The 144,179-nt window shown below is 34.7% G+C and overlaps 2 pseudogenes; one reads left to right on the top strand and one right to left on the bottom strand.

Annotated features, from left to right (window-relative positions):
- Positions 1 to 39,077: 39,077 nt before the first annotated feature.
- LOC140631873 (nucleoside diphosphate kinase A pseudogene) lies at positions 39,078 to 109,826 on the bottom strand (annotated as a pseudogene).
- A 3,110-nt stretch (positions 109,827 to 112,936) lies between these two features.
- LOC140631503 (single-stranded DNA-binding protein 3 pseudogene) lies at positions 112,937 to 113,890 on the top strand (annotated as a pseudogene).
- Positions 113,891 to 144,179: the final 30,289 nt, after the last annotated feature.

Here is a 144,179-nt window from a genome sequence, read left to right as displayed (position 1 = left end):
GAGATTTATATTTATATCCTCAATTATAATCATTGGTATTTACCTTGTAACTATTATATGAAAAATAAGAGTCAACCCATAGGATCACAGTGTGTGGGGTTTTATTCTCTCAGATAACAAATGACATAATCTTCTCTGGAATTCCTTCCTAATCTGCAACTGACTCAGAGAGCACACAAGACGAAATCTTATTTTTGGTGATCATTTTTTCATGTCCTATTGTCTTTTCCTATAGAAATAGTTTAATTACTAGATGCGAAGATTCTGTATTCTATAGCAAAAATATTTTAATTTTTTATTCCCATGACACACTGATGTAATGAAAATTATGTGTGACTCTAAAATAATAGGCCTCCTGCAAGTATCATTTTTAATACTGGATAATGATAAAGTTCCAAATTCTGAGCATTGAAAAGAGCCAAATGTGTGTTGCATTCTATCTCTCAATGTATTAAAAATGTATACCAAATGTTTGTACATGTGAAGGCTACATTTTTTCTACATTTTGGGAAATCTTCCTTACCTAGGTTCACTTCCTACAAGTGAAAAGAGTGAAGGTATTTCTAATTCTTCCTTCATCAGGCTGGATCAGCTGGAGATGTGAAGTTTTCACAATTGAGTCGAAGGCATAGAACAATTGAGAAATCATTCACATCTGAAGTGTGTCAGTGGCAATAATACAGAATGATGGTGGAGTATGTTTATTTTCTAGACCTGATTAGCTAGTCTTCATGTGTTTCTGTGAGACTTGATACTCTTATGAAATGTTTCTCTTATGCTAAAGCAAGTCAAGTCAATTTCTGATAATTGCAAAAACAGCAATCTGTTTATATAGAAAGATACATTGATATCTACTTGATTGCTTGTGTCAGAAATAGCACTCCAAAGGAGAATAAAATCTTTTATTGTTTTTTAAATTAATTATTTAATTAATTTGAGAGAGATAGAGAGCACATAGGTGGGGAGAGGGGCCGAAGGAGAAGCAGTCCACTCGCTGAGCTGAGAGCCCAGTGTGGTGCTTAATCCCAGGTCCCCAGGATCATGACCTGATCTGAGCCAAAAGCAGACACCTGACTGAGCCACCCAGGCACCCTTTGCTTCTTTAATATCAAAGAGAAAGATGACTTCTTAACACTAAAGATATTACAAATTATTTTCATGCCTATACATCAAGAAAAAAAACTTGCTATGAACCTCTGCTGTTTTGGATGATATATATTTCCCTTTTGTTAGACACTATATTATTTACATGTCTTTCCAAGCACTCAAATTATTAACTTTTAGTTTATAAAAGAAAAAAATCAACCTACAACAGTAAAAATACATTTATCGGCCAGCACTGTTAGAATCACATCTATCTTTGCTCAGAAAAAGATAACCTATAATGACATTTTGAACTGAAGCATTTTTGCAGAATATTTGCTACAGTTTCTTTTATTTGACCAAAACATATGCCATGAAAGATTATTATAGGATTACTTTGCACATTTATTTTAAGAACCTACGCAAAACTGAGATTTTTCCTTGGGATTCAGTATGCGCACGTATCCCAAGAACATATGGAGATTAATTTGTGGTTTTGCCAAGTTTCTTCAAAATCAAAATTTCACAGTATTGAGAGCCAGTGAAGAACTCTACATTTAAAGCATAAATGTGAAATTATATTATTTTCTTAATCACTTTAAAATATTTACTGTTATTTTTCCTTGGAGATAAATGCAAGATATGGTCCATACCATCAAGGAGCACAACATAGTAGGACAGAATTTTCAGAAACTGAGAATTATCAGTAAATGTTTCACTGAGGAGGTGGACTTGCACTGAATCCTGTGACATGATTTCTGAGGGAAAGATAGGAGTCCAAGCTCAGAGAAAGACAGTAATTAGCAAAGACATTATTTCCTGGGTTACTGCTTCTTGTGAGACTTCATGTGCCTTGCTACTATTTCTGTTATAGACCACCTTTGCCCAATTGCAATTCCCAAGTTGGATTGACTTCTTTTGTTGATCATTTCCTCCCTAGTCTTTGGACAAGGACAATGCTCTTTCCTTTACATTATTGATCTTGGATTTCTAGCCTCCAGAACTGTGATAAAATAGATTTCTGTTGTTTAAGCCACCCAGTATGCGATATTTTTGTGGTGCCTATAACTGGCTAATACAGGCAACTTGAAATTTCCAGCTCCAATAGAAACCATGTAGAGCAGACGACTACCCACTTGTGCCATGTAAAGATGGCAGAGTAATGAGAAAAATAATTATATTTGTGTTAAGACCCTAAATTTTGGGGTGGTTTCTTATGCTGAAACATAAGGTGACTGAAACAAAGGTAAAACCTACACCAATCCATAAGGGTGCTTATCTATAAAATGATACTGACAAGCATTTCTTGTTCATGCATAGTCACCAAGATCTTAATTCATTTAGTGTTATACCTGCTAGATCTATCCATGTTGTTACAAATGGCAAACTTTCACTCTTTTTCATGACTGAGTAATATTCTGCTATCTCTATATACTACACTTTTTTATCTATTCATCTGTGGATGGACACTTGGGTTGCATCCATATCTTGGTCTTTGTAAATAATGCTGAAACAAACCTAGGGCTGCATATATATTTTCAAATTAGTCTTTTCATTTTCTTTGGGTAAATACCAAGTAGTGGAATAACTGTCTTATATGGTAACTCTATTTTCTAATTTTTTGAGGATCCACTATATTATTTCCACTGTGGCTGCACTGACTTGCATTACCACCAACAGTATACAAGCATTGCTTTTTGTCCATGACCTTGCTAGCACTTCTTATTTTTTGTATTTTTTATCTTAGCCATTCTAACAGGTGTAAGGTAATATCTTATTGTGGTTTTGATTTATATTTCCCTGATGATTGGTGAGGTCAACCATATTTTCATCTGTTAGCCATCTGGATGTCTTCTTTGGAAAAATATCTATGTATGTCCTGTGCCCATTTTTTAATCATTTTTTTTATGTTCAGTTGTATAAATTCTTTATATATTTTGGATATTAACCCCTTATTGTATGTATCATATGCAAATATCTTCTCCCTTTCAGTAGGTTGCTGTTTTGCTTTGTTAATTATTTCCTTCACTTTGCAAAAGGTATTATTTTGGTATAGTCCCGATAATTTAATTTTGCTTTTATTTCCCTTGCTAGAGGAGACATATCTAGAAAAATGTTTCAAAAAGGAAGAAAGAAAGAAAGAAAGAAAGAAAAATGTTTCTATGGTTGATGTTAAAGAAATTCCTGCCTATGTTTTGGGTTTTTTTTAATTGTTTTTTAATGAATTCTATGGTTTCAGATATCACATTTAGATCTTGAATTCATTTTGAGTTTATTTTTGTATATGATGTAAGAAAGTGATCGAGTTTCATTCTTTTGCTTGCAGCTGTCTGGTTTCCTAAAGCTGTTTGTTAAAGAGACTTTTTCCCATTGCCTTTTTTGTCATAGATTAATTTACCATATAACTGTAGTTTTATTTCTGGGCTCGCTATTCTGTTCCATTAATCTATATATCTATTTTTATGCCAGTACCATACTGTTTTTATTACTGCAGCTATGCAGCATGTTTAGAAATCTGGAATTGTGATACCTCCAGTTTTCTTTTTCTTTTTTTTTTTTTCTTCAAGATTGCTTTGGGTATTTGGAATCTTTTGTGGTTCCATACATATTTTGGTATTATTATTTTTTCTAGTTCTGTGAGACATGCTGTTGCTATTTTGAGCATATAGTACCTTTCTATTTTCTTGTGTCATGTTCAATTTCTTTCATCATATTTTATAGTTTTGGATTGCAGATCTTACACTACCTTGCTTAATTTTATTCCTAGGTATTTTATTCTTTTTGGTGCAGTTGTAAATGGCATGTTTTTAATTTTCTTCTTTCTATTGCTTTATTATTATTATATAGAAATGCAATAGATTTATGTTTATTAATTTTATGACTTTACTAAATTATGACGTTACAGAGTTCATATATGAGTTCTAGTACTTTTTTGGTGAAGTTTTTAGGGCTTTATGTATATAGTATCATGTCATCTATAAATAACAAAAGTTTTAGTTCTTACCAGTTTGAATGCTTTTTATTTCTTTCTCTTGTCTGATTGCTGTGCCCAGGACTTCCAGTACTACATTGAATGAAAATGGTGAGAGTGGGCATCCTCGATCTTAGAGAAAAAAAAACCGTCTGTTTTTTACCTGTAAGTATGATGTTAGCTGTGAGTTTTTCATATAAGGTCCTTACTCTGTCAATGTATGTTCCCTCTAAATCCACTTGCTGAGAATTTTTATCATGAATGGATATTGTAGTTGAGAATTTTTATCATGAATGGATATTATAGCCTGTCAAATGTTTTTCTGCATCCATTGAAAGGATCCTATAGTTTTTATACTTTCTCATGTAAATCTAATGTAAAATGTAGATTGATTTCTAAATATTGAACTACCCTTGCATCTTAGGAATAAATCCCACTTGACTGTGGTGAATAATTTTTTAATGCATTACTGGATTCAGTTTGCAAATATTTTGTTGAGGATTTTTGTATCTACATTCATCAGAATATTGGCCTGTAATTTTCATTTTTTAATGTTTTTATGTGGTTTTGGTATCAAAGAATGAATTTGGAGGCTTTTTTCCTCTTCCATTTTTTGCAAGGGTTTGAAAAGATAGATGTGAACTCTTCCTTAAATGTTTGGTAAAATTCACCTATGAAGCCATCTGGTCCTGGACTTCTGTTTGTTGACAGTTTTTTGATTACTGATAAAATGTCATTACTAGTAATTGGTCTGTTTGAATTTTCTATTTCTTCTTGATTCAGTTGTGGAATGTTATGTTTCTAGGTATTCATTTCTTTCATTTTGTCAAATGTTAGCATGTAATTTTCATGTCATAATCCTTTGTATTTCAGTGATGTTGGTTCTTATTTCACCTCTTTCATTTCTGATTTTATTTATTTGAGTTCTCTTTCTTTCTCTGTCTCTGTTTTTCTGTATTTGTTTCTTTCTTTTGATGAGGCTGGCTACAAGTTTATTAATTTTGGTTTTTATCTTTTCAAAGAAACAACTTCTGGCCTCTTTGATCTGTTCTATTGTTTTTTTTTTTTTTTTAGTCTCTATTTCATTTATTTCTGCTCTAATCTTTATTTCCTTCCTTCTACTGGCTTTGGACTTTGTTAATTCTTCTTTTCCTAGTTCCTTTAAGCATAAAATTAGATTATCCATTATTTATTTGAAATCTTTCTTGCTTCTTGAGGTAGGCTTGTATTGCTATGATCTTCCTTCTTGCTACAGTTCTTGCTGCACCCAATTATTTTAGACCATTGTGTTTTCATTTTCATTTGTCTGCTTGTATTTTTTTAATTTCCTCTTTGATTTGTTGGTTGACCTATTCATTGTTTAGTAGCATGTTATTTAACCTCCATGTATTTGTTTTCTCTCCAGATTTTTTCTTGCGCTTGATTTCTAGTTTTATATTATTGTGGTTGGAAAAGATGCATGCTATGGTTTCAATTTTCTTGAATTTGCAGAGACTTATTCTGTGGCCTGACACGGGATTTAATCTGGAGAATGTTTCATTTGCAGAATGTTTATTTCATTTGAGAAGAAGAAGAAGAATGTTTGAGAAGAATGTTTATTTCACTGATCTTAGATGGAATATTCTGAATATATTTGTTAGGTCCATCTGGTCTAATGTGCCATTCAAAGCCACTGTTTCCTTGTTAATTTTATGCATAGATGTCTAGATGATCTGCTGATCCATTAATGTAAGTGAGGTGTTATAGTCCTCTACTATTATTACATTAACATCAATTTCTTCCTTTTTGTCTATTAATTGTTTTTTTTTTTAATGTATTTTGGTTGACTTCTGACTCTATCCCCACCTCTCCTGCCCTTTCTTCTATGTCCTGTTCTCCAGAACTAATTGTAGAAAGTCTGTTCTCCCAGACTGTAGGTCATTTACTAGATTTGATGATTTGGTGTGGCTGTTATTTAGGTGTATCTATGGGATTAGGTGAGCCTAGGATCCTCCTATTCTACCGTCTTCTTAGAAGTCTTCTAATTAACTTTCCACTGAATTTGATATATTTTTTACATTTTTGAGTTGATAATAGTAATATTTATTTTACCAGAAATATTTATTTCACATTGGAATAATTAATTGACATAAACAATGTGAGCTATTTTCTTTGGTTCTCATCATCCTTGCAATATTTCTATTTACTCTGTTTTTTCCCCAAATCTTTAAAGGAGTAATTGACAAATATAATTAAATATATTTAAAATGCACAATGTGATAGTTTGATATATATGTGCATTGTGGAATAATCACCAAGATCAAGATAATTATACATCCATCAGCTCACATGGTTAACTCTTAATTTTTTTTTTACAGTGAAAGTGTTTAATATTTACTCTTCAAAACTTTTATGTAGCCAATATTGTATCATTAGCTATAATCATTATACTGTATATTAGGTCCTCAGAACTTATTCTCTTTAAAACTGAAAGTTGTACCCTCTATTCTCTGTCTCTATAAATTGTATGTGTGTGTGTGTGTGTGTGTATGCATTTTAAATTCTACATTTGAGTAAAATCATATGGTATTTGTGTTTCTCTGTCTGACTTATTTCACTTGGCATAATGCCTTCTAGGTTTAGTAAGCTTTCCCTTTATCATGACTATTTCATTGTGTATGTATGTATGTATGTATGTATGTATGTCTCTGTGTATGTGCATGTGTGTGTGTGTGTGTGTGTGTTACATCTTCTTTAACCATCAAAGGACATGTAGGTTATTTTTGTACCTTGGCTATTGTGAATAATGCTGCAATGAACATGGGAATTATAATCAGACTGTATATAAGATTTGAAATAAGCTATTCTTCCAAAGATTTTGATTTTCCAGGACAACCTCTACTACTAAGCGGAGTAAAATTAATTGTCAAAGCAGGGCTGTTCCTAACTGCCATCCAAGTGAGTTGTCATTTGAGGTATATTTTATCTGTAAGGATTTCAAATTTCTCATTTCTGTAAAATGCCAAATGTCCTTACCTTAAAACACCTTAAACTGTAAAATGCAGTATGCTGGGACTTGGAGGTTAAAGTGAACTTTTCACCATGCAGGGCATCAACTAATCTGCAAAGAAAATGCTTCTATGAATCAGAGTTAGTTCTTGGAATGATGTCTCATGATAAAAGTTAGTGTCACAAAATTACTCTTGCTTTGTGTTCACTTATCCTAAATCTCATTAATTTAAAAAAAATGTTTTAGAAGTTCCTGACTCCAACATTTTATAATCCATCCTCTTAGCAAACAAAATGTGATTTTTATATAACATACAAAAGAAAAATTATAAGAGAATATATACGCTTCAAAGTAAGAAACATTAAATCCAAATATTATTATGCAAGTTTACCAAACAAGATCAAAGTGTAAGAGTCAGGGAGATGGAAAGGGAAAATAATTCAAATCTTGAAGAATTATTAACCTGTAGAAAAAGTTTAGATACTGGAATAAAATAGAACATGTGTAGAATTTTACCATTTATCAGTAACCTGACTTTGAGTGAATTATTAAATTTGGTTTCTACATTTATAAAATTGGGATAGTAATACCTATCCTCCAGGATTATTGGGAGATTTGTTTAAATTATGTATGTACATTGATATTTTGTTCTATCTAAGTAAAAAGATGGAAAAATTTTCAGAGAACTGAAAGCAAGGCAGATAATTGGTTTTAAGGTGGAAAATTTAGTAGGAGAGACTTATCTTCACTAACCAGATGGGAACATGACTTAATGTCAAATTAGCTAAATATTTCCAAGAAAAATACTGAAAACATACTAAAAATCCTTTGCTTCCCCAGTAAGAAATCTCCTGATATCCCTTCCAATTATGTAATGGAAATATAGAATAATGAAATAAAGATCAAATTCAGGTGAGGTATCTGGTGATTGGGAAATAGTGAATATGGAAGTAGAGCAGTAAAACATCAGAAGAAAAGATGGAAGCAGGAATGGGGAAGAGACTAAGTATCTCTAGTCTCCATACAACAGATCCCCTCAGAGAATGGAATACACCCTGCGTGAATCTGGTCTATCGGCATTCTGAAAGCAAAGAATCACTAATGAAGTTAACCTGTAGGTGGTTCATATCCATAAATTATCATGTGACTAGAATTCCCTAATACTGAGTGGTGTACAACCTCTGGAAATATATGCAGGGGTCTTGACTTCTGGGGGATAACTGGGAAGTAATCTTCCTTATTGTGAATCTTGATTTGCTGCTAATGATTTGAGATCTTGAGGTTTCCAGTATTGCTTGGTTAGGTATTGATGCCTAGGGTTTGGGTTATTAGTAGGTGCCCAAACAATATTTTTTTCTCACTCTTTTACCAATTACTGGTGACCTAAAATCTGCAGCTTGACAAACTAATATAGTGGAAATAATTAAGACAAATCCTAAGAAATATCTCTTAGGTATTTGGTCATAAATATTAAGGACTAGGTCAGCTTAAAATAGGACTAGGACTAATGATTACTCATAAATTATATGAAAATATTAATATGAGTATTTTTCATATGTATGAATATATATATATATATACATATGTAGGTGTACACACATACACACCCACATACACACAAACACACAAACACATAGCAATCCCAATCATCATTTATTAGCTAAGAATGTAAGAAGGCAAACACTATTGATCAAGATCATTAAATTGTTCATCTTCTATTAAAAAAAGGAAGGAGCTTATAATTATGGAATACCTGAAGCACAAGTCTATATATATATATATATATATATATATATATATATATATCTGAGTCATTGAAAAGAGCTTGTTTTCATAAATGGGAATCAAAACTCTGATGAATATGACTCAAGTTAAAAAGGAAGTAACATATGGTTTAACTGATATATTGAAAAAACTTGCTCAAGTATTGAGTGTGGAATGTGGAATTTTACAAAAGTAAAAGGTTTCTGCTTTGCCACACTAATTGGTCCAAGCTCAGCAGTCCCCAAATTCCAAATTAAACAAATACTTTCTGCATGTTCACTGTAGCAGTAAATTACATAATGCATTATAAATTATAGTTAAAAAGACAGTTTTTCTTCTGAAAGTATGTTACAAAGCCAGAAAGGATAAGAGAGGCAATCAGTATCCTACTGTTTCCTCTTTGCAGAAGAAATGTGTTTAGAACAGTCAGTAAGCCATAAGTGAAGTGGAGTGCCTGTGCTAACATCAGACAAAAAAAAATACTGTAAAACTAATAAATGTTACTGCAGATAACAAGGGGCATTTGATAATGATAAGTGGGTTAATATATCAGGAATAGAAAACAAATGCAAACATTATATACAATCTTTATAATTATAAACATTGTAAAAATAATTGTAAATAATAAACTAAGCAAGCACCTATATCAACAGAGGCCTAAGATGCATGAAGCAAATATTGACAAAGTAGAGGTGAAGATCATATAATTTAATAATGATAACTCAAGATTTCAATACCTTGCTTTCAATAATGGACAGAACAGCTTCATAGAAAGGAAATGGGGTACTGGAACAGCATTGTAAACCAACTGAACCTAACATATTTAAACAACAGTCAACATAGTAACAGCATAGTATAAATTTTTCCTAAGGGCACATGGCACATTTTCCAGGATAGATTGTATACTAGGACATACAATTCTTTAAAAATAAGAATGAAATTTAAAATAATTGAAATCATCTAAAATATGTTCTTTTATTACCATGGAATGAAACTAGAGGTCAGTGACAGAAAGACCTTAGGGAAATTTGCAAATATGTGAAGAGCAAAAACATATTGCCAAATGACAAGTGACTCAAGAAAAAAAAATCACAAAACACATTAGAAAATACTTTGAGATGAATGAGAAAGAAGATAAACCTAGTAAATATATGAAGCTAAAGCAGTGTCTAGAGGGAAATATGTAGGTATAAATGCCTATGTTAAAAAGAAAAAAGATTCCAAATCAACCATATAATCTTCCACTTTAAAACATTGGAAGGAGAAGAAGAAATTTAAAATAGCAGAAAAGATGGAATAATAAACATTGAAATGGAATTTAGAATGGAAAAACAATAGAGAAAAAAACAATGGAATTAAAAATTAGATCTTTGAAAATTAATGAGCTTTTAGCTAGACTAACCTAGAGAAAAAGAGAGAAGGCTTAATTTACTAATGCTGGAAATGAAAGACAAGATATCACTACCAACCTTACAAATATAGAAAAATCAGAAGGGAATACTATGAACAACTGTGTGCCAAAAAGTAGATGATTTAGATGAAAAAAAATTCTACAAAGACAAAATACTTAAATGGACTAAAAAAAAAAAAAGTGAAACTCTGAATAATCTACATCAAGGAAAGGGATTGAATTCATAATGAAACTTTCTACAAATAAAAGATGAGCACCAAATAGCTTCATTGACAAAATCTACAAAATATTTAAACGAATTTATAAATTGTTCTTGCAAATTTTTATGGAAAATAAAATAGGAAGAAACACCAATTTATTCTCTGTAGCCAGTATAATCCTTGTATTAAAACCATAAATTACATCATGAGGGAAAAAAAAGACTATATACCAGTATCTCATGAATATAGACATAAAAATTCTCACAAAATACTGAACCAGGGATCCCTGGGTGGCGCAGCGGTTTGGCGCCTGCCTTTGGCCCAGGGCGGGATCCTGGAGACCCGGGATCGAATCCCACGTCGGGCTCCTGGTGCATGGAGCCTGCTTCTCCCTCTGCCTATGTCTCTGCCTCTCTCTCTCTCTCTCTCTGTGACTATCATAAATAAATAAAAATTAAAAAATATATATTAAAATACTGAACCAAGCAACATATGATCAGAATTCTACACCATGAGTCATTGAGATTCATCCAAGTACACGAGGTTGTTTTAACATATGAGCTGAGTGTAATAAACCATATCAGAATATTAATGTACAAAAACCACATGATCATTCAATTCATAAAGAATAGCATTTGACAAGACCTAACACAGTTTTAGGACAAAAACACTGAATGCATTAGGAATAGACAGCATGTTTTTATATCTGATTGAGGCCATCAATGTGACAAAGGGCATTTATGAAAAGAAAACAGCTAATATTACACTTAATTGTGAATGAACAAATGTTTCTCTTGGCAATCAAGAATAAGACAAGAATGTATGGTTTTACCACTGTTCACCACTTCTATTCCATGTTATACTGGAGGATCTAGGCAGAGCCATTAGGCAAGAAAAGCAAAATAAAAGGGATATAGAATGGATCGGAAGAAGTAAAACAATTTCTTTTTGCAGTTTATATTATATTGCATATAGAAAATTCTGAGGAATTCACTAAAATCTCTTAGGAAAAGAAAGTGAGTTCAGCATAATTTCAGAGTGCAAGATTGGTACACAAAAATTAATTGTAATTCTATACACTAGCCATGAACAATCAAAAAATAAAGTTAAAACAATTCAATTTAAATAGCATCACATATATCAAAATATTTAGGTATAATAAGATAAATGTTTTTACTGTAAAGTACAAAATATTGTTGAAAGAAATTAAAGATCAAACTAAATGGAAAGATCCATGGATTTGATTACTTAATATTGTTAAAATGGTAATACTTCTGATTTGATTCACAGGTTGAACATAATTGTTTTCAAAATCGCATCTGTCTTTCTTTCACAAATTGACAAGCTAGTAATAAAATTCATGTGGAATTGCAAAGGATCCTGAATAACCAAAGCAACATTGGTGAAAAAAAAAAAAAAAGTTGGAGGACTAAATGTCCTCATTTTAAAACTTCTTGCAAAACTACATAAGCAAAATAGTTTGGCATTGACATACATATATCAATTGAATAAAAAAACAATTGTCAAGAAATAAATCTGTATTTCGATTGTCATTTGATTTTCAACAAGGGTGCCACAACCATTTGATGAAAGACTAGCCTTTTCCACAAATGGTCTAGGATAATAGAATGTCCATATGTGAAAGAATACATTTGGACCTCCAATCTCATTATATACAAAAATCAATTTAAGATGGAGTTTTAGGGGCGCCTGGGTGGCTCAGTTAGTTTAGCAGCTGCATTTGGTTCAGGTCATGATCCTGGGTTCCTGGGATGAGCCCCGCATCCAGCTCCCTGCTCAGTGGGGAGTCTGCTTCTCCCTTTTCTCTCTCTCTGCTCCTCCTCCTGGCTTATGTTCTTTCTTGAGCTCACTTGCTTTCTCTCAAATAAATGAAGAAAGTCTTTAAAAATAAAAAGGAGTTTTAAGGTAATATAATTTTATCTTTTCTTTGGAAGCAATTGTTTTCCATATTTTAAATTTTAAAGAAAGAAATAAGGGCATTTCAGATCTGAATTTAATACAGATTAGATTTTTAAGTGTATAAATAGCAAGTCTATAATTAAAATTATTTATAATAGCAAATTGCAGTTTTTGTTTGACTAATAACATTATTCCTTATTTCCTAAACAAATGACACATGCCATCCTTTTTATCCTTCTGGCCAGCTGACATGCATGTGACAATTTACAATAATTTTAGTGTTGTTCCATTTTGAATATTTATTTTTCATCATATTTTAAAATTAAACTTTAATGATGAGATGAGCACTGGGTGTTATATGTTGGCAAATTGATTTAAAATTTTTAAAAATTAATTAATTAAAAAACTAAAATTAAATTAACATTTAAAGGAATGCTACAGACACCTGGTTGGAACTCAAGAGTCATTTGGAAGATAAGGAGAAAAATAAGAAGGGAGCCAAAATGTCTTGTATGAATTTGGCAGAAATCCATCTTTCTTTAATCTATAATGGCAAAAATAGTTAAATTACTGAAAATATATATGCAAGAAATAATTCTCCCAGTAGGCTACTGTAAAATCCTGATTTCAGTGATTCTTAGAAAAATAGTTATTATAGATTCTGTGTAAACATGAATCTACACAATGGAGGTGGAAATAGGACCAAATACTAAAATATTATGCTGCCAAAGAGTGTGGAACAGTTTTAAAACTAATAGAATAGGTTAGTTATTATTATTAAATCACTCCCTATATATAACTGAACATATTTATGTGCATTATAAAAATATGAAAATATAAAATTTTAAATATTGAGATACAATAATTTAAAATATCTCAGTTAATTGTTATTGTGTCATATTTTCAACAGATAAACCCTTGAAACATTATACATAATTACAGTAAGCAAGTTAACGTTATTGGATAAAGAATACATATTTCAAATGGTTTATTTATAACTTATTTTATTTGGGGTACACATTTGAGCTCTGTAAGGCTAAAAAATATTATGACACTCAGGAACTATATATTTTATTTATAAACTTCAATCTTTTCATTTCCTTTCTCTGAATCTGCCGTTTAGGGCCAAGTAAGCCTATGCTGTTTTAATGGCCAAAGCCGTATTCTGGCCCTGATTATCTAGAGAAATGATACATTTTTAATTTAGAGCATGGTCTTTATACTCACATGAGGAAATTATGACTTTTATTGGAGCATCCAAGGGAAGGGTAGAGGAAATATTTGGATTGTGAATGGCCCTGTCAATTATAGCTTTTTATGCTATGATCTAGAAGCTTGTCACTTATACCTGCAACTTCACATTTTGTTTAAAAATATTGTATTTCTTTTTTTTAATATTGTATTTCTATAAGAGCTGTAGCACCATTCAGATTTTCTGTAAAAAACGAATATTATTCAAAGATTTTTAGATAATAATGTTATTAGAATTATCTTTCTGACATCTTTTGTTATGTAAAATAAAGTTGGTAGAAACTATACAAAGACATAGAAACAAAAAAAAAAAAAAGAAAAAAAGAAATAGAAACCTTTCCTTAAGAAGTTAGAAGTTAGTGTATTGGGCACCTGGGTGGCTCACTTGGTTAAGTTCTGATTCTTGCTTTCGGCTCATGGTATGATCTCAGAGTCCTGAGTTCAGCCCCATGTTGGGCTCTGCACTCAGCAGGAGTCTGCTTACAATTTTCTCTCTCCCTCTCCCTTTGCCCCTCTTTCCATTTGTGTGTTCTCTCTATATAACAAATCAATAAATCTTTTATTTTTCAAAGGAGAGATTATGGTGTATAAAACTTACTTGTCCTGGTATACACTTGCTTAGCTTTTCAAAATTCACACCCATGTTTTTCTAGGTCTGTTGAATAAAATCATTAACAGTAATACCTTGAAATTCCTAGTAAGCTTTAAAAAATACCCATATAAATTTACTATTATGCTAAATGTTCACATAGCTGTGTTATCCAGATTTCCTAAATGTTAAAAGAGTGTTGTACTCATCTAGTTATTTTAGCAAGTCAACAATTATCCGATTGCTGTAGACAGTGGGAATAAATAAATCAGTATTCCAAAATAAAAAATAGCAGCAATCATATGGTTGGGATTACATTAAATATTTCTATGCTTTTCTAGCTGTTCATGGATTTATATAATATAAAATAATACAATTTTTTAGTAATTTTTATTTTGTAGACATAATAAACTACATTCTAATCATTAAACTGCTATACAATGAGAGCTAAAGACTAGTAAATAATCCAGACTTTAGAATATGAATAAATTTGGGACTATGTTACAATTATTTTGGCAGGGCCATCAAGCAGACATGGATAATGGAAGGGAGGAGATTTGCCTTTATAGAATGCATGATCCTGATGTCAACCATCTTGGAAAAAACATAAGGGACAGAAAATAAGACCTTCTAAAAGCAAGTCTTAAACTTGTGCTTAAAATAAAGATCTTCCTTTTCACCATCTCATACACATTGTCATCACCCCCTCCCCACCCACCACCCCACAGTGTGTATGATATTTGTGAGAGATACAGCAGTCACTTTAAAGACAGCTTGAGCAGCAAGGTGGTAACATCTCAAGGATTCTGTGTTGCAGGGTCAATATTATGAAGGCGGAAAGTCAAGAATCAGAGGCCTTCCTCTGGGTAATTCAGATACAGTCAGAGAACCCATTAATGGGGGCAAGCTTCCAGAAGTTTTGTTGGTCAAAGATTTTAACATAAATGTTCAGGTTTAAATTTTTTAAGCTATGTTTTCAGTACATACTATAGGATGAACTAAACCTGTGAGTTTTGCTAATGTAATAGTATGAATAGTATTCATGTCAATATTTGAATAGTATTCATGTCAATATTTGACATGAATTTAAGTACTATAAGTAGATATTTCTATTCACCTTTAGTGAACTGTTTCACAGTTCAAAGACTTTACTATATAAGTTGCTTTTATTTACTAGATCTCACATATAGAAGAAAATTCAGGGCTACTCAATATATGTGATTTTTTTTTAGCTCTCTCTTAGCCTTGTCAGTTTTATCTAGTTTCTTTTACTTATTTATTCTTTGAATGGAGAGACAAATTATGAGAAAAGAGAGTTCAGTCATTTCAAAACATAGATATGCAAGATTTGAGTGAATTTATTTAATAGAACAAAACCCTAAAAATAGGCATATGAAGCACATCTTTTAAAAAGGAATTCAAATGAACTCATGTTCTATAGAAAAACATATTCATTTGAAAAGAAAGAGCAAGTGTTTGGGGAGAGGTTTTACACTGAGCTGTTTCAATCATTTGGATCTAACCGAAGCACTTTCTCTGGTCACACACTAGTTTTCAGCCTCAACTCTACAAATAGCAGCCAACTCCCTTTTTCACCTCACATAAGTGAAAGATGAATTGGAAGAGAAGAGGTTAACTTGTGTTTCCAGTGCCACAAAGACAGGTAGCAGTAGGCAGGCAAATTTCCAGTGTCTCCTAAATCATTTTAATTCCCCGTACTTCCATATGTTTATTAGGTTCAGTAAGATAGTAGAAAAATAACTGCAGTTTACAACTTTCTCAATTGTACTTTTAACTTGCATGTCAAGTCGGTGTGTGATAAAAGATTATTTCCAAATTGCAATGTTCAAAGAAAGAATTTTAATTTTCTTTTTCTACATAGCCCATCTACAAGCACAAGGTAATATATATGCTAGCTGTGACTTCTCAGGGTTTCAGAGATCACTGATTCTCCATTGAATCATACGGGAGAAGACTTTTTTTTTTCCCTCCAGCAGGAAAAGGCTAGGAAATTTTTATTACACCAGTTGAGTATACCAGACATTTTGTCATAATACTCAGTGCAGTTTATTAGCATTAACACACTGCCAGAAATTGGCATAGTAGAAAAATAGATAGACACTATGTGAAATATACCAAAATAAATTATTGACAAAGACCTAAGGACCATGTAATCCTCCGGTGCAAAAGCAGAGTGGCTTGTTTCTTCCTATTGATAACTCAAATGTCATTTTCCTTAAGGTCCTCTCAGTGTTATTACAAATATGTGAAAAAATAATGCTGCATCTAGTACAATAAGAAACGTAGCTGTGGTTCAAAAATCTGCGTGTAATCTTATAGAATTTATAGAGTTATAATATTTGCATCTCCATATCTATTTTTTTAATTTTCCATTATAAATATCCCAGATTGTTCTTGGATACACTGACAACTAAGTAATATAATGGACACACACACACACACAAACACCCCTACTCTACAAACAACATATACACACAACATATAAACATATTGTATATGTTTAACTAATTTATTTGGTTAAAATTTAATTTTCTTTTGATCTACACTTGTTCTCTATAAATCCAAATATCCATTTAAGACAGATATTTAGGAAATATTTCATATATCATCTAATATTAGCTGTGATTTCAAATTCAATAATGTAAGGAATACAATTTTGATCCCTTAAAATACAATTATTCTTTTTATGGACCATTTTATAGCTCATGCTTGAACAAAAATAAAAGAAAAAAATAAAAGTGGTCAAGGAAGAAAAATCTTAATTTTTTTGTACATTTTTTATTGGAGTTCAATTTCCCAACATATAACACCCAGTGCTCATTCCGCCAAGTGCCCCCCTCAGTGCCCATCACCCAGTCACCCCAACCCCCCCATCTCCCTTTCCACTACCCCTTGTTCTTTTCCCAGAGTTATGAGTCTCTCATGTTCTATCACCCTCTCTGATTTTTCCCACTCATTTTCTCTCCTTTCTCCTATAATACCTTTCACTATTTTTTATATACCCCATATGAGTGAAACCATATAACGTTTGTCCTTCTCCAAAGACTTACTTCACTCCCTCCAGTTCCATCCACATTGAAGCAAATGGTGGGTATCTGTCATTTCTAATTGCTGAGCAATATTCCATTGTATACATATACCCCATCTTTTTATCCATTCATCTGATGGAAACTGAGGCTCCTTCCACAGTTTGACTATTGTGGACATTGCTGTTATAAACATTGGGGCGCAGGTGTCTCGGTCTTTCAATACATTTGTATTTTGGGGGTAAATCCCCAGCAGTGCAATTGCTGGATCATAGGGTAGCTCTATTTTTTAACTCTTTGAGGAACCTCCACAGAGTTTTCCAGAGTGGCTGCACCAGTTCACATTCCCACCAACAGTGCAAGAGGATTCCCCTTTCTCCACATCCTCTCCAACATTTGTTGTTTCCTGTCTTGTTAATTTCATCATTCTCACTGATGTGAGGTGGAATCTCATTGTGGTTTTGATTTGTATTTCCCTGATGGCAAGTGATGCGGAGCATTTTCTCATCTGTTTGTTGGCCATGTGTAAGTCTTCTTTGGTGAAGTTTCTGTTCATGTCTTTTGCCCATTTCATGATTGGATTGTTTGTTTCTTTGCTGTTGAGTTTAATAAGTTCTTCATTGATCTTGGATACCAGCCCTTTATCTGATAGGTCATTTGCAAATATCTTCTCCCATTCCATAGGTTGTCTTTTAGTTTTGTTGACTGTTTCTTTTGCTGTGCAGAAGTTTTTATCTTGATTAAGTCCTAATAGTTTATTTTTGTTTTGGTTTCTCTTGCTTTCATAGATGTATCTTACAAGAAGTTGCTGTGGCCAAATTCAAAAAGGGTGTTGCCTGTGTTCTCCTCTAGGATTTTAATGGATTCTTCTCTCATATTTAGATCTTTCATCCATTTTGAGTTTATCTTTGTGTATGGTGGAAGAGAATGGTCTAGTTTCATTCTTCTGCATATGCCTGTCCAATTTTCCCAAGACCATTTATTGAAGAGACTGTCTTTTTGCCAGTGGATAGTATTTCCTGCTTTGTCAAATATTAGTTGACCATATCGCTGAGGGCCCATTTCTGGATTCTCTGTTCTGTTCCATTGATCTATGTGTCTGTTTTTGTGTCGGTACCACACTGTCTTGATGATCACAGCTTTGTAGCACAACCTGAAATCCAGCATTGTGATGCTTCAGCTTTGGTTTTCTTTTTCCTTATTCCCCTGGCTATATGGGCTCTTTTCTGATTCCACACAAATCTTAAGATTACTTGTTCCAACTCTCTGAAGAAAGTTCATGGTATTTTGATAGGGATTGAATCCAATGTGTAAATTGTGCTGGATAGCATTGACATTGCACTATATTAATTCTTCCAATCCATGAGCATGGAATATTTTTCCATCTCTTTACATCTTCCTCAATTTCTTTCAGAAGTGTTCTGTAGTTTTCAGGGCATAGATCCTTTACCTCTTTGGTTAGGTTTATTCCTAGGTATCACATGCCTCTGGGTGCAATTGTAAATGGGATTGATTCCTTAATTTCTCTTTCTTCAGTCTCATTGGTAGTGTATAGAAATGCCACTGATTTGTGGGCATTGATTTTGAATCCTGCCACACTGCCAGATTTGCTGTATGAGTTCCAACAATCTTGGGGTGGAGTCTTTTGGGTTTTCTACATACAGTATAATGTCATCTGCAAAGAGGGTGAGTTTGACTTCTTCTTGGCTAATTTGAATGCCTTTTATTTCTTTTTGTTGCCTGATTGCTGAGGCTAGGACTTCTAGGACTATGTTGAGTAGCAGTGGTGAGAGTGGACATCCCTGTCTTGGTCCTGATCTTAGAGTAAAGGCTCTCAGTTTTTCCCTCTATCCCTACACTCTGAAGAGTTTTTTTTTTTAAGATTTATTTATTTATTTATTTATTTATTTATTTATTTATTTAGAGCGAGAGAGAGGCAGGGACACAGGCAGGGGGAGAAGCAGGCTCCATGCAGGAAGCTCAACGTGGGACTCCAGGATCACATCCTGGGCTGCAGGTGGCACTAAACCGCTGCACCACCAGGGCTGCCCACTCTGAAGAGTTTTGATCAGGAAAAGATGCTGTATTTTGTCAAATGCTTTCTCTGCATCTATTGAGGGGATCATATGGTTCTTGTTTTTTTTTCTTGTTGATATGATCTATCACATTGATTGCTTTATGAGTGTTGAACCAGTCTTGTATCCTGGGGATAAATCCCACTTGTTCATGGTGAATAATTTTCTTAATGTACTGTTGGATCCTATTGAGTAGTATCTTGTTGAGAATTTTTGCATCTGTGTTCATCAGGGATATTGGCCTATAATTTTCCTTTTTGGTAGGGTCTTTGTCTGGTTTTGGAATTAAGGTGATTTTAGCCTCATAAAATGAGTTTGGAATTATTCCATCCCTTTCTATCTTTCTGAACAGCTTTAGTAGATTAGGTATTGTTTCTTCTTTAAATGTTTGATAGAATTCCCCTGGGAAGCCATCTGGCCCTGGACTTTTGTGTCTTGGGAGGTTTTTGATGACTGTTTCAATTTTCTCCCTGGTAATCGGCCTGTTCAGGTTTTCTATTTCTTCCTGTTCCAGTTTTGGTAATTTGTGGTTTTCCAGAAATGCATCCATTTCTTCTAGATTGCCTAATTTATTGGCATATAGCTGATAATACGTTTTTAAAATTGTTTGTTTCCTTACTATTGGTTGTGATTTCTCATCTTTCATTCATGATTTTATTAATTTGAGTCTTTTCTCTCTTCTTTTTAACAAGGCTGGCTAATGGTTTACCTATCTTATTAATTCTTTCAAAGAACCAGAACTCCTGGTTTTGTTGATCTGTTCTACAGTTCTTCTGGTCTCTATTTCATTAAGTTCTACTCAAATCTTTATTATTTCTCTTCTTCTGCTTGGTGTAGGTTTGATTTGTTGTTCTTTCTCCAGTACCTTTAGGTGTGAGGTTAACTTGTATATTTGAGTTTTTTTCCAATTTTTTGAGGGATGCTTGTATTGCGATATATTTCCCTCTTAGGACTGCTCTTGCTATATCCCAAAGATTTTGAATGCTTGTATCTTCATTCTCATTAGTTTTCATGAATCTTTTTAATTCTTCTCTAATTTCCTGGTTAATCCATTCATCTTTTAGCAGGATGCTCTTTAACCTCCATGTGTTTGAGTTTCTCCCAAATTTTTCTTGTGGTTTAGTTCTAGTTTCAAAGCATTGTGGTCTGAAAATATGCAGGGGACAATCCCAATCTTTTGGTTTGAGTTGAGACCTGATTTGTGACCCAGTATGTGGTCTATTCGGGAGAATGTTCCATGTGCACTTGAGAAGAATATGTATCCAGTTGTATTCAGATGCAAAGTTCTGTATATATCTGTGAAACCCATCTGGTCTAGTTTATCAATTAAAACTTTTGTTTCTTTGGTGATGTTGTGCTTAGAAGATCTGTCATTTGCAGAAAGAGCCATGTTGAAGTCTCCTACTATTAGTGTATTCTTATCTAAGTAAGTCTTTACTTTGGTTATTAATTGATTGATATACTTGGTGGCTCCCACATTAGGGGCATAAATATTCATGATTTTTAGGTCTTCTTGTTGGATAGACCCTTTAAGTATGATTTAGTGTCCCTCTTCATCTCTTACTACAGTCTTTGGGATAAACTTTAATTCATCTGATATGAGGATTGCTACCCCAGCTTTTTTTTGAGGACCAACTGAATGGTAAATGGTTCTCCAACCTTCCATTTTCAGGCTGGAGGTGTCCTTAGGTCTAAAATGAGTCTCTGCAGACAGCAAATAAATGGGTCTTGTTTTTTTGTCCAGTCTGAAACCCTGCATCTTTTGATGGGATCATTTAGCCCATTCATGTTCAGAGTAACTATTTAAAGATATGAATTTAGTGTCATCATAATACCTATTCAGTCCCTGTTTTTGTGGATTATTTCTTTGGGCTTCCTCTTTCATTTACAGGGTCCCCCTTAATATATCTTGCAGAGCTGGTTTGGTGGTCACATATTCTTTCAGTTTCTGCCTATCTTGGAAGCTTTTTATCTCTCCTATTCTGAATGAGTGCCTTGCTGGATGTAGTATTCTTGGCTGCATGTTCTTCTGATTTAGTAGCCTGAATATATCCTGCCAGCCCTTTCTGGCCTGCCAAGTCTCTGTGGAAATGTCTGCTGTTGATCTAATATTTCTCCTCATATAAGTTAGGACTCTCTTGTCTCTCACTGCTTTAAAGATTTTCTCTTTAGCTTTGGAATTTGCAAGTTTCACTATTAAATTTCAAGGTGTTGAACAGTTTTTATTGATTTTAGGGGGGGACCTCTCTATCTCCTGGATCTGAATGCCTGTTTCCTTCCCCAAGTTAGGGAAGTTCTCAGCTATGATTTATTCAAATGCGGTCTCAGGTCCTCTGTCCCTCTTGGCACTCTCTGGAACCCAAATTGTATGTAGATTTTTCCTTCTGAGGCTATTATTTATTTCCCTTAACCTATCCTCATGGTCCTTTAATTGTTTTTTCTCTTTTTTCCTCAGCTTTCTTCCTTGCCATCAACTTGTCTTCTATGTCACTCACTCTTTCTTCCACCTCATTAACCCTGGTCATTAGGACCTCCCATTTGAATTGCATCTCATTTAATTGATTTTTAATTTTGGCCTGATTAGATCTAAATTCTGCACTCATGAAGTCTCTTGAATCCTTTATGCTTTTTTCCAGAGCCACCAGTAGTTTTATCATTGTGATGCTGAATTGGCTTTCTGACATTGAATTGTAATCCAAATTCTGTAACTCTGTGGCAGAGAGTACTCTTTCTGATTCTTTCTTTTGTGGTGAGTCCTCCTTCTAGTCATTCTGTTCAGTGCATAGTGGCTGTATGAGCAGGCTGAGTCAAGAATATCAACCACAACTTAAGTAAATTTCACCCTAGATGATTCTGACAAGGTCGGAGACCAGAAAATTAAAACAAAGATCAGAACGAAATAAAACAAGAGGACCACTAAAGTGAAAAATTTTAAAACAAAGTAGTAAAAAATAAAAGGCCAAATCCCAAGGAAGAAGAAAAAGAAAAGATAAAAAAAAAGAGAGAAAAAAGCAAAAGTAAAGAGGGAAAAAGAGGAGAAGAAAAAAAGCGGGGGAGACTGAAAGATAGTGATGATGATGATGATGAAGTTAGTAGAGGGAGAACGTAGTGTACCTGAGCGGTCCTAGAGGTTGATCCTCTTGGTTCTGAATATATTAAGTTCTGTATGTTAGTAGATGCTCAATCCCAAATTTATATAAACCACAAATATTTGTAGAGAGCCAAAGCATTGACCAACCAAACATAAATGAGATAAAAGAGGGGGGCAGAATGGGAATGAAGAGAGAATATAATCTCACAGAATGAATCAGCATGGTATTCCATTGGTTCTGGGTGCATGCTGGTCATGTTTTAGAAGTTATTAACTTTTCACCATTGCAGAACAAAATGAGGCACAGAAAACAAAAAACATAAAACAAAAAGTTATATAGCTCATATATCTCCCAAAACTAAGTTGAGTATGTTGAAAGGAATCTAGAAGAGGAAACTACATCTAAAATTTGTAATTGTAGAAATATGAAAGTCAAAAGGGAGAACCTTGCCAGAAGCGAAAACCCTGGTCTCTGTAGCATTCTTGCTGTTGTCTCCTTAAATCTCATGTCGAATTTATAGGTGTTCAGGATGATTTGAAAGTTATCTAGGTAAGTTGGTGGGTCCAGGTGAGTTGAGGAATCCTACTCTCTGCCATCTTGCCCCACCTCCTCAAAAACTGAAAAATCTTAATATTTTTGAAAAGCATACAGATAAAGATGGATCTGTCTATATTTGATATAAACTAGGTAAAAATTGTGAAGTGTGGAAACTGTGATGAAATAATAGCATATGGAAATCAAGAGTATATTTAAAGATGATCCTAGAAAGCAGGGTTTACCCAAATATGCAAACGATGTTGGGATAAATGTCAATAAATATCTAATTCTTAAAATTATGATAAAATAGGGGATTCCTGGGTGGCTCAGCAGTTTAGCGCCTGCGTTTGGCCCAGGGCACGATCCCGGAGTCCTGGGATCGAGTCCCACGTCGGGCTCCTCACATGGAGCCTGCTTCTCCCTCCTCCTGTGTCTCTGCCTCTCTCTCTCTCTCTTTATGTCTATCATAAATAAATAAATAAATAAATAAATAAATAAATAAATAAATAAATCTTAAAAAAAGAATAAGAACATAAAATTGTGATAAAATTAAATTTTCATATCATATGATGATGAGAGAAACCAGAGCTCAACATTTTAGTGTGCTAAAATACATGTTTTTGCAACAAAAGACATCAGCACATGCCATTTACAGTAACATTTTTATTCATACATTTGTTCACCTTTCTCTACTTCTTTGATCCTACAAATACGCATTGATAACACTACTGTGTATTAGAATCTATTTTAAGTTCTAAATGTTCTTGCTCTTGTATTTTGCTGGGGAGAGAAATATTATAGTAAGTGCTATGAAGAAAATGAAAGCGAGTGATAGGCCAGAGAGTGAGTGGGCAGATTTATGGCTAAAGAAGTCTATGAAATTCTGTTTTAGGAATTGAAATTTAGGTAAGGATCCGGATAATGAGAAGATACTGAAGAGTGGAGCATCTTAAGTGAAGATGCTTATAGATGAAATTTTAGAGTAGGTTGACATCAGTTCAAGTAACATTTTCAGAAGATAAATAAATGGTAAATAAGATTCCCATTGGTAATTTCATACCCGGTGAGCCCTCTGTCCAGCGAAACACTAAAACAATAATGTTATCAGTATTACAAACAAATGTATCCATTCAAAAATGTATCAGAGTTCCAATACACAAGATCAATTCCAATTGGAACAAATGGAGAAATAAGCTCATTCTTTAAAGAAAATATCCTCAGCGTTCCATTTCAGAGGTAGGATGACTAGACACTCATGCAACAGCTGGACTTGCTTCTTTGCTTTCACAAGAGGACACAGACTATGCTATTCTTCCAAAGAGTTCTTAAAGTCTATAAATCCCCTGAGATAAACAACATAAAAGTAGAGCAAAGGTCATAACTTCAAAATGTTTGATGGTAACTTTTGTTACAGATCAAACTGAAAGAATGTTTTTATAAGGTGGCCTGTAATTCACAATTGAACCACCACATATCTTCTTGTTATTTTCTCAAACCCAGCCAAATGACTAGAGAGGAGCTAGTGGCTAGTCAGCCACTTTATTTTGCCTCCCCCTCCAAATGGTGACAAAGACCTCTGTTACCTATAATTTAGCTCAACCAAGTTGACCAATGTTGGAGGCGGCTGTAAAAAGGAAACATAACAAACAATGGTTTGTAAACCTCTTATTCTGTTTATTGAATGAAAATAGCTGCTAACAGTTTTACATCATCAATTTTTCCTCCATTATGAGATGCACATTTAAAATTTCTTCCTTAACAAAAGCCTAGAAAATGACTCTTTTCCTGAAAAATCAGTTTGTGTGGGTGTGATGAATGAAGTGAATCATAGCTGCAAGTTTATCTATTTTATTTAAGCAAGATTTTCAGTTCAACTGTAATTTTGTAGAACTTTGATGTACTATGCGCAGACCTCACTTTGGACATTTCTTCTTTTTGTATTTTTATGACCCTGATTTTTATCAAATCGTTTCTGAGAAATTACTTTAATCCATTCTCTCATGGGAACATGCACATAAATATTATGAAGACAATATTTCTAGCAGCAAAGCTACTTTTGAAGATCCTGAATATTGTGTAGAATTTAAGTATTACTTTCTGGAAAAGGACCTTGAAATATAGGATACACATGCAGTCTCCAGTTAGCTTAGAACTTGACATTCTTAACAACGTTTCTCTAGAAAGATGAGATAATCTTTCCTCCCTTTGAAATGTTCACAATCCATGCTCCTACTAACATTTTGCTGGTGAAACATGTAATATTCTTACAACAGGAAGAGTAAGCTTAGGACTATGAACCTTGCACTTTACTTATTAATATTTTGCAGGGTTCTCAGTCTGCATCAGCATTAAATACTACTTCTCAGTGCTTAATTGCTCCTTCTGTCCAGCATCCTGACTAGTGAAATCATGACACGACTAGTAAAATGTCATAATTTCTGCATATTTAACTATTATCAGATGTTGAGTGGTAACACTTAATAAGTAAGAAATGCTGAATTATATGTAATTAGCAGTGATATTTAAAAATCGTAGAGCGCGATAATGAAGAAACATTGACCAAGGTGGCTAACTTGTGGCTTGTCTGCTAACTTGTGGCTCCAGTAATGGGTCCAGATTAGTTCCTTAATTTGGGTTGAAGCCACTCTTAGACAAATTTTACCTCCTGTTAATCAATGGATTTAACTCAATTCTATTAAGAAACTTAGTAAAATTTGTTTTGGAACTTCAAAGTACTCTGAAGCATATCAGGAAAAATAAGCAGACAAGACTAGTAGAAAAGAATTCTACTATAGAAGGGCAATGAGAGGGCACTAGCCATCCCAGACTCCACCTTAACAGTACAGAAGTTCACATAAAATTAGAGGAACAGAGCACTAAGACAGAGTTGACTAGGAAATAATACTAGTTACACATCAGTCTATTTTAACATAACAGAAAAAGTACAAATCTAGGAGGAAGGAAATTTATGTTAAATAGTGTTGAGACAATTGGTTAACTACTTGGAAAAATAATACAGATAGAGTCTTATCTTACAACACATAACAAAGTATTCTAAATGAATAAAAATTGAGTTACTTTGGGTAGATTAATTTTTATCCAAACACTGGAAGATATAATTAACCAGAAGGTGGACAAATTTAACTTTATAAAAAATTAAAATGTGCATAAATGAAATTCTCACTAAAATACATATGTCAAAAATGGAGAATACATTTGTTTATACACTTAGATTTTATTAAATAAAGACCATGTACAGAGCAATAAGGTGCAAACACTGTAACTTGAATTATAAAGTAAAGGTAATGGACTGAGAATTCCTTAAGCATAGGAGTAGCTAGAAGATACCAAAATTAGAAAAAAAATACCTAATCTGATAAGTATTCATATGATCTTTTGAGAGTGGTACATAGATTTATCTTTCTTATACAGCAGTTTGTCAACATATATTCATACATTAAGGCACTTTAAAATGTTTCTTTGTCTATCCAAGTTGACATTTTACAGGTATTTGTTCTAGAAATAATTATTAGCTAGGAACATATATATATATACACAGAAATCTTAAATGTAGTGGTTTATAATAGTAGGATTTGGAAATAGCGTACATGGCCAAACTCAGGGGAAAGGCTATGTAAATGGTGATGAATTCACTTAATACAAGTGTTCAGCCACTAACATAGTTTATTGAAATTAGGTTATATTACACAGTGCATCAGGAAAATGTTTATTAGTTGAAGACATTAGGAGAAAAAAACAGAACTAAAATCATATGTAATATTTCAATTGTTTAAATATCACTATAAAAAGAAAACTTGAAGGGATTACATACATCATGGAGAGTGATCAGGCTGAACATTTACACTTCAGATAGAATAGTTTTTTTAACATTTATGTTTATCTTTTAATAAATATGATAATGAATAATTTACTTGAGGTGTTTTATATATATATATATATATATAATCTACAGCATTGCTACATTACCTCTGATTATTTTGCTAAAGCAATAATATATTTTTCAGAATGTCACCTTTAGTTGCTGCTCAAATGTTTGTTATTCAGTTATAGACATCGGTGGGTTTATTTCATACAAGACATGTTTTTAATTCTTTGAAAAGTGCCAAGCTATCCTGAACATATTATTATAAAGATGATATGCCATAGCAATCAGGAACACCAATTAGTGTCAATTATAACCTATCTTACCTGTCACCCTGCATCTTTATGAAAATAGCTACAGAACTTTGCTACTTTTTATGCCCTGGGATTGAGGGATTTCATTGTTATTTATGTTTGAACCCAGTCATTGAATGAACATAAAGGTTAAATGAAGGCTAAACAAATTAAGACTTGCAACAGATCTTGATGTTTTCTAAAATTCCTTTTGCCACTAACTTCAATGTGTGACATTGCAAAGTATATATGTGAGATTACATTTATGAGCACCTGTAAAAGTTTAGAAATGTGCCAACTCATATGGAAAGTGTAATTTAATGATTTTTGGGTGTTGTTCTTTTAATAGTATTTCTATAAAATGCATTCTGTGTTTATACAGTTTCCTATAATGTATTTGCATTTGAACTAATGCTGCTTTGAGGGGAAAAATGGACAAAGTCACTTTTCAGTGCAAAGATACCATTTTTCATAATAATAACTTCTGGGATGCCTGGGTGGCTTAGCAGTTAAACATTTGTCTTTGTCTCAGGACATGATCCCGGAGTTCTGGGATTGAGTCCCACATCTGGCTCCTGCGTGGAGCCTGTTTTTCCCTCTGCCTGTGTCTCTGCCTCTCATGAATAAATAAATAAATAATCTTTTTACAAAAAAAAAACGAATTTTAACTTCTTTTTTTAAAAGGCAATAGTCGTCATTTACTTTGAATTATGATATGATATTGGTGTATTCCTGATATAATTTGCTTTATTGAGACATTATTTTTCTTTTAATGCTTTTATTTTTGAAATTAGGGATAAATGAGTGAATACTGTAGGTATATACACGTTTGAGAGGGAAGAAATTAATTTCTTCAAGTCTAAAACATAAAAGAAAGTTAGACATATCTATTAAATCAAACTAAATAGTAATGACACCATCTGTGTATCCAGTTTATACTCTCACACAATGTGTCAAAACCATTCTGTGTGTGTGCATGTCAGTAACCAAGGCTCTTAAACATTATTTTCTTTCTATTTCCATCACATTTGGCAATGATGATATTTCCTATTTCCCAAAATTCTCTTTTCCAAAATTATTGGACAGCATCTTCTCTGGATGTTGTTCTGTTTGTCTGACATGCATTACCTGAGATTCAGGGCACTCAGATTGAAGCAAGGAGTAAGCCAGTAGTCATTCCCTGAGAGCCATTAGCAAATCTGCAAGAAAACAACAGTGAAAACAACACAATACGGAGTTAAGCTCACAGAGCTAACAGGTATAAAAATTACCCAGCTCTAACCTTCCTGTCTTACTTAAGATGTGAAGAAGAGGAGAAAGAGAGAGAGGGAGAAAGACACACACACACACACACACACACACACACACATTCAGAGGGAGACAGAGAAAGAGAGAGAGAGACAGACAGACAGAAAGAGACACACACGATACAGAGAAAGAGAGAGAAGTACTTGTGGAAGAGGGAAAAAAGGAGTAAGTAAACTTGTGAAGGTCACAGCCTTTGGAAAGAGGCCTTCTAAAAGGCTAATATTTATTCATAACACTATAGAACACTTTTCCTATACCATTCTTTAACACCTCTGATGAGTGCTCAGAGAGAAATTTATAGTTATAAATGCCTACATTAAAAAAGAAGACAGATGTCAAATCAATAATTTAGTTTTATACCTTAAATAACTAGAAAAAAGAAAAACAAGATAAAACTAAAGCTAGCAGAAAGAAGGATGTAATAGAGATTATAGTGGAGATAAATGAAATAGAGAATTAAAAAAGATAGAATCAATGAAACCAAAATCTGGTTCTTTGGAAAGACCAACAAAATTGACAAAATATTTAGGTAGGCAGACTCTAAGAGAAGAAGTAAGACAGAAATACTGACATCAAAATCTAAATCTGAGATCAAAGATATGACTAATGATCCTACAAAAGAAAAGAATTATAAGAAAATACCATCAAGAATTGTATGCTAATTAGAAAACCTAGATAAAATAAACACATTTCTACAAACATACAGATACTAAAATGAACTCAAGAATAAATAGAAATCCTTCACTTATAAAAATATTGATTCATTAATTTTAAAAAAAGAAAGAAAGAGAAGAAAAGACCAGGACCAGATTACTTCACTGGTGAATTCTACCAGAGGTTGAAACAAAACAAAACAAACTTAACATCAATGCTTCTTGAATTCTTCCAACAAATGGAAAATTATTCTATGAGCTCAACATTGCCTGATACCAAACCAGACAAAGATATCACAAGAAAAGTAGACAATAGATGCATACAGCAATATATGAAAATATCCTCACCAAAATAGTAGCTAATTAACTTCAAAGCATACTAGAAAGACTCACCATGACTAACTGGGATTTATGACAATTGCAAGACTATTTTAACATGTGAAAATCAAGATAATATGCCATATGAGCAAAATGAAGGGAAAACTGACATAATTGTCTCAATTGACAAAGTAAAAAATTTGACAGAATCCATTATTCTGCTTGTAGTCTCATCAACAGTGTAGGAGGGTTCTCCACATCCTCACCACTATCTGTCATTTCCTGAATTGTTAATTTTAGCCATTCTGCCTGGTGTGAGGTGGTATCTCACTGTAGTTTCGATTTGTATTTCCCTGATGCCGAGTGATGTTGACCATTTTTTCATGTGTCTGTTGGACATTTGTATGTCTTCTTTGAAGAAATGTCTGTTCATGTCTTCTGCCTATTTCTTGAATGGATTATTTGTTCTTTGGGTGTTGAGTTTCATAAGTTCTTTATATATTTTGGATACTAACTCTTTATCTGAAGTGTCATTTGCAAATATCTTTGCCCATTCTATATGTTGTCATTAGGTTTTGTTGACTGTTTGCTTTGCTGTGCAAAAGCTTTTCATCTCGATGAATTCCTGTAGTTCATTTTTGCTTCTGTTTCCCTTGCCTTTGGGGATGTGTCTAGTAAGAAGTTGCTGCAGCCAAGGTCACAGAGATTACTGCTTGTGTTCTCTTCTAGGATTTTGATGGACTTCTGCCTCACATTTAGGTCTTTCATCCATTTTCAGTCTATTTTTGTGTATGGTATAAGAGAATGGTCCAGCTTCATTCTTCTGCATGTGGCTGTCCAATTTTCCAAACACCATTTGTTGGAAAGACTGTTTTTTTTTTTCCATTGGATATTATTTCCTGTTTTGTCATAGATTAGTTGACCATAGCATTGAGGGTCCATTTCTGGATTCCCTATCCTATTCCATTGATCTATGTGCCTGTTTTTGTGCCAGTACCATACTGTCCTGATGATTATACCTTTGTGATACAGCTGGAAGTTCAGAAGTATGATGCCACCAGTTTTTGGTTTTCTTTTTCAACATTCCTTTGGCTTTTCAGGGTCTTTTCTGGTTTTATACAAATTTTAGGGAGATTCCTCAAAAAGTAAAAAAATAAAGCTACCTTACAACCCAGCAATTGCACTACTGGGTATTTACCCCAAAGATACAAATGTAGTGACCTGAAAGGGCATCTGCACCCAATGTTAATAGCAACAATGTCTGCAATGGCCAAACTATGGAAAGAGCCCTGATGTCCATTAACAGATGAGTGCATAGAAAAGATGTGGTATATATATATATATATATATATATATATATATATATATATATACACATATATATAATGAAATACGAATCAACCATAATAATAAAAGAGGTCTTGCCATTTGCAATGACATGGATGGAACTAGAAAATAGTATGCTAAGTGAAATAAGTCAATCAGAGAAAGACAGTTATCATATGATCTCCACTCATATGTGGAATTTAAGAAACAAAACAGAGGATCATGGGAAAAGAGGGGAAAATATAAAAAAAGACAAAATCAGAGAAAGATACAAACAATAAGAGACTCTTAATCATAGGAAACAAACTGGAGTGGCTGGAGGGGAGAGGGTAGGGAATGAAGTAAGAGAGTGATGGACATTAAGAAGGGTATGTGATATAATGAGCACTGAGTGGTATAGAAGACTGATGAATCAGTGACTTACTTTTTTTTTTTTTAGATTTTATTTATTTATTCTCAAGAGATACAGAGAGAGAGGCAGAGACACAGGCAGAGGGAGAAGCAGGCTCCATGCAGGGAGCCCGACGTGGGACTCAATCCTGGGTCTCCAGGATCACGTCCTGGGCTGAAGGCTGTGCTAAACCGCTGAGCCACCCGGACTTCGCTGAATCACTGACTTCTACCTCTGAAACCAATACTACATTATACATTAATTAATTGAATTGAAATAAAAATTTAAAAATATAAAAAAATACAGTATCCTTTCATGATAAATACAGAGCAAATTTTTTTATGACAAACAAACAAACACCCAAAAGCAAAAGAAACAAAATCAGGCAAAGGATTACAATAATCCACGTTTTCCCAGAAGAAAATAATATGTACTCAAGCATGGAGGAAACTTTCTAATGTCAAAAACCTATAGGAAGTAAATCAAGCTGTAAATACTAAGCTTGGTCAATACCACAGCTTCTTGTTCTATAAACACAGTATATAGTTTTGCTCTCTCCAATTCTTACTTTTTGGCCATGTTAAGCCCTTTGAGAAAAATGTATCTCCTATGAACTAGTTTTTATTGCCTGGCCTGTGAAATAGCTCCATGAGAGAAAGGAAATTAGCTTGGAAAAAATAAAGGACAAGGTTATCATCATGCTTCCTGCAACCTTAGACATTACTGATTTAACTCCAGTAGTTCTCATTTACTTCAGGTCTTCTTTCTACCTTGAGGTCTATGTGGGGATATTTCAAGAAGTCATTTAGAGTATTTAGACTTGAGGCTGATAATATTGACCAAGACATTTTTAAAACCCTGATAAAGTCACAAGAGATCCCTGGCTTATTGTCCAATAAATTGCTAAGGTTGGATTCATCATATAACTTGCCAGTGGCTGGATGGATAGTGTGAAAAAAATTAAATATTTTTTAAAGACTTATTTATTTATTTTTGAGAGACAGAGGGAGAGAGCGGGGTGAGGGACAGAGGGAGACAATCTTCAAGCAGACTCCCTGTTGCAAGCCTGAGGCAGAGATCTATCCAACAAACCATGAGATCATGACCTGAGCTGAAATCAAGAGTCAACTCAACCAAGTGAGCCACCCAGATGCCCTACAAATCAAATACTTAAAAAATAAATAACTGGGTCGCCTGGGTGGCTCAGCGGTTGAGTGTCTGCCAAATCCCATATGGGGCTCTCTGCATGGATCCTGCTTCTCCTCCCTCTTTATATATCTCTGCCTCTCTGTGTCTCCCACGAATAAATAAATAAATTCTTAAAAATAAATAAATACATACATAAAAATAAATAAACAAATTCTGCAATTGTGATGATATCTAAAACAGATTTACCTAAGCAGATTCTGTTGTTTCATTCTGAAGTCAGTGTACTTTTAGGCAAATTCCAAGACACAAAAACTATATTACTATTAAAATCACCAAGATGGGGACGCCTGGGTGGTTCAGTGGTTGAGTGTCTACCTTTGGCTCAGGGCATGATCCTGGAGTTTAGGGATCGAGTCCCACATCGGGCTTCCTGCATGGAGCCTGCTTCTCCTTCTGCCTGTGTCTCTGCCTCTCTCTGTGTGTCTTTCATGAATAAATAAATAAAATATTAAAAAAAAATAAAATCACCAAGATGTTTCGTTTTCTATACCTCAGGATATTGTTCAGTTATCATCTTAAGATTTATTTATTTGACAGAGAGGGAGGGAGGGAGCACATGCACAAGTAGAGGAAGAGACAGAGTGAAAGAATCTTCAAGCAAACTTTCACTAAGCATGGAGTCCATGTGGGGCTCGATCTCATGATCCATGAGATCACAACCTAGCCTAGACCAAGAGTCCGAAGCTCAACCAACTGAGCCATCATTCCGTTATTATCTTTAATTTCTTTTATGGTATTTACATTTATTCTAATTTCCTTGTTCTACATCCCATATTAATAATGTTTGTAGACTATAAAGGAACTATAATTTTTATCATCTACAAAGACCCTCAAAAAACAAAGAATGCTATGTTAATGCATTTGCTTTTTCCTTGAGATAAGTAATTTATTAAATATCTCCTATTGTTAATTTTTAGCATAAACACCAATACATATTTTTGAAGTTGCTAGTCATAGGCAATGCGTGCTATAGAGTAGCCTGAGTAAAGATTTAATGCTTGTGTGTAAATGTGTGTCTTAAGTGGACATGTGACACATGGCATTATTACACATGTGGTATGTTATTATGTGTGATTGATTAAATGTGTCTACAATATCATAGGGAGTTATCTCCTGAGAACCCTAAATATAATAAAAGAAAGAAAGAAATTGATTTTAGGGTCATCTCATTGAGATAATAGTAACAACATTTTCTAAGAGTGTCATCCTGCTTTTATTTACAATGTAGTCAAGCAAAGAAGTGAATAAAAATTGTTTCCTTCAAATTAAGATTGTCTCTGGGGAACCTGGGTGGCTCAGTTTGTTAAGCATCATACTTATGATTTTGGCTCACGTCATGATCTCAGGGACATGAATTGAGCCCCCTGTGGGGCTCTGCACTGGTCTCTCTCTTTCTCTCTCTTAAAAAAAAAAAAAAAAAAAAAGATTCTTTTTTTGAATTGTGGTAACTGAATGTTGCCAGATCTCTGTATGGCCACTCCAGTGATCCATTGCAATTTCAAACTTTAATGTGGGCAGAATCACCAAGAGTCTTATTAAGACACAAATTGCAGGCCCCTCACCTCCAAATAGTCTGAATTAGTAAATCTGAGATGAAGCTTGAAACCTTTATAACAAATTCCCAGATGACATTTAATTATTCTATTTGAGATAATTTCACACAGGTCATGAGAGGAGTCCTTCACTTAGGTTCTGCTCCTGTGAAGACCAGCTTTGTGCCTTCACTCTCAGGGCTTAGTCCTTCTACTTTCCCATGAAAATTTCTGAGTTCCATTATCGCTTTCTTCTTTGCCCCCATAACCCTCTCCATTTACTAATCTATATGGCACTAATCTATGGCACTTAAGTGAAACCCATCTTTTAAAAAAATTCCTTTGTCCCACATACTCTCAATGTACTTTCCTCTAGTTACTGTCTTTTCTATTTCTTCCCTTTTTTAAACTCTTTGAACTATTCAGTTGTCTGTTTGTTCATTGTCTCCAGTTTCTCACATCAACATAGTCTCAACATACCTCTCTGGCTTCATATTTGATTATTCCACTAAAAGTTCCCAAGATTAATTTTTAAACAACTTTTACTGCAATTCAGCATTATTTTATTAAAAAAAATCCTCTTGAGCTTTCTTTTTCTGATTTCTATACCACCATAATCTCAGTGTTTTCCTCTACTTCTTTGACAACTTCTTTTTCATCTGTTTTGCTTATTCGTCTTTCTTTGTATAGCAATCAAATGTTTGAAGTTCTGAATTCTCTAATTTCAATAATGTTCTTCTCTCACTCTATACCATCTTGAAATGAATTCATTCACTCCAGCGATTTCCATTTTCAGCTATATGCAGACAATTAACAAGTTTTTAACTTCAGCTCTGATTAATTTTTGAGTACCAGACCCACTGTTAATCTGCATATTAGGTACTTCATGCCTAATGTACATGAAGCAAAGTGCATAATATTCCCATAAAATGGTTTCTCACTCCAACATTCCCTATATCATTGAGGGATGCCGTCATTTACCCAGTCACTCAGTCCAGAAATGCCTACATCATCCTCAACATCCTATTTCCTTTCACCTAGTGACATACAATTATTCACCGAACTGTGTCAATTTTAACTCTCCTATCCTCAGCTTCTCCACCCACTAGTGATCCCAGGCAAACTCCATTCAATGTTATTTCTAGCTAAAGCCATTGCCTTCTTTAATTTCATCTCCTCACTCCAGAAAGAATCATGATTGAACAATGCAATCTAATCATGCTACATTTTCCCTTCTTAAGACATATCTGTCACTTTACATTATCCTTAGGATAAAGCCCAGGATTTATAGCATGACTCACAGGACTCTGTAATATCTGATATTTTACCAGACTTGTTTATATTTTAAACATATTGGACTACATGTATATTAAACCTTCTGTAGTTGAACTTTGTGATTCTATTAATTGTTAATTCTATAGAAATAATCAAATTTGTTTTACAGTGTTGAATAACTATAGCTATTATTTTAAAGAGTTGCATATCTTAAGAATGTTGCCTATGGCTATTTCTGAATCTCTCTATTCAGTCTTGTTCACTATTAGATTGACAGTTTTGCAAATGAATTGATAGCTTGGTATATTTGACATACAATGTTCACAGATGAAACATTCATATTTTCCCTTCCCAAATAAGAATCTTTAAGTTAAATTTATTTAAACCTGACAATAGTTCATATTTCATGCATGAACCTGTCAGAGGTCCTCATAGAAGAAGAAATGGTAATGACAGCAGTGCTTATGTAAATGTTCTGGCCCAAGAAATAAGTATGTTTAGAAAATATTTTGGAAACCTATCATCAAAGATTCTAGGCCATCAAAGTTAGGATTTAGCAAGTCATGCTTCTACTTTTGCTATGTTCTCTTATGTATGCTTTTGGTCTCATGCAAATAAAAAAAATTTATCCATGAACAGTATAATTTCTATATTCTACCTGTTCAGAAAGGAAAAAAAAATCAGCTATATATTCAATTTCTTTTTGTCTTTTTTGTTTCAGGCTTAGTAAAAAAGTTCATTGACACAAAATTATCTTAACCCTCACCATTTAAAAAATATATATCTTATTTATTTATCTGATAGATAGACAGAGTGAGCAGAAGGAAGAGGGGGACAGAATCTGCAGCAGGCTTCATGCTGAGCCCAGAGCAGGACACAGGGTTAGATTGAATGACTGGTAGATCATGACCTGAGCAGAAACCAAAGACTGGGTGGTTAAGTGACTGGGCCACCAAGGCACCCCTCATCATTTTTAATTTTAAAATTACCTCATGTATGAAATGAGTTTCACATATACATTGTATACCAACAGTGAATTTGACAATATTAGTCTTGGAGAACACATATTTAAATACTAAAATTTATAATTGTTATGCTTACTTCATCTCAGTTAACATTGTTGACTACGTGCTTAGATCTTATGATAAATAAGAATAAGCTTCCAAATTTAAACATCATCTTCATACGATTTATTCACTTTATGTTAAGTGACCGTGTGATAATGAAGGAAACGATATAAAAAGGCATAACTAGTCATCAGTAGCAATTAAACCAAAATTACTTTTTCATATGTAAGAAGATATAATTCAATAATATAGGACTCAATGAACATAAATGACTGAGTAACCACCAAAAATTTAGTCTGGGAATATGAAATAATAACCACTTGTTGTATGTATTACTCCACAAAGGGAAGTCTGCAAATATGGAGTGGTTAGCAAAAAAGAAGAAATATGAATTTCTCTAATATTTTATTTCATAATTGTTGGGGAAATAATTCTGGGAGGGGAGAAATTACCATCAAAGTGACATTTTTAATATTTACCTATAGACAAATGGAAGATGAGACAGACACAAAACAGTATTAATGTGATCTGAGAAAGTCTTCTTCGAGATTTCCATTGTTCACAAAATTTTGCCTATGCCAATGACACAATTTACTTGATACACAGCATTAATATGCATGAATAAATATACTGTCTGAATAATGGAATAAGCAAGGCTACTGTGATAACATCTAAATACAAACATAAAATAATTAGCGTTAGGTAAACCATTTGAAAAGTAGATTCATCAAGAACTAGCATCATATTTATGTAATTATTTTCCTTAAATCTACAAGGGAATTCAATTGTTTTTCAATTGAAGATTAAGAAAAAATTCTGACAGAATTTAGGCTTTGGAAGTCAAAAATGCTTCTTTTGAATAAAATCTTATTTCAGAGTTTGAACTAATATTCTTTTTACTTTATTTGGTTCTGTTTCATTGTCAATTATTAATCAGAGATTATCTTGGCTCCCACCAATTAGCTTTGAATGACATTAATTATTTTTCAGGTTTCAACAGATTTTTGACACTGTTTATCTGATGAATTAGCACAATACATTTAAATTTTTAAAATAGCCATGTGATTATTTGCTACTAATTTCCATTCATAACACAAACTTAAACCTTATTAACTTTTCTTAATTATTAAAGAGGAAAACCAAATAAGTAAGAATAAATTTAAAAGGAAAATAAGGAACAAAAAGGAAGTAAAAAAATTTAAAAGCACAAAGAAAATAGGAGAAAATGTTTTCATTGTGGGTGAATCCATATTGCAGCTGACGTATTATAAGAATAAAGATAGTACAATGTTGTATTACATCAGGAAGACTTTTATTTATTTGTTTTGGTCATATATGCCTCTTCATTAATTAATACATCTTTCCTGATTATGCAATTGAGTTGCTGTGCATAAAGCTAGCATTCACTCTTCTGTCATTTTCAGGGAAGGAAATCTCTAACAAATAGTGTAGCCAAGTAATAAGAGAGATGAAAAGATTACTACAGAAACAAAATTGCTTTATACCTAGGGATTTGATCCTTGGGTTTGCCATTCCTAAAAATGGATTTTCTATCTCAGGAGCAAGCTGATACCAGCCCCAAATCAGGAGATTCACAAGAGACTGACATATAAACTACAAGTTCCATTTGTTGGTTACAAGGAGAAAAGTAATACTGACAAACAGGTTGGAATCCTCATGACAGCGAGGCTGATATCTCCCCATAGTCACATCTACTGGGGAAGAAAACAGACAAGGTTGCTTTCAGAAGATGGAATCAAGAGGGAAGGTGAGTAGGTTATGTTTCATATTAGAATCATTCATCTGTAATAGCCAATTCAGTCATTTCTGCCCAAGGTTACCCCTGCTCATGAAGAAAATTATGTGGGTTTTTTTTTTTTTTTGCATTTATACAAAAAGCATATCTTAAAAAAGTTTCAAAGTGGTATCATGCAGAACATGTTGAAATGGATTTAAAATGCCCATCCAATGCAATATTTAAGGTATTGAAAAAGATCAAATAGATATTCATAACATGGATAAATGTTTTTTAAAAAATTGTTGAGTAAACAAAAACAAATGGTAATAATCCACTCAATGTAGTATTATTGATGTAAAATTCAACACATATGAAATATGACTGTATCATATTTAAAAATACACTCATTTATAGTAAGGCTATTTTTAAAAGCAGAAGAGTGATAAGCACAAAATTGAGAAATTTAGTCAATATTCAAGGGAAGGCAGAAGGATTCAAATGACACTCAATTATTGATAGCTACTTGTGGTGCTATACTTCTGCTGGGTTGTGATTCACATATGTTAGTCTTATACATATAAATGTGTTATTTGTGCATATACATGGATAGATGATTCTTGATTGAGATTAGATAGATAGATGAATTCAAAAGATGGCAAGTAGGAGTAGGATTCAGGTAACATCTGGCCGTATATATTTCAATGAAGCCAGTTTTATTCAGTACAATAAACTACAAATTAGAAAACAAGAGTTTTCATCTTTGATTTTATTTACTTCACAGTTTCATTTAAAAATGAGGCTTTTTACATATTGAGGCATTTTTCATTCTTAATAATTTTCCTTGCCTTTTGTTTGTTTCCCTTCAGATAGAGAGATTGTTGGTCCAAGCAATGGAACATACTTTGCAAAAATTCAAAAAAAAATGTATTGAGTGTAGCTTTTTTTTTTTTTTTTTTTTTAGTTTGGGTTGAAACATTTTAATCAGATAGTAGCACATAATAATACTGTACAGGGAGCACTCTCAGCCCCAAGATTTCCCCTCCAGATTACAAGAAAGTTCTTAAGTGTAACTGGATTTGCTACAGTAAATCTAGCCCCCTTCCCATGAGAAGGAAAGAGAATGGAGCTGGCAAAGTGCTGAGGTCTGCTTTCTTGTCACTCATAGATCTAGTTCTGAGCAGAGCTCTAAGTAATCCACCAGCTCTTCAGGCTGAAACCACAAGCCAATCTCCTTCTTTGCACTCTCTATGAAATCCTTGCTGTGGCTAATGTTTCCACCAACTTGGATACAAAAGAACCCATGGATGGTCTCAGGCTTAGAGTCCACAGGGTAGGAGTCACTGAGCATCACTTGGCCTGTGTTCACCCCATTCAGCCCCTCCCAGTCCCTAACAACCACAGACCCTGATTGCACCTTCTTCACCAGGTTGGCAAAGAACAGATGGCTCTTCAGATCAATGTCATGTTTTTTGAGAAGGTCTTTAGAAGCCTAAATTAACTTTGTAGCAATGAGGTAGAATCCCTTGTGCTTAAAAGGCTTGGTGATCTCTCCCATGAGGCTGTGCTGGACCTCATCAGGCTTGATGGCAATGAAAGTGCGTGCCTTCACTGTTGGCCATGGTTCTCCTCCAGCTGCTCCAGTGGCAACTCTATGTGTGGCACCAACACAAGAAGTACTAAATATTAGCTTTTGATGTCACATTCACTTCTCACGTCTTCTAATGGGCATCAAAGTAGCTGAAAAAATGCAAGATCTAAAGTGGCCATGTAGTTAAGGCCAAAGGTCACAGCTTTGATCTGCCTGGGCATCCTACTTTGAGAAATGTTGGATGGAACTTGGATGGCCCAGCTGATGCCCAAATAGTTAGTGATGATAAATGCCCCTTTTGTAATCCACTCCTCCCAGGAAAGTATGTTTGATCCCTAGGAAAGGGAATACTGTGAGAGTGGATCCTTGGATACACAAAAAATAACTCTATTAACTTAGATTAAATTACTTTCTTCTGGTGGAGTAAAGGCTTAAACTCCAAATTAATTTCAGTTAATCAAAATTTTTTTTTTAAAATAGTGAATATTTCTAAAAAGCTGAGGTTTTGCTTAGGAAAATTTATGCCTAATAAAGATACTTGATGCATAGAAAATTGGTTTGTTACACTTTTCATTTTTATAAACAAAGCCTGATAGTAATTTTCTCTTCATGTTTCCTTAGGTTGCTTTGAAGATTAATAAGAAAAACAAAATTCTAAGTGTTTGGACTAGTTAATGACTTCTACTTAATCCACACGGTGGCATTCGTAGGGAGGATATGACTTTTGTATGTTTTTGTTATAGGTTTTGCCATAATAAAATTGAGGGTGAGGAGTGTAATGTAGCTAGTTTCTCCAAAACTCTTGTGCTGAGGTATTTTTTGAGCTTCTCCTGTCCCTGATTATTAAATGGGCATGCTGTCACGCCCAAACCCCGTGGCATTTTTGTAATCAGTTTTTGACTCAGGGGCTTCAGTATTTATCTGTTTGTTTACAAAATTAATAGATCTTAAAATGATACTGGCATCAGTTAGAAATAATTCTATTATTCTATTGTTTTTTTCCGGGTTCTAAATGCACTAAATGTGAAATACATTTATAAGGTATTTTCTGATTAAAAAATACTGAAAGAGCTAGCAGTGACTGGTTTATTCTTCTCCCAAGCACTAGTTGACATAAGCATGGAAACACTAAAAATAATATGAGATCTCAATGGATTTTGAATAGAAAGAAGTATAGTTTGTCTCTAGAACACAAGAAGGCTGGAGTGACTAGAGTAAACTGAGAGAAATGGAGAATTAGGTCCAAAAATGGGGCCAGGGTGAGGTGACCACATCCCACGAACATGTGTAATCCATGAATAGTTTAAAAGCTGCTAAACTGAGAGATGTGATTGATTTATTCAAGGCTCACACTGACTGCTGGGTGGAGAATTGACAATGGAGGGCAGTGAATAAGCCAATGAGGATGCCATGACAATGGTCCAAGAAATTGATGATGCTACTAAATTTGTAGTGGTGAATAGTCTGAAAATCTAGAATCTTCTAGAAGAAGAATTGCAATTTATATTACCAATATGTTAAAAAACATAGTATTGTTACAAAAATTGATACATGAGATGATGATTTCGAAATGAATGGTGCAAGAATTGATTGAGCAGATAGTGGAAAAGAATGACACCCCAGAAATTGACCATTGTATATAAAATATATATGTACAAGTTTTCAAATACCCAAATTAAACAGAATAATAGTCAAATATTGCTCTAAGTTTATGAAATAATATAGAAAAAATGAAATCCTCATATCTAAACTTATAATTCAAAAAATATAAAGAAAAGAAAAAAGTGTGCATAGAATTTTGTGGAGGAAGATATTTCCTCAACATATTAAAATTCTTTTAAAGCCATAGATTTTTAAAGACTATAAAAACACTTTAGGTCAAAAATAAAATTAAATGATGTATGTGTAATAGCAAAACACAGACATTTATGACAAAGACTCAGTATTGTTTTTTATAGAAAATTATATTACCAAACACTAATGCAATTGCTAACCCATCTATAGAAAAAAGTCAAAGATCATCAAAAGATAGGAAAGCCATTTATTAATAAAAATATAAAACCTAAAATCATTGTTTATTACACATACACAGATAAAAAACAGCAATATTATATGATCATGCTTTGTCAAATTTCCAAAATGCTTGTTCTCTCATAAAACGTTAGTAAGAATATCATTGATACAGCACCTTTTGAGACCAATTAGAATATTTTAGAATTGTTTCTATTTTTTAATGTGATCAAATTTCTATAAATTATAAAATAATTCTTTTAGATTTTTTTAAATAAATATTTTTTAAATAAATAAAAATTTATTTTTATAATTTCTAGACATTTTTATATATATAAAACAAAGGATATTTAAGGATGCCTCCAAAACAATTTTATTTTGAGACTTTAGAAATAATTAAGCTGTTTAAATAAAGTATGGAAGGACAGTATAAAATATTATGTAGTCATTAATATGTATATTTTCAAAAGTTATAATGACACAGATTACTTCCCCAAATACAATGTTACATGAACTGCAGCATATAATATGATTGCAACCACATTAAAATCATGCATGTGTTTGGATAAGGCATGTGGAGAGTCTTGTAGTTGTAACATTAAGAACATTTGCTCTGCCTCAAATTACCAAGGTCTGGATCCCAGTTCTGAAATGTGCCAGCTGTGTAACCTCGGGTAATTCACTCCCTGTGACTTTGGCTGGGTTAATATGTATCTAAGTTTGCCTTTATATAAAATAGAATAGGGATCCCTGGGTGGCGCAGCGGTTTGGCGCCTGCCTTTGGCCCAGGGCGCGATCCTGGAGACCCGGGATCGGATCCCACATTGGGCTCCCGGTGCATGGAGCCTGCTTCTCCCTCTGCCTGTGTCTCTGCCTCTCTCTCTCTCTCTGTGACTATCATAAATAAAAAAATAAAATAGAAAACAAATTAAAATAAAATAAAATAGGATAATAGTAATACATGGCACTTTGTGAAAATTTATTTCATGACATTGTGAGGTAATGTTCAAGAAAAGAGAGCCAATAGCAATGTTTTACATTTTATACATAATTTTCTTTTTATATATAAGAAACATTTCTGTTTCCACCAAATAAGTTAGAAAAATGAATATTTAGGGGATCCCTGGGTGGCGCAGCGGTTTGGCGCCTGCCTTTGGCCCAGGGGCGATCCTGGAGACCTGGGATCAAATCCCACATCGGGCTCCCGGTGCATGGAGCCTGCTTCTCCCTCTGCCTGTGTCTCTGCCTCTCTCTCTGTGTGACTATCATAAATAAAGAAAAATGAATATTTACTGTACTTTGGAAAACTTTTCTACCCACCATTCATCATATGCCTTGCAATTGCTCCCTAGGAGCAATTGCTCTCCTTAAATTTATGTTGAGCGCTCTTTTGAGTTATATTGTTTAGTACTGTCTGCTTTTGAACTTTATGTATTTGTGAACATATCATAAGGTTTCAAACTTAACTTGCTTCCTTTTCTTAATATTACACTTTTAGGATTCACCCCAGTTGACACATATGGCTTGGTGATTCATTTTCACTGTGCATACGATTCACTGAATGAATGTATGAATATTCATTTACTCAATCTAATACCGATAACATTTAGGTTGTTTCCACTTTTTTAGATAATACAAAAAAATGCTGCCATGAATATCCTCGTGCATGTCTTCAATGCACCTATGCTGGAGTGTCTATAGGTATCTACCTAGAATTGAAATTGCTGGGTTGACCACACCCCCGCCCCCCCACACACACACACTAAAGGAATGCTACAAAACAATCCCAGATTCCTTACAGATATTCAAAACAGAGACAGTTTTGCAGAGATGGAACTCTGTCGGTAGTGCTGAGAGCTTAAAATTAACACATCCCCACTAGACAATGGTATATTTTTACAGGGATTTTTGTAGAACCCAAGTGTTTGATCAGGCTGACACATTTCATGATGTTACTGATGTGACAATATCTCTTCTCATGGGTACTATTTCCTACCCATATCCATGTTGTAGGCATGAAATAAAGGATAGTATTTCTCAAAAGCAAATCTTTTAGGATAGCTCTCTTCTTTGTTTAAACATAACATCATCAATTCATTATCAGCATTATTGTTGATGATGTATACTCCATTAGTTTATAAAACCTAACCAACTATCAATAGCTCAACCACCATCAGCATTTCCTTGACTGCTTTATGGTATGGATGGAGTGTGCTGTGTATTAATTCCAGTTTTGTTTTAATGATACTGAGAGACGTGCTCGGGCTTTTACATTACTGCAGCAATGCAGCTGGAAAAATTAAAACAATTTTACCTTGAACCAAGGTAAACAAATCATTCTCACACCCCGTTTTCAGCTTTCATTCCTTCAAACAAATGTAGGACAGCAGTCTTTCTTCATGATAGATTAGAACATTAATTATTCTCTGGATAAAAAAAATAAGGAATAAAAAATAAAGTGGGCAAGGTTATTTTTAACTCAATTTGAACATAGATAATGAACAGGAGAGAAACAATGTTTCTGCTCATAACTGATTTTTTATTATGATTTCTTTTGATGGGAAATGAGCAATACTTTAGTTTCTCTCATTCTCTGAATGGCTTCCACCTATTCTTAAGCTAAGAGAAAAATCTGTGAAGCTTCCTAAAAATTACTTTCTTTGGACATATGTTTTGTAAAAAGAAGAAAAAAATCACATAAAAACAATTACACCTAAAAATAGCAATGCTATGTTGGTGTATCTGAATTATAGCCAGGAGAAAATTTTAGCAGAAGAACAGATGAGAACAATAGACAACATTCCAGACTCTATAAAAGAGATAGAGGAATATTCCTAATTGTAAACTGTAAAAATGTTTATATGAATTTACAAATCTTTTCTCAAAATAATACTTCTGAAATAAGTCTAGATTTGTCTTAAACATGTAGGAGGACAAACTCAAGTCATTCCCTCATTTACCAGAGGGACTTGACCCATGACTTGGAGTGAACGAAAGCACTCTAAGGACACCCTGGATGAGAAAGCAGAAGGGATAACAGATGATAATTGTGTTAACTAAATAATATAAATAAAACAAGACAATATAGTCTTTCTATATTAAAAATAAACCTGTCGGGACGCCTGGGTGGCTCAGCAGTTGAGCGTTTGCCTTTGGCTCAGGGCGTGATTCCGGATTCTGGGGATCAAGTCCCACATCAAGGCTCCCTGCATGGAGCCTGCTTCTCCCTCTGCCTGTGTCTCTGCCTCTCTCCCTGTGTCTCTCATGAATGAATAAATAAAATCTTAAAATAAAATAAAAAATAAAAGTAAACCTGTCTGAATGTAACAGAAAATCTAAATAATGATCTTATCATTTTAATTTTAATTTTAATTTTTCTCATGTAACAAGAACTGAAAAGTATTTAATCTGTGGCTGATATGGTGATTTGAGAATGTGGTCAGTGACATGTTTCTTCAAAACTTCTGCTCAGTCATCTTCGGATTGTGGTTTGTATTTTCTGCCTTATCCCTTCGTGGTCACATAATAGTTGCTTTACCACCACCAGCTCATCTTCATTTTAGGTAGGAATAAGTGAAAGGACATGACAATGAAAGCCTCTTCTCTTATAAAGAACTTTCCTCAGAGACTCTTCCAAAGACTGGCATTTTCATCTTACTTTTCAAAAGATTATATCACAACATTCTTGTTCCCATCTTTTGAAAGAAGTACTATCATAATCATTAAACAAGATATACTGAAAATTGTTATTAAGTCATGTTGGTAAACAAGTATTTTTAAGAGTAAAAAAATAAAACCAAATTCCTAGAAACAGAGAGTAGAAGGGTAGTTGTCAGGACTGGGGTTCGAGGAAATGGGGAGATGTTGGTCAAAGAGTAAAACTTTTAGTTGTAAGATGGATAAATTTTAGGCATCTAATACACAGTATGGTGACAATAATTAAATAATACTATATTGTATACTTAAAAGTTGCTACAGAGTAAATCTTAAATATCTCACCATTAAAAAAGATTATTTTGTGAGGTGATGCAAGGTGTCAGCTAATGCTACAGCTGTAATCATTTCACAATATTTAAGTGCATCAATCCAACATATTGTACACCTTAACTTTATACAATTTTACATGTCAAATATATCTCAAAATGCTGGAAAAAAGGAAAATACTCAAAAAAATCAGAATAGTTGTGATGGTTAATTCTATTTGTCAACTTAGTAGGTGTTTTTTGGATGACATAATGTTTCAATTAGTGGACTTTGGATAAAGCAGATTGTTCTATGTAGATGGGACTCATCTGAAGTCTTGCATGGAACAGAAAAGCCAACCTCCCAAGTGTGAGGAATTCTCCAGAAAACAGCCAATTGGCTTCATCTGTTCCTTGGTTCTCTTGGAACTCCAGGCTGCCAGCTCACATTGCATATTTGTACTTGTCAACCTGTATAATCACGTGATCCAATTCCTTGTGATAAGTCTCCTGTTTAGGCACAATTTCTATTGTTTCTGTTTCTCTGGAGAACCTGAAGTAATATCATAGTAATATGTATTTTCCCACCCATGGAGCTTTAGCTCCCTCTCCAAGCTCTTCCATTTCTATGATAATATATATTTTTTTGTCCTTCTTTAGTATTTTATAGTCTTCTTCATATAGAGTTTCAGCTTTTCTTAAGTTTACTCATAATTACTTTAAAATGTCCTGTTTTCCATCCATCATAACTGCTGATTATTGTTTCTAATCATGAAGGTTGTTATTTTCAGTATATTAACTTTATCTAGCCACTTCACAAAATTATCTTACTTTTTGTACTGCTATTTTTTACATATAATTATTTTTTTTGGAATTTTAGGCACACAAACATATCATTGAAAACATAATTTTATCTCAACTTCTAAAAGTGTTTATACATTATATTGCTTACTCTTTCTTAATTGCTTGCTTTAATACCTTCAATAAAACATTATCCTTGTTTGTTCTTGACATTAATAGAAATATTTCTCAAGTGTGATATAATATTTTATTTCTATTTATTTATTTTTTTTAGATTTTTTTTTAAATTTATGTATTCATGAGAGACACAGAGAAAGAGAGAGAGAGAGGCAGAGACACAGGCAGAGGGAGAAGCAGGCTCCATGCAGGGAGCCTGATGTGGGACTCGATCCCGGGACTCCAGGATCACACCCTGGGCTGAAGGCAGGCACTAAACTGCTGAGCCACCCAGGGATCCCTTAATATAATATTTTAAAATAACAAATAAAATGGTAAGCTTCTGTAGTTTTAAGTCATGTTTGTCTTCATATTTTTACCCTGAAAAAATCAGTACTGTGCCTACAAACATAATGGGTATATAATAAGTACAAAAATATAATTGTTAGTTAAATAAAAGTTAAAACCATGAGATCAATTTAGCAACCCCTTTCTACCATCATTCTTTATAATTGCATCAATATCCTCAAGGTATCTGACTGCCAGCTATCTTGCTTCAAAGTGGAAAGAATTTCCTCTATTTAGTGTTGTAGTTTTATAGAGGAAGTCTCAAAAGAGTACTTTTGTGCTCTATGATCAGAGTATTTCCAATTAAATCATTCTGTGATCATGCTATTTCTTAAATATTTGTCCAATGACTGGTGGAGGTATAGATTTTTCAATATACTGCTACTATTCTTAGAATCACAAATTCCATCTTCTTCAACAACCAGTTATCCTAACTGGCCATATTGACATGTCTGATTGTTTCTCCCTAAAGAACACATTCTTTCATCAGAGGCTCCAAACCCTTCATTGCAAGGAAGTTACTAGTGGATGTACTACTATATATTTTTCATACTTTTATATACTAAATTGTATCCCTCCAAAACTCATATGTTGAAGTCCTAATCTCCAGTGTGATAGTATAGGATGTGGGGCCTTTGAGAAGTAATTAGATTTAGATGAGGTTATGAGGGTGGAGCCTTATAACAAGAGGAAGGAAAAAATACCAGAACTTCCTATCTCCACCATGGGAAGATACAGGAGAAGGTGGCCATCAGCAATCCACAATCTAGAGTGAGCCTTCACCAAGAATTGAATCTACTGGTATCTAGATGTAGAACTTCCCAGGCTGGAAATATGAGAAAAAATTGTGTATTGTTTAAGCCAATCAGTCTATGGTATTTTGATAACAGCAGCCTAAATTGACTACGACAAATATATTCTCAGATTTTTCTGAAACCAAAGGTGAATTTAGGCTAAGAAATCTTGCTAAAATACATACAATATTTCATTTGTTATATTGTTGTTACGCAGATGGCAGACAGAGGTTCAGGGATTAAGTAAACTCTGCAAAAATCAATCACATAGCTAAAAAGTGTTAGAGCTATGATTCATACCCAGATCTGTCTGAATACAAAGCACTTGTAATTTCTAAGAGTACACTACATTTTTTAATAAAAAATGGAATATAGCCAGAGAGATAAGTAATGTTGAAATTAAACTGTTTAAAATTATTAATGATGAAGCAAATTGTGCAACATTATTAATAATGAAGCAAATTGTATGTTATCATAGAAAACTAGCAATTGGCATTAAGGAGACTATTCTATCTCAAAAGAGAGACAATACTTTAAGAAATATTTTGGGAGGGGGGCCTGGGTGGCTCAGTCAATCGAGTATCTGACTCTTGGTTTCGACTTCAGGTCATGATAATCTCATAGTCATGAGATCAAGCCTCATGTCAGGTTCCTCACTCAGCAGGAATCTGCTTGTCCCTCTTCCTCTCCCTCTGTTGTTCTCTCTCTCGCTCTCTCATAAATAAATAAATAGATAGATAAATAAATAAAATCTTTTTTAAAAAAGGAGAAATATTTTGAGAAATTTCAAATACATATAAATAGAAGGAGAATACGCTAGAATCCTTCATCTCAATGGACACATCATCCAGTTTCAATAATTATTATCCCATGGCCAAGAATGCCTCATCTCTACTTCTTTACCATCCCTTCTACTCCCTGGCAGGGTATTATGTTTAAGTAGACCCTAGGCTTCCATTTCATTTCAACCATGAAGGGTTCAACATTATCTTTTAAAAGATTAGACTTTAACAAAAACATAAAGATGATACTATAATCATATCTTTAAAAAAATAAACTGAACAATCATTGCTAACCCCAGTAATCAGTGAGGATTCAAGTTTCCCTGGCTTTCTAAAAAGTGGGTTGTCTGAATCAGGATCTAGACAAGATATTATCATTTTATTTAAGTATTTTTTAATCTCATTTTTTACTCCTCACCTTTTTGTTTTCCATGTGCTGTTTTTCTGTTGTCATTAAAGAAACTTGTTGCGTGAGGGGATGGGGTAACTATGTGATGGGCATTAAGGAGGGCATGTGATGTAATGAGCACTGGGTGTTATATGCAACTGCTGAATCACTGAACGATGACCTATGAAACTAATAATACACCTTATGTTAATTAATTGAATTTAAATTAAAAAATGAAAAAAACATGTTGCTATATTATTTTGCTAAAATCATGATATATTAATTCAATCACTTTTCTTAATTTATTATGTGAAATTTCCCTGTTAAAAAAAAATTTCTCCCTTAACTATTTGAATATTCTGAGGTAAGAGTTCATGCAACACAGATAGGAAAAAAAAATGGACTTATCCTCCCCTAATTACAGTTTTCCAGAAAATTAACAAATGAGTGTATTTTTGCCTATGAACTATTATTAACTATATAGATTTGAATGTATTTGATATGATTCAGTCTAAGATTATTGTTTTCATTACTTCCCAAATACTCTTATTTTTGGCCAGTAGTAATCTCTTTACTTTTTTCCTGGATCCTTTTGAACTAACCTCAGTAGATTTTGATAACTATCTTGCATTATGATTCACCATGTCCCAGGCTTACCTTGCATGTTCCCTCCATTCTTGGAATTAGCCATTTTTTCAAAGATCCTTGTATTTTGGGGGGAAGTAGCATTCAGATACCACCGTCTGGTTTATGGGTATTCTTTGCTTCTGTTTGTGGGTTTTTGAGAAAATATATTCTAAATTCATATTTATATCTCTAGATTAAATTTAGGAGTATAAGGTTTTATATTTAATGTGTTTGTTTTGGTTACACTTATTTTCTCTAATGATGATAGTGGTGCACTCACTCACTAAATTTATGTTAAATAATACTAAAACAATTTATGATTTTAAATAAATTGAATATTTAAAATTTGCTTATGTAAGAGGACATTAATATAGTGAAAGATAAAATTTATGTAAGAAGACATTAATGTAGTGAAAGATAAAGATTAAATGAAATGCCATTAAAATCTCAGCAGCAGTATGTATGTGTGTGTGTGTGTGTGTGCACATGTGCAAGTGTAATAATTAAAACATTTCTTTGGAAGTGCAAATGGCTTAAAAAAGCCAAGTAAATGTTTAAGAAAAAAATACTTTTTTTTTCAGTTGTTTGTCCCTATAATAGCTCCTAGTAAGTGTACAAACTATTACATTTTAAAATTATTTGAAATACTATTTTCTGTGGCTATCTACCATCTTGATACACAGAATAATCTATTCATTTTTGGTTTTAATTTTAAAAATCAATTAAATTTATGACATATATATCTTAATTTTTATATCTGTACTTGACTTTTTAAATTTTTTAAATTTTATTTATTCATGAGAGAGAGAGAGAAAGAGAGAGGCAGAGACACAGGCAGAGGGAGAAGCAGGCTTCAAGTAGGGAGCCTGATGTGGAGGACTCGATTCCGAGTCTCCAGGATCACCCCCTGGGCCAAAGGCAGGTGGTAAACTGCTGAGCCACCCGGGCTGCCCTGTATTTGACATTTTTTTTTAAGACTGTTTATTTGAGATAGAGAAAGAGCAAGAGAGAGAGCATGAGCTGGGAGACAGAGGGAGAGGGAGAAGCAGGATCCCCACTAAGCACGGAGCCCCATTGCAGGACTCTATCCCAGGACCCTGGGACCAGAACCCTGGGATCATGACCTGAGCCAAAGGCAGAGGCATAATCGACTGAATCACCCAGGTGCCCCTGAATTTGACTTTGAAATCATAAGTATTCTGTATAGTTTTATCTATGCATACATATAAGTACTTACAAGTTACAAAGTCAAATTCACAAATTAAGGTATATTTAGAGAAAATAGGCTATTTCTGGCTTCTACTCCCTATTTTTTTCCTTTCTTATGCAAGTTAATATTTTAAATTTTTATTATTTCTTATATTTTAAAATATAAGCTATAGTAACACATGATAAATAATTTTTCTATATATAAATATATATTTTTTTAATCTCACAGCATATCTTGGAGAATACTCCATAGAAGTTGGATAGCAGTGTATTCAGACTGTTCCTTATTGGTGAACACTTAGGCTGTTTTTGGTCTTTTGCTAGCACAGGGAAAGCTACAGTGAAAGGCCTTCTGCAAAAATCTTTTCCATATTTTTGTGAGTATATCTATGGGAAAGATATCCTGCTTGTGAGATCACTGTATCAAAGCTTAAATGTATAGGTAATTTTACTAGGTGTTCCTAAATTTACATCCATAGGTCTTATGTGATTTTGTAATTCTCAAGCAATCTGCTAGAGTGTCTATTCTCCATAGCAACATAAATATGTTTTCAAATGTGGGGACTTCTGCCAATGTGATAGATGAGAAACTATATCTCAGCATAGTTTAATTTGAAATTCTTTTCTTTTTAAGGAAAGTTGAACATCTTTTATGTGATCAAGAGCTATTTCACATATTTATCTGTGACCACTCTGATTACATCTATATAAGATTTATATCTATAGGAAGTAGATGACAGGAAGTGATGAATGGAAAAGTGGATAGACAGAAAGGGATTAAACACTAAAAACAATTATTTTTTTCTAGTTCTTATTTACTTTGCTTATGATGCCCCGGTCTGCAATGCTTGCTTGCTTTCCTTCTTTCTTTCTTTTCTTTTCTTTTCTTTTTTTTTTCTTTTCTTTTCTTTTCTTTTCTTTTCTTTTCTTTTCTTTCTTTTCTTTCTTTTCTTTTCTTTTCTTTCTTTTCTTTTCTTTCTTTTTTCTTTTCTTTTCTTCTTTTCTTTTCTTTTCTTTTCTTTTCTTTTCTTTTCTTTCTTTTCTTTTCTTTTCTTTTCCTTTCCTTTCCTTTTCTTCTTTCTTTCTTTCTTTCTTTCTTTCTTTCTTTCTTTCTTTCTTTCTTTTTCTTCTTTCTTTTTCTTCTTCTTCTTCTTCTTCTTCTTCTTCTTCTTCTTCTTCTTCTTCTTCTTCTTTTAGGTTTATTTATTTAAAGGGTAGAGGGAGAAGGAGAGAGAAACTCAGGTAGACTCCGTGCTGAGCACAGGCCAACCTCGAGGTTTGATCTCACCACCCTCAGATTACCACCTGAGCTGAAACTAAGATTCAGAGGCTTAACTGACTGTACCACCCAGACACCCTTACAAGGGAGCAGTGTTTTTGTTTTGTTTTTGTTTTTGTTTTTTTACAGTTTCATGAAGTTCAAATTACCAATTCTCTTTCTTTATATAAATTTTAAATCATAGTTATAAAATTTTTCTTATGTCAGTTATATAACATTTAATCTACATTTTTCTCTAGTATTTGCATGGATACAATTTATACCTAGCAAATTACACAGTATTTTTTTTTTCAAATCACACACTATTTTAAGTATAAAAACTGATGAATTTTGACAAATGTAAATGTTTAACCACCACTCCACTTGATATTTATAACCTTTGCATCGTTCCAGAAAGCTGCATTGCACCACTTTACACTCAATCTCAATCATTCTCCACAGACCACATTTTATCTCGAATGATGTTTTTGATATGCAACAATGTTGAAATATCTGGCATTCTTTCAATATATTGCTGATGATGAACATTTCTATTCCCAGCTAATGGTTGTGGTAAATAAAACATCAGTGAAATTCATGTAAAATATTTGTATGGAAACTATTTCTCTCTCTTGGGAAAACACTAGAAGTGAAATTGGTAGGTCACATGATAAATCACAATCTGCCAAACATCATTTCCAAAGTGTTTGTACCATTTTACAGTCTAAACGCTAATTCATGAGAGTCTCATTTGTTGCACAACTGCACCAAGACTTGGTATTGTTAATCTTCTTAAATTTAGCCAATCCAATAGGTTTTCCAGTGACAATCAATGACAATGCAATGTATCAAATTTGCATTATGTTAAGCTTCCCTCTTAGAGCTTATTGGATATTCATAAGTCTTTATTGAAATGTCTTTTCTAGTATTTTTCATACATCTGAAAGCTTGCTGATTTTATTATTAAATTATTATTTATATGTTATGTTTAAAACTCTTTTATTTGATATATGAACTATGAATGTATTTTCCCAGTCTATGGTTTACTTTTTTTCCTCTTTATAGTATTTTTTGAGTATAAAAGATATAAATTTTAATGTAATTTGCTTTTCTCTAGGTCTACAATTTATTCTAAGTTTTTTGTTTTGTTTAGTTTTGGTTTTTGGTTTTCTAGTATGGCGTCAGGCGGGGATCAAGATTAGTTTTTTTCATAGATATATATCCAGTTGTTCAGCATTATTTATTGAAAACACAAAGCATCAAACATTTATTTACATTTGTGCCTTTGTTGAAGATTAAATGTCTATGTATGTATGAGTCTATTTGACTCTTCAGTCTGCTCTTTTGATCACATATTTTAATTACTTTAAGTCTTGAAGCCATACAGTTTATGGTCTCCATCTTTGCTCTTCACTATTATGTCCTTTGCATTTCCAAATACATTTTGTACTTACCATGTGAATTTTCAGATATAAGCAAGTGCATGCACACAAATACACACATGCAAATCCACATCCTTACAAAGCCTCTGGGATTTTGATGGCACTTTCTTTGTATCCATATTGAGGCAATTTCTTTGCATCCTTACTGGGGAGAATGTATGTCTCAAATACTTGCATATTCTAATTAATGAACATATTATGCATTTCTATTTTATTTAGATCTTCAAATTCTTTTAGTAATATTTTATATTTCTTAATGTAGGAATTCTGAATATTCTTCATTTAATGTGTTCCTAAGTATCTAATGTTAAATATGTTTAAATAATTGTATTTTATTTCCATTTTCATTCTGGTATACAGAAATATCATTTAATTTTGTAAATTAATCTTATATCTTAAGGGTTTCCTTAATTTACTTATTGTTCCATCAACTAAATCAATGAATTTCATCCCTAAGGAAACCATCTCCTACACTGTTATAACACTCAAGAGCAGAAAAGATCCAGAGAGGAGTGTTTGAATTAAATGAAACAAATATTTAGGGAAATTTATTTTTTTTTTCTTATTTGAGTATAGTTGAAACATGAGTATATTATTTTCAGGTATACAATATATGATTTAACCTTTCTATACATTATGTTATGCCCAACATAAGTGTAGCTGCTGTCACCATACAGCATAATTACAATATCATTGGTCATTTCCTTATGCTGTGTCCTTTATTCTCGTGTGTTATTTATTTCATAACTGGAAATCCTAGAAAAGAACACAGGCAATAAAATCTCTGACATTGGCCATTGCAACATTTTCCTAGATATGTGTCCTAAGGCAAGAGAAACAAAATTAAAAATTAACTATTGGGACTACATCAAAATAAAAATCTTCTGTACAGTGAAGGAAAACCATCAGCAAAACAAAAGGGCAACTTGCTGAATGGGACAATATATTTGCAAATGATATATCTGACAAGGCATTAATATCCAAAATATATAAAGAACTTACACAATTCAACACACACAAACAAAAATATGGCTAAAAAATAAGCAGAGAGCCTGATAGATTTTTTTCCAAAGAAGACATACAGATAGCCAATAGACACAGGAAAAGATGCTTAATATCATTAATCATGAGGAAATGCAAATCAAAGCCACAATGAGATATCACCTTATACATGCCAATGTAGTTAAAATTAGTAGGACAAGAAATAACAAGTGTTGGTGAGGATGTGGAGAAAAAGGCACCATTATGCACCTTTGAAAGGAATGTAAACTGATACAGCCACTGTGAAAAACAGTAAGGAACTTCATAAAGTAATTATTTCCATATAATATTCAGGTAAGTAATAAGATATCTATATTTAGGTAAGTAATAAGATATCTATATTTTTCAAAGAGGGAAATTGATTGAAAAAATTGATAAACATGAAGTAAAAGAAACATTTAACACTGTATAACATGTATATATTTTACTTATCAGTTTAGTGTTACACTGCATATTTTGGACCTAGTCTAATGTATCATTTTATTTTTTAAATATGTTTAAGTAGCTCAAAAGTCTAACCACTTTTAAAGAATATACATTCTACTACATACCATTCATTGTAAAACAGAAATATTTATCTGATAACTTCTTTTTTTAAAAAAAAATTCATTGCATTTTGGTAAGAACACTTACATGAGATCTGTCCTCTTAACACATTTTTAAATGTGCAATAAGTACTACTGACTGTAGATATAATACTGTACAGATCTCTAGAGCTTATGTATCTTCCTATACCTGAAACTTTATATCCTTTGATTAGCCATCTCCATTTCCCCCTTTGCCAACCCATGGTAACCATCATCCCATTCTTTGATTCTATGAATTTGCCTATTTTCCTATAAGGGGAATTATGAATTATTTTTCTTTCTGTAAGTGGCTTATTTCACCTAGCATAATGTTTTCAAGATGCATCCTTGCCGTCACAAATGGTAGGTTACCTTTTTTTTTTCCTTTTTGGCTGAATAATATTCTATTCTATGTATATACTATAAGTTTTTTTTTAAGATTTTATTTATTTATTTGGAAACAGTGAGCAAGAGAGAGACAGCATGAGCAGGGTGAGGGGCAGAGAGAGAGGGAGAAGCATGCTCCCTGGTGAGCAGGAAGTTTGATGTGGGGCGTGATCCCAGGACTCTTTGAATCATGACCCAAACTAAAGACAGACTCTTAACTGACTGAGCCACCCAAGTGCCACTATATTTTCTTTATCCATTCAGTCATGGTTGTTTTCATATCTTGGCTATTGTGAATAGTGCTACAATGAACATGGAGTGCTACTATCTCTTAAAATTGTTTGAATAAATACCCAGAAGTATGATTGCTGAATCATAAGGTAGTTCTATTTCTCTACATTCTAGTGTACATTTACTGTCTTTGGGTTGGTTTGGTTTGTTTTTTTTAATAGTAGCCATCTTAACAAGGTGAGGTGATATCTTTGTGGTTTTGATTTCCATTTTCTTGATGATTAGTGATCTTGAGCAAATGTTCATGTACCTGTTAGTCTTCTTTGGAGAAATACCTATTAAAATCCCTTGCTCATTTGAAAATCAGTTATTAGGTTTATCTGGTAAATCATCTTTATTTTTATACGTTGTTTTTCATCTTTGCATATATATTTTGCATAAAGCAATCATGTGCATTGTTGTTTTTGTTTATCATTAAGATTCTTCCCAGTTCTCTTTCATGGATTTTTACTCTCTAGAGAGAAATTGATCCCTTTTTAACCTTAGTCTTTTAGTAAATGCATAAACTTTATAAACCCTGGGTAAAGCATTGAAAAGCTGCCTAAGGGATCACTGGGAATGTAGGTAGGAGTTTTGAATTCTCTTAATGCTAAGATTTTCTGTACTTTATCACCATGCACTGTGATTTTTTCTACAAGAAAATAAGATAGTTTTAAAACATTTTGAAAAAATTACCAACGAACTCCGTTTTAAAAGCATTCAAAGTATTCTGAATTCTTCAGCAAGTCACCCGGGCATCTATAAAACAAAGAATTTGGACTGAATGACAAGAGGATTCATCTGTACAATTTTATAATTGTTTAACTTCTTTCAGGAGTAGAAATTTAAAAGCTCCTCTTATCCTATTGTAATTAACAAAATAGAATAAGGTGGAGTTAGTAGACTGCCACTCTTCACAGTAGACTGCATTCACACATCACCTGGGTCAACTAGCCAAGGCTTTCTGCTGCTTTTTTTATTCTATCTCATTGGGTAAACAAATGTGAAACTACAAAATATGTTTATAATTAAAGAATCTTAGTCAATTCAAACACACACAAGTTCTAATATCTGACTTTACTCAATTTTTATGTGCTTTTAAATTATTTGGTTTCATAGATTTATTTATTTAATATTTTAAAAGACTATTTATTTATTTATTAGAGACAGAGAGAGGCAGAGGCACAGGCAGAGTGAGAAACAGGCTCCTTGAGGGGAATATGATGCAGGATTGAATCCCAGAACCCTGGGATCACACCCTAAGCCAAAGTCAGATGCTCAACCACCGAGCCAGCCAGGTGTTCCTCATAGATACATTTATGAAATAAAGATATATTAATCTTTATTTTCCCAGTTCTGGGGGTGAAATCTGCCCCTATTCTATTTTCCTTTTATTAGCACCACATATATCCTGGGCAACACTGATGATAACTTTACTCCAACTTTACCTATTTTTAATGCTCATCCAGTTAATCGTTATGTCCTAGAGTATGATCCATTTCTTATCCCTATCCAGTGAAATTTATAATAGTTATCATAGTTCAGTCAGCTCGGATCTATGTAAATTTTAATTACAAATTTCTCTAAAACAGGTTCCCATCATTTAGCAAACATATCTAATTTCTTTGCCCTAATGTAATTTTTCTCTCTACCCATATCCTGCCCGCCTGTTTTTAGTCACATTCTCTTTTATACTCAATATATTACATTGCTTTCTGACTAAAGCAGTCCACAAGGCAATACCCATTTTTACACCACCTCCTTTTTTGGGGGGCCTTCCATTAGGTAAAGATAATTTTCTCTTTTCTATGGTCTTTAACATTTTAAAAAATATTTTTATTATGTATTTATTTTAGAAAGAAAGAAAGTGAGCAGGGGGAGGGGCAGAGGGAGAGGGAGAGAATCTGAAGCAGACTCCCCGCTGAGCTCAGAGACACATGTGGGGCTCAATCCTAGGACCCTGAGATCACATTCTGAGCCAAAATCAAGAGTCAGAGGCTTAGGGCACCTGGGTGGCATAATTGGTTAAGTGTCTGACTCTTGGTTTCAGCTCAGGTCATGATTTCATGGGTCCTGGGATGGAGCCCCACATCAGGCTCTATGCTCAGTGAGGAGTCTATTTCTGATTTTCTCTCCTCTCCCTGTGCTTCCCACACCCATCTCTTGTTCAAATAAATAAATAAATAAATCTTAAAAAAAAAAAAAGAGAAGCTTGACTGAGCCACCCAGATACCCCTTTCCTATAGTCTCTGAAATTTTATTTATTTACTTGTTAATTTTTTATGTCTTTATCTGAATTTTTAATGTTGAAATATCATATTTTACATATTATAGTATATTTTGCATTATATTGCATTTATCTTTATATATTTTTTAAAAGTAATTTCCTTTTGCAAACTTATTATGATGAAAAATTGTTATTATATGGTGTAAGTCTTTTTAAAAAACTGTATTTTTCCATAAGAGACTCAACTATAGAGAACAAACTGAGAGTTGATGGAGGGATATGGGTGAGGGATGGGCTAGATGGTTGATGGATAGTAAAAACGGCATTTGTGATGATGAGCACTGGGTGTTGTATGTAAGTCATGAATCACTAAATTCTACTCCTGAAACCAATATTACACTATATGTTAATTAATGAAAATTTAAATAAAAATTTGGAACTGAAAAAAAATATTTTAAAGCAATTAAAAGTTTAGGGATTAAGTTAACAAAAGAAAAATTTATTTGAACATTTCTTGGTATAATTTCATTAATTCACATTACTTTTAATATTTAGTAAAATTCTTTTCACTGACAGGCTGCAGTGAAAAAGATATCTAGAAACATTCTATGACTTAAATGCCCCCAAACATTATAACACAGAAATGTTATTGTGAGGAGGTTTTTTTTTTTCAATTTTTAAAAGCATTATACCTTATTTATTTATTTATTTATATTGGAGTTCAATTTGCCAACATATAGCATATCACCCAGTGCTCATCTCGTCAAGTGCCCCCCCTCAGTGCCCGTCACCCAGGCACCCAACCCCCTGCCCACCTCCCCTTCCACTACTCCTTGTCCATTTCCCAGAGTTAGGAGTCTCTCATGTTCTGTCTCCCTCACTGATATTTCCCACTCATTTTCCCTCCTTTCCCCTTTATTCCCTTTCACTATTTTTTATATCCCTTCCAGGAGTGAAACCATATAATGTTTGTCCTTCTCTGATTGACTTAATTCACTCAGCATAATACCCTCCAGTTGTATCAACGTTGAAGCAAATGGTGGGTATTTGTCATTTCTGATGGCTGAGTAATATTCCATTGTATACATAGACCACATCTTCTTTATCCATTCCTCTGTCGATGGGCACTGAGGCTCCTTCCACAGTTTGGCTATTGTGGACATTGTTGCGAGGAGTTTTTAGACACAGTTAAGATGATTATACTTGTGATGTTCTCACAAGTAGTATGAAGACAACTATGTCATCTTTCCATTCTTCTTTTTTACCTTAATTCCAAACCTTCTTTAAAGGCAAAGATTTATATAACAGATATCATGAGACAACTTACAGTTTTCTTAAGAACTAACATGGATACTTGCCAATTCTCTTAAGAAACACCAACCAAGAAACCTTAATGTTTTAAATAATTAAACAAATTACTACCTATTCACTCACAAATTAAACTAAAGCTAATTTTCTTGCAAAATGTGTCCTGGCAATTCATTGAAAAATATTTTGTTAAAAACAAAAAAGAGAACGGAAAGAGGCTCACATACCAAACAGGTTTTAAAAAAACTCTTTTTTCTCCTTTTGTAGATCCCTGGTGCATTTTTGTTATATTAAAAGTTACTGTACATTCTCCTCCAGAAAAACATGTCATACTTTTTTAATTCAATATTTCCCAAATTTACCACAAACTGACCGCAAAATTACCTAAATATTGCACAGAAATACTATTTTTTTTTTTTTTTTTCAGAAAAAGCTTGGTTAAATGAAAGCTAGGGAAAAGAGGAGCTGACTTTCCTTCCAGGAAAGCTTCATGAATAACATTGTTCATATTAGATCATTTGGTAATTTGCACATTAAGATTTGAGAGTAATTTTTATCTGTCAAAACTATAGAATTCTAATATTCCATCCATCAGGAGTCAAAATACAGTCCATCCAGCCACTACCAGTTTTGTAAATAAAATTTTCTTGGAACACAGACACACATATTTCATTGTGTATTTCCTACTACAACTATAGAGATGACACACAAGTGTATAATGTGTACTAAATAGTGCTTTAGAAAATTTTGCCCACCGTACATCCTACATTTTTAACAATCGACTGGAATATGAGTTTATCATGATATTTTAAAAATTAAAACACACAACTAAAGCTGGGTTGTGTGAGTTCTGCTGGGGTGGGCCCAAATATATTTTCATGTAGGCTCAAGTTATGACCCAGAAGAAAAGTTCTGTGACCCAACATCTTCACCACTCTGAATCCCATGGCCATGATAATTTTAGAATGGGAAAATTTCAGATGCAAGTATCAGTTGTCTCCAGTGGCCATTAAACTATTCCAGCAAAGCAATAGTAAAATATCTAATTTAAATTGTAGTGGTGTTAATCTTACTAAGCAATCACATCATCCATCCTGACCTTTTCAAATACAAATGTCATTTGTGTGTTTGTAGATCATGACAAATGAGATATAACATTAGCTATATCACTTATGCATCTTGGTATGAGATTGTTAGCCTTGTTTCAAAAGGTCATCTTGTATTTTTTTTAAAATATGACATTTGTTCTGTCTTTATGACATAAGTTTAAATAAATGTTTATTATGCCTATCTATCAAGAGGCCTGTTATGATATATCTTCTTAGCTCATCAAATCAGATGATATTTTTCTGGAAAATAAATTACACAGATTTCTAAGGGAAATGAGACAATGGATAAAAATATAAAAATAAGTTTGTAATATAAAAGTGGCCCAAAATGGCTATAAGATGTCTAGTAGGAGGCCTTTCATACATATAAACCATGCCATATACAACAGGGACAAGATTATATATGTCAGATTTTTTTTAAACAAATATTTCTGAAAGCCTTTTCTACTTTTTCACAATACAATAGTTTAACAAATTATATACAAAAGCCCTTTTATTTCTTATCATGTATCTACGTTTTTGCTACTATATATAAATCCTCTCAAAATATCATAACATCCGTTTAAGAACAATATGAATAATATAGCACTTCTTGTGACTCAAATGGAATTAATAAAAATGTTAAGTTCTTTTTCTGAGATGGGGCATTATTTGTAAAATCTTAGAGGACTCTCAAGCTGAAAGTAAACCTGGGTTCTTGACAAGGCTCTACATAGTGCTAGATCATATAAACTTCCATCCAGAGTCTCAGTTTGCTTATCTAAAATGGGATATACTATTAATCTTGTGTGCAACAGGGCTTTTAATGTAAAGATCAAAGGATACTTTCCAAGTAATTATTACTCCCTGAAAAAAAAAACAAAAAAAACAACTTTAAAGATCAAGATGGAATAGTGTGCCTACATGCTTTGTTTTCAAATAGATGACCAGGTGACTGGCAGGGCTTTCCTGCTGTTTGAAGTATAATTGATGAATAAAAATTGTGTAGATTTAAGGTGAACCCATGATGTTTTGATATACATACATAATGTGAAATGATCACCACAATCAAGTTAATCAAATGCTCATCATTTTATAAAAATTATTTTATAAAATTTATTTTGTAAAAAGTTAACTTTCTTCCTTTAGTGAAAATAATTAAGATTTATTCTCTTATTCTGAAAATTTCAAGTATATAGCACAGTATCATTAACCATAGTCATGAAGCTGTGCATTTGATCTCCAGACGTTATTCACCCTACATATCTGAATTTGTAATCTTTGACCACACCCCCAAGCCCTTGGCAACATTGTTCTCTGCTTCTATGAGTGGGATAAAGACCCGAATAAGCATTTTTCCAAGGAAGACATATAAATGGCCAGCAAGTGTATGAAAAGGTGTCCACTATCACCAGTCATCAGGGCAATTCAAATCAAAACCAAGATGAGATCTCATCTCACACCTGTTAGAATGACTATTATCAAAAAGACAAAAAATGACAAGTTCTGGTGAGACTGTGAAGAAAAAGGAACCCTTATGCACTCTCAGTGGGAATGGAGAGTAGTGCAGCCACTGTGGAAAACATTATGGAGGGTTCTCAAAAAATTAAACATAGAGCTACTATATGACACAGCAATCCCACTCTTGGGTTTGTCTTAGTTTGGGCTGCTTTAACAAAATACCACAAACTAGATAGATGACTTATAAAGGACAAACCTTTATTTCTCACAATCCTAGAAACCAGAAGTCTGAGATCAGGATGCCAGTGCGGAGGGCTCTCTTCTAGATTGAGGACTTATCATTTTATCCTTACATAAAATGGAAGGAGCTAAGGGTCTCTGTGGGGTCTCTTAAAAAGGCACTCCTCTGGGGTACCTGGATGGTTCAGTGGTTGAGCTTCTGCCTTTGGTTCAGGGTGTGATCCAGGGGTCCTGGGTCCTTGAGTCCCACATCAAGCTCCACACAGGGAGCTTCTCCCAGCTTCTCCCTCTGCCTATGTCTCTGTCTCTCTCTGTGTCTCTCATGAATAAATAAAATCTTTAAAAAATATACAAAATAAAAAGGCATTCATCATATTCATGACGGCTCTACCCTTATGACCTAATCACCTCCCAAACACCCCTCCTAATAATACCGTCATCTTTAGGGGTTAGGAGTTTAATATATGAATTTGGGGAGGACACAAACATTCAGATCACAGTGCAATATATATCCAAAGAAAATGAAATCACTAGCTCAAGGAGACATCTGCATGCTTATGTAGATTATATAGCATTATGAATTTGTGATAACATGGATGAACCTAGAGGACAATATAAGTGAAATAAGCCAGTCCAGAAGAAAAAATACCATATGATCTCATTTATATGTGGTCGGCTTTTCATGAAGCCACCATATGTAATTTCTAGGCATTTCCTGGCATAAAGACAAAGCACAAAATTTAAAAATCAAAATCCTTGGTCATCATGTTAATAATTTATGTTAAGCAGATGTGGAGGCAGACACAGTTCAGGGGCTAAGTTTAGACAGCCTAAACGGGCTTAGTCAGCTGCTTCTCAGGGAATCAGCCAGTCAACAGGGAGCATAGAGAGTCACCAGTATAATATGGTAAACTGAAATTTAAGGTCTAAAATCTGAGGTTTATATCCAAGGTGGTTAGGCAGGAAAAATTCCAACATGTAAGATTGTTTCAAAACAACATTAGATAACCAATAATTCAGAGTGAGTGTGAATCTAACACAAAGGAGGAAAACAGTAGCTATCCTCTTACTCTGAGTTTATTGCCATGTAGATAAGGAAATCCCAAGTTACCAAGTGGCTATGTGAGGCAGCTGCATCACTGGGAAGATCAGAAGTCAGCAGGTGTTCCACTAGCGACAATAATTATATTCACACGTGTTCTCTATTTTACTGATTCAGTCAAAATACATTTCCTTTACACTTACTCTGAGCCAGATACTGATAATGTCCTAGGGATGTACATACAAATAGGATTACTATTCTCTAAGAATTTTCAGTTAAAAGAAGAGACAAGCAAGTATACAGAAATTACAAAACAATGTGACAAATAGTATTATGGGTTCTTTAAGCGGGTGGAAAATGGGAACCAATGCAGCCTTGGAATTCAGGCCAGAGGAGAATACACTGGAAGAATTGCTAATAGGGCCCAGTGATTCATTGCTAGAAATACAGACTATAATGTTTTTAGGGTATATTCTGCACATATTTATTCAGCCTAAAGAGATGAACTATTTTTGAGCAAGTATTTTTCTTATAGTTTGGTGTTTGCAACCCAGCTGCCTGTACATACTAAAATAATAGTGTAGGATTTTGGTTCCACTGTTTGGCGTATTATCTATGTATTGAATATTCTTATCCTGTGGTGCCAAAACCAATATTTACAATGTTGATCTGTCCTACAAAAATATATTCTAACTAATTTTCCCAGAAGACTATCAACTTAAACTCAGCCTCACAAATTAACAGTTGGAAATGCCCACATGATTTGGTTGAAGGAGCTGAAGAAGCCCGCAGTTCTCATTCCTTGGTTCTCCACACCTACTTAATACATGAGATCAATGGATTAAGCTTTGACCTTTTAGAGTTATCTCTAGATCCATTTATTTCAAAGGCATTCATGGAGCATTTTGCCAAGTTTTCTAGTGCCCTGCAAACCCCATTCAAAATATCATCTGTGTGCCTAGACTCAATTGAGTGAGACCATCAATAGCATGTTAAAGATTTTGGCAGACCAAAATCTCAACCTTGTGAGGACTCAATGCACAGTGGAATACTAAACATCCTCTAGCTACTAGTACAGTTTTTGAGCTGTAATGATTTTTGTTGCAAGTAGAATTTTAGAAAAAATCCAATTGCAGCATTTGCTTATGCCTATCTTATATGTGTCCCTACCTCACTCTGGTACAGTGTGCCAATTTTCTTCCTCTGTCAAACTGGGACTGTTTTATCACTGACGGTGCTGCTGTCTTATTAAAATGTTTCTGTGGTTGGCTAGCCTCAGTTGCCAAGGTAACCATCCTGATGTGTGTTGCCTTTAGAAGTTTATCATTAGATACCTGAAAACCTTGACTGCATGTAAATAATAAAAGCTATCAAAGTAATGTGCCTTGGTATTTCACATGGTATTTTCCAGAGACTTAAAATATATGTGATGATGCTGAGCTTCTATTCACACTGTTAGTCAGTTAATATCAAAGGTCTTGATGAGACTACATTAATCTTTGCTCCATTCTTAAAAAATTTAGTTTATAAATAGGGAAACTGATTTTTTTTATTGTTTTAAGATTTTATTTACTTATTCATGGGGAAACTGATTTAAAATATTTTATTCATACTATTTTAGGTCAAATTTCATGCAAAAATAATTTGATGGAGCATTTTGACACTGGTTAAGGGCAATTCCAAAGAAATAGAATCAGTTGTGAAATTATCTTAGGCCTCTAAACTTTCTTTCTTTTCATTCTATTCTGTCTCTGCTCCCAACTGCTAGGTAAACTAGTAATAGAATCAGCATTATTTCCTCTTCTCAAATTTCATCCTCCCCACCCCACCACCCCCCCGCCCCTTGGAAAGACAGAATCAGAAACTTTGGAGTTCAGATATATTTTGGCCCATGTCTTTGCTTTGCTTCACCATTCATTCATTCATTCATTCATTCTTTTCTTCTGAGCCTCAGTTTCCTTATGTATATAAAATTAGATTGCTCCATGGATGAATTAGTGATATTGAATAAATATTATTTACTAAAATATCTGACACATTGATTTTAAAATAATTACATATATTATCAAAAGTAAATCATTTGTCTTTTCATAAGGAGTTAATTTGATGTTTTCTTTCTGTCTGTATTGGCATAAATCGTTGATGAAGAGTGAGCAGCTTCCTAATGAGATCTATTAAAATGGCTCTAAACACTGCCCTCCAAACATTGGCAAAAATTTCTAGGCTACTAAATCATGAGAATCCTTGCATTTAACATGCCTGTTTTGGGATGAGTCTTTGTGTTTTCAGGAGTGTCTACTGAAAGACAGTCAACCTCAGAATGGGTCAGTAAATGTTTTATTCATTGTCTTACTGAGACCTATAGCCTGGGAAATAGTTTCAGATATCTCTGAAGAACTCTGAAGAACAGGGAATTATATATTAAAGAAATGGGAAAGGAGTATTTGTATTTGTGAGCAGTTCTCCAAATACTTGCACATCACAAAGGTATGATTTGTTAAGGTTGTACAAAATTAAGGCTTTTTGATTTTCACATAGACTTGAGAAAGGCATTTAAGTCTTCTTAATATATTATATTTCTATTGCATCTGATTATTCAAAGATATTGCCCGCATGCCTCCACTTGACCGGTTTTCTGGTTCTTGCTGTTTTGGATATCTCCTGGAGGTCACTTGAGATGGTCACACACAGAAGGCTGACATCAGTCACCTACTGTGATTTTAATGCATAGAGGTCTCTTCAACTGCCACACATGCACAGGCAAAGCATAAAACATTAAGCGATTATTTGCTAACAATACTTTAATAGGAATTAGCATCACAGGTTGGAGTACTCATACACTAAGATGAAGTTTTAGGTGAAAGATATATATTAGAAATCAACATCTGTGAAAGAAAACATGAAGAAGCATGATGGGGCAGAGGTGATCTCTGGTGGAGGTCCTACAAAGTCTTGGTCAACCTGCAGGAGAGGTGTGGATCAAGTATTATCTGTCAGTTATCCTATCTGGAGCTGAAATGACTGCATATACCTCAGTTTTCTCATTCTTCCAATGCAGACTTCCCAAGGAAAGTCACTCCTCCCGCTAGTCTGCTCTCTGCTGACCACACCCCTGCGGCAGGGCAGTCCTTTCTTAAGGGAGATCTAGATGGCTCACATCTGTGTCTATCCCGCTTAGATTACTAGCTGTATTTAAAAAGAAGTGAACTGGGCCTAGATTCAATGAGATGATGACAGACACACAGTTTGCAGAGGGACTTGAAATAGATTCTGCTTTTGGTGAGTTACGTCCCATATGTGCTACTTCCCCAGCAGGGAAATCTAAGCCAGGGAATCATACAACAGGAATAATGAGGACAACAAGAGAAAAGAAAGAAATCCCAAAATGAAAAGATGAATCAAGCTTGTATCAGGTCAACAGAGCCATTGAGTTACTTAGTAGCAATCAATTCTTTAATTATTTTATCTTCCCCTGTTAAGTAGCATCTTATCTTACCAGACTTCTCCTTATATTCATATTTATATTCATTCCTTCATTTTTTTAACCTCATCACTTTCACCCTTACAAGGAAAAATTGTTTTTCTGTTGCTTGCTCTGTTTAGTTTTCTAGAATTAGAGAAGTCCCCATCAACATACATTGAGCACAACCAAAACGATTGATCACTGTAGAGCTTTGTGGCAGGTGGGGAGGTGTTGGTTATGTTTCCCACATCTTCTCCATGAGGTTTCCCCAGCACTCTGTGGATGCTTATATGACCCTACACAGAACTATTTATTTCATTCTTTTCCTCTTCTTAAAGAAAAGGATGCAGTAATATTTTCTTCATCTCAAATCTCTTCTTCTAAAAACTTTGTGTAAGCTTATGCAATGGTGATGCAGAGTGACTTAAAACATAAAATTAGGCATCAATAAACTCAAGGGAATGAAAAGCACACTGCTATAAGTTATATTGCCTTGATGGGCTATTATATAAGCATCAGCAAGCTTTAAAAAAATCACAGTGGTTAGACAAAATAATTTGCATTGCCCAATATCTTGTAAAAACAGCTGAATGTTTTATTCCACAAATTTCCTTCTCCAGTTATGCCTCAATGATTTTCACTTACTAAGTAGCATCACTGAACCATGAAAATATTCTCCCCAGGCACACACAGCTCACTAGAATTTTTGTTCACAAAATATTGATTTCATGATTAAACTTTCTGTTAGATAAAAACTCAAGGTCTGAGCTTTAGACTTTTCATACTGGGTTGCATTTATGGTTTGAAAATCCTTGAAAATTGTCTATTTCCATTAATAAAATATAGAGATAATGTTCTACATGTAGAAGATTAGGTTTATTCCCAAATCCCCATTGCTCATAAGAGGCTAGTATTCTGTCAAATTTATGATTATATTTAAATACTTAAACTTTATTATGTGGGCCACATGACATTATTTTTACACCTGAAAAGTAAGACTGGGAGTTGATGCATGGTTGCCTAGGAGAATGCATAGAGATATCTCTTGGGCTACTTTTGAATTTTGCCTTTTCTCCCACAAACAATGATTCTTACAAAAGGAGGAATTTTCAACATTTGATTGAAAATGGTCAAAAGGATTGTGGCAATGTGAATCAGTTAAACTATACTTAGATTCTGCATATAGTCCCTCTACTAATCAGGTACTTTGAAATACTTGATTCTCTTTTTAAGTTCCTCCATTATTTGGTTGACAAATCTTTGCAAACAGGTGATTTTTAAAATTGCAATATATTAGATCTTTAATGGAATGATTCAGTTATCTTAAGTATTCCAATATCACTTTGAAATTTAGAAAAACTTCAACCTAAAATCTAAACTCCCAATTATACATTTGAAATTGGAGTTACATACTAAAATCATTTTTCTACAGGTCAAATTGTCTGAAAGATTTAAAATACTAAGAGTTACCTTAGATTTAGTAATATAAAATATTAATAATATAGAGTCAATTACATTTTCTGTATTTCAAAACTTTCATAAATTCCAAAATGCCTACCACTAAAACCACCATTTTATAAGTCTATGTAACTTGAAAGGCTGCTTTCCTAAAACAATATTTTTGGAGCTTCCCTTTTGCTTTCCTAAGTATTAAAGAAGTGAAGCTATTGGCTAGGAAGAAGCTGAACCTTGAATACTAAGGATACATGTGAACCCTATTTGTAATTGTCAATGACTCCATCACAAAAAGATGGCATCAGTAATGTGAAATATGTCCCTTAGACTTGGGACCTATGTTGTAAGCCAGATTAAAGCATATAACTGGTGCCTGATGGCTCTCTGGTTCTTGGTTGGACTATGGTTTTGTTGTTCAAATGTAATTTACTTTCTTCTGCAACTCTAAAGATATCCTGCATTCTTATATAAGGGACATTCTCTTTTAGTACCACATAATACCAGCGCCTGGGTGGCTCAGTCAGTTGGGCATCTGCCTTTGGCTTGGGTAGTGACCCCAGGGTCTGCTTCTCATTCTTCTGCCCCTGCTCCCCCTGCTTGTGCTCTCTCTCTCTCTGTGTCAAATAAACAAACATAAAATAGATAAAACAAATAAAAAATCTTTAACAAAAAGAACCACATAAGACTTTCAAATATGAAAATGAAGGTTGCCTGGGTTGCTCAATGGTTGAGCATCTGCCTTTGGCTCAGGTCATGATCACAGGGCCCTGGGATCAAGTCCCTGTCGAGAGCCTGCTTCTCCCTCTGCCTATGTCTCTGCCTCTCTCTATACGTTTCTCATGAATATATAAAATCTTTTAAAAAATATGAAAATGATGCCTAATTGAAGTTTTTCTGTTCCTCATAGCCTCATGGCTTACTATTTTTACCAATAACATTTTCTTCATCATCTAAGATTAACCTAGTTTATTTCTCATGTTTATAATATGATAGAATCTCACAGGTGAAATATATTTTAAAGTACCATCTAGTCTATTCATTCATCAGATAAAAAAGAATCACTATTTAAAAAGAGATCTGTAGTATATTGTGCACTTTTATGTAAACATTAACTACTTAACATCATCATCATCGTCATTTACTCATATTGTCTTTGCTCAACTTTTTTATTAGGGTGACCATGTAATTTCGCCATCCAGATAGGGCAACTTTTAATAGTAAATAAGAGAATGATTACCAAATGAGTAATCAGGACTGTCCTGGGAAAACTAGGACATCTTGCCATTCAAGCTATTCTATAGTCATCTGAAGTGTTTAGAACATTTCCATTCACAAGAAATTCTCTAGAGCACCAGTTTTTACATTATTTGCTCCTTTGGGGATTTTTAGTCAGATAAATTTAAATACCATTCAGGTATATAAAAATATTCAAATAAGGTCACACTGATTAAATAGGAGATAGCAGACCTGAGCTCTGTACCTTAGCATCCCCTGAGATATACTATGACTCCTGAGGCACCACTATGGAAATATGATGCTGCAAAGGATTATTTGAAAGTTACTGTCTTAATGGAGAGAAAATAATGCTTATCAGACATCCATGAGATGCCAGACTGTATACATACAATTGGCTGGGAACATTGGAGCGGAGATTTAAATCCATGTCTAATTGATTGCAAAGCCTTTTTCGCATTCTTCTGAAGAAAGTACATTGCATTTCTGTATAATTCTCATTTTAGAAAGCTCCTCATTGTATCAGACAGATCACCCTAGCTTATTCTATGCCAGTTGCAAATAACTTCCATATTTTAGAGGCTTAAAAAAAGGAAAAAAAAAACTAACAATAGTTCCACTGTATATCCATTCCAGGATAACAAGACACTTATTGCATTCCCTGCGGTACATAGGTTGTAGGAATTCCATCTTGACATATACTTCTGTGATCCCAGAAGCAATGAAGGAAAAAATGGTGGAATATTTATTACTTCTTAAAGTTTTCATATGGAAATAACAAATGTATTTCCTTTCACATTTCATTAGCCAGAACAAGTTACATGTTCACATCTAAGTTAAACAGAATGAAGATATATAACTCTTCCATAGAGAAGGTGACCAAATAATACAGTCAGTTGACCATGATCTTACTTCAACAAAATCTATATTTTTGAACTGGTCATTAATATTCCTTCTTCTTTACTAAGGGATCCTTCATATTGTGAGAGCCCTCATATATTTAGAGTTTTAAAGTGGTTTGACTCACTTTTTAGTGTCTATCTCAAATTTCTTCTTTTCCAAATTAAATATTTCCAGTGTTTCAACTGTTCCTGAAAAGGCATTACGTCCAGTAGTGCTTCTCAAACTTGAATGTCCTTGACATCTTCTGGGATATCAAAATGCAGATTCTGATTCAATAGGCCTGGAAGTGCCCTATAATATGATTTATTGTTTATCTTAGATAATGTCTTGAGGTCCTAGCTAGAATCCAGCCAGTTCCCCTAATTAAGTTCATACCCAACCACTTGCATTAATGGACTTTCACAGTCTAGGTCCTTATGTACTGAATTAATTGACCTGGGACCAACTATCAGAAAACTAGGGGTAGCCATTATAATGCAGAACCTGCAAATTTATTCAAACAAGCCAATCTACAAAGAGGCCAAGAAATCTAGCCATCCCACCGCACTTACCAAACATACGCTGCACTCTTACAGTTCCAGCTTTCTATTACCCCATCTCCAGGTACAGCCCCATATGTGACCCTGCTCGGCAGCTTTCCCTCATTTGGGGCTGTAAGTAACAACATCCTGCTTTTCATCTATCCCAGTATCAGTGTGTTGTGTCATCAAAACTTACTCTTTGTCTGTTAATGGCTTCCATGTCTCTCTTTACCCAAATATCTCTGGTGTTGGAATATTTAAAATATTGAGTAAACTTAGAGGACTGCATGACAGCCCAGGTGAGGTCTTCACATAGGACAGTAGAAATGACGGATTGCTTGAGCTGCATTTCTGGAGTTAGCTTTCCAATATATTTCTGATCACACCCTGTATTTGGCAGAGGCTTATTTCAGGAGCTTGTCACTTTCTTCAGCAACAGGGATGTGTTTTTGGTTTTGTTTTTAATTATTATTAGGGGCAGAATTCTGGTTTACCCATGTGCTTCTGGTGACCCCTGTGGAAGAAGATACTGATCAGACTTCCTCATGGTACTGGTTTCGTGGATGTTGTTCCTATGGCAGTGACAGTGGCTTGTCTTCTGTGTTACTACGTGCTTTGCTATTTTCAACTAGCTTCATGTTTCCCAAATCCTAAGGGGTATTGGGGGTTGTACTATAGGTCAGTAGTCCAACGTTTAAACCAAAGTTGAGACTCTTGGACAAGGGAATCAATATCTCTTTTTTGTACCCCACCCCCATACACCTCCAAAGTTACCCAATTGCTTAGATAATGAAAAAACCCTATCCAGTATACTTGGGCTTTACTTAGTGCCATTCCATATCAACATTTGAATTGACCGATACTTTGTATAAGCAGCTGTGTTATCCCAACGAAAGGAAGCTAGAATTCTCTAAGTATAGATTGTAGTCTCTGTAAGGTAGGCTGGAAAGGATTGGAACAAGAGATGGTTGTATAAGAGGTGGGCTACTCCTCTCCTCCTCTTTCCTGTAACCCACAGAAAGTTCACCCTATGACTTGTCAGACAGAGACAGAAACTAAAAACTGTGTCTTTAGGCTGCAAAGTGTTCAAAACAAGGTTAAAAATGGGAGGAAGGGATTAAAAAACACCAAAATCCAGGGTACATGAGTAAGACCTAATAACAACAAAGCACACACACACACACACACACACACATTAAATTAACATAGAGGTTAATTTAAACCAATTGAAAGTCCAAAATTTATTAATTAAAATGTATATAACAATAAGTTATAAGGATACTGAATGGCGTTTTGTGTTTCTAAAACATGGATTTTAGATTAACATTTGCTAAAATGAACTAATGACAACCTTCATGGACTTTATCAATACTAGGCCTTAAATTGTAATTATACTTGAGGATCCCACTAAATTTAAACATGGTATCCTGTAAAATCTTGGGAAAATAACTAAATATAAATTGGACACAAAATAGTGATGCCTCATTTCAATTACAGTCTTAGCTAAATTTCCCATAGTTATAGCACTCTTTGCTCTGAAATATCTCATATTAGACATAGACACTCTGACATAGTGAGCAATAAATTTAAGTTAAATTAAGTCTTTGACATTTACAGATTGGCTTGATAAAATGGGGCCTCGTGAGCCCCTAGTTAGAATGGTTAATACATCCCCAAATAAATCAAAATGGTGTCTTCAAGGATCAAAATTTATTATATAAGACCTAATTAATGAATGGGTGATTATCTCCACTTCTTCTTCATTTGACAGCTTAGTTTTCCCTATTCTTAAACAAGAAGGGAGTAAATAGAGCATCATGGTAAATTACCACAACCTTAATGTTGTGGTCATATCCAATGAGTCCCCAGTACTGAATACCCAATACTATTGAAATTACTAACTCTATTCAATCAGTAGCCAGTAAATATTTTACCATTAAATTTGGCCTTTATGTTTTATGTTCTATTCCATGTTTGCTTTAATAACACATCATCTCCAAAGGACACACATACACTTTTACTAGTCTCCACATAACATATCTTGACAGTTGTGCCAATGCACACAATCACACAATCTTTGCAGAAAAGATATTACCTGCATCCCTTTCTTCAGCAGCACAGGTATGACATCCCATTGATGATATCCTCCATTGAGAAGATTCTTTGGCACACTCATTAAAAACTCTTTTTGAGTTCTGAAAGCAATATACTGGTCATTTAACAAATTTAACTCTGTTTCACTAATGGTTTTACTTACAAATCAGCCCACCTTTAAAGAAAGGCTCTAGAATCTGTATAAATCCAAATAAAAAGGCATTTGCATTAGTGCTTCCAGAGACTCCTTCACTGTAAAGACTTTAGCAACCATCTCTCATGCCTCTGGAGTCTCTGGATAACCTATGATGGCCATAAATTGTGGATGGGCTTGTGATGCAAAAAAAAAAAAAAAAGAAAGAAAGAAAGAAAAACAAAAACAAAACAAAACCAAAACCAAATAAAAACCAAAACCAAAACCAAACCAAACCAAAACAAAAAAACAAAAAAATCTGCTCTTTTAGAAACCATTAGAAAATTGCTGGTCACAGAGTGGGCTTTCCTGAAAATAGAGGCTCTCACAAACTCTGAGACGAGAATCCTCCATATCCAACTATCTATCGTTATTTCTTGGGTCATAAAAGCACATAAAAGCAGCACCTTACAAGCCTGTCAAGGTTACTGAGGCCTCCTTAATATAAGATGGAGCCAAACCAAAGCTTGTGGTATATTCTACCTGTGGGAAGGAGTGGCTTCCCCTATACTCAGTCCCTTGACAGGTATCATGTTCCTGGAAATCACTTCTCCTCCAAACCCCTTAGCTACCTGGGAAGCCCCTTAGAACAAACCAATCGAACAACAGTAAATCAATACACTTTGCCAATGGATATTATCACCATCATATAAAGTTCAGTAGAAACATTAACTGATAGAGGGTGGGACCCAGGGTCAGAACAATGGGCAAAAGTTTGGGAAGGCATCTTAAGGTTGAAGGCTCTGGTTACCAAAGTGTGCCAATTTGCACATTTCTACAAACTCTTGGCTATAGCTTAAGAGAAGAGTTGTCCCATTCAGGGGAAGGAATTCTGGGAATCTTGCCTCACAGATGCCCGAAATATAAATCAAAGTCACAAATGTCTCTGCATATGGTAAGATGATAATACAAGGACTCGTCATGACTCCACTTGATTGTAGCCAAAAGGTCAACAAGCGATGGACTCACTCTATGCATATCCTTTGGAGTTTCAGACATCACTGAACTATAAGTGACCATGCACGCACTTCACTTCTAAAAATACGCAATGTTGGGCTCCTGAAAAAGGCATTCGAGAGAATTTAAATCTCTCTAGTAGATGCCAGGCAGCCAGTTTAATTTAGATGCCTAGTTGATTTCTCAAAGAACAACTATTTAAGGTTTAAAAAAGAAAAAAATCAACCAGGTCTTAATCTCTTAATCCAAAACTTCTTCTTCTGAGACACTGACAAAATTGGACACAAGACATTTATTATTTCTCTTCTTTTGGTATCAGGGATTCTGTTATGTTTCCTGAGCTCACTCTTTGCTTAGCCCAGATCCTGACATGTCTTTTGCACTCAGCCAGAACATACACCCCTACCTACACTCTACTCCACGCCTAAGAGAAAATTGTATAGAGGTTTCTACTATGTATGCCATTCTAAAACTAAGTGGAAATTATTGCTTTCCCCAGCAGGAAACTGCCTCATACAGGTACACGTCTTCATCTCTTGAGGAAAGGTCCTCCCATTACCCAATACCTTCCCCTACTTCCTTTATGCTTGCTACCAGGAGGTTCTATTTCCTACATGTGCTCTTACTCTTGGTTATAAATGCCACTAACTTTTACATATACCTACTAAACTGTCAGTTCATGTTTTCTAACAATGAAACTGTAAGATCCCCAACCTTGATTTAAGGAACATATCAATATATTGTTATCATAAAAATGTAACTCCTACTTTAAATATACTACAACTCCATCAAGGTACTGTTAGCCCCCAAATTTAGACCTTTTTTTTTTTTTTTTTGGCTAGTGTCATTTAAATGGAAAACTTCTCAATGGGTTGGCCTACCAAGACTCTTTATACCTACCTCTACATGCGTTCCTCCTTTTTACTTTCAAAATAAAATGTTTTCCATGGTGTTTAGGGCAACTTCTGCCTTATTCTCTAAAAGTCCCTCTACTATTCTGGCCACTCAAATATCCTAAATATTCAAGCTGAAATTTGATTTTAAGGCAATAGGAGTCAATTGTAATGTAACCTTTGTTTTTGTTTTTGTTTTTAATGCTGTCTTGACTCCATGCTGAGGCACTGGCTGATGGTTTCCCCTTCTTGAACAGTTAGAATAGTCCATATCTCAACCACTTCTGTTAATGACTCTCACATTCTGGGTTTATGCATCTGCCTTAATTACCCTGAAACCAGGTATCAGACAACTGGGTCCAGCCTGAGTGCTCTGGAGTTTGTGAATATTAAATTAGCTAATCCAATGGGAACCTGGCTAACTTCACCCTACTTGTCATACATAAACTGTCATTTGCAACTACTGACTTCCCCACTCTTTGAATCTCACGCAAAAAAAAAAAAAAAAAAGTGTCTTTTCCTAATTGGAAACATAAAGGAAACAGAATTGATCTAAGAAATAGAATTCAGCCCAGTCAAATGAATATTTGACAAAGTTACCACATTACCCTCATTGTCAAATTTATACTCATGCATTTAATTTCAGACATATTTTATTTCCAAAGAAAGACAACAAAGCCATGCTTCCATTTAATGTGATACACCTACTCTGTGGAAATGATAACAACTCTTTGAAAAATGTGTACAGAGTCCTGTTTTGTGGTTGAGTGATGTTCAGTTTTTAGTTGATTCACATTTCCTCTTTGATATTTGTAACAAATACTAAGATGTAAACCAAAATACCATTAACAAATTCAATGTTAGGTAAGAGGAGAATGAGAGAGCAAAAAAATATTTGGTTAATATATGTATAAACACACTTAAATCATAATTACTATAGTTCACATTATTGCAACTCATGACCTATTCATAGCTGGTATTTATAACTGGTATTTATAACTACTTTGTTCTACTACCCATTCCATATCCCTTTTGCTATGATAGAACAAGAAGAAGATAGAGAAAGATATTTCTATTGTTTGCAAATTTTTTCTTGTGTATTCCTCTAGAATTTATGAAGGATCAGGCACAGTGTTTCCTGCATCACACTGTCTTTTCCTGGGTCTAACAGAGAGAAGCAGATCAGAGAGGTGCAGATGTTTCCAAAATAATTTCATCTACCAATAACAATACAACAGGGATTATCTCTTCTAAAAGTTAGCACGACTATTTCCTCTGTATATCTACTAATACACAATAATCTTATTACACTTGACCACTCTCTAGAACTCTCTAAGACATCTCCTGGAATATCAGGAGAGTAAGCAATAAAATAGTCATTTCAGTAATGTGGGTAATTTACTTTTTGTTATTGTTTGTTTTCTTTTTGATTTTAGTCTTTTTTTAAAATTGTTTTTCTAGAGAAAGAGAGAATGTAAGCATTGGTGGGGGTGGGGTGGGGAGTTAGGGGCAGAAGTAGAGAGAGAATCTTAAGCCAACCCCATGCCCAGTTAGAGTCTGATATGACCTTGAGATCCTGACCTGAGCAAAACCAAGAGGCCAACATTTAACCAACCATGTCACCCAGGTGCCTCGATTTTCTTCATTATTTTGTGTTTGTTTACCTAATCATCCTTTGCCTTTCCCTATCCCTTTCCATAAAATGTCTGCGTGTATAGGAAATTTCAGACTAAGCTGCGTATCTGGAGATTTGGCCATTATTCTATCCAGAATACTTTATCTATTGTGCATCTCTTTATCTATAATATTGATTAAAGCATGTGGGGGAAAAAGATAGTCTTCTTGCACTATCTTCTATAGATTTGATGTCTGTCTTTTGAATAGTTATTTAGATGGCCACACATATGTACCTCTTATGGCAAATATTTGACCATTGTTTCTATAAAGACATGAGGATTTCATTTAACCTTCAGAAATTAAATTCTAGTCCCATATTTTCCAAGTTTATCTTTTCATTGTCGGTTATGATCAACAAAACAGACTGTGATTTCAAAAATGTTTGAAAATATTTCTCCTAATTTTTCCTACAGAATATAGTCTTTTTATCTTTACTGTGATAGTTCTTATATATGTAATATTTATAGTAGATCACTGAAAATAGTTTGTGAGAGATAATAGAGCAGAGAAAGTTCATTGGATTATACCTACTCGGAGAGAACAATGGCTAATAATGCATTTCTTCCCTTCATATTCAGGACAATCATGCCAAACTAATCAAGACCATGTGAAATACTGGTTAACTTAAAAGACAAGATAATATCCTGTCTTCTAAAAGAGAAAGTGTCTCAGAAACATAAAAGAAAGATATTCAGTAGTGCAAAATATTAGATAGTTCCTCTCTACGATAATCATGCTTAATGATTTATAAAAATATGTGTCAATATTATTAAAGTGGGTAGCTAACAATGTGAAGGTTTGTCAATTAATCTTTAATTACTCTTTCTTCATGGGCATAAATTAAGATCAGTGGCTTTTTATTTTTTAAAGACTTTTATTTATTTATTAATGAGACAGAGAGAGAGAGAGAGAGGGAGAGAGAGAGGCAGAGACACAGGCAGAGGGAGAAGCAGGCTCCATGCAGGGAGCCCAACGTGGGACTGGATCTCTGGTCTCCAGGATCATGCCCTGGGCTGAAGGCAGCGCTAAACTGCTGAGCCACCTGGGCTGCCTAGTGGCTTATTATTTAATTGAAAAGAAGAGATATGATACTGGGCATGTACATCTATGACAGCATATGCATCAAGATTTAAAGGACATATATTCTCCTGCCCAAGATTATCTCCATGATTTGTCTGTCAAATTATCACAAGTTTATATTGGTGATCATAGGAGAAAACTTTGAAGTCCTCTAAAAAAATTGCTTCTAGAGCAGTATAATTGTTGAATCCATTCTTTAAAAATTATATCATATTATTGGTTTTCTTTTCTATGCATAGAATAGGAGCTATAGAGTCAACAAGTACTGATAAGGCAGGAAGGACCTGACTTGTATTATTTCTGTAGTGGACAAACTATAGCTATCACTGTAGTGAAGAGTCCTAAGCAGTCACAGTAGCATGAAGGATGGGGAGAAAAATTGCTTGCCAAATAATGATTTATCAGAGAATTTAATTGTATATGTGTGTGTAATGTCAAGGGAATAGGGAGAAAATATAAAATAATATATTTTATTTATTTTTCTTTACACCATGTTTTTTTTTAAATTGAAGTATAGTTGATATACAATATTATATTATTTCAGGTGTATAACAATGATACAGCACAAATACTCTTGACAAATGTTTTTTTTTTTTTTTTGCACATACAAAATTTGAGCCAGAAATGAATCATTGGTATAAATTCATTGGTTCCTGACTTAGTAAAAATTTAAGGGAGTTAAGTAATGCTTAAATATTAAAAAAATTAAACCTTTTATGATGTACATAAATAAAGATAGCTCATAGACAAAATAATTTGTATGAGTGCAAAGTATTCCATAAAATATAATTAAATGTAGAATTTAAAATGGGCACTTAAGTAGCTAAATTCAGATCCACTTTGGAGTTCGCAAGGCCCCTTTCTCATATATCACATTTATCATCATACCATCATAATAACATATTTAAGTACTATTATCCTTTTTGTGCAGATGAGATAAATGAGCCCATGGTATATAGCTTAAAGTGGCAGAACTGGACTTGAATGCAGGTGTTCTAAGTTCACATAACATTTCTGACCTGCTTTTAGAATACATTTAACACAGCTGCTTTGAGCATGGCCTTTCTTTGTGTAGCATCACTTTATATATTCATAGCACAGCAAAGAAGCTACCTTTGGGATAATTGTAGAAACATCTTTTAAAAAATAAAATAACATAAATGGCACATGTAGCAAAGGAGCATGAAGTCTTTCAGCAGTCCTATACATTGATCTCTTCCAAAAGAAGAATCCTATTTTGTGAAGTAGTAATTTTTTCCCTTATAATGAAGAGTAATTGATGGAGCATTGTTCCAAATACCCATTCAAAGGGCAGATTGGAAACACTGATGTATTATATTTCAGGGACTAGTACTCTCCATTTTGAAAAACCAAGACCTGTTAAGCTGAAGTGGTGGAAATCACTAAGGAACATAAAGAATCGGTTTGAATTTCTTTATTAGTATTTTTGTATAGTATTCATTCTGTCAGAGGAAAGCCACAAAAGGCACATCTGTCTATTCCACTGGCATGAAGTTGTAACATCTAATAGAAGTGAAAAGGATGTCACTTTCCACAGGTATGGCAATAGAAAATTCTGACATGTCCTTATTCACAGTGTGGAAATAAACATTTACTTATGGAATCCACTTAAAGAACTTAGACTCTGTGGTTATTTTGTTTTGTGTTATAACATAAAATGTGTTCCATCCAGTCTTTATAAAATTAAACCTATCTTCCATGATAGATACCTAAATGGCTTTTCCTATTTATTTAAATTACATTCCTATATGTATTACGCCTCAGTGTCTTGTTATGTTATTGTATTTATAGGCACTGAGTATTTATTATATGACACTTTGTGTTTCCTTATGTATGATATTTGTAAAGAAAAACAGATAAAATGTGTTTCCTGCTGATTTTTACCTTTATGTTACTGAGGTTAACCCCTACAATTTATACACTACAATCACCATTTTTTTTTAATTTTTATTTATTTGTGATAGTCACAGAGAGAGAGAGAATGAGGCAGAGACACAGGCAGAGGGAGAAGCAGGCTCTATGCACCGGGAGCCTGACGTGGGACTCGATCCTGGGTCTCCAGGATCGCGCCCTGGGCCAAAGGCAGGCGCCAAACCGCTGCGCCACCCAGGGATCCTACAATCACCATTTTTGAATCAAAATCTTCTACCTCTATTGCATAATGTTGTATGGATTAATCTGTAATTTACTTAAGAGACTAACTGATCATCTACCATATGACACATTATCCTAGAAAGATCAATACCTGTCTCACATTGCAATTTAAGTTGCTTAGAAATTGTGATGCTCACTCATTCATCTTCCTCTAGGAGCTACACATAAATACAGCCAAACTACAAAACTAGTGTCCTAAATACAAACTGTAGTCATTGACAGAAAAATAGACATATAATTTCAGTTAATTATATTCATTATACCTCATTCCTGGCAAGTTGAACATAATTTCAAGTAAATATCTGTATAAAATTTGTATGGTAAAACTAAAAAATAAAGAGTAGATGATTTTTTTTCTAGACAGACAAGATTTCAAAATGGAAAGCCAAAAATACAGTTCAGCATAGTTTGCAATATAAAATGATGTAGGTGGTATTTATGGTAATTAAAAAAACAATTTTGGTTAAATTATTTCCTCAAAATCTTTTTTATTCTGTACAAAAATGACACATGAAGATAATGCATTGTTTTATATATAAGCAGGACCTTTAAGCTGCTAAAGTGATTTAGAAAATGTGGCTTATGAAGCAATTTGAGCCACCCATTATGATTAGAATGTTTAAAAAATTCACGAGCATTTTAATAAAGGATATTTGTGGGCTCACTTAAGAAACAAATTTATAAGAACTTGTTGAGATGTGTTTGCATAAACAGTACTTCTTTAAATCTATTAGAAAATCTTTTCAGTGTAGGAGACCAAGGTTTAATTAGGAAGAATGGCCTGTGGCTGTGGATCAGCTGTCTACCGAGAACTATGAATCCAAATATACATTCTCTGCCTAAATCAGTTTTACTATACACTGATTTGTTACAAACTTTTGGGTGAACTGTGATTTGAATCACCTATTAACCTATCAGCAATTAAAATATTTGGGTTATTGTTGCATATTTCCAAAATGCAAAATCTTACTTTCAAGTGGTTTCACTTAAAATGCACGTGAGTTTTAAGTAAGTGGAACTTAGGAAAATAGTTGAAACAGTCTTAAGCAAAAACAAAACAAAATATAATATTCAAGGAACAGTTAATTATATTTCATAATGTTTCCTTTCTAGTCTTACTGTCATATCAATCATAAGTCTTGGTCAATAGGGTAATCTTGGCCATTAAAAAAATTTTTTTAATTTAATTATTTGAGAGAAAGAGAGGGAATGAGAGCCCAAGCAGAGGTAGTGGCAGAGGAAAAGGGAGAAGCAGACTCGCTGCTGAGCATGGAGCCAGACATGGAACTCCATCTCAGGACTCTGAGATCTTGACCAGAGCCAAAATCAACAGCAGACACTTAACTAACTGAACTATCCTGTTGTCCCAATTTTGGTCATTTTAATAGTAAATATCTGACTGTACTATTGTCTCCTTTTCATACTGATAGTGGGGTCTTCTGCTTCTGGTTAGAACGCAGAAAATATCAAATCAATACCTTCTCATTTATCTTTTCTTCCAATCAGTGTAAAACTTAGCCTCTTACTACACTGTAGGAAATAAATGTTATTTCTTGTTTTAAAAAACAAAATATGTTTAACCAATTTTTAAAATAGTTGAAGTAAGTTGGTAAGAAATATTTGAGTAGAAATAACTTTTTGGATTTGTGACTTAACATGGTTATGGAAAGCAATTCAGCTACATATATAGTATAGTAAAGTACTAGGAGCCTAGATTCTGAATCCCTTTTCTCAGATTCAAGTTTTGGCTCTGCCACTTATTGATCTCAAGTATATTAGATAGTTCTTTAGCATCTCAGATTCCTTAAGTGCACAATGGAAACAACAATTGTATGTATATGACAGAGTTTTAGTGAGAGTAACTGAGTTAACACATGTTAAACACTCAGAAGAGTGCCCTCCTATACATAATCATTGTTTTGTGTTAACTATTATTATTAACCCAAATTAGATATAGTAGACACTATTATCCAGGGTTCAATGTTGTGGTTTTCAAAGTTCTTAATTCACTGTTGTTTTGGGGATAAATGACTAAAAATGATTTCTGAGATTCTGATTTTTGATCCTTTTATTTGTACTCCTATGATTCAGTTTACATATCGGCAAAGTGGGGATTCTACTAGTAGCATATTTCAGACACTTTATATAGCAAAAGCTAATAAAATATATAAGACACTTTCTAAATAAAGAAATATGTGTCTTCCAGTAAATCAGGAGAGAATTGCATTTAAACATGTGTAACATCATTCATCTGAGTATCTTAAAATTGCCTTATGGACAAGTATGATTCTATTTAAGAGCTGGAGAAAATGAGATCTGAAATTACTTTTTCAAAAGGTCAAAAGGCAGAAAGCTAGTCACAAAATTGAGGTTTCTGAATTTCCTACTAGAGCAGCCTAATCAGTAAGCCTACCTGAGTCTTCCCAAGTCATTCTAATGACCTAGCTGGTGAACAGTTAATTTTCCACATGAGTGCATTAGACATAGGGGCACTATACTCCTTCACTCCCTCTGGCTCTTCACTGTCTATCCCACACTGATTTCGAAAAAAAGCCTGTGCCTCTCTTTGATAGGAAAGGTTCTTTTAAAACAGAAATTAGCTGAACAACTTCTAGCGTACAGAGTTTCCAGGTTTTTGTACAGACATATACCTGTTTAGTAAAACTACTCAACAAATAGTTAATGAGCACTAATATGTAATGGTTGCTCTGCCAGATAGAAAAAAAAAATGAGGGAGAATATTTTCTTCATTAATCTCTTATAGCAAGCATTGCCAAAGATAGACCTGTTTTGGTGTTCCAAGGAGTTAATTGTCTTGTTAAATCTCCACTGATAGCCCATCATTATTGACCTTTTCTATGAATCCACCAAATGTTGAAAGTAGAATTTGATGACTTGGCCAGATATACAGAAACAGAGAGATGATTGCACACCCTCGCCTCTCACTGCCCTAAGTTACTCTACTCCATACACACAAACAACCCCAAATCTGTCCATTTCCTCAGGTGGGCATCTATGGTGAACCCCTCATTCTTTATACCTCCATCTCAAACAAGGTACTAGTAGATATTTTTTTAGTTAAACTTCTCCAAAATACTGTCTGGGCTGACAATGCTGACAATGCTGCATTGTCATGTCCTTTAGCTCCTTTGCAAGGCTTTAGCTCCCCTGCTTTCAAGCTAATACTGATTTCACATTTCCTGTCTCAAAATGACTGCATTGAATTCCCAAGTATTTTATGCAATGTCTACATTTTTCTATAATCTTAAGCAAAAAGAAATTGGAGGCCTCTACTCCAGAATCAGATGTGTGCCAGTTTAAGGACTCTAGAAATCCAAAGATTTCACAATAAGATTTAAGGTTGAGCTCAGGGACCCCTGGACAACTTCTAGGTGGACTAGAGATGTGATGTACATCATGAACCCCCATGAGATTACATACAAAAATCATGTATGTGTATGTGTACAAATATGTATACATATGTAGTATATATCTCATGTATACATATATATGATATTTTTCCAAGAAATATTTCACAGCTTTCCTCAGATTGTCAATAAGAACTAAGACTTGAAGGAATATTTTTTTAATTATAATGTAGAAAAATAAGTAAATGTATAAGGGAAGAGAAATTATCCAAATAAAGAGGGAAGACTTTTAAAAGTGCAAAGTATATAGTATTGATAAGGGTTAATCAAAGAGGCATTCACTAGAGAAGCTGGAAACAATTGCATGAGTGGAGAGGCGTGGAGGAGCATTAAAGGAAACCATTTCTATTTCATCACTAGCACAGAATCAAGTTTTGAAAAAGGATGCACTCGTGGTATAACAATGCTAATAACCTCCATCTTTATGATGACTACATAATAACCAGCTCTGTGCAAAACATTTTACATGGATTATTTAGTGCCACTACAACTTTATTAAACAGGTACAAGAGTGCATTTCATTATCTCATTTACACATAAGAAAACTGACACTCAATCAGGATAAGTAACTTGATAAGATCCTGTAGCTAATAAGTGGTTTTGCCAAGATGTAAACCTTACCATTAACTGATCACTAACCAGTGCTTGCTGGAACACATACTTGATTTTGAGATGAGAATAGAAATGAGATTCTGCATCTCATTCAAAAACAATGAATCAACAATATGAATAACATTTTATTAATCTCTCAATCAAATTTAGGTACTTTTTGCTAATAAGAGTCCACATTCTCAGTGACTTCTTGGGCTGCTATTACTACACCTCTTTTACAACTGACTTCAAATTTCTAAAATTACCATTTAATAACCTATTTTAATCCTTTCCCACTTTCATTTTTAATTATTTTCCTTTCCCACTTTCAGATATTGAAAAGAATTATTCAATAATGGGGATTCTTGCTAGCTATTGTCTGCTTTACCATGCAGTTGCTTTATAAGATACTCTTATTAAGATACCAATTAAAGTTCTGATGAAAGATGAAAAATACTGCAATACATTTTGAGTAAGAATAGATATTAACACCTTTCACTTTGTGATTATGTACCTTGTCCTTCCTAAATAATATAAAACTCCTTTTTTGTGCTCTCATATTTAATGAAATGAATTGGAGACAAGTTGCTGACCTTTCAAAAAGAATCTCACTAGAACATTGAGTTAGAAAGCAAATTGAATAAGTAAGCAATTACTAGAGATCATTCTTTGCTTTGGACTTTGATCAATGAGAATGGAATATGCAGTTGCCATAGATATAGAAGGAGTTGAAATGAGAATTTGTACTTCTAGTGACTTTATAGAATGCTTGTGTATTGGGTGAACTGCAAAATATACTGGCAATCTTATTACAAGATTTTAAGAGACAAACCAGATGTTTGAATGCCTAAATATGGACTACTTTAAAAAAATAATCTGTTCAAGATTCTGATCATATACTAATAAATTCAGAATAGAAAATCATAGTGTCCCATCTTATTGTAAATACCTTTATCTTCTTTGTGATAAACAAGTAAACAAATAAATAAAAACTTCCCAGGAATTTCACACCAGAAGGTGACTTCATTTGACATATCATTATTTTGTGGAAATATTCCTGGCATTGATCAATGCACACTCCTGCAGAAAACCACCTTGAGATCATTCAAACCAGCTTCTAGCTTTGCCTAAACCAATGAAAACACCAAGTTAACTATAATTAATAGGTAATGATAGGATTTATATGCTTAAACATTGTTGCTGTAAAGAAAAAAAAATCAAGGGTTATTTGCTTTTTTGATTTGAATACTTCACATATATGGTCAATTTTACTTTATGCTTTTTAAGAATATGAATATAACTGAGGTGCCTGGGTAGCTCAGTTAAGTGTCTGTCTTTAGGTCAGGTCATGACCCAGGGATCCTGGAATCAAGTCCCAAGTTAGGCTCCTCAAGCCTGCTTCTCTCTTTCTCTCTCCCTCTTTCTCTCTCTCTCCTATGAATAAATAAAAATCTTTTAAAAAAGAATATTAATATAACTGATTATCATGATGATTGTGAAACAAATATAGGTATCTCTTGGTGTGCAAACTTGAGGGTTCCATAGGTGAAATATGAAATTGGGCCTTGTACATGGAGGGGAAGGCAAGACTGAAGAAAGAGGCCACTCCACATTGGCAGGAGGTAGTTTACAAAGCAAGGGGATTCACATCTTGGGCAGCAGTGAGAAGAGTCCATCTCCTCTATCCGCCACCAGCATCTTAGTTTCTACAAAGCCCTTAACTATTTTCAGTCACATAAACCATCCAGATGGTCTCAACAACACATTGCTCTCTTAAGACTGCATCCTTGAAATCAGCTCCAACTGTGCAAACAGTGAACGGAACATACATTTCAAGGACAGGGGAGGGGTGAGAAGCCTCCAACTGCCTGGGTCCAGGTTGCAAGTCAAGTGGTAGTCATGTCGTCTTGATGACTTCCTCTAACAACAGTGATAAAAGCATGTATATGCTTTTAATATTAAGTTCCAGACATAGTGAACTCAATACTCAATGGTATATGTTTAATTACGGTGACAGATGTAGCTCTGAAAATCTTTTGTAAGTTGTATACTCATATATAGAAAGGTAATACAGGTTTTCTGGTTGTCTTATAGTATCTGAGCTGTGTCTCCATAAATAGGTGAGTCAGTAAATGAAACTTAGGAACTTGGATTAAGATCAGAAAACTCATGCCTCAAATAAGATCGCAAAATATGAATAACAACGTCAAGGTGCATGTATTTCCTCGGAATATCCAATATATATAACAATGACTTGTGTGTCTTTGACAGGATGGATATTAATTTTGTCTATAAATATCCAGTGACTGGATATTTATTTTTTCTATATTTTCTGGATATGTTTTTTCTATATATTTATTTTTCTATTTGTTTATATATATTGTTTACATATATATAAACAAGATAAATTACATGATCTTTTTGCCTACCAATTGCTTAAAATGTACCATTTTAATTGAATTTATAATCAGCTCTCATTGTATTAGTATTCCATAGTATTCCATAAAACTTGAAATTGCAGAAATACATTTTAAATGTATTTTTTAAGAACAAGATAGTGTCATATATGCTCAGGACTCTTAACTTTCAATACTAAATACACTGTAGAGATTTTTCCATGTTAGAATAATAAAGATCTAGCTTATGTTTCATTTTTTAATTGAGATATAATTGACAAGAAACATTATATTATTTTCAGGTGTACAACATGATGATTCATTATTGGTATAGACTGCAAAATGATCACCATAGTAAGTCTAGTTAACACCTGTCACCACACATGGTTTTAACTGCTGCATAGCAGTCCACAAGATCCAAGTATAATTTGTTTAACGATTTCCCTGTCGATGTTACAACCTATCCTGCAACAATCGCCTTTGTCATGACATTTTCACAATATCAATTCTGCCAGTCCATGAGCATGGAATATTTTTCCATCTCTTTGTGTCTTCCTCAATTTCTTTAAGAAGTGTTCTATAGTGTTTAGGGTATAGATCCTTTACCTCTTTGTTAGGTTTATTCCTAGGTATCTTATGCTTTTGAGTGCAATTGTAAATGGGATTGACTCCTTAATTTCTCTTTCTTCAGTCTCATTGTTAGTGTATAGAAACGCCACTGACTTCTAGGCATTGAATTTGTATCCTGCCACACTGCCAAATTGCTGTATGAGTTCTAGCAATCTTGGGGTGGAGTCTTTTGGGTTTTCTATGTAGAGTATCATGTCATTGGCGAAGAGGGAGAGTTTGACTTCTTCTTTGCCAATTTGAATGCCTTTAATGTCTTTTTGTTGTCTGATTGCTGAGGCTAGGACTTCCAGTACTACGTTGAATAGCAGTGGTGAGAGTGGACATCCCTGTCTTGTTCCTGATCTTAGGGAAAAGGCTCCCAGTGCTTCCGCATTGAGAATTATATTGCTGTGGGTTTTTCATAGATGGCTTTTAAGATGTTGAGGAATGTTCCCTCTATCCCTACACTCTGAAGAGTTTTGATCAGGAAAGGATGCTGTATTTTGTCAAATGCTTTCTCTGCATCTAATGAGAGGATCATATGGTTCTTGGTTTTTCTCTTGCTGATATGATGAATCACATCGATTGCTTTATGAGTGTTGAACAAGCCTTGTGTCCCAGGAATAAATCCTACTTGGTCATGGTGAATAATTTTCTTAATGTACTGTTGGATCCTATTGGCCAGTATCTTGTTGAGAATTTTTGCATCCATGTTCATCAGGGATATTGGTCTATAATTCTCCTTTTTGGTGGGGTCTTTGTCTGGTTTTGGAATTAAGGTGATGCTGGCCTCATAGAATGAATTTGGAAGTACTCTATCTCTTTCTACCTTTCCAAACAGCTTTAGTAGAATAGGTATGGTTTCTTCTTTAAACATTTGATAGAATTCCCCAGGGAAGCCATCTGGCCCTGGACTTTTGTGTCTTGGGAGGTTTTTGATGACTGCTTCCATTTCCTCCCTGGTTATTGAACTATTCAGGTTTTCTATTTCTTCCTGATCCAGTTTTGGTAATTTGTGGCTTTCCAGAAATGCGTCCATTTCTTCTAGATTGCTTAATTTATTGGTGCTCATAATATGTTTTTAAAATCGTTTGTATTTCCTTGGTGTTAGTAGTGATCTCTCCTTTCTCATTCATGATTTTATTAATTTTAGTCTTCTCTCTCTTCTTTTTAATAAGGCTGGCTAATGGTTTATCTATCTTATTAATTCTTTCAAAGAACCAACTCCTGGTTCTGTTGATCTGTTCCACAGTTCTTCTGGTCTCGATTTCGTTGAGTTCTGCTCGAATCTTTATTAACTCCCTTCTTCTCCTGGGTGTAGGATCTATTTGCTGTTTTTTTCTCTAGCTCCTTTATGTGTAAGGTTAGCTTTTGTATTTGAGTTCTTTCCAGTTTTTGAATGGATGCTTGTATTGCGATGTATTTCCCCCTTAGGACTGCTTTTGCTGCATCCCAAAGATTTTGAACGGTTGTATCTTCATTCTCATTAGTTTCCATGAATCTTTTTAATTCTTCCTTAATTTCCTGGTTGACCCTTTCATCTTTTAGCAAGATGGTCCTTAACCTCCACGTGTTTGAGGTCCTTCCAAACTTCTTGTTGTGATTTAGTTCTAATTTCAAGGCATTATGGTCTGAGAATATGCAGGGGACGATCCCAATCTTTTGGTATCGGTTAAGACCTGATTTGTGACCCAGTATGTGGTCTATTCTGGAGAAAGTTCCATGTGCACTTGAGAAGAATGTGTATTAAGTTGAGTTTGGATGTAAAGTTCTGTAAATATCTGTGAAATCCATCTGGTCCAGTGTATCATTTAAAGCTCTCGTTTCTTTGGAGATGTGTTTGTTTAGAAGACCTATTGAGTGTAGAAAGTGCTAGATTTAAGTCACCAAGTGTAAGTGTATTATCATCTAAGTATGTCTAATTTTGGTTATTAATTGATATATTTGGTAGCTCCCACATTCGGGGCATATATATTAATGATTGTTGAGTCCTCTTGTTGGATAGATCCTTTAAGTGTGATATAGTGTCCCTCTTCATCTCTCATTACAGTCTTCGGGGTAAATTTTAGTTTCTCTGATATAAGGATGGCTACCCCTGCTTTCTTTTGAGGACCATTTGAATGGTAAATGGTTCTCCAACCTTTTATTTTCAGGCTGTAGGTGTCCTTCTGTCTAAAATGAGTCTCTTGTAGACAGCAAATAGATGGGTCCTGCTTTTTTATCCAGTCTGACACCCTGTGCCTTTTGATGGGGTCATTAAGCCCATTCACATTCAGAGGTACTATTGAAAGATATGAGTTTATAAGGGAAGGGAGAAGAAATGTGTGGGAAATATCAGAAAGGGAGACAGAACGTAAAGACTGCTAACTCTGGGAAACGAACTAGGGGTGGTAGAAGGGGAGGAGGGCGGGGAGTGGGAGTGAATGGGTGACGGGCACTGGGGGTTATTCTGTATGTTAATAAATTGAACACGAATAAAAAATAAATAAAAAAAAAGAAAGATATGAGTTTAGTGTCATCATGATATCTATTCAGTCCCTGTTTTTGTGGATTGTTCCATTGGACTTCTTCTTAAAGGGGAATTTTGAGAGTCCCCCTTAAAATTTCTTGCAGAGCTGGTTTGGTTCCTGCCTGTCTTGGAAGCTTTTTATCTCTCCTTCCATTCTGAATGAGAGCCTTGCTGGATAAAGTATTCTTGGTTGCATGTTCTTCTCATTTAGGACCCTGAATATATCCTGCCAGCCCTTTCTGGCCTGCCAGGTCTCTGTGGAGAGGTCTGCTGTTACCCTAATACTCCTCCCCATAAAAGTCAGGGATTTCTTGTCTCTCGCTGCTTTAAGGATCTTCTCTTTATCTTTGGAATTTGTAAGCTTAACTGTTAGATGTCGAGGTGTTGAACGTTTTTTATTGATTTTAGGGGGGGATCTCTCTATTTCCTGGATCTGAATGCCTGTTTCCCTTCCCAGATTAGGAAAATTTTCAGCTATGATTTATTCAAATACATATTCTGGACCTCTGTCCCTTTCGGTGCCCTTGGGAACCCCAATTAAACGTAGGTTTTTCTTCCTCAGGCTGTCATTTTTTCCCTTAATCTATCTTCATGGTCTTTTAATTGTTTGTCTCTTTTTTCCTCAGTTTCCCTCTTTGCCATCAACTTGTCTTTATGTCACTCACTCGTTCTTCTACCTCGTTAACCCTTGTCATTAGGACCTCTAGTTTGGATTGCATCTCGTTTAATTTATTTTTAATTTCTGCCTGATTAGATCCAAATTCTGCAGTCATGAAGTCTCTTGAGTCCTTTATGCTTTTTTCTAGAGCCACCAGTAGCTGTATGATAGTGCTTCTGAATTGGCTTTCTGACATTGAATTGTAATCCAGATTTTGTAACTCTGTGGGAGAGAGGACTGTTTCTGATTCTTTCTTTTGAGGTGAGGTTTTCCTTCTAGTCATTTTGTTCAGTGCAGAGTGGCCAAAAACAAGTTGTATTGGGAAAAGGAGAAAAAGAGAGGAGAGAAAGAAGGAAAGAAAAGAGAAAAAGAAAAAAGGAAGGAAAAAAAGAAAAACAAAGAGAAGAAAAAGAGAAAAAGAAAGAAAGGACAAAAAAAGGGGTGGGGGAAGCAAAGAGAAATCAAAAAGCAAAAAAAAACAAACAAAAAAACAAAACAAAACAAAACAAAACAAAAAAACGGGGGGTATCCTCTGAATCTGTATACTGTAAGTAAGTCCCTTGACTTCCTCTGGAACTTTCCAGTTCTGCTTGGTCACTAATTTGTTTTTCCCGTGTCCCTCTAGCTGGTCTTCTGGGGGAGGGGCCTGTTGTGATGATTTTCAGGTGTTAGCACTTGGGGGAGCTGCTGTGCCCCTGCCTGGTGCAGGGCTCAGTGGGGGTGTTTACCCCGTGAGGCCCCAGGAGGAAGAGCCCCAGTGGTGGGTCCGCTCTGGAAACCTGGATTCAGCCCCCGCAGTAGCTCCGGAGCTCTCCGTCTGCAGGGCCTGGAGGCTCCGGGGCGGGGCCGCTGATCTGCTCAGCTGGGGCAGGAGCATCCTTGCTGTCCTGGGCCCTCCCGGCCTCTGCCTGTCCCGGGGGGAGGCCGGATCCTGGGCTGTGTCCCGGCGCCCAGTGCTCCGGAGCCTGCGCTGGTGGATTCACGCTCCCGGAGCCGCGCAACCCCCTCCGCGGAGCCGCCTCCCGAGCCCCTCCAAGCTGCTCCCGGCCGTGCAGCCCCTCCACACGGAGCCTCTTCCTCCGCCCGAGCCCCTCCGAGCTGCTCCTGGAGCCGCGCAGCCCCCTCCGCGGAGCCGCCCCCGAGCCCCTCCGAGCTGCTCCGGGTCCCGCCGTGCGCGCTGCAGCCCTTAGGGAGCTCCGTGCACTCTCCTGGGCGCGCAGTTGCTCTGTTCCTGTCCCGGGGAACCTGAGGGCATCCCCGCCCTCCTGGGTCCTGCTCCAACTCCCTGTGAGCCCCTTTCCGCCCGGGAAGGTTGGTGCAGCTCCTGCTCCTCCAGGACGGGGCTCTCCTGTCCTGGGGACACTCGCCCCAGCCTCAGCCCGGCTCCTCGCGGGGCCCCTCCCCCTTGGAGGCCTTTTGTTTCTTTATTCCCCCCCCCGCCCCCCGTCTTCCTACCTTGATAGAAGCGCGAATTCTTCTCAGCGTAGCGCTCCAGCTGTTCTCTCTTTAAATCTCAGGCCGAATTCGTAGATTTTCAGGATGGTTTGAAGGTTATCTAGGTAATTTGGTGGGGACAGGTGACTTGGGGACCCTACTCTTCCGCCATCTCGTCCCTCCCAAAAATTAAAAAATCTTAAAAAAAAAAAAACTATGCAATTTCCTCACCTACCTCCCCTCCAAGAACCCTCAGTTTGTTTCCAATAGTTAAAAGTCTCTCATGATTTTTCTTCCTCTCTGATGACTTCTCATTCAGTTTTCTCTCCTTTCACCTATGATCCTATGGGCTGTTTCTTATATTCCACATATGAGTGAAACTATATGATAATTGTCTTTATCTGCTTGACTTATTTTGTTCAGGGCTTATTTGCCTCCAGTTCCATCCATGTCGATGTAAATGGTAAGTATTCATTTTTTCTGATGGCTGAGTAACATTCCAGTGTGTGTGTGTGTGTATGTGTGTGCACGTGCACCCTTGTGTGTGTGTGTGACGTCTTGTTCATCCATTCATCTGTTGATGGGCATCTTGGCTTTTTCCACAGTTTGGCTATTGTGGACCTTGCTACTATGAACACCGGAATGCAGGTGCTCCTTCATATCACTACATTTGTATTTTGGGGGTAAATACCCAGTAGTACAACTGGATCGTAGGGTAGTCACAAAACTGATAAATTATTGAATGCTGCATCTGAAACTAATGAAGTACTATATGTTGGCTAACTGAATTTAAATAATTAGAAAAACATAAATTTAATACATCTATGTAAGTAGCTCAAAACTGTTAGGTACAAATGTGATAATCTTTATGGTCCTCATAGTTCAAGAGCTATAATACTTAATAAGTAATCTAATGCACTACCCACTTGAACAACACAAAATTTGGTTTTCATAATAACCATTTATATTATTAGTAGTGACCCAATGTTCAAAAGAGATTCATTTGCCAAAATGGAAATTTTATTATTTATTCATTTTATTATTTGAATTGTAATTAATTATTATATAGTGTAATATTGGTTTCAGGAGTAGAATTTAGTGACTCATCACTTATACATGACACGCAGTGCTCATCACAAGTGCTTTTCTTAATACTCATTACTCATTTAATTCATCTCTTCCCTACCTCCCCTCCAGTGACCCTCAGGTTGTTCTTTATAGTTTGCCTCCATTTCTTTTTTATCCCCCTTCACCTATGTTCATCTGTTTTGTTTTGTTTCTTAAATTCCACATATAAGTGAAATCATATGGTATACATATACATATACATATACATATACATATACATATACATACCACATCTCCTTTATCCATTCACCAGTTGATGGATATTTGGGCTATTTCCATAATTTGGCTCTTGTAGATAATGCTGCTATAAACATCGGGGTGAATGTACCACTTCGAATCAGCATTTTTTTATCTTTGGTTAAATACCTAGTAGTGCAATTTCTGGAGTGTAGGAAAGTTCTATTTTTAAATTTTTGAGGAGCCCCCAGAGTGGCTGCACTGGTTTGCAAAAGCGTTCACCTTCCTCAGCACCCACATCAACATCTGTTGTTTCCTGTGTTGTTAATTATAACCATTCTGACAGGTGTGAGAAGATATCTCATAGTAGTTTTTAAAAAAAAAAATTTCATTTACTTATTTATGAGAGACACACACACTGAGAGAAGGAGAAGCAAAGACGCAGGCAGAGGGAGAAGCAGGCTCCATGCAGGGAGCCTGATGCAGGACTCGATCCTGGGACTCCAGGATCATGCCCTGGGCCAAAGGCAGGAGCTAAACCACTGAACCATCCAGGGATCCCCTCATTGTAGTTTTGATTTGAATTTCCATGATGATGAGTGATGTTGAGCATCTTTTCATGTGTGTGTTAGCCATATACCTGTCTTCTTTAGAAAAATCTCTATTCATGTCTCTGTCCATTTCTTAACTGGGTTATTAAGGGAGGTATTGAGTTTGATAAGCTCTTTATAGATTTTAGATATTAACCCTTCATCAGATATGTCATTTGCAAATATCTTCTCCCACTCCATAGGTTGCCTTTTCGTTTTCTTGATTGTTTCCTTTGGTAGGTAGAAGTTTTTATGTTGATGAAGTCTCAATAGTTCATTTTTGCTTTTCTTTCCTTTTCCTCTGGAGACATGTCTAGTAAGAAATTGCTACAGCACAGAGATTGCTGCTTATGTTCTCTTCTAGGATTTTGATGGATTCCTGTCTCACATTAGGTGTTTCATCCATTTTGAATTTATTTTTTTTGTGTATGGTGTAGGAAAGTGGTCAGTTTCATTCTTCTGCATGTAGCTGTCAAGTTTTCCCAACACTATTTGCTGAAGAGACTATTTTTCATTGGATATTCTTTGCTGCTTCATTGAAGACTAACTGACCATATAGTTGTGGGTTTGTTTCTGAGTTTTCTATTCTGTTTCCTTAATCTACGTGTCTGTTTTTGCACCAGTACCATGCTGTCTTGATGACTACAGTTTTTAACACAGTTTGAAGTCCAGAATTGTGATGCCTCCAGCTTTGCTTTTCTTTTTCAAGATTCCTTTGGCTCTTCAGAGTCCTTTGGAGCTCCATACAAATTTTAGGATTGTTTGTTCTAGTTTTGTGAAAATGCTAGTGGTATTTTGATAGGCATTATATTAAATGTGTAGATTGGGTAGTATAAACCTTTTAACAAAGTTTGATCTTCCAATCCATGAGCATGAGATGCTTTTCCATTTCTTTGTGTCATTTCAATTCTTTTCATAAGTGTTCTATAGTTTTCAGAGTACAGATCTTTTACCTCTTCAGTTTGGTTTATTCATAGGTATCTTATAATTTTTTGGTACAGTTGTAAATGGAACTCATTCCTTAATTTTTCTTTCTGTTGCTTTATTTTTGGGGTACAGAAATGCAACAGATAACTGTAAATTGAATTTTTATCCTGTGACTTTGCTGAATTTTGTGGAGTCTTTGGGTTTTCTACATAGAATATCATGTCATCTGTGAATAGGTGAAATTTGACTTCTTCCTTGCTGATTTGGATGCTTTTTATTTCTTTTTGTTTTCTGATTGCTAAGGCTAGGACTTCCAGTACTATGTAAAATAACAATTGTGAGAGTGGACATCCCTGTGTTGTTCTTGACTGTAGAGGAAAAAAATTCTCAGTTTTCCTCATTAAGGGTAATATTAGCTGTAGGTCTTTTGCATACAGTCTTCGATGTTGAATTATGTTCCCTCTATCCCTAGTTTTTTGAGGGCTTTTATCAAGAATGGATAGTATATTTTGTCAAATGCATTTTCTGGATCCATTGAAGGGATCATATTGTTCTTATCATTTTTCTTACTAATGTGGTGTATCATGTTGATTGATTTGCAAATATTGAAACACCTTGCAGCCCAGGAATAAAACCCATTTGGTCATGTCAATAATTTTTTTTTAAACATTTCATTTATTTATTTATTCATGAAAGACAGAGAGAGAGAGAGAGAGAGAGAGAGAGAGAAAGAGAAAGAGAGAGAGGCAGAGACACAGGTAGAGGGAGAAGCAGGCTCCACACAGGGAGCCTGATGCGGGACTCAGTCCCGGGACTTCAGGATCATGCCCTGGGCCGAAGGCCGGCGCTAACTGCTGAGCCACCCAGGGATCCCCGGCAATAATTCTTTTAATGTAGTGCTGGATTTGATTTGCTAGTATTTTGTTGAGAATTTTTTCACCTATATTCATCAGGAATATTGGCTTGTAATTCTTCATTTTAGTGAGGTTTTCGTCTGGTTTTGAAATCGAGGTAATGGCCTCATAGAATAAGTTTGGGAGTTTTCCTTCCTTTTCTTTTTTTCTTTTTCTTTTTTTGGAAGAGTTTGAGAAGAGCAGGTATTAACTCTTTTAATGTTTAATAGAATTCCCCTGGAAAGCCATGTGGCCCTGGACTTTTGTCTGTTGAGAGATTTTTCATTACTGATTCAATTTCTTTGTTGGTTATGAGTCTGTTCCAATTATTTGTTTCTTTCTACTTCAGTTCTGGTAGTTTATATGTTTCTAGGAATTTATCCATATCTTCCAGATTGTGTGGTTTGTTGGTATATAGTTTTTCATAATATTCTCCTACAATTGTTTGTATTTCTGTGGTATGGATTGTAACTTCTCCTCTCATTCATGATTTTATTTATTTGGGTCCTTTCTCTTTTCTTTTTGATAAGTCTGGCTGGAGTTTAGCAATTTTATAAATTCTTACACTGAACCAGCTCCTAGTTTCATTGATCTGTTCTACTGTGGTTTTGTTTGTTTGTTTCTGTATGATTTATTTCTGCTCTAGTCCTTATTGTTTCCCTTCTTCTGTTGGCTTTAAGCTTTATTTGCTGTTCCTTTTCTAGCTCCTGTAGGTGTAAGATAGATTGTGTATTTGAGACTTTTCTTTTCCTTCAGATAGATCTGTATTGCTATGTACTTCCCTCTTATGACCACTCTTGCTACATCCCAAAGGTTTTGGACTATCATGTTTTTTGTTTTTTTTTTTTTAATTTTTTTTTTTTATTTATTTATGATAGTCACAGAGAGAGAGAGAGAGAGAGGCAGAGACATAGGCAGAGGGAGAAGCAGGCTCCATGCACCGGGAGCCTGACGTGGGATTCGATCCCGGGTCTCCAGGATCGCGCCCTGGGCCAAAGGCAGGCGCCAAACCGCTGCGCCACCCAGGGATCCCTGGACTATCATGTTTTTATTTTCATCTGCTTCCATGTACTTTTAAAATTTTAAATAAATAAAATTATCAAAGACAAGTGACTATTTAATATGTAAACAGTCTGAAGGGCACCCTACCGATAGATATGATATGATATGATAGATATAATCTTTTTTGTTCTTCAGGAAACACACTTTCCTGAGTGAGATGACTAGGTCATCCACGTTTTATGCTTTTGATTAACTGAATTATCTCAAAAAAAGATAAAATACTCTTTTCAATTGCTTCATTCTGCTCTTTTTTTCAAAAAATATTTTCAGGTGCAGCCCAGGTGGCTCAGCATTTTAGCACCACCTTCAGCCCAGGGCCTGATCCTAGAGACCCAGGATTGAGTCCCACATCAGGCTCCCTGCATGGAGCCTGCTTCTCTCTCTGTCTGTGTCTCTCCCTCTCTCTCTCTTTGTGTGTCGCTCATGAATAAATAAATAAAATATTTTTTTAAAAAACGTGTTTTCAGTTTCCCAAAGAAAATTCAGATACTTCAATTTAGAGCCTTTGCAATCTATTTTTTAATCATGTATATTTTTGAATGATTATTAATGTTGTTTTCATGTTACTGAATTTAATAAATATGATAATATTTAAATGCTTTATAAATTTAAATTCATAATTTAAGTATAAAATCTAAATATAAATTAAATGGTTTATAAATTTAAATCATAAAATCTGGGCAAAATGCTAAAACACATATTTGAAAGTATTGAAGGTTGAACAAAATCAGATCGAAACTAGTAGTGAGTTGACCATTTATGAAAAGGTGATGCCTTAGGTAATTTGCATTTATATGACTTAGTTCCTTAAAATACATCCCAACATTCACAGTGTGAGATGACTCATATTAACAAACAAAAATCCATCTAACATTCAGCTACTAGAAGTAGTACAGCGAAGATGGGGGAATCTAGGAAAGGACATACCCACAGAAGAGCAAGTTCCATAATTGATGTATGCCTACCATAAACTCCCAGATTACTCCTAAAGTCTTTATGCACATGAAAATCACAGCTGAAATTCTGGAAACAATGAACTTTTGCAGCTGCTATGCATCACATGATTGACAGATTTTGGTGTTTAAGTTCACAAAAGTTAATTACATATTGGAAAAATATTAAAAATTTTCAGAGGAGTCCCGCATCGGGCTCCCTGCATAAAGCCTGCTTCTCTCTCTGACTGCGTCTCTGCCTCTCTCTCTCTCTGTCTCTCATGAATAAATAAATAAAATCTTTAAAAAAAATGTTTTTCAGAGGAAGATAACAAAATGCAGAGAATCTGAAAGGTATCATTCATAATGTGTAATATAAATATCTCTAAGTCTACTAGAAATACAAAGAAACTAGGAAGTATAATCCATAGTCAGGATAAAAAGCAATTCACAAAAATTGACACCAAGATGACCCAAATGTTATTATTAGCAGTGAAGGACCTTAAACCAATTATAACGGATGATGCAAAAGCATAAAGGAAAAAAATATTTTTCATGACTAAAAATAGAGAAAACTAAACAGAAGATGAAAATGGAAAAAAAAACAAATCAGAAATTCTAGAACAGGAAATTATAATAACTGAAAGTTTAAAATATGATATTAGTTTAACAGCAAGTTGGAGAGAGCAGAAGGAAAGATCAGTGAGATTAGAGATATTTTAATAGAAACTATCTCACATGAAAAGTAGACACAACAATTTAAAAAATAAATTGGGGAGAAACATCAGGTGGTATACAGGTGATTTTTAACCCAGATTGAAAGCAGATGGAAAGTGGTACAAAAAATATAATGATCTAAACATTTACTAAGCTTGGAAACAAACAAACAAAAACCCAAAAAACAACAAGAAAATCAAACAAAACCCCATAAACAAATAAAAAACCCACAAACAAACAAAAAGCCCTTGAAAACACAAATACAAGCAGGATAAAACCACAAATAAAAATAATATCAACGCATGGAGAAAGTGCTGGAAACTGAAGGTGAATAGAAATTTTTGGACACAGGAAGAAAAATACAAACAGAATAATACAAATAAATACAATACAAAGAGCTGACTTCTCATCAGGAAAAATAAAAACTAGGAGACAATGGATTAACAATATTCAAGTGCTTTGAAAGTGGGAGAAAAAACCCTTTTAAGCCATAATTTTCTAACCATTAAAATATCCTTCAGGAATTAAAGCAAAATATATTCTCTGATAAACAAAAATGGAGAGATTATCAACCAGCAAATATGCACTGAAGAGAATGCTAACCCTTCATGCTAAAGATGAGACACCAGATAGAAACTTATATCTATATTAAGGAATGAGAGGGAAGATCCCATTTGATGAGGAGAAAATAAATCTTCAGAGTTAGAATATTTGGTTAGGGTAACTTGACAAGATGGTCAGAACTAGAATTTAATACCAGGACATAAAACACAGGACTCAAGCTTCTATCCATGAAGTCTCTGTCTTCCTTTCTTGCTATCACTTACACTTATCCATTATTCATTTATATACTCATCTCAGAGAGACAGACACACACACACAAATACAATGAATCCATTAATTGAAAATTAATGTCACCATAGAAAATCAATCCAACTTTCTTTGTATGTCATTCAACACAAAGTGTAATTACCTAGAAATTACAGTCCAAATGAGTGAGAATATTAGATTATAATTTCCTTAGGAGAGTATCTGGTTTGAACAACATGTAGAGGATGAAAATAGAAGTGTGGACCAAGATGACAAGTCATAAATTCTGCTCTCCCTAATTGTTGGCCCCAATTTTCACATGACTTTTCCCAGGGACTTTGGTATATTCTAAGATCTGAGAACCAAGTCCAGGGCAGAGGGCAGGAGAGTAAGGTAGGGTACTATATTTGTACAACTGCCCAGTGGATAAGAGGATATCCTTTTTTTTTTTTTTAAGAGGATATCCCTCTCACTAATCATTATGGTCATTGTTTATAAATTATCACCTGTAACACTTCCGCACTCTTATGTTTTATGACTACACAAAGTTTTGTAAAATGTCCTTAAGGGGCACAATCAAGGCCCATGATCTTCCACCTGCTATGCCCTGGAAGCTCCCTACATAAAGAAAAAAGAATAAGCCCCATTTTCATTAAATAATTGTAGTTAAGGACACACATTGGATACAAATTAAAAGCAAACAGGAGAAATAAAACACAGAGACCAAGAAAGTCAAAAAAAAAAAAAAAAGAAGAAGAAGAAAAGAAAATAATACAAGTACAAATGCAATCCAGTCATTAGGTTCATGGCAATTAAAAATAAATGTAGATAGAGTTGTCTACCTGAAAAAGGACACTGTTACCAATTACTGGTTCAAACACACAAAAGACACACACTGTCACCTTCAAACCTGCTCTCCCTCTTTCCTTCGATAGCCATCCTCTTCTCAGAGTCAAGCCCTGCTGGTACTCTTTTTAGGTAGTTTTCTGGAAGCAGTTCTGAGATTGGGCTTTAAGGCCAAATGATTTCTTATGGAATTGCTCCAAAGGCTGACTGGTAAGGGGTGTAGAAGATAAAATGGAGAAAGACAGAAAGCTAAGCAAGCCATCAAGTTTAGACAAAGTTCCAAACTCCATTTGTATGAAACAATGACCTAGTCTGCCAAATACTATCCATGTATGTTTTCCAAGGCTGCAAGGCCATATTGCTTTGTTTGGGAGGTAATTGTATTCCTCATTGGGAATATTCAGGTCTTCTTCAGCATCATCTGTGCAGGAAACCTCAACCATATCTTATGCTAACACTGTCAACCTCTCATACCATAAGTTCAATTACATTTTTAATATATGTGCTGCCGAAGCGAGCACATTCAATAACATTTTTTTTTAAAAGATTTATTTATTTCAATGAGAGACATAGAGAGAGTGCAATGGAAAGGAGCAGAGTAAGAGAAAGAGAAACTCAAGCATACTCTGTGCTAAGCAGGAGCCTGAGGTAAGGCTCCATCTCACAACCCTGAGATCAGACCTGAGCTGAGACCAAAAGTTAGCTTCTGAGCTGACTGTGCCACTCAGGCACTCCTCAATTACATTTTTTATAACAAAATCATCAGAGATTTTGATTATCATATTACCATCAAAGATGATAAATCATATTACCATCAGAAATGATAATATAAAGAGAAAGACATTTCTTCTCAACAAACAAATTAGTAAAAAATTCATAAAAGCAAGAAGAGAGTTTCCTGCTTAGTCAATAATGTACTTGATAAAGAAAGATCTAATGTCATTAATCCAGTTTTATACTGCATATTGGCAACATTGAGCTATTTTAACTTATTTAGTTTTGTTTTATATATCATAATTTGAAAGTTTATAGTAATACACTGTCAATTATTACTGATACTTGTGGATACAAATCTTAATACATGTAAGTAAATAAAATCAATGTAATTCACAAATTATGACCTGTCTCAAAAAATATTGAGAGAAATCCAGTATCCTCTGTCGACAGCAAAGTGTCTTATAAATATGTTATAAATAACTTGTAAGACAAGTTCAGAGAATAAATATTACTTAACTGGAGCATATTTGACAGCCTTTATTTAAAACAACTTCTTAATTTAAAATATACTTTTGTCTTGGTTGAGCTTCAGAAAAGAGAGTATTAGCAACCAGTTTCTGCCATTTAAGTTAAAATATGTATCATAATAAGTCAAATTTCATTTCTTTGAAAAAAGTATTGGAAATTAATGGAGATTAGTGTGAGATGAGCTTAAAAGGTTTTATGTTAATGAGCTTATATAATGAATGATATCAAGGGTAGAGGAGTGCGCTGATAGAACTAATATTTCTAAAAATAATGTAACTTCGAGTTGTAAGTTAAAATTGAGCAGTATAGGGGATAGAAAAGAAGAAATGAAACAAAGTAGGGGTCTATGTAATAGGTAATGTAATGATCATGTAGTCCTAGAACAGGCAGGGTCCCTGACTATGAGGAAGACGGATAGGTTAGCTCTCTCATTATTTCATTTTGCCAATCTATTCTTCATGACTTATCTGGAAACTTTCTATGGAAAGACAAAATAGCCACTTTCCAAGTTCTATAATTTCTAGTTATATGTAAGTAGGATAAGAGATATAGTGTTCTTATAACCTCACTTAGTCCGCAGCCTGACACAGTATTGGTGCTCAATAAATGCAGTTTTCTAATATATGAATGAATAGCTTAATAGGAAAAATTGGATCTGAGTGTGATTTCATGTGACTTCATGCCAGCCTCTTAACTATTATGGGTTTTTAATTTCTAATCTGTAAAAGGAGAAAAAAAAACCTATATCACAGACATATTAAAGAATAAGTAAAATAAATTTGTAAATGAACAAATAATTTAAAATTGTTTGATGTTATTCCTATTACTATAATATATTGGTTGTAAGCAACATTGTACTTGTAGGATTTTATATTCAAAAAGTTACTTAAATTGGGCAGCTGGGTGGCTCAGTAGGTTGGGCAACTATTTTCACCTCACATCATGATCCCTGGGTCCTGGTATTGAGTCTCATGTCAGGATCCCTGCTCAGTGGGGAGTCTCATTGTCTCTCTGACTCTCATTCCTGCTCGTGTTCTCTCAAATAAATAAATAAATAAATAAATTACTTTTTTCTTTTTTTTAAAGATTTTATTTATTCATGAGAGACAGAGAGAGAGAGAGAGAGACAGAGACAGAGACACAGGAAGAGAGAGAAGCAGGCTCCTTGCAGGGAGCCTGACATGGGACTCAATCCCGGGTCTCCAGGATCACACCCTCAACTGAAGGCGGTGGTAAACTACTGAGCCACTTGGGCTGCCCCATCTCTTTCTTTTTAAGGTTGCTTAGTTTAATATATCTTGAAGGTTATTTGTTCTTAGGTGCTATATATATTTATTTGTAGAACAAACTGTTTGGTCAATGTAAGTGAGAAGTGAAAATTAAACTTTAGAAGTGTCACCATATGAAAAAGTTAGTCATTTTTATAAATGTAAAATATACTTTATTAATCTTTTGCCTAATTTAAAACCTACATGAATTTTAGCTTTCACATTTTAATCCTAGAAAGTAACTTGATGGGTAACTGGAAGCAATGAATTAGATTTTTTAATTCATTACCATTTTATTGTGGCTTTTTACAAAGTCATTTAACCTATCTGTATTTCAGTTTTGTTAACTTTAAAAAAGAAAATACTGGTTGAGTTAACTATAGTTTAAGAAAAAAAGGAGTGATCCACTTATATAGACTTTAGATTTTTTATAGATAGCAAAGTTTTATGTAACAATAACTTCATTACAAGGAAAACTGATGAATAGCGAACTCTTGTCTCAAAAAAAAAAAAAAACACAACAGGATTAGTAAGACACTGTATTTGAACTTTTAAGACACCAACTAGCACATCATTTCCTAAGTGAAAAGTGATCAGAAACATTCTGGGTTTCTCTTGAAATTGAAGAAAAAATTCTTCAACACGGTAAAGAAGTATAAGAAGATTTAAGAAATTTGGGTCAAGCTTAAATGTCACCAAATCTCTCCTATTTGTCAGGAACATAAAAGATGAAAATGTTCAGATTTTATTTAACTTAAAATAAAAATAACAATGCTTTACCATGTGGAATCTTCACCATTTTACTCTCTATCATTTTAGGGAATAATAGAATCTCAGCATTGGAAGGGGCATTAGGGTCATCTATTCCAGTGCTGCCTCTAAATGCCTGAACCCCCTCTATTGTACTTCACTTAAATGTTGGCTTATTTTCCTACCTACTTCCCCACACAAATTATTTCAATTTGGAAAAACTCTACTGCTTAGCTATTGCTTATACTGACCTACATTTACTTCCTATAAATGTTTCACATCCTGGGTTAAAATGAAGCAAGAACAGAAGAAAGTGCCAGGACAGCTACACAGCATAATGGCATGTGGTAGATCCATATCTTTATGTCCTGTTGAGAAAGCAACACAAACACAATGAGAAAACAAAACGAAAGAAAGAAAGAAAAAGAAAGAAAGAAAGAAAGAAAGAAAGAGTAAAAAGAAAGAAGAAAGAAAGAAAGAAAGAAAGAAAGAAAGAAAGAAAGAAAGAATCCCAGAGATAGTAATAGCTTTCAGTGCTTTCTAAGTCCAACTTTAAGAAAAAAAAGCTTTGTAAATTTGAAAAAAGGTCTTAGCAAGGAGACCAACATTTAGTATGATTCTAGTATATATATATAGTTTGTTTGAAGTCAAGTCGAAGGAAAGCACCTTTCTCAGCTTGTGATATACAGATGGAAAATAAATTAATTTAAAGATGTAGCAATCTCTATGTTTAAATTTCTAATGCTTTATCTCCATATCTGCAATCATTTCAATATTAGAGCCATTGAGATCTTCCAAGAGAACAGACTGGCATTTGAAATGTTTTAAAAACCATCTCCTCTGGACTAAGTCTCTCTCAGTACATTCCCCCATCTTCCAGCCTCATGAGGTAAAGCAAATATCAATGGATAAATTAGATTTCAGAAGCCAGGAGTTTCAGAGATACACATGAAAAAGCATGGTAATAGGCAATAAGTCATCAGGATTTGAACTCTAGGCCTCTGAAGGGAAAATGCTGTGTAAGTTGTGGTTACAGTTTTCAGGGTATTTGAGAAGATGGGATGTTGCTCAGGTAGAGACTTGCACCAGGGGAAAAAACAGAGATCAAGGTTGCCTACAGACTAAACTGAGATGAGTTATTCCTTTTCACATGATTCATTGAGGGAGAGCTCTCTGGAGAGAAGGGTGTGAAATAAAGCAGGGGAAAGTACTTAAGAAAGAGCCTCGTCTCCATTGGGACTAGGCCAATTGAGGCATCAGCCTCAACCTGATACAATGGGAATTCAGGAGTGCACATTGCCCCAGACAGTTGTCAGACCATGGGGCAAAGAGGCTTCCCTTTTCTATCCCCGTGTCAAGCCATCATCAGCTTAGGATGACTCTGGTGGACACTGGGAATTAGACCTACATCCCATGCAAAACATAGTACAGTTTGAGACAAAGTCAGAGGGATATCAGCTGCAGGAAGAATGGCATGGAATCTCAAAGTGTTGGACTAGAAGTATTCAAATACCTCCAGCTAAAACTCAGGTTTGATAGTACAGTCCTTGGTATTGGTGAACAGGGCCCATCAGGAGTGAACAGTGACTATATATGTTCTTCAAATAAGCACAGTTTTGGGGAGACAGGAAATACTGTGAGTGAAAGCCTGGCAGCTTTAGAAATCTCTTAACCTATCATTATATTTAGTGATTATCTAAATATTGCTTTATTATTTTCAGAATTGCTTCTGACACGTTACCGGAAGATCTGATGATCATACATCTATTAGAAATGTATCTCTTTGGTCTAGTGATCTTTAAGATATGTCATATTGCCTACTTTTTAATGCATTTGACAGAATTCCGGGTTAATATGGACCAAAATGAAATCAGGGAATATAAACTATTTTAAATTTTAAAGATCAAAAATATTAAATCTGGATGAGGTCTTGAAAGTTGCCACATCAAAATTAATTCAGTTGCAAGAATTTCAATTGACAGGGAGACACATTCAAGTGGCTTAAAAAAAAAAAAAAAAAAAGCAGTCATTGATTCAAAGGCAGAGTGGGTTCCAGAGAGAAGTCTACCTTATCAATAGGGCTATTTTCCTTTAATTCTTTTGGCTTTGTCCTTCTTTGTGCTTTGGCTTTCCTCTCTGGGAGACTTCTCTCTTGGTGATATTAAAAGCAAGGTAACAGGCTTCCGGTCACCAAACTGAGACTTAAGAGTTGTAGTTTAGGCTCTCCCAGAAATGGACTCTTGATCCATTTGATGAGGAATTGTCTGGTCCGCACTAATTAGGTAATCTGCCTGGCCCCTACCATGCCCTAAAGAAAAATGATGGCAACAAGCACCACAATTTTTGCCTAGGAAAACTTTTCTTGTTCCCACTTCTTTCTGCCTAGAAAGGCCCTCCATTCTGTACATCTTCTCAGAACTCCTTTCTATCTGCTAGATTAAATGCTGCCCAATTCATGAGTCATTGAGTAAATCCCCTTAGATCTTTAAAATTTACTCAGTTAAATTTTTTTGTTTGTTTGTGTTTTTAATAGCAGCAAACGTACCTGACACAATTCCAGGCCCTAAATACATACACTGCATTCACCAACAAATAGAGAATTTTTGTTCCCTAAAATTTGGAGCAAAATATTAAACTGATTCTGACTTGTCTGGCTTAGGCCTGATGCTCATATGTGTGGCCAGGAGAGATTGAATATTCTGGTTGGCTTGTAAAGGATACCATACTATGCCCCTTGAACTGGTAGCAGGGTCAATTCCCTCAGAGCTCTGTAGATTGTCAGAGATGTCTAAAGCTATTGAGGAAGGGAAAGGAAAAGGTAGATGTAAGAAGGCAAACACATGTCTGCTATATTATCTACTATGCTCTCACGTTTATGGATTGGGAGACAGAATCAAAGCAGAACTTAGGCACTTAATGAGAATGGAAGACCCTCAGTCCTCTGTCAGGCCAAGGCTCTTTCTATCACACCAATTCCTTCACACTGCCTCTACATAACTATTTCTTCAAAGACTTTCTAATAAAATCACAGGTAATTTTCAGTGAGATTTGTAAAATGGGAGTAAGAAATGTAAACTTAGGTGTATTGTGCTGCTCATTTTCTTGTGCTAATGACAGTCCTGTGTTAGAATCATCTTCCAATAGAGGTTTAAAGAAGTGTAGATACTTGGGATTCATTGCCACAGTTTAAGAGATTCCGGTTAGAGTTATGAATGCTTATATTATTCCAAGCACTCTACAAATGATTACAGAGTCAGGATAAAAACTCTTGCTGTCTATGTTTGAATATCATTAACACCAAGACACCTTCATAAAGAGATCACGTGATTTTCTTTTAAATTCTGGACTTGTTCCCTTGAGATGAATGTTTTAGTCAGCAATTTTATTAGTCAACAATTAAATATTCTCAAATTTTGATTTAACTCACAGAGAATTGTGAGGGCATGGGGAAGTTGTCATTGGACTTCGATAGGAAGTAAAAATATCTTATTAAAGACATTCTTGGCCACCATTCAGTTACCAAAGATCCTCACTCTTCAGAACTGAAGTTAGAGAAAAATTACTCCTTTCTAACAATATTTCTCTAAAATACAATGTAGGAGAGTAATTTAAAAGATTATAGACTTGAAACAGAATGATTATACACTGGAAATTCTTTTTTTTCTTGAATGTTTTGAAGGCAGAACAGTTAGAAATATCATGAAACAATAAAACAAAATCAAAGCTTATTCTAAAATATATCATTCAGTTTGGAAAAATAATTGGATTCTAAAATAAAGAGTATAGTTTGAATGAGATTAAAGACTATAATAAACTGTTCATTGTTAGTTGTTTTGTAAACTTAATTTCCTTAGCATTAATCACTTTTAGTTTAAAGTTAATACAGCAAGGCATGTAAAATCTAAATATTCATAAAGTATGAACAAAATATTTCATGCAGTACTGTATAGAACTGAAGAAGGAGAAAATCTGTGCTTATCTGAGCACAACAACTGTCCAAAAAAAGAAAAAAAAGAAGAAATATGCCAATTAATTTCTCTGATAAATTGAAAGATAAACACGAAAGTTTCTCACTTAACTGATTAAATTCTCTTTTGTCTTGGTTAGAAAACTGCTTTAAATAAAGTTAAAAGAATTAAAACATCTGAAAAATGTTAAACTGAATTGTTTGTTAATAAATGTTGATCTCATGACCGGAAAGGAAATCACTTTTTTTTTTTTTTTTTTTTGGTTAATCCACCAGCGACTCTTTATTATACATAAAAGCTTCCATGATTTTGATTGGATGATTTAACACGAGACAAAGGCAGCTCACTCCTAAGCAAATTTGTGCTGTTTTCACCTATTTCCAGTCAGAGCAGAATTCCCAATGATTTTGTTTGTTTGCTTGGTTTTTGTTGTTTCAAATTTTTATTTAAAAATAAGATAAACTGTATGTTTAGTTAACATACAGTATAATATTAGTTTTAGGTGTACGATGCTTCCATACAACACCTGGTGCTCATCACAAGCACCGTCCCTAATACCCATCACCCCATTTAACCCAACCCCTCCTCGCCTGCCCTCCAGCAACCCTGTTTATTCTCCATAGTGAAAAAGCAGTTTTACATGGGATGCCTGGGTGGCTCAGTGGTTGAGCATCTGCCTTTGGCTCAGCGTGTGGTCCTGAGTCCTGGGATCAAGTCCCAAATCAGGCTTCCTGCATGGAGCCTGGTTCTCCCTCTGCCTATGTTTCTGCTTCTCTCTCTCTCTCTGTCATGAATAAATAAAGAAAATCTTTAAAAAAAATAGAATCAGTTTTATGGTTTGTCTCTGTATTTTCCCCATGATCATCTGTTTTGTTTCTTAAGTTCTACACATGAATGAAATCATATAGTATTTGTCTTTTTTCTGACTGACTTACTTCGCTTAGCATTATATACTAGCTCCATCCATGTCATTGCAAGTGGCAAGATTTCAGTAATATTCCATTGTATATGCATATGCCACATTTACTTTACACATTCATCTGGATATATAGGTAATGCTGCTATAAACATTGAGGTGCATTTGTGTCCTTTTGAATCAGTACTTTTGTATCCATTGGGTAAATGCCTGCAGTGAAATTGCTGTGTCATAAAGTAGCTCTATTTTAAAATTTTTGAGGAACCTCCACAAAATGCAGAATGGCTGTATCAGTTTGGATTCCCACCAACAGTGTAACGGGATTTCCCTGTCTCCACATCCTTCCCAACATCTGTTGTTTCCTGTGTTGTTAATTTTAGTCATTCCGACAAGTGTGAGGTGATATTTCATTGTACTTTTGATTTGAATTTCTGTAATGATGAGTGACATTAAGCATCCTTACATGTGTCAGTTATCTGTATGTCTTCTTTGGAAAAATGTCTATTCATGTCTTCTGCCCAGAAAATTGATTTTAAAAAACACTAATTATAAATTATTTCTTTCAAATAATTTCTTAAGTATAAGTCTAATTTGATGCCATGAGTGATTTAAAGAACTCACTCATATAGACACATATACAATTCTATTTGTCAGAAATTACACTGTAACAGCAAATTTATTCATGAACATGAACATTCTCTAAAAATTTGGGATAAATGAAAGCTGCTTCTGCTTGTTTTTTGTTGTATTTAAATTATTTATGATAATTTTGAGGATTTGATAAATTATATTTTCTGCTGTCTCTTATCTAATCTAAAATTGACTATTTTATTTTTGCTTTTTAAAATAACAAATAGTATATTAAGGCTATAAATATAGTTAATCAAGTTGATCCCAAATTTTCCATTTGTAGAGCTATTTGTTTTATTAAGATAACCTTTACTAAAAGTAACATTGAGAAAAATTATAGAATCAGTGATACCAAACAGATCATTTAAAACAGTTTTAATATGTATAAATTTTTCATATGAATAAAATGTAGAAATAAAACTCTGTGACTAAAAGGCAGATTATTCAACATATTGAGATGAGAGAATTGGGTACATATTTGATAATAAATACCAATTAATTAAGATTCACATTTCAGGGCAGCCCGGGTGGCTCAGCAGTTTGGCGCCTGTCTTCAACCCAGGGCCTGATCCTGGAGACCCGGGATTGAGTGCCACATCGGGCTCCCTGAATGGAGCCTGCTTCTCCCTCTGCCTGTGTCTCTGCCTCTCTCTCTCTGTGTCTCTCATGAATAAATACATAAAATCTTAAAAAAAAAAAAAAGATTCACATTTCACATGGTGCATTTTACAAACCAAGTAAATGGGAAATTTTAAGCCAGAAAGAGAATGTTTATGTAAGCATTGTTAAAGATTTTTTTCTAAACATTGGTAAAATAGTATGACAAATAAACTAATTTATTGATAAATAATAATTATTAAAATAATAAAAGACAAAATATATGACTTCATAAAATTTTAGTGCTTGGGCACTTTAGGAAAATATGCCCTTTAAAGTATAATTAAACAGCAAGTTAAGCACAAATATTGACCTAATATAATTGTTAAATGATTTAAGCACACATAAAAATTGTTAAGAAAATTATTAAGTTTTTGATAGAATAATGAATAAAGGCCCTAAAACATGTTCTCAGGAAAAAGACGTAAAATTATAATAAACTACATAATGTGTAATGATTATTGTTTGTTTTGCCCTGTGGTCCATGAACTACTCTCTACTCATTCCCAAAACCTCCCTAAATAAATTTATTTGTATCCATGATTTCAGTTATTACACAGATGGCCCTCATTATTGTATTTCCTGCTGAGAAGGTACTTTATACTTCAAATTATGCATGGACATAAGCAAGCAAATTTGAAAGTTATTTTTTCCCCCAAACACATCCAAATAAATTCTATGTTACTATCACTCTGAAAACTTCTCTTTATCTGTATCCTTCTCATGGTAAAATCCAGAAAATGGAGTCATCCTTAACTCTACCCTTTCCTTCATTCTGACTTCACAAGACACCACCATCTTTCATCAAACACACCTCCAAATATTTCCATCTTTTATGTCAAAGATCTTCATATTTTATTTCCATGAATCCACAAGGGCTTCCTTTTGACCTGTTTTCCACATTAAAACTAGACAAAACCAAGAAAAACACAACTTTTATTTTTTTAAGTCACATCAATTATTGTCATTCTGTGTTTAAATCCCTTCAATTGCTTTTCATTTTGATTCAAGAAAAGGAGTTAAATAATACCTAACTTTTTTTTTCTTTTTAATTGACCTACCTGTTGAGAAATAGATACACCAAAATTGTCAAGTCTTGCTTTCTCGGCTTCAGATGCACTCATCTTGCTGCCAAAAAACAATATTGTCTTCTACTACAAAGCCTTTTACACATTTTCTTCCAAACGCCTCTTTGCTCTTTTGTCTAGTAGCCTTTACTCCTGAATGAGTGTGAAGTTCACTGAGCTTGTCTCCTCAAGTTCACTTGAGGCAGTTTTACACAAACTACAAAGGAGGTTTGACTTCCCTATTGTGATCTCATATCATCTTGTACACTTCTTCATAGCACTAAACACAGTTGTAATTTTACATTTTCTTATGGAATTGTTTGATTCATTTCCATCTTCCTCATTCCAGTGTAAATTTCAGAAACTCACAGTCCATTCTTATCTACTAATTTTATATCCAATGTCTAAACAGTCACCCATAAAAGATTAATTTAATCTTAGAAAATTAATTTTCTAATTAATTAACATTTGACCCACAAATGCATTTTGTGTACAAGAGGATTAAAAATAACAATTGAACTCCATTCTGTAAAAGGAAAATTGAATAATCACTTTTAGATATTGTTAGTGGGAATGAAACAGTGTATTTCTAGAAATCACACTGAAACACAATTGTGAAGAAGTTCATAAAATTTGTGCTAGTAATTTTATCTCACATGTTATAATTTTTAGAATAGCAAAAGATGCTACAATTGTCTAATTATTTGAAGAAAAATAAGAATGAAAATATCCAAAGGAAATATTCAGAAATACTGACAAAGTTATGAATGCACTTATACACATATTCACACACAAATAATAAAACATTATTGATGTTCAACATATGTTGAACAAATAATTTCAACATTATAGTGATGAAAGTAATGGAAACACCCTGAAGTTTTTATTGTTATTGTTTTGTTGTTATTAATTTTAGATTCTAGTATAGTTAACATAAAACTTTATGTTAGTTTCAAGTGTAAAATGTAGAGATTCAATAGTTCTATACATCACCCAGTGCTCATCACCCCAAGTGTACTCCTTAATCTCCATTGCTGATTTTACCCATTCTCCCCACCCACCACCCTTCTAATCACCATAAATTTGTTCTCCGTAGCTACTATTCCCTTTCTTGGTTTTTCTCTCTCTCTTTTTCCCTTTACTCATTTCTTGTTTTTCTTTCTTAAATTCTTCAGACGAGTGAAATCATACGGTATTTATCTTTTGCTTACTGATATATTTCACTTAGCATTATATTGTCTAGCTTTAACCATGTTGTTGCAAATGGCAAGATCTCATTCTTTTTTGTGAATAATAGTCCATTGTGTGTGTGTGTATATATATATATATATATATATATATATATATATATATATACCACTTCCTTATCCATTCATCTATCAAAAAAACATGTGGGCTGCTTCCATAATTGGGCTATTGTAAATAATGCTGCTATAAACACAGGAATGTACAAACCCCTTGTAATTAACAGTTTTGGGTTTTTAAGGGGTAAATACCTAGTAGTGTGATTCCTGGATCATACAGTAGTTCTATTTTTAACTTTGTGAGGAACATCTATATTGTCTTCCACAGTGGCTGCTCCAGTTTGCATTCCCATCAACACTGAACAAGAGTTTCTTTTTCTTCACATCCTTTCCAATACTTGTTGCTTCTTGTGTTTTTGATTTTAGCTATTTTAGCAGATGTAAGATGATATCTCATTGTAACTTTGATTTTCAGTTCCTTGATGATGAGTGATGTTGAGCATCTTTTCATGTGTTTCTTAGCTATCTGTATTTCTTCTTTGGAGATATGTTAGTTTATGTTTTCCAATCATTTTTAAAAAGATTTTATTTATTCATTTTAGGGGAGAGGGAGAGGGGGATAAAAGAGAGAGAGAGAGAGAACTCAAGCAGAAGGAGAGGCAGAGGGGAGAGAGAGAGAGAGAATCCAAAGAAAACTCTGAGCTAAGCATGGAACCCAACTTGGAGCTCCATATCATGACCTTGGGATCATGACACTGAGCTGAAACCAAGAGTCAGACACTTAACTGCCTGAACTAACCAGGCACCACCCACAGTGCCCATTTTTAATTGGATTGTTTGGTTGGGGTGTTGAGTTGTATCAAGTCTTATATCTTTTGATACTAACCTTTTATCTGATATGTCATTTGCAAATATCTTCTCCCTTTCCGTAGGTTGCCTTTTAGTTTTGTTGATAGTTTCCTTTTTTGAACATAAGCTTTTTTATTTTGATGTAGTCCCCATAGCTTATTTTTGCTTTTATTTCTCTTGACTCAGGATACATGTCTAGAAAAATATTACTATGGCCGATGTCAGAGAGATTACTGCCTGTGCTCTCTTCTAGGATTTTTATGGTTTCAGGTCTTATGTTTAGGTCTTTGATCTATTTTGAGTTTATTGTTGTGTATGGTCTAAGAAAGTGTCCAGTTTCATTCTTTTGCACGTTGCTGTCCAGTTTGTCTAACATTATTTGTTGAAGTGACTGTCTATTTCCCATTGGATATTCTTCCTGCTTTGTGAAAGAGTATTTGACCCCATAATTGTAGGTTTATTTCCGGGTTTTCTCTTCTGTTGTATTGATCTATGAGTCTATTTCCGCATCAGAACCATATTGTTTTGAATACTACAGCTTTGTAATAAAACTCAAAGTCAGGAATTGTGATACCTCTAGCTTTTTATTTCTCAAAATTGCTTTGGCTAGGGGGCGGCGCAGGCGGAGCCGGGCGGGCGGCGGGCGGCGGGGTCGGTGCCCTCCTCCCTGCAGACCATGTTTAGGCAAAGGCTCGGCGGTGCCCTCGGATGGGCAGGCTCGGGGAAAGTTAGCTTTATACGTCTACGAATATTTACGGCACGTAGGAGCACAGAAATCTGCACAGACCTTGTCGGAGATCCGATGGGAAAGAAACATCACATTGGGAGAACCGCCTGGGTTTTTGCACTCGTGGTGGTGCGTATTTTGGGACCTTTACTGTGCAGCTCCTGAAAGGCTGAATTAATTAATTAATTAATTAATTAATTGAAATGGACTGTGAGTTTCTGAATTCACATTACTGAATGTTCACTTGTGAACATTCGAGTGAAGCAAAAGTCTTTCACGATTGCAGTGCAGCAGCTGCCCCGAGCCCTGTGCTTGGCGACTTTCCCCCCAAGGATGGGATGCCTGGGATGCCGGGAGGCCCCATCCCGCTCGGGTTCTTTCAGGGTCCTCCGGGGCCACAGCCCTGGCCGCACGCGCAGCCTCCACCTCACAACCCCAGCAGCCTGATGGGGCCCCACAGTCAGCCTTTTATGTCACCGCAATAGGCAGGCGGCCCCAGGCCCCCATCAGAATGGGAAACCAGCCTCCGGGAGGAGTTCCTGGGACCCAGCGGTTGCAGCCCAATTCTATGGATCCCACCCGACAACAAGGGCACCCCAACCTGGGAGGATCGATGAGAGAATGAACCCTCCCCGAGGCATGGGGCCCATGGGGCCTGGCCCACAGCATTACGGCAGCGGCATGAGACCACCACGCAACTCCCTCGGCCCGCCATGCCCGGGGGTGACATGGGCCCGGGAGCTGGCAGGCCCTGGCCAAATCCCAACAGTGCTAACTCAACTCCTTACTCCTCCTCATCACCTGGTACCTACGTGGGACCTCCTGGTGGTGGTGGCCTCCCAGGAACACCCATCATGCCTAGTCCTGCAGATTTAACAAATTCCAGTGACAGCATCTACACAATGATTAATCCGGTGCGCCTGGAGGCAGCCGGTCCAACTTCCCCATGGGTCCAGGCTCGCACGGCCGGATGGGAGGCATGGGCGGCATGGAGCCACACCACATGAACGTATCGTTAGGGTCAGGTGACATAGATGGACTTCCCAAAAATTCTTCTAACAACATAAGTGGCATTAGCAATCCTCCAGGCACCCCTTGAGACCATGGCGATCTAGGAGAGAACTTCCTCCACTCCTTCCAGAATGACAATTTTTCTCCAAGCATGAGGATGAGCATGTGATCCCCTCCTCTTCTCTGAGACGCTGAGAGAGCCTGCATTGCAGGCAGGAAGATGCCAGAAATTATGCAAGACAAAGTGAGGTGTCATTACCCAGGAGCTGGGGGAGTGGGCATCTCCTGCTCCCCCTCAGCCCCAACCCCCTCCTCCAGCCCCCCATCCGTCCCAATTTTAGTTTCATGCGATAAAAAGCCCGAATTTGGGGAACCCTGGGTGGCACAGCGGTTTAGCGCCTGCCTTTGGCCCAGGGCGCGATCCTGGAGACCCGGGATCGAATCCCACGTCGGCTCCTGGTGCATGGAGCCTGCTTCTCCCTCTGCCTATGTCTCTGCCTCTCTCTCTCTGTGTGTGACTATCATACATAAAATAAAAAAATAAAAAAAAAATCTGTTAAAAAGCCCGAATTTTTTATTCCATAAAACATGAAGGACAAAACTCAAAATAAAAATATATTTCAAGTCCAAAAAAAAAAAAATTGCTTTGGCTACTCAGAATCTTTAGTAGTTCCCTATAAATTTGAAGGTTGTTTGTTCTAGTTCTGTGAAAAATGCTGGTGGTATTTTGATTGGGATTGCATTAAACATGTAGATTGCGTTAAGTTGTATAGACATCTTAATAATATTTGAACTTCCAATCTATGAATTGTCACTTGTGTTTGCCTTTCCTCATACTATTGTGTCTTTAAGTGGGGGGACCAACTACCGCTTGGCCTCCCAGCTAGCCCAGTGCTGAGTCAGCTGATTTTTAAAGATTCAGGCTCCAAGTCCTGCGGTTACACAAACTAACAGAATTCAGCCCATTTGGTTTAGAAGGCCAGACATTATGAGGATGCTGTTTCCTGTGTAGCTCCTGGGTGCTTTTCTCTCTATATAACATCAGATCCCTCCTTCCTGTGGGCAGCTCCCCACCATTGTTTCTGCCCCTCCTAACCTCTCAGATGTGGCTTTGGATTGTTGTCTGGTTATTGACTTGGACGTTATGAGTGATATTTAGTTGTAAATGTGGGACGGGGTGAGCTTAGGGTCCTCCTACTCTGCCGTCTTCCTGGATTCACCCTGAATTATTTTAAGAATTTTAATTTTAATAGCAAATTTAACAAATTGGGTAAAGTGACAAAGGATTGATTTTAAACATGGTAGAATTACACACACACACACACATACACACACAAACATACTAAGACTGAAACTAAAGTAATGTATGTTAAAATGTGAGCGGTAATATCTGCTTCGGATTTTTCAGTTATTACTTCTTTTTTATACATTTGTGAATGTATTTTTCAACAAGTAATACTACAGCTATAATTATAACAACTATAAATAGGAATCATTCAGATTTGGTATTTCACATTTCAGATAAGTTTAAAGAAAGTGGTATAATAAACCAATGACAGAATCAATTCAACTTGCATAGGCTATTTTCTGGGGTTTTTTTTGGCTACGGTACTTTTCCCATTCTCCATGAATTCTTCAAATTCCTAAGAGGCCTCTGCAGATTTCCTAACAAATTTTTAGATTCATGTCAGCTGTACATTCTGATTTATACACATTTAAATTACTTAAAATCAGTGAAGCAAGCACAGTCATGATTGCTAAATGCCAAATCATAGAAACTCAGAATTATCCTTACTAACTCTTTTCATTTCATATCTTAAAAAAATGTTGATTGAGTTGGGTCAAAGAAATAGAGTTGTTCTAATGCATAAAAGAATTAAGTTGTGGGAGAAGCTAGAGATAGTCTCTTTTCCATGAAGCCTCACAAATATTACGTGGCAATGTTTTCTCATTTCATCTTTTCAACTTACTTTATCCAGTGAAAATGGTATACAATGTTCCAGTTAGGGGAACTACCCCTATCTGGAATACTTTAAAATATGAGTTCTATTAGGATTCTAAAAATAGCCTTTTTCCATCAGGTTAAAAAATTGAGGTTAGATAATTTAATAACATAGTCCTTATAGATACACATTTCATGAGATCTAAGGAGCATTCTAGGGCCATCAGACACTGTTCTTTATTTCTGATGAGCTAAGGTAAAATCCGTTCCAGTTAACAAGATGTTATTTATCTGTAAAGACTGTTTTTTATTTTTGTTTTTAATAATTACAAGAAGAACATGGCAGAAAATAAGATTTAGGCTGTTCATTCCCAGCAGACAAGTTACTTACTACAAAAATTTCTCAGGCCTTTACTAATTTATCTAAGTTCTAATTACAGAAGTAAATAAAATCATGAGATCCTATGATGTCTATTATGCATGCTTTCTATTTTGTAATAGTTTTGTTAGAGAACATAGAAAGTTTCCCACTCAGTACCACAGATGAGAAAGAACAACAATAAGTATAATTGGATGCTGGAAGCTATCAGTGTCAATAAAGAAGGAATTTTAGGGATGGTGTGACCCAATTTTGTCCATGAATATCATTTTTGGATTTCCCTCCTTTTATATAGAGGAGTTAAAAATATTGCAGGGATAATGAAGGTTATTTCACAAAAAACAAAATTTTTAATTTATCAGGAAAATGCAACAAATCTACCTATATGCCCAAATTTATGGCTTCAAAGCACACAAACCAAAAATGAATAGAACTCTAAAGGAGTAGACAAATTAACAATCACAGTAGGAGAATTTAGCCATTATTAAACAATGTAACCCAGTGATCAAAGAAAATGCAGAAAAAAACCTAAGGGCAAAGAAAGAAGGTTAAATAACCATCCTAAGCAGTTAGGTAAAGTGTAGTAAAATAATATGAAAAACATCAAGCACATAGAAAAGAATTTAACAAAAGATGTACATGAGTTCAAAAAATAAAACTATAAAAATGTAATAAAACAATTAAATATCCGAAGCTATAGATTTATGACAAAGGTTACAGTACAGAGTAATGAATAATCTATAGTCTTTTCAAGTAGTTATTTGGAAACACTTATATACTCACATGAAATTATAATCCCTCTAATTTACACTATTAAAAAATCAACTCCAAATGTTATAAACTAGATCTGAATTCCCAGCAATAAAGATTTTATTTTTAAAAAAATTTATTTATTCATTCATGATAGACAGAGAGAGAGAGAGAGAGAGAGAGAGAGAGGCAGAGACACAGGCAGAGGGAGAAGCAGGCTCCATGCCGGGAGCCCGACGTGGGACTCCATCCGGGGACTCCAGGATCACGCCCTGGGCCAAAGACAGGTGCCAAACCGCTGAGCCACCCAGGGATCCCCCAGCAATAAAGACTTTAAAAGAAAACATAGAAAACTGTCTATATGAACCCATAGGGGACTATTTGAAAAAGTATAACTTATTCATTCTGTTTATTATTATAAAAATATCAGAAAGCCTTATTAAGCTATTCAAAATCATAAATTTTGACCTGAGACAAGAGCCATGATATATTAAATGAGAAAAGGAAATAAAAAGTGTAAAACCATAGTAATCAGCATCATATGATATTGGCAATGAAAGAGACATACAGTTTAGTGAGATAGAATTAAAAGTCTAGAAGTAGACTTAATCTTTATGATCAACTGACTTTAAAAAAATAAGTATAAAATGCAAAATAATTCAATGGGAGAAAGTCATTTCACAGGATGGTGCTGGGAAAATTATGTATCTTCATTCAAACAAATATATATTGCAAAATAGAATAAGATAAAATAAATGAATCTGACATCTATACCTAACAACATATAGAAAATTAATTAAAAGGGGTGCCTGGGTGGTTCAGCAGTTGTGTCTGCCTTTGGCTCAGGGTATGATCCCAGGATCTGGGATTGAGTGCCACATCGGATTCCCACCATGGAGCCTGCTTCTCCCTCTGCCTGTGTCTCTGCCTCTCTCTCTGTGTCTCTCATGAATAAATAAATAAATCTTAAAAAAAATTAATTAAGAATAAATCGAAGACCTAAATGTAAATGCTATAGCTATTTTTAAAAATCTGGAAAAAAAGAGGAAATCTTGATGACCTTAGGTAGATAATAATTCTTAGTTATAATACCAAAAGAAAAAAATTGATAGACATTTTCAGAATTGAAAACTTGTTCCCTCAAAAAACACCCTTATGAAAATAAAAACACAAGTAATAGAGGAGAAAGTTTTTCAAATAACGTATTTGGTAAATAAAGTGTATCTAGGATATATAATAATTTTTATAACTTGAAAAATAAGAAAGAATAACAACAGGCATACTATTAAATATATGTTTTACAAATAAGAAGCACTAATGGCCAATAAACACACTAAAAGACGCTCACCATTATTAATTAAGGAAATGCAAATTAAAAAACAATGGAATAGTATTAGTTACCCAATAGAATGACTATAATAAAAAGCTAAATGAGAACAAGTATTGGCAAAGAAGTTTAGAAACTGACATCTTCATGTAGCTCAGATAAGAAGTTAATACATAGGGCAGCCTAGGTGGCTCAGCAGTTTAGTGCCACCTTGGGCCCAGAGTGTGATCCTGAAGACCTGGGACTGAGTCCCACATTGGGCTCCCTGCATGGAGCATGCTTGTGTCTCTGCCTCTCTCTCTTTCTCTCTCCTCTCATCTCTCATGAATAAATAAATAAAATCTTAAAAAAAAAAAAAAAAGAAGAAGTTAAAACACAAAAACTACTTTGAAAAATAATTTGGTAGCTTTTTAAAAAGTTAAACATAGGGGTGCCTGGATGGCTCAGTGGGTTAAGCATCAGCCTTAAGCTCAGGTCATGATCCCAGGCTCCTGGGATGGAGCCCCACATCTGGCTCCCTGCTCAACATGGAGCCTGTTTCTCAGTCTCCCTCTGCTGTTCTCCCTGCTTATATGCTCTCTCTGATAAATAAATAAATAAATAAATAAATAAATAAATAAATAAATCTTTTAAAATAATTATCAAATGCCTTTTAAAAAAAGTTAAGCATAAAGTCTCCATGTGATTCAATGATTTTCCTCCTTGGGATCCCTGGGTGGCGCAGCGGTTCGGCGCCTGCCTTTGGCCCAGGGCGCGATCCTGGAGACCCGGGATCCAATCCCATGTCGGGCTCCCGGTGCATGGAGCCTGCTTCTCCCTCTGCCTGTGTCTCTGCCTCTCTCTCTCTCTGTGTGACTGTCATAAATAAATAAAAATTAAAATAATAATAATAATAATTTTCCTCCTTAAGAATTTAACCAAGAGAAAACATATCCATAGAAACACATTATGTGAATGTATATAGTAGCATTATTTATAATAATCAAAAAATGAGAATAATATACATGTTCATCAACTGATACACAGGAAAGTAAAATGTGGTATATATATATATATATATATTAGAATGACTCAGCAACCATTAGGAATGGGCACAGAGACTAAACTACTGCTACAAAATTTTTGATGTTTTTGTCGTTTATCTTAGTGAACCTCAAAAACAGTATGCTACATGAAAGAAGTCAGTAAAAACAATCCAAGTGTTGACCAGTTGATAAACAGACAAGTAGAATATGGTATACCTCCATGATAGAATATAATTTGGTAATAAAAATGAGTGAAGTACTGATATATGATACAACAAGATGTACCTTGAAAGCAGTATGCGAAGTGAAAAAAAGGCATCACAGAAGACTACATATTACATGATTCCATTCTATGAAATGTCCAGTATAAGTAAATCTATAGAGTAGGTTAAAATTAGACATTTTCTATGGCTTGCTGTTGACAGTAATGGTGGTGGAGGTTGAGGGGGAAAATGGGGTTACAGCTAATGGGTATAGGGTTTTTTTGGAAGGGTGGCAAGAAGTTTTAAAATTGTTGTGACAGTTGCACAACTCAGTGAATATACCAACTGAATTGTATAATTAGGTGAACAATATGGTTTGTAAATTATATTTTAATAAAGCTATTGTTAAAATGTTTTACAATGTAAAATAGTTCTGAATGATATAAATATGTGCACAAGTAACTATTTCCCATCCTACATTTGTCTATGGGAAAGCAAATGTCTCTGGCTTGAATCTGAACTCAGAATTCCCTGTATTCCAAAATTTTCAAATTCTACTGGTAGATTTATCTCAACATAATCTCCAACTCCCTCACAGTCCCTTCCTGGACATCAGGTTAACTCCTGAAAAGCTAGGAGAGCGAAGAGAGGCCATTTAGGTCTCTAGCTGGCTTTATGTTCATTTTGTTGTTGTTGTTTATACTTTCTTTTACTCTTTTGATGCCAGACAGCTTCCTTTAGCCCTGCTGTATCAACGGACATCTTAAGGCCTCTGGTTCATGTGTTGTCTGGACCTCTCTAGCTTATACCAAAATCAGGAAGTGGCCTTTTCTCTATATGACTTGGTTTGTTTTGTATTTGTTTTTTTTTGTATTTGTTTTTTTTTTGTTGTTGTTTTTGTTTTTGTTTTTGTTTTTCAGCTCTGAATAATAAGTACATCATTCATAGCTAAAATTTGCTTTGTATTGGCACTGGTATCATTCTTCAAAATTTTGAGTGGGAAATAATATATTGTTATTACCAATGACTGTTGAGGCATCTATTTAATAGTCTTCTTTTAAAGATAACATTTCTTTTCATCTGTCTAAAGGGTAAAAAGTTTGAAATTTTTGCTATAAAAACATGCATAAAGTGTCAATGGAGCTAAAGAAGGATCATTAGACTTAACATAGGAGAGGTGATGACTTGACCCAAAGAAGCTTTCAAGAAGAGAAAACAATTGAGTTAAGTCTTGAAGGAGTAAGGCATCTCAAACATATCAATTGAGAGTTGATCTGTTGAGTTCCACTTGCTTCTTTCATAAAATCGTATTCTGTGGCTTTTAACTTAGTCATGCTCTTATTCTATGTTATCATCCTTGAGGAAATAACTTGTTGGTCTTTATCTACCTTTTTGCAAAGTTCGTAATCTTCATGTGCCTGGTTCCAGGGTCCCTGTTCTGGCTGCTGTATGATTAAAGGGTCTTCATGTATTGATGCCAACAGAGTCAATACACAGCAAAAACTTAAGTTTGATTTAACCTAGGGAAATGTGAATGACAAAACTGAACAAGTATTAAGTTTGCATAACAAGTTTCTTTTTAAACCTGCCCATATATTAGATATAGAATCAATCTGTACTGTACGAAATTTATGTTAGTATATGTGGCCACCATATGTAGCCTTTTTAATTTTTTTAAAATAATAAATGCAGGGGATCCCTGGGTGGCTCAGTGGTTTCGCGCCTGCCTTTGGCCCAGGGTGCGATCCTGGAGTCCCGGGATCGAGTCCCGCATCAGGCTCCCGGCATGGAGTCTGCTTCTCCCTCTGCCTGTGTCTCTGCCTCTCTCTCCCTCTCTATGTCTATCATAAAAAAATAATAATAAATAATAAATGCAATATATATGAATTTAGTATAAGACACACCGCTATTGGAACTGACCCCAGAATATAATATCATTGGACAAAAGCATCTTTGAATAAATTAGGAGTGCATCTCAGTGTAGTCATGTATTAGCTATGTCATTTTTGAACATGTTATCTAAGCTCTTTGAGCTTAAATTCCTGATTTGTTAAAGGAGGATAGTGATGCCTACTTCATCTTGTCTGTGTCAAGTTCCAGTCATGAAACCAGAAGCCACCTATTTTACCAGTCGGAAGAGTTTAAAAGCTTAAGCAATTGTTGGAAAGTCTGAGGAAATGAAGATCAGGGAAGCCAGCCACCATCACCAATGAACAGAGTAGAAAACCCAGAAAGAAACTCAAAACTATATGGTTAATTAATCTTTGAAAAAGGAAGAAAAAATATGCGATGGGAAAAAGACAGTGTCTTCAACAAATGGTGTCAGGAAAACTGATCAACTACAAGGAAAATAATGAAACTGGATCACTTTCTTATACCACACACAAAAATAAACTCAAAATAGATTAAAGACCTAAACGTGAGACATGAAACCATAAAAATCCTAGAAGAGAACACGGGAAGTAATTTCTCTGACATCAGCCATAGTAACATTTTTCTAGACATGTCTCCTGAGACAAGGAGGGGAAAAAGCAAAAATAAACTACTGGGACTACAATAAAACAAAAGGCATCTGCACAACAAAGCAAACAACCATCAAAACTAAGAGGCAACCTACTGAAAGAAGATACTTACAAATGACTTATCTGATGAAGGGTTAGTATATAAACTATATGAAGAACTGACACAACTCAATATCCAAAAGCCAAATAGTCCAATTAAAAATGGGTAAAAGACATGAATTGACATTTCTCCAAAGAAGACAGCCAGATGGCCAACAGACATATGAAAAGATGCTCAATGTCGCTCATCATCAGGGAAATGTAAATCAAAACTACAGTAAGATATCATCTTAAATCTCTCAGAATAGCTAAAAATCAATAACATAAGAACCAGTAAGGGTTGATGAGGATCTGAAGAAAAAGGAACCCTTTAATACTGTTAGTGGGAATTCAAACTGGTGCAGCCACTCTGGAAAAGTGTATGGAGGTTCTTCAAAAAGTTAAAAATAGAACTTCTGTATGATCCAGCAATCACAGTATTGGGTTTTTAACCAAAAAATACAAAAATGCTAATTACAAGGGATATATACACCTCTCTGTTTATAGCAGCATTATTTACAATAGCCAAATTATGGAAATAGTCCAATGTCCAATGATAGATAAATGGATATAGAAGATATGATGTATATACAGAATGGAATTTTTCATGCATAAAAAAAATGAAATCTTGCCATTTGCAATAACATGGATGACTCTTGTTAATGTAATGCTAATGAAATAAGTCAGTAAGAGAAAGATAAATACCATATGATCTCATTCATATGTGTAATTTAAGAAACAAAACAAATGAGAAAAAAAAAAGAGAGATGGAAAGGGATAAACCAAGAACGACTCCTAACTGTAAAAAACAAACGATGGTGAGCAGAGGGGAGGTGAGTGGGGGATGGGTGAAATAGGTAATGGGGATTAAGTCATGCACTTACCATGATGAGCACTGTGTAATGTGTAGAACTGGTGAATCACTATATTGTACACCTGAAGCTTATGTGACACTGTATATTAACTATACTGAAATGAAAATCAGTCTTAATAAAAAAATTTAAAAGAGAAAGAAAATAGAAGCCACTTTATATTACCACTTAAGAAGGGCTTTAAAGTCCGAACAATTGTTAGAAAGTCTGAGGGAATGAAGGTCAGAGAAGCCAACATCACCAATGTCAGTCAAAAGCGAAAAGATAGATGATCATGAGAAGCTTGGCCCAAAGCCAGGTTTCAAGATATATGGCAAAGTATCTCTGGATGGTCTCAGCCTATAGTTGTGATGCAGGTTCTTCTCAAGAAGCTCATCTGAAAGTCGCATTGAATCTTGCATCTTCCAGGAGCTCCTGGAAGATAATAATCTGTTTTTCCTGTCTCAGACAGGATAATAATCTGGAAGATAATAATCTGGAAGATAATAACCTGTTTTATCTGGAAGATAATAATCTGTTTTTCCTGTCTCAGACAGGATTCCTTACTTCAAACTCTGGGTGAGAACTACAGATGCAAGTGAATTTAGTGAAACTTAGTTCCTAGTATTTCTTGAAGTTGAGGAGAATTTAGATGGTGGTGATGCCGATGTTAACTCTATAACACAACTCAGCACTGGTTATTGAAAGATAAGATTAAAACATAACATTCTGTAGCCTCACATGCAGCACAGATTTAATAAATGGTGGTTATTATTATGATGTAGAGTTCTAAGGTATTATATTCTCCCAAAGCAACCTAATGTACACATACTTACTAATTATATACTGGAAAGACTTCCAAAATCCACTCTAACATTTACTGACACTTCTATACCAGTTCTGTATGCCAATTTCTTCCTGTCTTAAATTAAATAGATATTTTAGAGGTACAGGAAAAATTGCCTCAGTTATGATTTCAGAGTATTTTCATATATTAAAAAAAACCAAGGCTTATTCTTTCAGCATATTTTAACCACCATTTCCAAATCATAAAAAGAAAAAAAATCTTTCAAATATCCTGAACTTTAGTAGGAAACTGCATATTAATGGTTACATTTATAATATCTGAGGAAAGTTGAAGAGGGCATTTTAAATCCACTGCCCCTAATTCTTTCAATATTCTTAACAGCTAGCCCATTTATTCTTCTTTATTATGAGAATCCCATTAATACCAATACATTCAATTATTTCAGTGAAATGTTTAAAGCACTTTTAAAATAAAGGCTGACTTCAACTCTTTTAGAGGAATTGTAGCTAACAGTAAAAATAAAAAAAAAAAAAAAACAGAATAGAACTGATAATAGACTTCACACAGCACACCTTTAGCAGTGCTCTATAATTAGCAATTTAATTGTAACCTGCACTTCAGAAGATATCTAGAACCCTATATTCGACTTACAAATAATAAAGTGAGCTCTAATTTCATAGTGAATTATTGACACTTGCAAAACAACAAACTATGCTTTCTCTTAACCTTTGAATAAATTAACAGTATTAGCTACAATTTATAAGATGATATAACAAGCAGAGTTTTATGTATGCTAACTAATTTTATGTTCGGAAAAGTTATGAGGTAGGTACTATTATGATCAAGTCCTTTATACTGATGAGAAAACTGAATCAGAGAGGTTGAAAATCATTTACCCAAGTGTAAAAAGCAATCAAGGGATGGAAGTAAGAAATAAGAAATGAATATGGTCAATCTGATGCTAGAACCAACTTTTCTGATCAGTGTGTTTCTGAGATAAAGGATAGCAGAGCTCAGATTCTCATTATTCATATGCATATACTCAGGCCATGTTTTCAGATTATGAGTATAAAATCTCACTATGATTAGAGAGATGTCAAAACTACTGCATTTTAATATCCTAAGTACCTATGGTATCTTTAGATAGAATTTAATATAGGCTTACTTTATAATATGGCAATAAGTAATAAAGTAGGGCAAAATCAGGATGTGAAAGAGAGAGAAAATGGTGAGAAGGTACTAGAGAATGTTATTTTACTTACAGATATCCCTGTTTCCTGACAACTTATTTACTCTTAGTATCAAAAGAAAAAATGAGGGTGACTTAGAATTGTTGACTTTTAGAAAAACTGTGTCTTGTCCAGCTGATAGCCAGGACACAATGAAATCACCTAGGAGCTATGGCCAAGCTGCTAGACCTCTGTGATCTTCACAATAAGTAAACTTCAAACTACTTCAATTTATCAATTAATTGGAATACACTGGATGTAATTTCTTAGAAAACCAAAGGAAAATTGGTTAGAACACCAGAGACAATTTTGAGACTTAAAAAAATTTTATGTGAGAAAAAAATAGAGTTGTTCTTTTAGGCAGGATTCAAGCTTCTATAGCTAAAAAACTAGAAATGAGGAGCTAATGTGTTAAGTCTAGTGAAATGATTTCATCACCTATATTCAACTTCTGCATAGCATTATTATTATATGATAAAATATAAGGTGGGTTAATTAGAATTATCAAGATCTTGCATAATTTTTGAACACAGGGGCTAAAATATTAAATAGTTCACTCTTTTTGATGCCACTGTGTTAGAGAGACTCAAGATATTCTTAAAGTGTGACCCATGAAGTTACTAGCGGAATTGGAGTACTGATTCTGAGCAGAGAAGATTTTTTAGGACTGTGAAACTTCTGTAAAATAGTAGATGCACATAATTATACATTTGTCAAAATCCATAGAATGCACAAGAATGAAATGTAATGTAAATTGTGGACTTTTGAGCAATGACGTGTCACTGTAGTTTTATCAATTGTAATGAACATACCACAATAGGTTGGGATATTGATAGTTGGAGGAGATTTTATATGTGTGAGAACAGGGAGTATATGGGATCTCTGTCCTTTTGCCTGTTAACCAAAACTAGTCTTAAAATATAAAGTTTATGAATTAATAAGACTTTACTAATGGAATCACAGAGAAGCTTTTATTACATTTACATTAGCAATTCTTCTCAATACTTTTTTTGTGGACTTTAAATCATAACATTTTAGAATTAGGAAAGACTTTCAGGAAATATTTAATTCAGTTTTTTAAACTTGACTGCAGACATTCTGAGATACCATCACTTCAGATGTTTATTTAATAACAAATACCTAGGCTTCATCCAAATCTTAGAGAATCAGTTTCAAAGACAAAAGGGGCTCATAATTGCATTTTAACATTTCCCAGATTGATTCATATATGCAGTACACTTTGATAGCCACAGATATGGCACAGCTTCTCATATGAATTATAAATAAATTGAGATTCAGAAAATTCAAGAGATTTTACCTATTTCCATAAAACTAATTAAAGCAAAGGGCAAAGTCACTTCCTTAAATCATTAGCTTCCTTTTCATAGAACCTATATCCATCCAACAGTATAATATAAATTGAAAGTTGACTTAACAAATATTTAGTAAGTAGAGACTGTAGGTAGAGATGATATTCTAAGAAGCATGGATATATCAAATATTTAAAGAAACAGTTCACCAAGATGTTAATAAATTTGTTCTAGCTATTCATGCTAGATTGTTTTAAGATACAGTATTTCTTTGTTTTCATGGAGTAAATCTTTAATAACTGAACAGAGGACTACGTATTCAACAATTAAGGGGAGGGGAAAAGGAGTTATGGTAGACTGACTAATTTCATTGATTGAGGTAATGGCATCTCTGCATTTCTACCCTTTAGAAATGTCTTTATGAGCTAATATAAAATAGATCTAGAAAGATATTAAGAATTGGAAAACCTCAGCGCTCAATTCAGCTCTGTTAGTTGCTACTATTTATAGAAATATCTTGGGCCCTCCTTAATCCCAACACCCAGTTACCCCATCTCTCCACCCACCTCCCCTTCTGCACATGATGAGATGAACACCGAGTGTTATATTTTATGTTGGCAAATTTATTTAAATAAAATTAAAAAAAAATCTCCTGGGGAAGAATGTAGACCTTCTGAATGGCACAGACTTACTTATTTATTTATTTTACTATATACTTACCTCCTTCTAGAATGGTTTCTGATGTAGGATAGATATGCCTTAAGTATCAATGTCATTGAGAATAGCAATTCCAAGTCATGACTCCCAATTTTAGAGGTCTGTTGATATACAAAGTACCAACACTTTAGAAAAGTGGCTCCTTTCCTATTTTTGGATTGCAAAATAATTTTGAAAAAAATTGTAGATGGCATTTTTATTCCACCTTTATGGCTTTAGGAATTTCAAAACTCTTTCCCCCTTTTTCCCCCTCTAGAAGACTTCCTTTCTTTTCCTATTCTTTCCTTCTCAAAGAAAGCAAATGTGATTTTCCAAATAACCAATGAATAATTAGGTATATTAATCACTATAAACGCAAGGGAGCTGTTACAATTAGGTTAAGATCGCTTACATAATTAACAGTAACTCATCATTTCTCTGTTTTATACCATGAATAAGATAGACTTTTTTTAAGATTTTATTTATTTATGAGAGAGAGAGAGAAAAGAGAGAGAGAGAGAGAGAGAAGCAGAGACACAGGCAAAGGGAGAAGCAGGCTCCATGCAGGGACTCAATGCAGGGCCTCCAGGACCACGCCTTGGGCCCAAGGCCGTGCTAAACTGCTGAGCTACCCGGGCTGCCCAGATGGACTTTTTCTAGTAAAACAAATATCATCAAAATATACCATGAAATGCACTCGTTTTTTAAAATAAAGCTTTAATTATGTGCTTATATAACATGTGCAGAAATTGCTCTTAAAGGAAACACATTGAAGATTTATTTTGGAAGTTTTAGGAATAATTCTTTGGTAAAAATTAAACCAGATCACAATAATAGCTAAATCCTGAGGTAATTTTTTTCCAGGAGGTGGATGAATCTAACAAGATTCCAAAAATGAAAATGTTACAGATGTAATGTTCCAGAAATATATAGAGAGAAGACTAAGTATATGTCTTCTCTGGACCCTTTCTTTACTATTATACTTGATAGGAGCAGGATTTCCTCTTGAGTGGTCAGATTTCAACCTGTACTGTATTTTGTAGAGTTGACAATAAGCATACCTCATTCAGAATCTTCCAGAGCTATGTTCCTCTGTTCATTGTGAACGATTTAAAAATCCTAAAATTAAAGAGAAAGTAGCAAAATATAGGATAGATTTAGAATTGTTACATCCAGGAAATAATGAAAAATCAAAGTAATATACAAGAAATTTAAATATTTTGTCACTATAAATTTAATTTTATTCTGTATAATTTCTTACAATTTCCAAACTATCACAATGTCATTTATAAGTTTATATATACTTCCTTCCTAGTTATTCAAGAATTTATGAATAAAAAGAGTTTTATCTTTCACTGGGAATACCAGATAAACTAGATAAACTATATTTGAGCTTGATGGGCTCCTCAACCTTTTTTATTTTGTCTACTCAATTTTATTAAGATATAACTTATTTAATAAAACATACCAATTTAAAATACATGAACACATGTGTTGAATTTTTTTTTTGAATTGTAACTCATGTAATCATGCAAGTAACTAATTACCTATTGAAGATACAGAATATGATCTTTTTGCAAGAAAATTCTGTAATGCCTAAAGGAAAAATGCATATATAGAGATTTGCAAGTTACTTTGAGGACTTTGCCTTTCCTTAAAAGTGATATGATAAGTCACTGGAAATTATTGAGCAGAAAATAACTTCATTTAACTTGAGGTTTAATATAACTGGCAGGTTGAATTAAATACCATTTTCCTCCCTCCTCCCAGTTTATGTGATTTAAACCTGCTTTGTACTGGAAGAGAAAATTTTTTGGGAATATGTAAAGATAACAAATACTTGCACTTCATGAAAAGTGTTAATTGAAGGTCTACTTTTCAAAAAAGGCTTTGTGGGCAGCCCTGGTGGTTCAGCGGTTTAACGCCACCTTCAGCTTGGGGTATGATCCCAGAGACCAGGGATTGAGTCCCACGTCAGGCTCCCTGCATGGAGCCCTCTTCTCCCTCTGCCTGTGCCTCTGCGCCTCTCTCTGTCTCTGTAATGAATAAATAAGTAAAATTTTTTAAAAAAGAGGCTTTGTAAACAAAATGTTTAAATGAAATTTTAAAAAAATTATTTTAGTGAGTTTTTCTTTCTACCATTTTTTAAAAAAGTTTACCTCTCTGTAGGAAACAAAAATCACAACTACAATGAGATATCACCTCACACCTATTAGAATAGCTAAACTCGGGATCCCTGGGTGGCGCAGCGGTTTGGCGCCTGCCTTTGGCCCAGGGCGCGATCCTGGAGACCCGGGATTGAATCCCACGTTGGGCTCCCGGTGCATGGAGCCTGCTTCTCCCACTGCCTGTGTCTCTGCCTCTCTCTCTCTCTCTCTCTCTCTGTGACTATCATAAATTAAAAAAAAAAAAAAAGAATAGCTAAACTCAAAAACACAAGAAAAAAACAGATGTTGGTGAGGATGTAGGAAAAGGGGAATCCTCTTGCACTATTGGTGGGAATGCAAAATGGTGCAGCCACTCTGGAAAACAGTTTGGAGATTCCTCAAAAAGTTAAAAATTGAACTACCCTACAATCAGCAATTACACTATCAAGTAATTACCCAAAGAATACAAAAATACTAATTCAAAAGGAATCATGCACTGCAATGTTTATAGCAACATTATTAACAACAACCAAATTATGGAAACAGCCAAAATGTCCAGCAACTAATTAATGGATAAAGAAGATATAGTATATATTATATATACACTGGAATATATAATGGAATATTACTTAGCCTAAAAGAGAATACAATCTTGCCATTTGTAAAGATGTGGATAGAGTATTATGCTAGGCAAGATAAGTAAGTCAGAGAAAGATAACTACCATATGATTTCACTCATATGCAGAATTTAATAAACAAAATAAAAAATTGTAGAGGATAAAAAGAGAAGGCAAACCAAGAAACAGACTCAACTATAGAGAACAAGCTGATGGCTAACAGAGGGGAGCGAGTGGGGGCATGGGTTAAATAGGTGATTAGGATTAAGTAGAGCATTTGTTGTGATGAGCACCAGGTGTTGTATGGAAGTGATTCATCACTAGATTCTCCTCCTGAAACTAATATTTCATTCTATGTTAACTAACTGGAATTTAAGTAAAAACTTGGAAAGAAAAAAAATCATAAAGTTTACCTCCTTGTAAAATTTATTTTTCCTTTTATTTTCAAAATTGGCCATTTTTTTTACAATAAACCAGGTTTTTAATATTTTTCTTTATGCTCTTTATATAATCAGACATTCACTTTTAAGGTATTTTCTCACATATAACTGAATCATTTAAATTAATGTCTCTATTTCACTACCTTAGGTTTGTTGAAATTGGTTGGGGCTAAAATCCTAATGCCCGTAGATCACTGTCATTAGAAGATCCTTGGAAGCTGAACCCTGGAGTAACAGATACTAGGACTAAGCTTTAGCAGAATGAGCTTTTGTGAGTATGAATATGCAAAGGAAATGGAGATTTACCCAGGAAAATGCTTAAATTTAGATTAATTATATTTTGTAAATATTCAATGCAAAATTATTCATTGGATGATTGAAAAACTCTATTTTGTTTAGAAATGTGGGGCAGCCTGCAGCCCAGGTGGCTCAGCGGTTGAGTGCCGTCTTCAGCCCAGGGTGTGATCCTGGAGACCCGGGATTGAGTCCCACGTCGGGCTCCCTGCATGGAGCCTGCTTCTCCCTCTGCCTATGTCTCTATCTCTTCCTCTCTCTCTCTCTCTGTGTCTCTCATGAATAAATAAATAAAATCTTTAAAAAAAATGTGAAGCATCTACTCTAAGACTTATCAAGATTTCTTTGAGAGGCATTCAGTATAATATTAAGAATCTACCTTTTGAATTGTTTTTCATATACCTATATAAGTCCATTTGTTAATTCTATAAATACATGTTGAACAAACCTATTAGATATTCTCAAATTTATTATTTAATTAAATCTCACATTAAATATGAAGAAATGTTTTAAAATTAGTTTAAATCACAAAACATAATGTCATACAAAAATCATGAAATAATACAGTTTCAAACCTATTTCTTTAGCTCTAATGTTAGCATCCTATTCATCCTATTCCTTTATTCCAAAGGCTCTTAATAAGTCTATTATAAGTGCAATTGAATCAGATAATGTAGTTTAAAATATAATCATAGCTACACACATTTTCCCAAGGATTCTTAGCTCTTAAGTACTTTGAATGACACTTTCCTTGTTTAACCTGATTACATAGTGTTGTTTTTGTGCAAGTTTAATACCTATAAATGTGCAGTGTTTTGATATCTGATATAACTTCAAAATCTCCATACAGATATTTCCTATGCCAGTCCAATCTTTATAACCCTGTGACCTTGAGCAAGTCACATAAGTTTTAAGGAAAACTAAATCTAAGATTAAATAAGTCCAAGGAGGGATCCCTGGGAGGCGCAGCGGTTTGGCACCTGCCTTTGGCCCAGGGCGCAATCCTGGAGACCTGGGATCGAATCCCACGTCGGCTCCTGGTGCATGGAGCCTGCTTCTCCCTCTGCCTGTGTCTCTGCCTCTCTCTCTCTGTCTCTCTCTGTGTGTGACTATCATAAATAAATAAAATTAAAAAAAAAGTAAGTCCAAGGATATTTAGAGTTAGGCTCTATATTTAGAGGTTTGTATGGATGCCATATCAATAAAAAGATGCCATTAGTGTTATTCCAAATACCATATCAATATGAAACATGATTTAAACCCTCTGGTTTTAAATCATTCTAGCTTCCGTAGTTCCCCTAGCTTTCTTTACCATGGAAGTAATTTCAAGTATTTTTCTGACAGCAAGCCATAATCTATGCACTTCTCAGTCTACACTCCTAGCAGAAAACCTTATACTTTAGAAAAAGAAAGTATCATTTTGAAAAAAAATTATTTAAGTTTATTTTATTTTATTTTATGTTTATTTTACGTTTAAAAATTTATTTATTTTTATGTTTAAAATTTTAAGAATAATTTACTTATATATTCAATTAATTATTCACCAGATATTATTTTTTAAAGATTTTATTTATTTATTTGAGAGAGAGAGAGAGATAGCAAGAGAAAGTACAAGCAGGGTTAAGGGGGTGGAGATGGAGAAGCAGGCTTCCAACTGAGCAGAGAGCCTGACCTGGGCTTGATCCTAGGACCCTGGGATGGTGACCTGAGCCAAAGCAGATGCTTAAGTGACTGAGCCACCCAGGTGCCCTAGTCACAAAATATTGTTGTAATTAATTTTTGATCTCTGTTCCAAGACCTGGATATTGACAATGTATACATCCCAGTCCTGGTCCTTTGGGTCTTTAAATAGAATATAAATAAAAGTGCTTTTCAAAACATCTAAGTAGCACTTGCATCTACTTACTTACTGCACAGCCTTTAACAGACTAAAATGAAAACTAGTTGTAGAATTTGCTTCTCCCTCTGCTGGTGTCTCTGCCCTTCTCTCTCTCTCTCTCTCTCTCTCTCTCTCTCTCTGTCTCTCATGAATAAATAAATAAAATCTTTAAAAAAATAATAGTAATTTTGGGGGGAATTTCAGTGAAATTATTTCTTATTCGATAAGAAGCTATAGTGCCAGCAAAGAAAGACTAACTGGTACCAGACCAACAATTACACAATTATAAAATAGAGAAAATATATGAGGTGATTACTGAGGCATTGAAAAATAGACCAACCTAGACTGCAATCTGGAATAAATGGGAAACTCACAAGATGAGCCCTACTTGTGGTCAGGCTTACTGTGTAGGGAAAATTTCCTAACCAACTGCTACAATCCTGCTAAGTGTAGGCAGCAAATATGTGAGGTCAGGATTGCTGAAGGGGCTGCAGTGTGAGGTCAAGTGTGGAGGAGATTGAGCTCTGGAAGAAAGTGTGGGGCTTCCCTCAAGAATCCTTTGCTAAGCAGTGCTTGGGTGGCTCAGTCAGTTAGGCTCGAGACTCTTGGTTTTAGCTTAGGTCACGATCTCATGGGTCCTGAGATGGAAAGCCACACAGGGCTCTACACCTTGTGGGGAATCTGCTTGAGAGTCTCTCCCTCTGCCCCTTCCCCCACTCTCAAGTGCTTTCACTCTCTCAAGCAAATAAATAAATCTTAAAAAAAAAAAAATCCTTTGCTGAAAATTGAGCCATGCATGCTCAAGATGACACCATGAGAGAGGCAATCTAGGGCAGGCATGCGGGTTAGAGCAAATTAGAGATATTCAAAGTTGAGTAAAGCTAGGAGATATTTCCATCCCAGTCAGAGGAGAGAAAACTCATTATATCTCAGACATTTGAGAGAGAGAAGAAAGGAAAGCCTTAAGAGTGGGAAACATGTCTCCTCTCCGAACCCATAACCCCAGTACCTAAAACCCCACATCATAGAGCTGTTGTGAGGGTTATAAAAGTTATGGATGAGAGGATTAAAGAGTGCTGGATACATATTGAATCAATATTAGCACTTCCTTTCAACTTCATTATGTGTTTGTGTATAACTAACCCAGTAGAGAAGCCTTGCCCCCACTTCTCCATGGATCATGAAGAAGTTTTGGCATACAAGTTTCTCTCAGGCTTCTCAATTTTTCTTTGGTTATTTGGGACTCTGAAGGATACTGCTGTCTGACTGCAGTCAGAAGCAAAACCAGGTTCTAAGCATCTAGAATCTGGGCACCAAAATCAGCCAAGAGATATGTGCAGTAAGTACTTGTCAGGGACATCTTGAAAGTAGGCCAGTGTAGGAGTAGACTTTTGTGGGAGTCCATTGGCATTGTTTATTAGCACATGCAAGACATTGCTTGAGGCTAGAGATCCCATTATATCAGAAGGGGATGAAAATTTTGGAAACATGGTTTATAAATATTAATGTGACTAGATTTAACCTAAGGCTGTGATATCCTAGGGAAATAGATTCAAAAACTTTTTTTAAAAAATGTACTTGAATTTTGAGAAAACCTCCCATTTATTAGAACATATAGATAACTTCTGCTTCCTGCAGTATATTTTGGCCTAGACTTTTAAACACAAACCTGATAAATGTGTGTTTATATTATACAAATTATACAGCTACAGTAAAGGGCATGTGGAAGACAAAACCGGGGTCATGTGACTATAATGCAAAGCACAGTGCTATGATCTGGGATACTTGTAACTTTTCACAGCAAGCCTAACTCTACCAAAGTCAATTCTTACTTTATATGTAATCTTAGAAGTTTAGGGAGGCAAATCTCTTCTTTCAAGCCATCAGGGATGCATTTATTCCATTACACAAAGGCGTTAATTCTTCCCCTCTTGACCTACAAGAGTGAAAGCAGTTTGCAAAAGCAGCCAATTTACAAGCCCCTCAGGCTCGGAGCAAATCTGATTTCTCTGCTAGTATCCTGAAGCTCACTTTTAATTATAGGCCTTGAGAAAATGTAACTGGCAAAGCTGAATTAGCAATCTCTTCCTTAGATTTGCTGTTCTGTGTACTTCCTAGTTGCTTCTTTATTGGCTCCACACAGAACTGGAAATCTTGTGGAAATTTCTCCTCTTTGTTTAAGCACAGTGGAGCTAGCTTCCCCGTCCTGTCATGCATCAAGACGCGTTTCCATAGCAGCCACTTTGGGGAATGAAAGGGACTTACATGATTCTCTTTCTGTAGGTGAAATCTGAAGAATAAAGCATTTATGTTCACTTGCACAAGAATAAGGATTGCTTGGATATATTTCTGTAAAGATAGGGACTATGTTCTCTTTATAGAGCAAGGTGTTAAGCCATTTAACAAAGGCTTTCACTAGAGCTGCGCCCAGGCTCAACTCTACTTTCCTGCTAACACCACAGTGCCAGGAGGACAGAATCCTAGCCAAGATCATGCATCTTATGCCTGTCTTCTATACTGGAGTCCTTCATATCCTCCCAAAGTACTTCTGTCCAAAATTACACATCAGGGCTACAACTGAAAGGTCGGTAGCACTTGTGCTAATTAGTCTATGAGGTTATCCCTTTTGTAGCCTGAAATCCCAGGGTATGAGTATGGAGGACAGACAGCAGTTCAGTTCACAGTCCAGTTTAGCTGTTATCTGGAATTTGGGTGATTCCCTAAATTCTATAAGTTTGAGGCCTCAGATTTGGGGCCACTACATTGACTCTGAAATATCGCATAATATAAAGCAATGCAACAAGCTTAGAGCAAAACAAACCCAAAACCAAGGCTGAGTCTTAGTTTAAATATCCTCCTGTAACATACTCTCAATCCATGGAGCTCTCGCTTTCTACCAAATTACTCACTGAAATTGACTATTTTTATCTTATGGCTACAATCATGACCTGTAGCCCCTCTTAGGTAGGGCTCTCAAAAATTAAATTCTCTTCAGAGCCCTATACCCATAAATTCTAAATGGCTACCACTTACCATAGGCATATCAAAGTTATCAGGACCATCTTTGTGCCCATTACATTTGTCCTTTACTCTCTAAGCAATGGCTTCATTACAGAAGTTCCCAAACCAGAAACATGCAAACTTCATTAGCTCTCACCCCACATAACTAATGGCCACTACATTATATAGATCTTACTTTTTCTTACTGACAACTTTTAAATCCATATATGTTTCTGCTGCCTCATCATTTAAACTGAAATTACCAAAACCAAATCCAAAACAAACATAAAACAACTACCACCAGAACTGACTAACAAGCCACACTAACCCAGTTTTACCCCAGCTAACAGCTGCTGCTTGCCACCAGAAACTAAGGTCAGATGCCACCAGCCACAAACTCCAAACAAGCCCCCATGACCCAGTTTTCACAGGCCTCGTCTAGGTCAGACACCCTACTAACCCTCCAGATGACCTTGAGATCACAATCACCTAATTAAAATAGCAAAAACACATCTACCTGCATATTGACAGAACCAACTGAACCTATTTAAAGGAAGAAAAGAGATGGCACTGATTCCAAGAAGCCTCCTTCCCTTTCCCTGAGAAACCCCAAGGTCAGCTTGTTTGCATACCAGCCTCTTAATCACTCTAACCCCCCAAAAAACCCCATACCATGAGGCCTATCAAGAAGGCCTTGGGGAGAAGGTGCCTTTAGAGTGTGAGCTTCCCTTCTTTATTCTCTGGCCATTGAATAAATGACCTGCTTGCCATTAAATACTGTTTTGTTATTTGGCTATTTGGTGAATGGTAGGGGTAGGGAAATTCTGAGCCTACCACTCTGGGAACAAATTCTGGGAACTCCACCCAGGCAGTCTTGGCCCTATGTTGGAGGACCTCCAGTGGCTTGTAAGAGTCATCCAACTCCTGTCACATTGTTGGGACCAGAGTAGAGCCTTGGGATCACTAGCTAAGGAGCTTTCTCAGGACCATCCTACTTTATACATGAGCTTGCCCCTTCTTGCCATCTCCCCATGACAGTAGCCACAGAATAGGGAGACTGCAATGGACAGAACAGAACACATGAGTTTTCTAGATGAGTGGAAAAATCTCAAAAGCAGCAACAAGATAAGTTCAGGACTCTCTCTTGGGAGAGTGAGAGACATCTCCCTTGTGACATTGGACATCTAGGACGAAGACCACCTGAGAAGGACCAGGGAACTCCTGGCTGGTCCTGGGGAAGGCACCAGGGACATCTGAGCTGTTGATCAGAAGTTGTAATTGCAACAGGTTTTCTTACTTTTGTTTCTCTTTCACCCTGGCTAACACTCATTGTGCACCCTCTTCCTTTCCACATCTCATTTGCTGCTGGTTGGGGTCCCTACTCTCTCTCCCTTCTATCTTCTGTTGGGGTCCCTACTCTCTCTCCCTTCTATCTTCTGTTAAGTCTACCTCAAAAGAAAAATCTACCAGTTTGGTAACAAAACAGTAACAACAAGACAAACCCTCACCTTCTTAACTGCTTTTCCTGACTCTAATAGCACTATTACCTTTTAATTAATTCTCCACTCTGATATCTGAATAATCTTTATAAAATGCAAACTGTAAAGCCATTCCCTTGCTTTAGATACTTTAGTAGCTCCATAAAAAAAAAAAAAAAAAAGAGTGCAGGGAGGAGGTATCAACTCAAATAAGAAGAATATGCATATATATATATATATATATAATTTCAGCATCAAACATGGATAAGCATAGTACTAAAAAAAATAAATAAATCCATAATGTACAGAAACACTGATGCAAACAAATTTCCAAAAGTCTTAGATCAAGAATGACATTTATCCCAAAAAAGCAAACATAATTCAGTGTAGACAATCCATTAACATAAAGCATTACACTAAAAGACTAAAGAAAGGACTGTTCATTTCAATAGAGGTTATAAAAAAGCATTCTTTGACGTTCAATATTTGTTATAAACATATTAGAAAATAAAGGAATAAAAATGAGCTTTCATAACATGATTTCGGGTTTCTTTCATCAAAACCTATAATGAGGATTATAATTAATGCTAAAACTTAAGAGACATTTAATAAGGCAAAAGTACTCATAATCAAAATTCTTTTCTTGTATAATAACATTGGAATATTTTGTCAATAATAAGATAATAGTTGGAAAGAAAAGTACAGCGTGAGTTTGTAAGACATAATTATCATTATTTGAAGCTGATATATGTATTTGTAGCTGAAAATATAGGAAAATAAACAGATACAGTATTTGTAACAGTAAGAGTTAGCAAGGTTGCAGAATATGTAATTGATATATGAAAACAATTACCATCTCTGTTCCAGAAATAACCAACAGGCAAGAAAATTGTTTAACTTTTTTAGGTTTTATTTTTAGTTCCTGTTCAAGTTATGAATTATGCTCTAGTTAAGACTATTTTTTAGTATAAATAGGGTGAGTAGGGTGTGAAATTAGAGTAAATGCTCAATTATTTTCGCAAGTATACCTAGTTAACCCTGCACCATTTGTTGAAAGATTTTCTTTTCCCATTGAATTGCCTTGCCATCTATTTGTGGACTGTGTATTTTATCACATTGATCTATATATCTGTCTTTTTACTTTATTAAAGTGAAATAAAATTTTTATTTCCTATATCTTTTAAAATAAATCTTTAAATCTCATTTGGTGAATACTTCCACTTTTTATTTTAAAACCTGCATATTTACTCTCTAGGTTTTTTCATTTCTACATACATTTCAGGAAAATCTTGAAAATTTCTACCAAACAAGCCTGCTATAATTTTGATTGACATTTGAAATTATTGACCAATTAAGAGAGAATTACCATCATAAGGAAGATTGAGTCTTCCAATCTGTAAACATGGTATATCTCACAAATTTATTTAGCTCTTTAAAAAACTTATCCAACAACATTTGTGTAAAGGTCATTGATATCTTAGATTTATTCCTAACCATTTTAGGTTTTTAGGCACTGCTGTAAGTTGAATTGTTTTCTTCACTTTTTTCAATTGTTTGCAACTAATGCAAAAGACTGTAGCTGACTTTTTTTTAATAGTAATCATGTACCCTGCGATATTGCCAAATTTGCTTATCAGTTCTTGTTTCACAGGTTTCCTGAGATTTTCTAGGTAAAGAGTTATATTATCTGCAAATCGAGATTATTTTTTCCCCATTTCTGTTTTGATGTTTTTGTTTATCATTGTTAGCTAGATACAAATAAGTATGAAATCTAGAAAAATGTGAATAGAAGTGAACAATTTTTTTTTTTATAAAAAGCATGGGAAAATAAGTTAGACTTTCCCAGTAGGAATGATGTTGACTTAATGTTTTTCTGTATATGTTCTTTATCAGTTTGTGAAAGTTCCCTGCTATTCCTAGTGGCTTAGAGGTATTTTGTTAGTTTGTTTTCCAATGGATAGGTGTTGAATTTATTAAATATTTTTTCCTGAATCTGTAACAATGGTTATATAGTATTTCTTCTTTATTTTGCCAGTGTAACCAATTTCATTATTTAATTTTCAAGTCTTACATAAATCTCACATTCTTTGAATAAATGTGATATTTATGATATATTATCCTATGTTGAAATTAGATTTGCTAATATTTTGTTAGGTATTCATCTATGTTCATGAGTGCTATTAGTTTGTCCTTTTCATTTTTGTAATATGTTTATAAAGTTTTCATATAAGAGTTATATTGGCCTCCAAAACATTATGCCAATAAACTGGATGACTAAAAAGAAATGTGCCTTGAATTTTCTCTCATAATTTTCTGAAGTAGTTTATATTAGATTGATTTTAAATTTTTCTTCGATATTTGATAGAATTTACTAGTAAACCTACCTGGCCAAAAAAGACTTTCCCCTTTGTAAAAGGTTCGTCATAAATTCAATTTATTTTTATAAATATTATGCTTTCCAGCATCTCTCTCTTTTTTAAAAAGATTTTATTTACTTATTCATGAGAGACACAGAGAGATAGAGAGGCAAAGACACAGGCAGAGGGAGAAGCAGGCTCCCTGGGGGGAGCCCAATGCCAGGAATCCATCCTGAGACCCCGGGATGGCGCCCTGAGTCAAAGGCAGATGCTCCACTACTGAGCCACGCAGGCATCCCTAGATTCTGTTTCTTATGCCAATTTTAATAAATTGTATTTTTTTAGGAAATGTATATATTTTGTTGAAGTTATCAAATTTTTGACATAATATTATTTCTATTATTATCTTACTATCATTTTAATATATGTCAGATCTATAGTGAAAACCTCTTATTTTATTCCTGATATGGGTTTTATTTATTTATTGTTTTGCATTGCTTCCCTATTTTTCTTTATTGATCTAGATAGGAGTTTGGCAATGTGCTCAATTTTTTTAAAGAACGAGTTTCTGTTTTGCAAGTTTTCTCTATTATATGCCTGTTTTCTATTCATTTGATTACTAGTCTTCATTGTTTCCTTTTCTTTACTTTGTTCTATTTTTTGTCTTATAATTTGAGATTCTATTATTTGGGAAACACATATTTATAATTGTTATTTCTTCCTGATGATCTGCTACACCTTTTAATTATAAAATATCTTAAAAAATAAATAAATAATAAAATATCTTTATTAATTTCTGGTAGTTCCTTTAGTCACAGAGTCTTTTTCACATTAATTAAATAGCTACCCTAGTCTTCTCATATGTATCATTTGTACATTTTATCATTTTCCATAAGTCACATTCAACCAATCTATATCATTGTATTTAAAATGCATCTCTTGTAGGTGGCATAGAGTGAGATTCTGTTTCAGTTATTGTTTAATGCACTCTATCAATCACTTCTTTTTATTGGAGTATGCAGAACATTAATATCTGATATACAACTATTGATGTGGTTGGATTTGAGTCTACCATTTTCTCTTTTGTATTGTTTGCCCCATTTGTTTTGTTCTTGTTGTTACTGTTGCTTCACTGTTTCAATTTTCCTGGCTCCTTTTAGCTTATTTAAATTTTTTTAATTATCTCTTTCTAATTTACCTATTTTCCTTTTGTCTTTCTTTATATTTTTTTTAGAAGTAGCTCTAGAAATTGAAACATTCATACTGAATATTTCACAAACTATTTAGAGTTAATATTGTATCACTTCACATAAAACGTAGAAACCTTTGAGATAGTGGGTTTTGTTTTTTAGTCCCACAAACCATTATGTTGCAGTTGTCATGCATTCTCTCTCTCTCTCTCTCTCTCTCTCTCTATATATATATATATATATATATATATTTAAAAACTTAACCAGCAAAAACTGCATATTTTAAAGATACATATTAAATATAAGAACTTAAGGGGATAATTTTTAGTATTTTATATTTATCAACTAGTTACCATTAATGCTGAAGGTCCAGGTTACCCACTAGCATTATTTCCTTTCAGCCTGAGGAGTCCTTTCAGCATTTTTGTATACAGCCAGTCTGCTTGCAATTTATTTTCTTAGTTTTCCTTCACATAAACATGTCATTCATATATGAAGGGTATTTTTATTAGATATAGAATTATTTGTTTTCATTTTTTCTTTTAAAATGCTGTTGCACAGTTTTCTGTCATTCAATTTCTGATGAGAAACCAGTCACTTGAGTCATTGTTCCCAGGTGTCATGTGTTGTGTTATTTTTATTTAGCTGCTTAAATTTTTTGCTTTATTTTATGTTTTTGTCACTTTTATTATGATATGTTTAGGAGAGATTTTCTTTGAATTGATTCTGTTTACTGTTCACTGATGTTTATAGAAGATACCACAGCAATAGGCAAATATACATTCCTCTCAAGTGCACTTAACATTAACCAAGAAAAATCTTATTCTGGAACATAAACTTTAAGAAAGTTAGAGGATAGAAATTATACATTATATGTTCTATGTGATAATAAGAGGTTTATGCTAAAACATAATGATAGAAAGACGATTGAAAAATTTCCAATTATTTCAATTTAAGCAAAGCATTTCTTTTTTTTTTTTTTAAATGATTTATTTATTTATCTTAGAGAAAGAATGAGAGAGTGCACATGGGAGGAGAGCAGAGGGAAAGTGAGAGTGAGAATCCCAAGCAGACTCTGCCCTGATCATGGAGCCCAGTGCAGGGTTTGGTCTCATGACCCTGGAATCGTTACCTGAGCCAAAAATCAAAACTCAGAGGCTTAAATGGCTGGCCACCCAAGCACATCTCAGCAAAATAACACATGAAGCCAAGAGGAATTCTCAAAACAAATGTAAAAATAATTTGAAGTGAATGAAAATGAAACTACACAATATCAAAAGTTTAGGATTCAGCTAAAGCATTACTTAGAGGGAAGTTTTGACCTTCAACTGAATATACCAGAAAAAAATAAATGTCTCAAATCAATAATGTAAGAATTTTTTAAGAAACTAGAGAAAGAAGATTAAACTCAAAACAAGTGGAAGAATAAATTAAATAATTGAAATGAAATCAACTAAAACAAAGAAGGAATAGAAAAATCAGTGTGATTAAAAGGTAGTTCCTTAAAAAAAACAGAATTTATATATTTGAACTCTAACCAAATTGAGCAAGTCAAAGGTTGGGGGTGGGTGGAAGGAAGAAGACAAAATTACCAAAACAAGAAATAAAAAAGGGACATCATGTGGACTACACAGCCATTAAAAGCATAATAAGGTACGAAGTTTCCTATTGTAATATATCACAATACACTTACCGGCTTGTCACCATAGAAATGGATTTTCTTACATTTCTAGAGGACAGAAAATTTAAAATCAGTGTCAGCCAGATTCCGTCTCGGGGCTCTACAAAATAATCTACTTCCCTTCCATTTCCATCTTCTACTGGGTGCCTGCATCCCTGTAGCATCACTTCTATTTTCATATTCCCTTGTCCCTCACTGCTTCTGTCATATCACCCCCTCTAATTCTGACTCTTATTCTTCTCTTTCTCTTAGAAGGGTCCTTATGATGATCCTGGGCTCATCTGGATAATCCAAAATAACTTCCCCATCTCAATCCTTTTTTTTTAATAATAAATTTATCTTTTTATTGTTGTTCAATTTACCAACATACAGAATAACACCCAGTGCTCATCCCGTCAAGTGCCCCCCTCAGTGCCCGTCACCCTTTCACCCTCACCCCCCGCCCTCCTCCCCTTCCATCACCCCTAGTTCGTTTCCCAGAGTTAGGAGTCTTTATGTTCTGTCTCCCTTTCTGATATTTCCCACACATTTCTTCTCCCTTCCCTTATATTCCCTTTCACTATTATTTATATTCCCCAAATGAATGAGAACATACAATGTTTGTCCTTCTCCGATTGACTTACTTCACTCAGCGTAATACCTTCCAGTTCCATCCACGTTGAAGCAAATGGTGGGTATTTGTCGTTTCTAATGGCTGAGTAATATCCTTAATCACGTAGGTAAGGTCAATTTTTCAATGTAAGTTAGTGCACAGTAGAATTAGGACATAGGCTTTTTTAGGGTGAAGGTAGGTATTTCTGTCCATTACATAGGAGATTCCACAAAAATGCACAACAAACACCTACATTTTATTTTATTTTTTTATTTTTTTTCAAACACCAAAATTTTATTATTTTTTTTATTTTATTTTTTTTAAATTTATTTTTTATTGGTGTTCAATTTACTAACATACAGAATAACCCCCAGTGCCCATCACCCATTCACTCCCACCCCCCGTCCTCCTCCCCTTCTACCACCCCTAGTTCGTTTCCCAGAGTTAAGAGTCTTTACGTTCTGTCTCCCTTTCTGATATTTCCCACACATTTCTTCTCCCTTCCCTTATATTCCCTTTCACTATTATTTATATTCCCCAAATGAATGAGAACATATAATGTTTGTCCTTCTCCGACTGACTTACTTCACTCAGAATAATACCCTCCAGTTCCATCCACGTTGAAGCAAATGGTGGGTATTTGTCATTTCTAATGGCTGAGTAATATTCCATTGTATACATAAACCACATCTTCTTTATCCATTCATCTTTCGTTGGACACCGAGGCTCCTTCCACAGTTTGGCTATCGTGGCCATTGCTGCTATAAACATCGGGGTGCAGGTGTCCCGGCGTTTCATTGCATTTGTCTCTTTGGGATAAATGCCCAACAGTGCAACTGCTGGGTCGTAGGGCAGGTCTATTTTTAACTGTTTGAGGAACCTCCACACAGTTTTCCAGAGTGGCTGCACCAGTTCACATTCCCACCAAGTGTAAGAGGGTTCCCTTTTCACCCCATCCTCTCCAACATTTGTTGTTTCCTGCCTTGTTAATTTTCCCCATTCTCACTGGTGTGAGGTGGTATCTCATTGTGGTTTTGATTTGTATTTCCCTGATGGCAAGGGATGCAGAGCATTTTCTCATATGCACGTTGGCCATGTCTATGTCTTCCTCTGTGAGATTTCTCTTCATGTCTTTTGCCCATTTCATGATTGGATTGTTTGTTTCTTTGGTGTTGAGTTTAATAAGTTCTTTATAGATCTTGGAAACTAGCCCTTTATCTGATATGTCATTTGCAAATATCTTCTCCCATTCTGTAGGTTGTCTTTGAGTTTTGTTGACTGTATCCTTTGCTGTGCAAAAGCTTCTTATCTTGATGAAGTCCCAATAGTTCATTTTTGCTTTTGTTTCTTTTGCCTTCGTGGATGTATCTTGCAAGAAGTTACTATGGCCGAGTTCAGAAAGGGTGTTGCCTGTGTTCTTCTCTCGGATTTTGATGGAATCTTGTCTCACATTTAGATCTTTCATCCATTTTGAGTTTATCTTTGTGTATGGTGAAAGAGAGTGGTCTAGTTTCATTCTTCTGCATGTGGATGTCCAATTTTCCCAGCACCATTTATTGAAGAGACTGTCTTTCTTCCAATGGATAGTCTTTCCTCCTTTATCGAATATTAGTTGCCCATAAAGTTCAGGGTCCACTTCTGGGTTCTCTATTCTGTTCCACTGATCTATGTGTCTGTTTTTGTGCCAGTACCACACTGTCTTGATGACCACAGCTTTGTAGTACAACCTGAAATCTGGCCTTGTGATGCCCCCAGATATGGTTTTCTTTTTTAAAATTCCCCTG

The sequence above is a fragment of the Canis lupus genome, chromosome 4 (assembly GCF_048164855.1).
Source record: "Canis lupus baileyi chromosome 4, mCanLup2.hap1, whole genome shotgun sequence".
Lineage (NCBI taxonomy): Eukaryota > Metazoa > Chordata > Mammalia > Carnivora > Canidae > Canis > Canis lupus.
This window is presented reverse-complemented; position numbering and strand designations above follow the sequence as displayed.